The sequence below is a fragment of the Nelumbo lutea genome, chromosome 3 (assembly GCF_056320005.1).
Source record: "Nelumbo lutea isolate HS-2025 chromosome 3, American lotus-T2T, whole genome shotgun sequence".
Taxonomy (NCBI): Eukaryota; Viridiplantae; Streptophyta; class Magnoliopsida; order Proteales; family Nelumbonaceae; genus Nelumbo; species Nelumbo lutea.
In genome coordinates this window covers 11,861,129-12,005,307 of record NC_142686.1, presented here as the reverse complement: position 1 = coordinate 12,005,307, position 144,179 = coordinate 11,861,129, and the positions used below count along the sequence as shown (strand labels likewise).

Here is a 144,179-nt window from a genome sequence, read left to right as displayed (position 1 = left end):
ATGGGGTTGAAACCTAAGATGACTACAGGTGGTACAGGGAAGAAGGAGGTTATATGTGAATACTATAAGAAACCAAGACATACAAAGGATAAATATTGGAAGCTACATCCAGACCTTATTCCACCCCGTTTCAAAAGAAGGTCGAAAATGGGAAGGGGGTTATTTTTTATGAGATTTCGTGACGAAGTTCCCAATACAGATGTTCCCTCAAGACCCCCTGTTTAGCAAGACTATCGGCCATAGCATTTGCTGACCTTCTCACCCAACGTGTACTAATATTCATATTGCTTGTTAACCAGCTCACCTTTAGGACATCCTTGTAGCACCAAACTACTGAGTTTGGGTCTGTTAACCAGCCAACAACCATTTTAGAATCTCCTTCAATTAGGAGATGCTCCACTCCTATTTGATTTGCTATCTGAATACCTTGTAGAGCTACCAAAAGTTCAGCCTTGATTGAGTCTCCTTGTAGCACCTTTTTCTTTCTTTCTTTTCATGTACCAAGAAAGCTTATGGTCATGCATAAAGGGAGCAGAAAAGTCCTGAAAAAGACCTTTAGGCTATGTTTGGTTTGAAAGAAAAAGTAGGGAAAGGTAGGGAAACCTTTACAAACCTTGTATAGGTTTCCCTGCCTTTTCCTTCAAACCAACCATAGCCTTATAGTATACCATCCACTGCACCTAAAATGGCATGCTAGTTAAATACAAAATCCCTTTTGTTGATGACACTAAACTCTTTTCAATACCAGTGACTGATCCACAAGAAAACTATTTTGCTACTAGCATCTGTAAAGAGATGTATAAAAGCCCTTCTGCACTCTTAAAAATTCTATGGGTCCTTCCTTGCAAAAAGTCCAAGAGACCACAAATGAAACCACATCCCACAGATGAATCCCTTACAACCATCCAAAAAAGACAGCTAAGAAAGAATTGCCAAGTTAGTCAAGGAGGGCCAAAAGGAGAGCATAGGAATTCCTAAAGGTCATTGGACCCTGGTAGAAGAATAAAAGATGATTCGCAAACTCCCGTGTCAATTGAGACCTGATATACCTATTTGAAATCTTAATACTCCTATAATTTACATGAACTGTAGGACCTCATCAAGGAAGGCCAATATCATGGGGCTTCCACTTTTGGAAGAACAAGAGACACAAATTTGACAAATGTTAAATTGCTAAAAGTCAAGCATTGTGGGTTAAACATCGTATAGGTATTAAGTAGGCAATTGCCTAGGTATTTTGGAGAGCAATTGGCCTTTCATTCCTCTCAACATACTCATCTCACTACACTTATCTTATGGATGTGCTACTTCTTGATTGTACAAAAATCTACTTCCCCACACTACTGCTCTAAATGCTCTTATTGCTACATTATAATATTTTAAATTCAATCTTCTTGGTATTATTCATCCACCTTGCTCTAATTCTATGGGAAACATTCTCTATGCAATACTGAACCACGATGGCACAGAAGTGTTACTTTGAGTTGCCTTTCTATTCTTTCTATTGCCTTGTATTCTTTTCTAGTCCTACTCAAAGCCTCTTATTCCAAAGTATCCCTCCATTATACAATACAAATAAAAATAACATATAATAACATAAACAAAACTTTGTTATCTACATCAGCATGGTCAAATATATATAACTCACAGACATGCATTCTAGGATACTGGGTAGATAGAAATTGATGGAAACATTCAATTTGATTTTAATGCCAGCTTTTTTTTATCAGCAATTTTAATGTCAACTTTAATCCTATTTGAAATCAAACTGAGATGAAAGAATAATAATTTTCTCTTTTTTTTTTTATTGGAAACGGTAACTTCACTAATACAACATAAGTAAAGCTTTCCAGAGTTAAGTACAACTGTCAACCCCTAAACAGGTGTTGAGCCCCCAGTAATCTTTCTTACAAAACTGCCCAGAACACTCTCTCCCTGACAGTCCCTTGTTTAGCCAACGTGTCAGCTAAACCATTAGCTGATCTCCTTGTCCATTTGAAGCACACACTAATCTCCCTTGTTGTGTTGAGGATTTCCCTTATGGGCTGTCTATAAATCTAGGCTCCCAACTTACCAGATTGCAGCCACTCAATCAACAATTTAGAGTCTCCCTCTTATCTCAATTTGGTGTAACCCCAATTGTTTGGCATATCTTACACCTTGAAGCAAGGCCATCACCTCCGCTCTCAATGAGCCCCCACTCCTATTGGTCCTGAAAACATAGCCACAGTTCTGCCATTTTCATCATGGAATACTCCTATACCTGAACGGCCTGGGTTACCTCTAGAACTCCCGTCAAAGTTCAGTTTCACTCTTTGTTGTGTTGGTGGGGACCACAATTCCTGCACAGGTTTTATGGAAGTTGTAGATGCCACCACTTCCCAATTCCTATAAATGTCTTCAGTTGAGAAGTCTTTAAACAAATCTAAAGTTTTCAACCATTGAATAATCATAATGATTATTCTTTCTACAATTTTCTCAAAATTTGATCAAAACATTACAATATTTTGACAAGATTATCATAATTCTCAAAAAAAAAAATGAAACTTCATTGAAATTGGAGTTTTGCTTATTACAAGGTAAAAAATTGAGAGGATCAATGATAATATCAGAAAAATAAAATAAAATACATAAAGAGCACAAAGATATAATGATTAAATACCTCATTGAACTCTCTAAATATCCACTTTGAAAGGTTAGACCACCTTCTAGATGATGCGGTGCTAGGGTGGTTATAGAACTGTTCAGCATGCCTCAGGAAGAGATAAACCAACATAAAAATGACAAGAAATGGAGAAAGTAGAAGCATTCCAAGCCCAACTGCGATAAGCCTCTTCCTCAATGAAGAAGGGTTTGAAATAAAGTCCCTCTGGATACAAAAGTTTCTGCCCAAACATTATATACTCAGATTGCAGATGATGTATTAGAAAGTTGAAAATAATTTGACATGTTGAGTAACCACTACACAGGCTCCACTAACATGAAGTTACAACTATCAAGAAAGAAAGAAGCTCCTAAGCACCTAGGCACTACTCAGGCAACAATGCATTAGGGTTTTTCTCCTTAGCGAATAAGGATTGTGACAAGGACCCTTGTGAAGAAAGGCAGCGAGTAGACCAACTTGGCAATGTGATGTGAGTGATGTCAGTTTGTTGTCACAACATATGGACAACCAGGAGTTATAAGTATAGTTTCCACAAAATTTTGGAAACAATAACAAAGGATATTGGCTGTGATAGCCTCATTTAACTTTGCTTTATTAAATAAACCTCATGTTAACTTTGTCAATGGCTTATGAACTTGAACATCTATGTGCTGTATCTTTATCACCTTGGTGTTGTATGTGACAAGTCAATCAGTGTTTTTAACACCAACCCGGAAATGGAACCAGCTGGCAGATTAGTGGTTCAACTGTCCAGGTCAAACAAGTCTACCTGTGACATCATAATTAAATAATAAATATAGGAAAGTAGAAAAATACAAAACATTACAGAAAATTTGTATAAGAAATGGGCATATCTCTCATATTATATATTCATTATATTAAACAAAATAAGTGTGATAAATAAAAATCATTTTTTATTAATAATGGAAATGACTAAAAATACAAAAAAAAAAAGAAAATGAGAATTAATATGCGACACATGACCTGCTGACTTGGTCAAACAGTTCAGCAGTTCAACTGTCCGATTCACTCGGTCATTGACTGACTTTTGTTGTTTGTAGGCAAGTGGTCTGGTGGTAAAATGAACCCAGACTTCTGGGCAGGTGATGGTTCACCAGTTCGGCTAATTCGAAGTCCCTAGACTAAATCTAGTTTCTTTTGTAATTAAAGGCAACTAAAACATTTAGGAGTCGCCTAGACATCTTGGCTACTCTGTTTCTGATAGCCCTTAATAGAGCCTAGATCAATTAACTTATATGACCGTAACTCAGTCCACACTCCACACTCCAAGAAAATCTAAACCAACTGATTTGAAAGTTTCCATAACCATTTATTCTGCATAATATCTTACATAGGGATAGAAGTTATTCTCTTTACATTCATGGATGCAGCTGTACAAAAACGTTCAGAAAAGGTTAATATTCCATTTCAATAGCATTAGCCACGGTATTGCAAAATGAAAAAGAAAAAGAAAAAAAAGACTCCTACTTCCAGATTAATAAAACAATAAAGAGCGAAGTATAAAGAAAAAGCACTCATCTGGTTGTGGTTACTGATAAAAATGATATGTATAACCACATTTTTTATCAATAAAGGGAATTATTGGTCAACAAAAGAGTGAAATATAAAGAAAATATCATTGGAACAGCAGAACCATATACAGACAAAGAAAAGACAATGGAACAAAAGCAAAAGCAATGCAACCATCTGCCAAGAGAGAGACCGTCCTGAGAGATATAAAGCAAATATACTATATAAGTATTAAGTAATGGTTTCTTTCTTATCTTTTCTTTTATGGTTTAATCACTTTGTTTTCTGCTATTAAGAGTGACAATCATAGATCAGAATATGTTCCTCTCTTTGTCCTTCATAGTATAATATCTTTAAGACATGTTCATGAAGGGTATTTTTGTAGAAGAAACATAAAAAGTTAAACACACTGTCCAAGAAGACATTCGTAAACTAAGTATACCTATCAAACATGCTCTGCAGTATGCACCAATATAAGGTCCATTCAAGAGTCTTCGGTAGTATTAAATGATTCTTTCTTCCATTTTTGCCAGAGTTGACAGCAGGACCAACACCAGGGACCCACTTAGAAATTGGAAAAGCAAGCACACCTTTGTTAAGCATTCCAATCAAGTAGTTCTCTTTGCGCATTATTCGCATTACCACATCATGTGTAGAGAGATCCTTCACCACACAAAGTTGTTGTGACCTCTGTATCTGAACAACCTTTCCAAGAATTGATGCCCATGGTGTTGTTTGAACTTCACGGTCGGAAACATGGAGACTGCAGAGAACAGCAAGGGAATGAAACCTAAACATCTTTAATAACCTTGTTTCCTAATAAACCTTATTGCTAAAAAAAATGAATCCAGCTAGTAGCTTGGTCTCATTATAGCTTTGAAGATCAACTAGGAATGAGAGTGTAGTGTCGGACTGACCTATTATAATAGAAGTTCCTGATCTCCAATGTGTTCTTCAATTGTGCAAAAAACCACAAGAAACAGAAGATCCAATAGACAGAAAATATACCCAGGTACCCAACAATAATACCCTTGGAAAGTGTGAAGGGGGTTAAAGGATGTGGATGAAGAGCCACCTTAGCCAGATCGCAAGACTTGATAATTCCTGAGTCAACTGCATCTATTCCACACTTTGCCTGGCGCAGTCCATTCCAATCAACAAATAATAGGAAAAATCCAGAGAAACATATGGTGAAACCAAGGGTTAGGAGTTCAACAATCCACTTGATGATTATGCACCACAGTCCTTTTTCACAATAATAATTATATAGCCTTTCAAAGAATAGGTCCAAATCAGCAATAGGTTCTAACTTCAAGCCCTCATCATCAAGAAACCCAGAAGGGCTCTCACTACCAGAACTTGGTGGCCTTCTGTAGTCTGACAGTTCAATCTCAGGAGGCACATCACTTAGCAGCCCTCTAGTTAACGATGATTTGCCACACCATTTCCAATTGAATATGCTGAAAGCATTTCTACCCTTTTGTCCAGTGGACATCATTCGTAAACACTTGGATCAAGAAAATATAGCCAGTCCATTCCCCAAACTATTTGGTTGATTGATTAATGAAAGGAGCTGGAAAAAGTGGAAAATATAGTTATTTTTATGACACGAGAGGATATTTCTGGAAAAGAACACTAACCCAGTAGGCCTCACAAAAAAGGCCTGTTAATATGCCTAAGAGCATCTGAGATGGCAATTTGCAACATTAATGACTGATTTAAGTTACAAGAAAATAAAAGGAATCACATGAACATTTTACAAGTCTGCATAAAGAGAATGAGAGAGAAAAAAAAGGACACTTAATTAAAAAATAAATAGTTCACCTCTATATGGATCTGAGCACAGAGCAGAATAAAGAGATAACAATAATACTCTAAAGAATCTATGAGAAAAAATTGGAGAGAACAGTAAATTAGTGTTCTACTTCAGAAATATATGAAGCAAAATTTGCCATATACCCATATCTCATAAAATATTATAGAACTCCTAGAATACTCAACCTAATTAAATAAAGCCTCATCCTAACTATTTGGGAATGAGCTACATGAATCCTATTACACCATTCCACTCTATCAATGGACATACCCCTGGTTTGTGGATAAAGTTGATCATGATTATGCAATAATGAATGGTTGAAAGGTAATGTCATCTTTCTAAATTAGGGCCATTAGCATAGTTGATTATGTGAAACAGTGCAGCATGTTCTAACACCAAAAGGGACTGGGAGTGGAGGGAGCACCTAAAAGTAACATAAATGGAAATAGGTCCAGCACATATGCAACATAAAATGTTAGATGGCACTTGATAGCGGATTTCATTCTAAAAATTATTATGAAATAATGATAAATATGATGTACTTGACAAGTCATTTTGAATTCATATACATCAATTACATGCATGATCAAGTGGCAATCGGAAAAAAAAACTATTTATGAGTTCAGTATGAATTCATTATGAGGTACATTACAGCTTTCCTTGTTGTACTCTAGGATGTATATCAACTCTTTCCCATTAAAAATTCAACGTATTTCCATGAAAGGAGCTCAAAACTATGAGTTATGAGTCATGATATTAGCATGAGCAAGTGAATTATCTGTTCCCACTTCTCATTGATCAGAAAGGTTCTTGATTTAAATATATCACATGATCAAACTTCTAGCAGCAGTTTCCATCCTTGTACATTATATTGGCTAACTTGAAATGATATAGAATTTTGGGTGACAGGCAAGTTAGAACTTAGAAGGAAGATGTTGCTGAGAAAAAGCTAATGGTGATTGGTGAACACCCAGCTTGAATTGAATATCTACTACAGATGAATAAGATTCATAATGAAATATACACATGTTTGTGTGCACTATGAGAAGTTCCTGAAATATTTGTGACTGACTTGTGCCAAGATAGTTATGTCCATCAGAAAAAATAATAAATTATCTTTTCATTACAAAAATTTAATATAAGTGATTTTTATATTGCTGACGACGAAGCAATGCAGTTATCATCACTGCTATACAGAAAATTGTTTTACAAGGTGTCATATGATATTCAAAATTGACAGCATTACCTTTCCATGATTTATAAAGGCAATCCTTCTTAAATGCTGATTTCCAGAACTCGATCAAACCTTTAATAACAGGTGCCACCACAAACTTGCTAAGTTTGTCTTCTAACCTGCACAAGTAATACAAAAATTTCAATAGATATGCGGCAAGAATGAATAAAACTACAAAAAGGTTTCTAAAGAAAAAGAGATAACCATATGAAACATAAGAATGGGATATAGATAATACATGGTGAATACTTTAAGTGACCTGGTTAGTTTATTTTTCAAATTTGCATTGAAGGATTCTAGTACAGTTTAAAGTTAACTTGCCCAGAGTTTGGTAACCAATATGTATTGTGCAAAAAGACATCTATAGTATCCGGCAATATGATCATTTAACAAAAAACTGATCAGTTTACCATGCTTTCATAGGTCAAAACCATTTCAGTTGATACAGAGGATCAGACTATCCATCTCTCTTCAACAACTTGAAATGATGGATTTTTCTTTTTTCTTTTTCCTTTTGATTGGTAAAATTAAAATGATTGATGTTAAGCATAAACTTTACTTTCATATCCAAAAGACCACCTTGTAATCTTTCACAACCAGCATTACTATTGTACTAGTCCGCGCAATTTATAACAGCATCATTGTATTTTCTTTTTTTCTTTTTCTGAGTAAAACAGCATCATTGTATTTATACAGCTTTGGCTACTTTAGCAAACAAGTTGCAGAGGGGCAGTAGCTAGGCATTTTTCTAGAGCAATGCCCGAAGTGGTATTGATCTATTCATCCATGCATTTCAATATTTTTTCATGCCTTAAGATAAATTTGCAGCAATTAACTTCATAGAAACTAAATTCGTTATTGATAAGAGAAAATAAAAATAAAAAAGGGCTAGTATCAGGGTAAGGAAAACAATTTCCACTTTATGCAAAGTGCTCTATAAAGTTGAGTAAACCCAGCCGCTACACTAAGTTTATTAGTTCTGATCAAGTGACCATACAATGTTCATAATTACACTTCTGAATAATTTTTTCCCCACTAACCGTTTAAGTGCATCTGATTCAGAGGTTTGTATTACAGAAGCTCCACATGGAACCAGAACCTCGGTACATAATCATCAATTTAACCAATTTCAGACCCAAAAACGAACACAAATATAGGAACATGCTAGGCGATAGTTCATCAATCACGGACCACAAAATAGTAAAAGAGCGATTAATTTTCACTATTGAGTCATCCATTTACTAAAGTATGACTCCCTAGTTGCAAAATTCTACTATTTAATCAACAAGGATGAAAGAAAATGAAGTAAAGAGCCATGAATTTATTTAGACGACAAGATTTCATATTTTTATCGCTTCAAGCATTTAACCACGGGCAGATTACTAGTGCGAAACTCCCGGTAACTGGAAGGTACAAAGATAGAAAGAAAGCAGCTAATTTCAGCAGCTAAACAACAATTCCAGTGCCCCCCCAATTCGAAGCATATTCAATTAAGAAATCAGCGTAAAATCATCAAAAAATAAATAAAAGAAAAAAAAATAAAAGAGCAACATAAATGGAGAGAGAATACCCCCCATAAAAAAAAAAGAATTTGGACGATTCTCATAAAGCACAGACATCAGAAACCAAAAATAAAAAATAAAAATAGAAACAAAATTACCTGCAACCAACCAATCTCTGCAATTAAGCGACCAAGCCTTCAGGTACGATTGAAACAAAAGGAACGATTTTGGAAGGTTTACTCACAGAGATTGGCGTCCGAAGAAGAGGCAAAGAAAAGGAAAGTAATTAAATCGAAGTACAGAGCTGAAAACAGACGGGCTTCCGAGTTCCGATGAAAATAAGGTAAGAAATAAAAGCGGTTTATTCGGTAATGGAATCAAAGGAAGACCGAAGAGTGAAGTAAGGGAAAAAGAAGAAGGGAGTATTGCGTGGAGGAAGAAAGATTTTTCTGCAATATTTTAAACCAGGTGGAGCGTTTTGGCCGAGTTCTCTGAGTCAGCCGTACAACTACAGGGAGACGTGAGGATGGGAGTCAGTGAGTCACCCCGCCTGGTCCCTGCCTTGGCGGCCTGGCGGGCTCTCTCTCTGCTCTCTCCCTCATACTGTCATACAGTCATACCTCAATGAGTAAGAGAGCCCAATGCTCAATTGCTTTTTATGGGCCCACTACTTTTACAACTTGGGCCGGATGAAATGAACCAATCCGACCTAAACGGGATGGGTTAGCCGAATAGGTTTCTTCAAACAGAGAAGTGCCCACGATGATGAAGTTGGGGAAGGAGTGGGCCTTTGGCCTTGTACCCCACCCAACATGGAAATTTCCGATCTTAAAGTTTTATTGGGTTTACAATTTCAAGCTCAGTTGCCCGTGTGTCCTCTTAGGAATTAGGAATTTAGGATAGTTCAACAAATGCCAAAAGGTGGATTGCTTGATTGCACCTCCATCTCCATTTCTAGTATAATTACGTGACTAATTATACTTAGAAATGTGGTAGTAGGAAGCTCCATCTCCGGCTCCATGTTTGTTTTGGGCCCATGGTCAATTAAACTACTTGAGAGGATTGCCTGCTATTCAAGGATCAAAATTTAGCAACTACGTATCGTATTGGTGGGTCACCGAGAGATTGGGTTGATCCGAACTCGGTCATCGATATGTGAAGTACGAGGAGTTTTGGGGTATTATCAGTTTCAGGGGTAGACAGGCCTTCTACCGCCCCATTAGATAGGGGGCGGAGCCATGGCTCCCTCTTATGGTCCAGAAATCCCTACAGGTGGTAATAAATATTTCCATGTAAGTTTTCCTCCTCTTCCCATTTTTCATTCAATGGTTGGTCCCTTATGGCCTATTCATAAGTTTTACCCCCTAACTTGATAAAAAATTCTTAACTCTGCCCCTGCTTAAAACTAAAAAAAGTCTGATATGCCCCATTCTTCATATCGGATTATATCGATACTTTAAATCTAGAAGCCCTCCAAGATGGACTTCTTCTTGGACAAATAATGCTCTCACGTTGAGAGGGCTTGGATTTCTTTCTGCTACTAAAGTGAGTTTCATCGTGAATTCTCCATCTCCTCTACCCAACAAAACAAAGGAAAACACATGAAGGCTATTGGTCCCAACTATCTGGACCGATATAGATCTAACCTTAAAATACGAAAGGATTAACCATCTAAATTAATTAATAATCTATACCACTATACTAAAATATTTGTGATTTTAATTTCATCTGCCGACTATTCACAAAATTTTCTTATTTTTCAAGTTATGCCCACGAAGTATGTAATCTAGCCCAAAATCCATCTGTGTTGTTTCAATATTTTATCAGTTAAGAACAATTAAACAAATAGAAATACATTTAGCTTAATTTGTACAGTTGCCTGGGGCCATCAAAGATCAAAGAATCGGAGCGAGTCAATGCGAATTAACAACACGAGCAGCAGCCATTGAGCCCCAAGTTGAAGCATTTGGTGCAAGCGACCAGGGAATAGGATTTAATTATGGAAACTGACGCCAGGTGTTTATACTTTATAGTAATGCCGTGTTGTTAATCTTATTAAATAGAGAAGTTGTCGTGACGAAAATGAAATCGTATGGACCGGACCAATCTTACTTTTTTTTCTTTCCAGTCCAACAAGGAACAACCCTGATACTTATTAATTAATTAATTAGAGATCACCAAACCGATTCACCACGCTTATGACTTGACTTATGTACGGTATTCCAATTTCCAATTCCAAGTTACTGATCACGTGTACGAAATACTTGGCTCAAGCCAGCATGGCTATTGGTTAACGCACATCGGATTTCTTGATTGGATTTGGGTTTGGCCAACCAAGCATCCAACTTCACTTGCTTCAACAAAACGATTGCCTCCCCAAGGCCCCAATTCGTCACAGCATGCCTGACCCAATGTAGTTTTGGGCTCAGGTCCACGCCCGAAGTGAGCCCAAATCGCTGTCTGAAGCAATTGGTTAAGGCAATGTTTTCAATTTGCCGTTGACATGGTCCCTCGAACCGTTCGAACGTCATCAGGTTAGGATTTCAGATCCGGTTCAATTAAGACTTGCTTGATAGGTAAAAAAGCCATTCACATGGTCAAGAACCGTTCAACCCGGCTAGCTTGATTGTTGACCTGGTGATCAGGTTGCAAGTTATACATTCAATACATGCAAACTTTCAGAGGCCATAACTTTGCGTTCTGTTGTCCAATTGGAATGATTTTTTTCTTTTTATTTTGGGTAAATTTTTGAAACCTATGTGTCCCAAGGTGCCGTATGTGCCTTGCCCCGCTATTTTCGTGAAAAAAATAGCAGGGCAATTTTTTGGCCTCAAATTGCAATTTTTAATATTTTTTTATAAATAAAAAATTAAAAACATAAGTTATATATAAAATAATACATATAACATATCCAAAACATATTTTTACATTATTTGTTGCTAAAATATATATTTATACACATGTGTATGTGAGGATGTGCCACGGTTTGAACCACTCAACCCGATTGGTCAAACCGGTGACCCATGACCCGGAAGCAAAACAGTTCAGCCTCAGGCGGTTTTTAAAACGTTGGGTTAAGGTATATTGATATATTGAAAGAAAGATTGAAGGCTGCAATTATTTTCTCTTTGGCAATTAATCTAAAGCCATGTTTGAGAGTGCTTAAAAATAAGTGCTTATTAGGGAAATAAGCCAAAAATAAGTGATTATTTTTTAAGCCCAAATTTCCAACTCTTTTTTAAGTGCTTATACAATAAGGCACTTATTCAATTTCTTCTTCCAAAGTTATCCTAGTTGAATTTTAAAATTTCGTTTACAAAATTATCCCTAGTTGAAATTTATAAAAGTACTTTCATAAAAATGTTTTTATAAAAAATTTTAATAAAAGTACTTTCAAAGGGTATATTTTAAAATTTTGAAAGAAAATAAAGAACAAAATAATCGCAAATGCTTATTTTAAGTGCTTATTAGAGAAAAGACTAAAATAAGAACTTAAACAAGTTGGGTGTCAAATGAATTGCTTTTAAGCACTTAATTAATAACGACTTATTTTTAACTTAAAAGCACTCTCAAACAGGACCTAAATACTGTCTACCCGATAAAACAATGCTCAACTACAAGATGGGCACTGCATGTAGCTCCAGGAATAAGAGTCAAGATGATGCACTTTCTAGTTTCTATTTGAACTGCCAGCTTTTAAGAACATCTCTTTAATGGAAAAATCTATGATACACATGAATTTTGATAAATAAAACCTTATTTGCTACCACAATTATTAACTTAAATGAGTGATTGAAAGAATCAAATGAATGGAAGATGGCGGACAAATAATGTGAATCAGCAGCACCTCAGACCAGAGAACTCCACAATTCATGGACCGTTACTATAAGTTAAAACCAACATTTTAAAAAATAACCTAGAAATAGAATCGTTTTGGTCACCGGTTTTTGGGTTGACGGTCTAATTATTTGGTTCGAACGGACGATTTATTTTGATAAATAAATTAAAAAATAATTAAAAATAAAAAACGGCCAAAATTATTGAACAGATCAATGGGTTGACGGTTCGGCCACCCGAATCAATGGATTATTGACTTTTTCAATGGTTTTTTATCAAAACCAAATTTGAAATAAAATAGAACCAATTGCATAGACAATTCCTGAGTCAAACGGTCCAACCATCCGGATCAACAACGGTTCAAAAACCTTGGTTAAAACTTAAAACATTTGGCATCCACACCGTAAATGCTGGACTGAGAACCCTAATGCATATCAATAATTTCAAGCAGGAAAACCACATACAAACATCATTTGTCTTTAAATCCAACATCGCAAAAGGAAAAGGAGCAAAACAGACAATTAAGAACTCGGGAGAAGCAAACTGGATCTGCATGGAATTGATATATAAACCTATAATCTCTTCTGTAGTTGGGTTGATCGGATTAGCTGAACGCGATGGTTGTATAGTGGGTTGTGGAATCAATAAATGCTATGCAAGAGATTGATTGGTTATGGGCTATAAATATTTTATAATTGGCATGGAGCATCATCATTGACTACAGTCACCCAAATAGCCATTGCCTTCAGTTAATCCAATCTCAGATCTGCTACCCACACAGCTTTACACATAATCTGTAGCTACACACCTAGAACATGTTTTATACTTGAATGGGATGTGTGGCTATAAGTCATGTTGGACTCTATCCACATAGTTATCGACAAAATCTATAGCCACACATAGGGGTGGTAACGAGCCGAGTTTTTCACCAGTTGTTCGAATTTGGCTCGTGAAAAGTTCAGCTTGGCTCGGTTTCAATTGAGCCCGAGCCTAATTGACTGGCTCGATTATGAAACGAGCCGAGCTCAAGCCTATTAGAGCTTGGCTCGCGAACTGGCTCGAATATATATATATATATATAATAAAATTATAGAAAATAATGTGTATAACAAAAATATTATAATTATTAATTATTATAATTCTTAATTTTTTTAAATATCAAATAAAAATATTTTTATAAAATATTTTTTCTCAAAATCGAGCTCGAATCGAGCCGAGCTCGAACCTCATACTATTCGGCTCGAATCCACCCCTAGCCACATATCACAACATGATCTAATCTCTCTCAACCAAGACGTTACATATCCAACATTCCATGATCGTCATGCTCACTTGAGACACCTATCGCTCTTTTGTGAGAATTCAGATCTATTGAATTGGGATTTGGTCTTCACACCCACCTCACAGCTTTTGCAGTCACACATCAAGAACATCTCTGTACTTATATGTTTTTATTCGTGGGAAGATGCTCTCAATGCATAACTACAAAGACTTTGAGGTGGGTGTGAGGAACAAGTTTGGGAGGAACAAATCCGATATTCAGATCTACCACTCACAAGACACTACCCATATAACTCCCAACACATCTATTGCACACATCTCAAGTGTGACCCCATTGATGTCAACATACAATTACCAAACATGTTTCCGACATGGTGTTGGAAGCCTGTGGGTAGCAAATCTAATCTCATGTAAGTAATGTCTTGTGGCTATTGAGGAGAGTTCAAGGTCTCAAAGACATTAAACAAATAAAAAGTATTATTGTTTTCTTCATAACACAAATCCAACATTTATTCTTTTAGGCTGCGCTTGGAAACGATGCAAATGGAGTGTAAATCCCGATTCAGGGTAAATTTGTACTCTAGTTCACTTTTACCTCTGTTTGGCAACATTACATTTATGCATTGACAAATGACAGACCAATGCATATTTGCATTTATAATAAGATGTAAAAGCACATTAGGCTACGTTTGGAAAAGATGCAAATAAGTGTGAATGCAAATATGTAGAGTGTAAAATGGTTCATATAAATTGCAAAATTGGGTTAGTTTTGCATTGACAAATTTACCTTCTTACTAAACAGACTTTTAGCTGTAATGAATGCAAACATGAATTCCAAATAAAGCATATGCTATTTTTTTTTTAATCAAAAGCCCACTTAAATGCAATTTTACTTCTTTTCTATTGATATACTTTTTCATCTTATTATCAATGTAAATATGCATTGGTCTGTCATTTATCAATGCATAAATGTAATGTTGTAAAACACAGGCAAAAGTGAACCAGAGTGCAAATTTACCCTGAACAAGGATTTACACTCCATTTGCACCGTTTCCAAATGCAGCCTTAATAAAAAAGAAATAAATTTCCATTCAAGTGAGATTTTGATAAAAAAAAAGGCATATTTGTTATTGGAATTCATGTTTGCATCCATTACAGTTAAAAATTTGTTTTGTAGGAAGGTAAATTTGTCAGTTCAAAACTAACCCAATTTTACAATTTATATGAACCGTTTTACACTCTACATATTTGCATCATTTCCAAATGCAGTCCTAGTTACTTCCATGTCTCCCATCCCCACTATTTCTCTTAGATCTGTCATTTCTCTCTTCTATTAGTTATTCTCTTTTTTGTTTTCCTTTTTCTGTGAATTCCTATTCATTAAAGGAGAGAGAATTTCATATGACCCAACCCTTTTTACTTGACCTAATAGGTGACTAAATCTATATTCAATCCACATTTTAAATCGATGAAATTGGATGGATAACAAGTGGATAGATTGGGTTGGGTCAAAAATTGCCACCTCTATTCATGTATGGAAATTGGACCCATGACAATCACTGTCATATTAAATTAAAATTTTGTTTCATCTTCACCCAAATAGCCACCACTATAGTGCCGTTTCATGTAGATTGAATTGTTTTTTGGCAGTCGAAGATAATGTACTGTGAGATTCCTTTGTCATGGCTCATGACGCATCTAACATATATAACGCGAAAGCCTGCAGTTTTTATGTCTTGTATTTTATTTTTAACTAGACTAGAGTCTAGAGAGGGTGCATGCCAATGGATTGAGCATGAATGTATCTACGATTTATGCACATCTCTGGATTGAGTATGAATGTATCTGGCCCAAACCTAACTGGACTGTTGGACACCCTTGAATGATTGGAGAGGGTACTAAAATTTTCCTTATTATCTATATAGATAGATATAATTGGTTAAAGTTTGAATTCTTAGGGCCCTAAAATAGCATGAAAAATGGTTATAAAGCTTGGCAATTTGATCTCTAGGTTTTATTATGAAAAATTTATAGAAGATGCTCTAATGATTTCGAACAAATACTTAGTATTTCATCTCAGTTTGGAACAAATACAAATGTGTACAGTATAAATACATATAAAATACAAGGTTTTACACTTTACATATTTGCATTTGCATTTCTTCCAAACCGAACCACGAGAAAAAGGGTAAAACAAGTTGTCCTATTTTACTGCTATACCATTAACCTTGAGTCCCAATCTCTCTCAACAACATGTTGGGATATGTCTCATAGAAATATATACTTATTCACCCAAATGTGGTTGCACCTTTTTTTACACTGTTGCACTATATTGATTCAACTCAAATCAAACCATGTTTTGTCCTGGTTAGGGCTGCAACTTGGGCGGGCCTAATCTCATCCAAATCCTAATTTTTGCAGGAGCCGGGGCTGAGTTTTTTGGCTGTGGGTTAGACTTTGTGCATATTTTTAATTAATTCAATTAGTAAAGTGAACTATAACGCTTAACAATAGATGACTATACAAAAATATATTTATAATTTTTTTGAACTTAACTAACCTGTTCAAGCTCAAACCTTATTAGAGAGATGTATTGGGTTAAGCTTGATTTGGGCTTAGATTGACAAATCCAGACTTAAACTTGGATTGGACCAGGTCTAAATATATCCTAAATTGACCTTCAACCCAACCCAATCTGTCTAAATGACTATCCTAGGTAACTGAGGAACGTTGGGTGGGGTAATGGCCTTTCATGTTCTTTTCCATCCATCAATTAATATTATTATCTGTGCCATGGTTTTTGAACTGATGTTGGCTCAGATGGTTGGACTGTTTGGCCCGGGAACCATTCAAGCATCAGGTTCCATTGTACCCTAAACCTGATCCCTGGCAAAAAACTGTTGAATCAGGCAATGACCCGTTGACATAAGTGGTTGAACCGTCAGCCCGTTTAACAGTTTTTTGCCATTTTTAAACTTTAATCAAGGTTTAAAATATCACAACATATCAGCTGATATGTACCATTTCGATAAGAAACCGATACACAGAACATGTAAAAATCATGTGTTACATTTAATCGTTTCGGTTTCCCCTTGTTCCATTAATCTATATTTAATACTGAATTTCTCTCATTAATGCCGTTTATTGCTTCTCTATTTAAGTCTAACATCTTCATTAATTAGTTAATTACTCATATATTTAAGACAATTTTAAATTTAAGTCTCATCATTAATTTCATTTTATTAGTGTAAAAACTACAAATATTAACAATAGCAAAACTTAAACCCTAGTCACCAAATTTTAATACAAATAATTTCACCACTAAACCACTCAGATTTGTTTGTTGTAATTATATGCATTTTTAGTTTTAAGTCAATATTTTCTTTTCTTAGTGCTGCTTATTAATAAAATACTGAAATTAATTATTAAAATTTATATGTTAATAAATATTAAGAAAATTATATTGGTTATTTGAAAGTTGATGTATATATATTCATATTTTAGTTTTTTTTTTGTTTTTTCCACATTTTAGCTATTCAATCATTTTTCAATGGCTGCTAATTATATCTCGACATGTCACATTTTATATAAAAATTAAATTATGTTTCTTTTTACATTTAAATGACTTATTTATAATCATATAAAACTTGTAAGTATTGTTAATAACATTTTTTTTTATGATTTATTTGAATTTTTAACATAATTATGCATATCTTGATTTTTCATTTGGATCCATAAGTATCCAAAATATATCCTGATATGTCTCTTAAAATTGTCTTTCTCATACATCTTACATTTCCAATACGTTGAACCTTAACTTTAATTATTAATTTTTATTTATTTTCTCAAAATCAACTATTTATTCAGACCAAACAAATCGAATCATCAATCTAAAAACCAGTGGCCATAATGATTTCCGATTCCAGATCATTTTTTGAAAAAACATTCATCTGTACTGAAACTTGTGTTAAAAAGTTGGCTTGGTGAGTAATTAATGATGACAAAAGTTGGTGTTGAGTGTGTTATCTTTATTTTTTTATTTATTATTATCTTTATTCATAAGATAAACTTGAATTAAGGTGATTGAACTTCGAACTTCCAAGTCATTATCCCGACTTTCATTAAAGTTTTGGGCAGTGATGTTTGTTAATGGTACAAATCCCTTTTTTGAACAGGCGCATTAAGCTGCGTAGATCCCCAGTTATTCTAAGTCAGCCCGTTTTCCAATATAGCGAGTCCCACAAGGGGCCGCCTCACAACGCCTCACAGGGCATCCCTCCGTACGAGTCGCGATGATGTTTCCAATGCACGGCGGGGATGTGCTGTGGGGCGGAGATGTGAACTCCAAAAAAGCCGGGAATTAGATAAATTGGTTGGCCAGTGATCACTAGAATATTAATAGACAAGTAGCGCAGCGATTAAGAAAATTGCAAATGATGGATGAAAACGCACTAGTGTCCGTTTTAAAACCTTTATCAAATCAAACATCTTGTTGGAAACACCAAAAATAAAAAACAAAACAAAACAAAATCAAGTGAAATCCATCTCAGCAAACCACCAAATTAAACGTGGTGCATGTACCGGGTATATCTATTTTCTGTTCGATCCGTTTCTATACGTTCATCGGTACCGGACGTTACATTGCGAATCGTGAAAGGATTAATCAATGTTCATTGGTTCATTTACTACAACATTCTCTATAGTTTTATTCATGAATTTATTTAAATATTTGTATAAAAAATAAAATTGATTAAAAAGAACTAAATAGAGTGGTCGTAAATGATATTTTCATTTTTTTTTATTAAAATTATCATTAAGGTCAAAACTGTTATTTTCTACCGTCATTTAATGGAAAGTTCAATGCAAAACTACAGGAGGAGGAGGTATTTAAAGTAAAACTCGAACTATAGATAAGCTTTAATGCAGGGAAAATCCATGAAATTATAGGGGCGTTTTAAGTAAATGAACCCGTCTTCATTCACTCAAAAATCCTTTTCCTTTTTCCCCTGTTCTTGATAAAAAGTTTGGAGGGAAAATTTAGAAAAGCATAATATATCATCATATTAACGACAGAACTGACGGAGAGAATGAGATGGCCCTGTTCAGTACTACTTTTGGGCCCCGTTTGTCTCTATTAGTCTTCTTCACTTTCTTTGCAGTGTTCTTTTTGCCCCATCTTTTGTGGAACTCTGCTAGTGCCTGCAACGGATGGTAATTTCAAAACCAAAACCTTTTCTTCGGGCAATTTGCGCCACCGTGACAACGGCTAGTGGAGCCACGCATACAGAAGGCCACATGTTGACTGTGAATTTCATGCAATGTGTTCACGATGACGACACAACCAACTGAAAGGAAGGTGAGATAGTGATTGCCAAATGTATCTGTTGTGCGCTCTTTGTGCTTTAACGTGCGAAGAATCTTGTGATGTGTTTAAAATACATAATTAATGTGAAAGTTAAAAGCAACAAACAAAAGCACACAAGTTCCCATGAGGAAGTGTTCGATATATCGTATCTGAGAGACCGATCGAGATTTGCAGAAAATAATGTCTAGGCTTTCATATTGGAGACTCATCTCTTGGTAGTTCAACCCCCAAGGCTTTTGTTTATTGCTGAGCACATGGCCGGAGGTATGGGATACAAAAAACTCAGCAAATCCTGTATTCTTCTCATAGGTAAGAACTTTATACATATATTCTCTGCTGTGTTTGTTTCAACTACTCATAGATCATTCAAATGACAACATGGCCGGGATCATATACTCATCATATGGGTAATTGAACAATGAGGAACTGAGAGCTCAAGAGGAGAAATGATCGATATATATATATATGAACTATGAACTTATAACAAGAGAAGTTTCATTTGTTGATTCTGTGTAGTGGTGGCCGGGGTGGAGAGGTTTGCCTACAAGGGGGTGGCGTCAAACCTGGTAACCTATTTAACCGATGTAGTGAAGTTGAGCAACTCTTCGGCGGCCAAGGCCATTAACAGCTGGTGTGGAGTTACATCCATGCTGCCTCTCTTGGGCGCAATTCTTGCCGACTCATATTGGGATCGGTATTCCACCCTCTTGGCTGCTTCTTTCTTCTATGTTGTGGTGAGTTGTTTCTTATATATCTTTGTTTTTGCTGCAGTGTTAACTACTTATATTCTGTCTCTGAGAAACGGTTGTGAAAATGTTGTTTATATATAGCATTGATGTTTAACTAACAGATTCAAATATAATAATGGAGCATAACTCTTAATATATAACTGATGGTTTTTCTCCCTAATTTTCTCTATCTATCTCGAGGGGCTCGTGGCATTGACGTTCACAGCACTGGTGTCATCGTCATGGAGCAAAACAAGCTCTTCCGTATCCCTCTTTCTATCTCTCTATTTGATTTCACTTGGCCAAGGTGGATATAACCCATGCCTACAAGCCTTCGCAGCAGATCAACACGGAAACGATGATGAATTGCCTTGCAGCAACATTAATGGACAGAATTCTAGCAGGAAGAGTCTGTTTTTTCAGTGGTGGTACTTTGGCATTTGTACTGGGAGTCTCTTGGGTGTTTCTCTTATGTCCTACATTCAGGAAACATTGGGTTGGGGATTGGGATTCGCCATCCCCACAATCGCAATGGCATCATCTGTTGCCTGTTTCTCGTGTAGTGGAACCCGATTCTTCATTCATAAGCAGCCGAATGATGGGGAAAGAAACATAGAATGCATCATTCAATCTATCAAAGCAACTGCATCAAAGATAGTGATGAATGGTAGGATCACTTTAACGAGGAAAGAATCTAAAACCACGGAGCTCGAGTAAGTTTCCCTTCAATTAATTTCTTTCATTCATTCTTGGAACAAGGTTCGGTTCCACACATTTGATCATGGAGTTATTGGAGGAAGTTAATTAAAGCAACATTATATTACTTTTTCTTGCTTATTCTAGGCTACAAGAGAAACCACTGTGCAATCCGCCAGATTTTGGTTGCCCCAGGCTCAGAAACTTTGATACAAACCCTGCAAATGATGATCAGGTCCATTCCTTTGACGATGCAAAAGCTCTACTGAGGCTCTTGCCTATATGGGCGATGCTCCTGATGTTTGCAGTCATATTCCAACAGCCACCCACCTTCTTCACCAAACAGGGGATGACAATGAAGAGGAGAATCGGAAAGAACTTCATAATCCCCCCAGCAACACTGCAGAGTGCCATAACCATCTCAATAATGTTTCTGATGCCTCTATATGACAAGATGATCATCCCCATGATTCGAATTATCAGTCGGAATGACGGAGGGATCAGCGTGATGCAAAGGATGGGAATTGGGATGTTCCTCTCAATCATAGCCATGGTCATAGCAGCGCTTGTCGAAGCAAAGAGGCTTCAGATTAGCAGATCGGGGCTTCAATCAGCCGGAACTGCAGTAGTGCCATTAAGCATCTTCTGGTTGCTACCTCAGTACATTCTTTTGGGCACTTCGGATGTTTTCACAGTGGTTGGGATGCAAGAGTTCTTTTACACCCAAGTGCCAAGTAGGTTGAGAACCATGGGAGTAGGTCTGTATTTCAGTGTTTTTGGAGTGGGAAGCTTCCTTAGTGCCCTTCTAATATCGGTCATCGAGAAGATCACAAGTGCGAGAGGAGAGCATAGCTGGTTCTCAGATGACATGAGAGAAGCCCGACTAGACAAGTATTACTGGCTGCTCGCCTTCTCCAGCACCTTAAGCTTGCTTTTCTTTGTAAGTTTATGTAAATACTACGATGGTAGGAAGTAGGAACGCCCCTCGGCCCTCTGTAAATGCCAACTACAAGATGAACTCCTTTAATTTAATTTCTTTGTCGAGTTTCATATAATACCGGTTTCCTTGTAATTTGGTTTGGTTTGGGTTTAGGTGTATGCAATAATGCAAATCAAACGGGTTGCCCAATTTAAAGAATTTCAACGACATTGGGCTCGGGTTGGGGTTTTGGCCCAGTGAAAATTTATCAATACTTACTCCCAGCTTAACTAAACCCAAGTTGGGTTGGAAATTTTGGGTTTTCGCCATCACTTTGTGCAGGCCAGGATCCATAATTAGGTTGGGTTTTGTATTAGGGAGAATGACCGATACCTCCGGTGTCAAAACTTGTAGGTTCAAAGTATATTTGTGATAGGTGTCCGTTTGGAATTAATGTTAATTTACGGGCGGATATGAGTGTATAGGATGTAGTTTTTTAGCATTTTAAATGTTTATAACTGTACAGTGAGAATCAGATTTTTGTATTGGATCTATCTATACTTCTCTGTTTAGAATTATTATTAATAGAATGAACTAAAATGATTGGACATTTTGAATGTTTATAACTGTGCAGTGGGAATCAGATTTCTGCATTGGGTCTATCGGTATTATGACCAGGCTGCAACCGATGGAATCAACATTTAGTACTAAAATGATAAAATATTATATATTAATAATAAAATTAACATTTAATAAAATGATAAAATACTATATGTTATTTAGTAAAACTACAGCTTTTAAACCAAATTTATTAATAGATACAATATAAAAATTTAAGTATGTCTAGGTATATATACCTATATCAAATCAAATCAGATTATAATCAAGGGGATAGGGGTGGAATCATATTTAATACAATTATCATTATAAATGGATGAATTCAGATCAGCCTTAAAACGGGATCGAATTTGAAAAAGGCAATCACATAGCCATTTGCAGTTTAAAAAGGATTTTTATTTTGATTTTTTATATTTGTAATTGTAATAATTCAAATTAAATAAAAAACAATCACATCATGTATGAGAAAGGAGGAGGTCTAATGCACGATGAGATATGCATGTGGAGGCATCAATGTGATTTCGTTACCCCTGGCCTCCCTCTCTCTCCTATTTCTAATATTGACATAGATGAAAAGACGGACACACTGGAAATAAATAAATAGAAAATTTTTTTGAGGACAAATAAATAAAGAGAATGGTAAATTGGATTCTGTTTTACCAGAATTTTTTAAGTGGACAAAAAAAAAAAAAAGATTTTGCGGTTAAAGATCTTGAGATTCCTTTAGATGATATGTTATGATGTAGAAAGTTGGTTAACAGACATGAATAATTTAACTATATTTTGGTTTCAATCGTCAATGTCACAAAAACTTCATTAAATTGGAAAGAACTGGGGTTGAGATTTGCTCTTTATAGAACGTTCCTCACATGAGACCGAATCAGGCCCCACAAGATTGTCCTCCACAACGTCCTACACCACATCTCTCCGTGTATTGGTAATATCTCCTGATGATGATATCATCATTTTTGGTATTATCATTGAGAGATGTTTTCAATACATGGCGAGAATGTACTGGTATTTTCCCGTAGATATTTCCGATATGATATGCGGCTGAGACATGCTGTGAGGTTGATGTGAGGAGCACAATCAAAACTTGTTTCCCCCCAGTACTTCAATTGAGTCTAGATCTCCTCTACATCTGTCCCTGCTTATGTTCATGTATATCAAATTAGAGGGTGCTATGTCAATACCCTTTCATGCATGAATCTCGCATATGCAAGTGGGATTAATATATATTTCAAATGTCCTCCGCTCCTATCCCGTTTTTAATATATTAAAATTTATATTAAATTTTAAAACAAATAAAAATAGGGGTTAAGGGTTTCTTTCTGTTTGTCAAATAAAAAAAGGGTTTGCTCTCAATGGACAAAGTCCATTACATTCGTCATCCATGGTGAGCCGACTAAGCTACTAGCACTTAGAGAGTGGCTGACCATACAGATAGTGGTAATGGAAGAAAAAGTCGGCACTGAACTCCTGCACCTTCCCGCCGAATGGAATCTCTTTGTATGGCCGATTATAACTCACGTTTAACCAATACAAATTCAATCCCATGACCTCCTTGGTGATACTTTGGGGTGCTCACGGAACCGTGGGGTGATTTTTTGGACTGAACTGAACTTTTCGTTTTTTTAATTTAACCAAACCAAAACCGACTCAATGCAACCGATTAACCATGGTTCAGTTTTTTGGTTTTTTTATGCCCTTAATATTAAAAAAAAAAAGGAAAAACCTTGACTGGGAGTGAGAGAGATGAGTGGCTGAGACCGAGAGAGATTAGTGAATCTAAGTGCCGAGTGATTGTCGAATGAGAGAGAGAGACTGAGAGATGAGAGATTGAGATTTTAGATTTGAGAGGAGACGCTAGATGTCGGTCTGAGAGAGTGAAGGCTGAATCTGAGAGGAGATGTCGGACGTCAGTCGAATGCTTGTCCGTTGATAGGTCTGGCTTGTTGGGGAAGAAGAAGAGTATGAGAGAGAGAACAAAAAACAGAGAGTGAGGTGAGATAGACATAGTTGGTCACCTGGTCGAAGCGTCGAACGTCGGTGACTCAATCATCGAAGGCCGTCGGTGATTCGGTCGGAGGGCGGAGCACTGAAGGCCGTCGGCTGGTTGGGGAAGAAATAACTAAGAGTCTAAGAGAGTGAGATTGTGACAGACTGAGAGTGTGATTCGAAGAAGCTAGTGGAAGGAAAACCACCAAGACAAAAGAGAAGAAAGGGCTAATGGCTTGAAATTTTTCAATCTTCAAGACTGAGAGACCGACAATCTCCGATCTGGCACTCTGGCAGAGACCGAAACTTTCTCTTTCTCTTTGAAACTTTCAAAGAGAAAGTCTAAAAATCTCTCAAACTGCTGAAAGTGTTTTTTCGATTTTCAAAAAATATATATAATATTATATAAATATATATATCAGTCGACTTGATTAACCGCCGGTTTTTTTAAATGATTAATCGAAATGAAACTATCAGTTTTTTTAAAATATCGAACTGAAACCAAATCGACCGATTTGATTAATCAATTTTTTTGTTCGGTTTTTTTTTTTGTTCGCGCCTAGTGATACTCCCTTTGGTCCTGTTATGAGATAAGTCCAAATATTATAGGCTCTTGGGAAGCTTCACCCTGGAAAGCTCGATTAAAGTCAAACTCCTTCCATGACAAGTCTAGTCACAACAACGTTCTGTTTGTTTCGAACAACGCTGACACATCTCCTTAAACTTGTTCTTACTAAGATAGATTGCTTCATGAAGGAAGCGATTTTGTGATATTCAAAGTGAGCCGGGAATGCTTCTTGTCAATTTATTACCTCCTAGGCCCAAAAGTTCTAGCTTGGGCAGATTTGTTATGGAAGCCAGAATTGGACCAGAGAAATTGCTGTACAAGGAACCAGTGGTTCTGTAGTTGGTCAGGGAATTCTAAAAGTCGAAAATCTTATTCGTTGTTTTTCTGCTTATTAATATTCAGCTCCTTGGAGAGCAAACCCTCTTATTGTTGGGATCTTTAGACTGCATTCCACCTTGGAATTCAGATTTTCAAATTTATGAATACCTCCACCTATAACATTTATACCCGTCTGTGAATTGACATTAATTCCGAGCTGATACATACCCCCAACTGTATGATGAATTTCAGAGGTGGACTAAACCGTAAAAACCCTTTTTTATTTGACAAAAAGGAAGAAGAAACCTTAACCCTTGTTTTTTATTTGTTTTAAAATTTTATATAAATTTCAATATATTAAAAACGGGATAAGAGGAGTGGACGTCTATTAATTCCATTGGCACGTGAAAATCACGCAATAGAGGATGCTGGCATGACACCCTCTAGAAATATCTGTAGGGATGAATGTGCAGGACCAGATGACACCCTCTGATTTGATGTGCTGGAATCCTTATTTATGTTTTATGTTATATCTGACCATCTCACAGGCGTGACCAGATGACGATCGATGATGTGTTTCCCAGCTTCGACATGGGCTACCCAGACGAGTCCATCGAGCTGTTGTAACAGAGAAAGAGAAAGAGAAAGAGGGGTATCATCAAATTTTCTAAAAAGACCATGTATGATGTAACAATATGTATCGTCCTCCTTTTTACATTATCAAAAGAGATGTACATGAAGTGATGAAACAATATCGAATCTCAATGGAACAACAGTAGTAACACATCTCCCAATTGAGAGAATTGAAAGAAAAAAAAAAGTGAAATAAAATAAAGCCAAACCGTAAAGAAAAAAGAAAGAAAGAAAACTGGACACCATTGGTAGAGAAGATATGGTACGTAAGAAGGCTCTCCATCTCCATGGATTAGCACTTCTGGGTTCTCTTCCGGTACTTGTCTTTGATCCATTTGAGACCTACAGAAGTCCCTTCCTTGACTTTCTTGAATCCTGCTGAAGCCACGGATTTGGTCTTCTCGAAGCCTTCTCCCACCTTCTTGTTGTATTTGGCGGTTGCATCTCCGCTCTTCTGCTCAGGGATCGGGTCCGGATTGCTGTAGTCCCACTGGTCCGCCCACGAAGTCCCAAACGAGTTGCTTCGTTCCATTGAAGAGATCGGAGTAGCTGCAAATTATGATTTGGAATTGAAATTTGTTCAAGGGTTGGAGAGAAGGATTTATTGAAGGAGTGGTTTTGATTTCTCTTCTTGGTAGGATTGTTGGAGAGGTGGTCCTGAGGTTATCGTTTATATAGACGGGGTATGCATGGACTATATGGAGTAGTACTATGGGCGGCTTAAAAGTTAAAAAAGTTTTTGTGTTTGGAATTGGACCTCGGAACAAGTTTCGAATTTAGCAGGCTGCAGGAATCGATTATTTGTTGGAGATGACGAAACTGCCCTCCTCTTTAATTTTGCTTAAAGAGAGATATATGGGTTATATGGTAATTTGGGCTCCTCAAGTTCAAGTTGAACAAATATATATGCTCTCACCAAAAAAACAGAAGTGCTAAGCAAGCCAATACATTGCTGCTGTATTGGGGATGTGTAAGAGTTTTGACCTGCTAATTGTTTAAATAAACAATAAAAAAAAGAGTTTGTTTGGTCAGCATCAAATTCTATGAATTATGAATTTCATGCATGCTATTTTTTACATTTGAATTAAAACAGTTAATAGAGATATCTCTTATATTATAAATGTGGATTTGTTTTTCTTTCTTGTTTTTTTTTTTCTGTATAAATTAAATTTGACATTAAAGAAAGAGTACATGATTGACCCATTGGAGGAGCGTCTATACACAATAGCACCAACCCAGAAACAGGGATGTCAAGAACATATGGGAAGACCGGAAGAAGAAATCAGATGAAGGCACATTCTATTCTATGGACGAGCATTTACTTGGGTATTGGTATTCTTAGCCAATTTGAAAAATTTACCCGAAGATTCTAGATAAACGGGTTATCATGTTTAAGCTGTTGTGGGCCTTGTGGCTTTATTTTAAACTTGATACTATTCCAGACCCAAAGGCTTCAAATGACAGTTAATCCAGTATGTACAAATTGACAAAAATACTAAAAAGGGAAAAAAAAAAGTTTTTCTATCTTTCCTCTTATAAATTCTAAGATTTTACATGTTTACCGGGAATTCGCTAACTGGGTGATCCAAATCCTGAAATCCAATTATGATGCTCGGCCCAAAATTTGTGGGCCCGGTATGTCAAATACATCTTTTCCAGTTCGTTTTCATCCATGTCCATCTCCCTTTCCAATTCTACTAGAGATTTTTTATTCCATTAGTCAAGAGACTCTGGAAGCTTTTGACGGGGAAGGCCAGGGAAACACAATTCCCAACTCCTAACTCATCCTTGTTATCATCGCCGTGTGGATTCGAGTATGGAGAGGATTTCAAATCTTCACGGGTGTGCGGTGTGCCTGCCTTCTTGTAACTTCTAGAAGCAGCAACATATGATTTCTTGGATCCCAAGGCTGACCCAACCCGTTGTTTCTCTTAGATTCGAGGGTTGATCAACGTGTCTCCTTGAAATCTTTTGACACAGACACGACAGCGCCCATGCAGCTGCAGAATGTAAGTATGTACAACTAATTCCAACTACATTTTTCTGGTAAGTAACTTAACCTAAACTTCAACAACGGAACAACCTACCACTCTTATATGTCTCATGATCAAACATATTTAAGATTTTTTGCTTATATGAGTTTTTTCAATATTGATTAGTTATTAGTTCGAATTTAATACAAATCTATACTTTTTGAAAATTGGTTGGAATGTATTTATATCTATTAATAGGGTTTTGGTTTACATGACCAATTGCGGCAAATGCTTGCCAAAAAGCGTTTATAACTAATCGTGTAAGAGACTTTGAAATGGATTTTACTGTTTTAGGTTTTTAGCCCCTACTTATTTTTAAGCATTTATTTGAAATGAATTTATTCTAGGCCGGGACCATACTATTAAGCATTTATTGGGTTTGAAAAAAAAAGTTGAATAAATGCTTATTTCAGAAAATAAGTCCATTTTCAAGAAGTAAAAGTTTTCAGCTTATTTTTAAGCACTTTTCAGTAAGTATTTATTATGTTTCTGGCCGATATCAAAAAAAAAAAAGTCTGGCCCATCTAGATTCACTACATAATTTTCAAATTACTTATATTATCCTCTTTGAAATAAATACTTTATCACCCGACACTTATATATACACCAATGAAGTGCACTACATATATACACAATGAAAATCTTAGATTAACTGAACGTAATAGCTGTTCATCAGCAACCAGTGGAATCAATGCTAGTGCCCCACATCAGTGAAAAAAATATGAGTTCATGCATTTTATTGTTGGCATCAAAAGGTATCATTGGTTCCACAGCCCACTAAACAATTATTGCCATCAGCTAATCCTTATTTAGCTCTTAAGCGTAAAATTTCACAATGCCACTCGCGATGGAAGGTTCAACACGACAACACCCACCGCATTTGATATTTTTTGAAACTAGGGCTCCATTTGCAAGGAATATAAATACAAATACGTAGAGCACAAAACCTTATATTTTGTATTATGTTGTATAAATTTGTAGTGTACATATTTGTATTTGTACTCCTTCCAAACTCAACTTAGGGGAGACTTCAGAGAGCAAATGGGTGAGATTGAAGTAGCTGAGATTTACCTACGAACAATGGGATTCGGTTGCAACACTCAGGTTTCAGCCCAATCCCAATACCTGGACACAAAATCTTATTCTAAATCCCCTTTAATAGGCCCATCTCAGGTCTGGCCATATATTCCCCTAATCACATATTTGAAAGGCAATAGTTGTTTGTTTTCTTTTATTTTTACTATACCAAAGTAGTATTTTGCTTTCAAAGCTTTTAGAATCCAAGAAAAAAAAAAAAAAAAAAACTGCTCTAAAAAGCTTAACCCCAGTGAGGGCTAAATGACTTACTATGTTCCTCTACACGATAGAAAAACAATGTATTTAGACTAATATATGTATAGCTTATAGGTAACATGATATTTGTTGACAAACTGCATTAGGAAGCATGGTACCACTTCTAACTGATTAAAAAGCTCAAGGTTAATTCAACTTAGAAGCTACTGACAAGTGATCCCCATTTTGAGTGTTTTTGTCCCCACAGTAACCGATTCCATGTCCTTTTCTAGCACCATGAATGTTCATGCAAAAAATTATAGATCTGTAACCTCAACTAGTGGGTTACTTCAAAGTCAAAACCAAAATGTTAAAGCTAAGGAGTACAAATATAAAAATATACCGTTTAAATATTCAAAATGTAAGATTTTGCACTCTACAAATTTATATTTATACTCCTTCCATACTGAGCTTAAAGAACACTTAAAAAGATGGATTCATCCAAGTATCATCTGAACATAAACAGCTAACAGTTGCTGTCACAGAGAAATTAATTGAGTGACAAGGCAAGCGAAATATGAACTTGTCCCAATAACAGACAACCAACAAATCTGGGTTTTACAAAACACTATACAAGGAAGAAGAAAATATTGAAGCATTCTTACCAATATTAGCTTACAATAAAAATAATATTTAAAAAAGATTCTAGAATATCTTCCATACTCGTATATACTTCCTTTAGTATCCAAAGTATTGTACTAACTTGTTGTCCCACTTCTTTCATTCACTCTTTTTCTGTCTTTTCTGCATCAATTATTTCTTTGTTCCTTAGTTTTCATTGGGATTCATCAACATGTACTTCCATAGGCACATTTTCAGGTGCAGGTAATACATATGGTACAGGTTTAATTTCAGATGTCATGAGGGGAGTAAGTGAAAATACAACTATACAAGGGGTCAAATAGCTTTATGAGTTCTTTTCTCAAGTTAAAAAAGCAAACTTTAAGAAAAGTAGTGGGAAAAAGAACTTTCTCAGTTCTTTTCTGATGATATGCACTGAATTTGCAAAGCAGAAATAAGTGATTTGCAGATTTTTCGACCTCATAACAAAAGCACACAAGTGGGGTTAGCAACATAGGCTCCACATAATAATAGCCTTTCCAAGGTTAAGTACTAGAAGTGCTATCCGCACCAAAAAGGATATCTTTGGTTGTGAGGAAATCACTACAAACGAACTCACAAAGAAAACAAACATGTTGCATCCCATTTCCATGTCCAACCATCCTTCTGATTACGTTCAAGCAGGCAGCTAATACTTAGCTTGGATAAAAGGGAAATCAAAGATTCTATTTCCATGCTTCTTTTCCAAATCATTAACATCACTCCAAGTACAATTTGTGTCAGATAAGCTTATATATGATATATGATTCTATGGCTCAATTTGGAAAGAGTACAAGTACAAATATGTACAGCACAAATACCATGCAAAATACAAGGCTTTGCACTCTACATATTTGTTGTACTCTTTCCAAACTGACCCTTGAGTCCAATAGTTCTAGACGTTCCTTGTGGTCAACTTTATTAAGCTCTTGATACAAGAAAAGTGCAACTGTCATGCTTATTCAAGAAAAAGATGTGCTTCTGCCAATCTATACAACTAGCTATCAGTTTTGTCACTCTAACATTATCCCCTACCTAGTTGTTTCCATCTTTTTACAACTTAATTTTTCTAGATCTAGTTTCTAAATTACTTTCTTGAATTTACGATGCGTTTGGTTCGCGGACAGGATTGCAACCGGAATCAGAATCCCCAGGAATTAGAATCAGAATCACTTTTTCGTAGCACCTGTTTGGTTCAGTCAAGAATTGGAATCGGATTCTGATTGTTGCTGTTTGGTTCAACTAGAAGTTGGAAACGGAATCAAAAGCATTGACAACCTACTAATAAGTGCATATATAGAGAAAATATGAAAAGAAAAACACATAAACAAACAAAAATCACAAAAAAAAAAAAAATCATTCTCCACCATAAAAAAATGAAAAGAAAAATGCATAAACAAACAAAAATCTCTCATAATAGTGAAAATATTGCTAGTACAACATGAATGTTTAAAAACAAAATTATATAATAGCAAAGAAAAATTCTTTGCTACTAAAATTTACAAGTTCTCTAAAATTCCTGATACAGGTTGTGCGTCCATAGCCGACAATATGAAAGCCTTGCTAGTTCAATTACTTTTGAAGTCCATTGCACAACTGTATGCAATGCAAACAGTCCAAGGCATGAGTTGTTGCTACCTTTTCATCCAAGACCCCTGTTCTTATGCTAATGTTGCGCAATCTTGGTTCATCATGAGCATCGTCATCAGAAGAAACTCCACCAAATCCTTTAGCACGTTCATCACCATCAAAATCATCAATGTCTACTGCAAAACCATTATCAAGATTGCACAAAGAAAATGCAAGAGGCACATTATGTTGAAGGTACTGTTTACCAAAACAGAACTTTGTTACTTATAAGACATTCATGATTAGTGAACCGAGTTCATAGAAATTGGCATTAAAATTTAATTTGACACGGCAGTTATACCTGCACAAAGCCATCATCCACAATCTCAGCAACATTGCTAAAAAACCCATGCGTGTATTGTCTAAGTTCACTTGACTCCAATCCAAATCCTTGAAAATTACCTATAAATCATCCATTGGAGAAAATAAATGCCTGCTTACCAAGTGAAGATGCTTTAGATGTGAATTACAGAAATTGTTGCTTCAATCAAAGGAGGTAATATAGGTTCCACCCCTGTTCTTCCAACAGCCATTGCAACAATGCCAACTAGTTCAGTTGCCCTGGCTCGTGAAGGTCCCCATCTTTAGTAAGCACCATGAAAACTTTCATCACATCAAGAACCCTCTCAGCAAATGGAATGAAAGCATGTTCTGCAGCAACTGCTATAGAACCAACAGCAGACTGCAAGGAAAATCATTTGTTCATCAAATGGGAATCTTAACTATACATAATCAAGATTTTTTACCTATATTTACCTCTACCTCATCAGGTGCATCTTCAATGGCATTTAAAATGCAAGGAAGTACACTTTCACAGTGAGAAATAATCTCAAGCTGCAAATGCTCTGCAAATTGACTCAATGCAATCGATGTAGCCCCTCTTACCATTTGCTCTTGATCCTTCAATGCTCCTAAGACAGTATGAAGAATGGGTTCCAATAACTTATCTTTCATCAACTCAAAACATCTTTTTGATATGACACCTAATGTTGTCACTGAAGCTTCCCGATATTTTGGGTTAGTGATCTCGATGCTTAATGAAGAAAACTCAAAAACAAGAGGGAAAACATGCTTGGAAAGATTCAAAGCCATTTTGTCAAGAACCTCTTAAGTATCTCTATCATATGCAAGGTCATCATCCTCATCCCCCTGAGTTGAGTAGACCTCCAGAGAAAACTGCACAATATATCTCATAGATTCTCTAAGAAGGGGTGCAGGAGATTCAATGAGCTCATCAAAAATTTCAAAAGAAGGTACATTCATCAAAAAACTTATGCATATTTTTTATTTACATGTACAAGCATAATCGTGTAAGTGATTAAGGGAAAAAAGAGAAGAATGGTCTGGGTCCTGGAGCAAATCAATGCTCTAAATAACAAGATTGAGGGAAAAATAAGATAGCAGGTTGAAGTTATGAAAGATACTAAATGACCTGATCTAAGAAAGAAATAGATCTGCACTTAGTTGTAATGTTAGAGTAAAATCCACTATCAGATCCTATATAATACAATATGAGGCTCTAATTAAGTTCGGTTGAGTTGACCTCAGAACTAAAAGAATATTTCTGTGCACAACAAAATTTGCAAATAACATTAGTTGTGATAGAGAAATGCCAAACCAGAAAAAAGAAAAGTCTTTACCTTTTGTTTTTGTTTATCAGATGGTTTATTATCATTTTAACAGTTTCTGGAGTGCAATCTTTATAAACATTGTTCTAATTCAATGGAACTACTCAATCTCATTGTAACAAATAAGTTGCCAGCCATGGTTTTGTTAATGCTCACTACTGATTGTTGAGTTGAGGTATCAGGCTGAATGTTATCACTAGAATTTGGGTGCTGAAAGGGACATAAAAATAGCTGTGAAGGCAGGGGCTTTGAATTTAAACCACTCACCTGAACTGTCATGAATAAGTTTTGGAAGCTATCATTTTCACTTTAGATGCATAAAGGATCTTAGGTTCAAAATTTTTCTTTCATATTCTTTCTTTATCCTGATGAGCTCTTTAGTTATTTTTATTTGGGGGTTTGTTGATTAATGATTATTAAATGCTAATTCAAAGTTTGCGTTCTCCTCTGGGTTTGTTATCTATTAGTAAAACCGGTAGAAACATTATAGCCATAAAAAAGCATAAAACACAAATAAAAGTAGATATAATAACAACAAGCCTAAGTATATAATGATACGGGAAGGATGGGTGGAGAATAGTCGTTGGTGAAATTTAAGTATGAAAGGCTGAGCCACTTTTGTTTCATTTGTGGTTTATTGGGGCATACAGATCGATTTTGTGACAGACGAACCACCATGCATGGTGGGGAACGGTGGTTACGGGATAATGATACGGGAATACAGGGTGAGGATGGTAAGTGGCATGAGGTTAGGGTGGAAAATACGGGATCGTGCATGGCTAATATGAATAACGGTTATGGAAAGGCTTACACTGTTGAATTTGGAAGCTCCAATAAAAGAAGCAATATGCCAAAGACTTTGGCAACGTGTCTGCGTGCATCTATAATTAGTCAGAAAGATCATGAAGCTGGTAAGGAGCACGTGCAATCAGATAAAGAAAGTGATATGGGCCTGGACCGTGAAGAGCAATGGAGACTTCAAATTCAGAACTAAAAACGGACCATATGGTCGTGGACAGTGAAGACAAAAATGGTGAAGTTGGGAACAGTAGTGTTCAGTTACATAGTGAGGATGATATTCTAGTTGGTTATTTTTTAACGGCAGGACCTGGTTCTCAGGCCTGCCGAGAACCATGATATGTTTAAGCTAGAACTACCGAGGACTTGGCAATCCTCGTGCAGTTCGTGCTCTTAGAGAACTTATCCATTCTCGTTCCCGTAAGTCAGATGTTATATTGTTAATTGAAACTCTTGTTCATGTCAATAAAATTGAAGAAATTCGAATTCATATTGGCTTTGTTGGTGCTTTTGCGGTGGATAGGGAAGGGAGGGGTGGTGGTATTGCTTTTCTTTGGAAAGCTCCTAATATGTGCTCTCTGTTAGATTATTCGAATAATCATATTAATGTGCAGGTATGTGATGATGAGAAGGGTCCTCGGAGATTAATAGGCTTTTATGGTTATCCGGATAGAAGTCGTAAGAGGGACTCATGGAATCTTCTTCGTGCTATCTGTGCTTCTTCTAGGTTGCCATGGTGCTGCATTGGAGACTTTAATGACATGCTTTCTCCTAAGGATAAGCGGGGCAGATTGGATCATCCTAACTGGATTCTGGCTTGGTTATGTGAGACTATTTCAGATTGTCACCTTCACGAGATTTCTATTATTGGCTCTTGCTACACATGGGAGAGAGGTAGAGGGACTGAAGCATGGGTCCAGGAAAGAACTGATAGGTCTTTTGCTTCAGGAGAGTGGTTGGGATTCTTTTCAGATGCAAAGCTTCAAAATTTGGTTGCTCCTATTTCAGACCATAATCCAATCCTATTAAAAACAGTGAGTGTTTCTCGTGTTCATCATCATTTGCGCTTTCGCTTTGAAAATGGGTGGTTACGAGAGCCAGGTTTGAATAAAACGGTGGAGGATGCATGGAGTTTGTCGATGATGGGCGATGTTTCTTCTCGTTTGGATCAATGTGGAAAAGCTCTTGCTAAATGGGGTTCGGGTCTGAATCAGAAATTCACCAGGGATATTGCTCAATGTAAAGCAGTTTATTGAGAGGCTCAGGGACAACAATATTCCTTTAGATATTGAGACTGTTAAAGAAAAGAAAATTGAACTTTTAAAGCTTTTAGGGCAGGAGGAAAATTATTGGCGTCAGTGTAGCAAGAGTTTTTGGCTTCGTGATGGTGATGCCAATACTAAATATTTTCACGCGGCAGCATCCACGAGGAAAAGGACCAATAGAATTTCAAGATTGATGGATGATGAGGGTAATTGGCATGATGATCCAAGTAGTCTTTGTCAAGTGGTCCAGGATTATTTTCGTAAGTTGTTTTCCTTGTCTTCTAGTCATGCTATTGATGGTTTCAATTTTGTTGATTGTAAAGTTTCAGTCTCAGGCAATGAGAAGTTGCTATCTCCATTTTCTTTTGAGGAGTTTAAGGAAGTTATTTTCCAAATGCATCCAACTTTCTATCATAAATTATGGCCCTTAATTGGAAAAAATATTTTTCAACCTGTTGTGTCTTGGCTTTCCAGAGAAGAGTTTCTAGCTTCACTAAATGACACTACTATAGTGCTTATTCCGAAGTGTGAGTCCCCGAAAACTATGAAAGATTTGAAACATATTTCTCTTTGTAATGTGCTGTACAAGATCGTCTCAAAAGTGCTTGATAATCGCCTTAAGTTTCTTCTTCCTAACATTATTTCGAATGCTCAATCTGCTTTTGTGTCTGGGAGAGCTATCACTGATAATGTCTTGGTAGCTTTTGAGCTTATTCATTTTATTAGGAGGAAGTGAAAGGGTAAGGTGGGCGAGGTTGCTCTCAAAATAGACATTAGCAAGGCTTATGATCGGGTGGACTGGTAGTTTCTCAAGCTTATGATGCAGAAATTGGGTTTTTCTGATAAATGGATTAGGTTGATCATGCTTTGTGTCACTATAGTTTCAATGGCATGGAGGTTGGGCCTATTATTCTTGGTAGAGGTCTTTGCCAAGGTGACCTACATTCCCCTAATTTATTTATTTTATGTGCTGAAGGCTTATCTGCTTTGATATATACAATTGAAAAAGAATGTCTGATTTCTGGTTGTCGTATTTGTCGGGGTGTGCCTAGTGTTTCTCACATTTTGTTTGCATATAATAGTTTTTTCTTCTTCAAGGCAGAGGAAAGGGAATGCAATGCCATGAAGAATATCCTAAAAGTCTTTGAAGAAGCATCGGGGCAAGCAATCAGTTTTCAGAAGTCGGGTGTGTTTTTTAGCTCAAACGTGCCTCAAGATGTGAAGGCTAGAGTGACTAGCGTGTTGGGGGTTGTTAATCCTATTAACACAGGGAGGTACTTAAGCTTGCCTTCTCTGATAGGTAGGAAGAAGAATGATGTCTTCAGATTTATCAGGGATCGTCTATGGTAGAGATTGCAGGGTTGGAAGAGTAAGCTTTTGTCTCGTGTGGTAGGAAGAAGAAGGATGTCTTCAGATTTATCAGGGATCGTCTATGGCAGAGATTGCAGGGTTGGAAGAGTAAGCTTTTGTCTCGTGTGGGTAAGGAGATTTTAATTAAATCTGTGGCTCAAGTTGTCCCCTCCTACTACATGAGTACCTTTATGATTCATGTTTCTCTTAGCAAAGAGTTGGAGAGAATGATGAACTCATTTTGGTGGGGTAATTCCAACTCTAATGGCAGGGGCATTAAATGGCTTAGATGAGAGAAGCTTTGTGTAAGGAAGGAAGAGGGTGGTATGGGGTTTAGAGATATGCAAGCTTTCAACTTAGCAATGCTTGCGAAGCAAGGTTGGAATATATTTTCCAACTCAAATGCTCTTGTTTATCGTGCTTTCAAGGCTATATACTTCCCCGGGGGGATTTTCTAGCAGTCCAATGTGGACATAATCCAAGTTATACTTGAAAAAGCATTTGGCATTCTCACATAGTTTTGGAGAAGGGTTGTAGGTGGAAAATTTGGAATGGGAAGCATATCCGTGTGTGGGATGATCCATGGTTTCGGACCTATGGATTCTAGGCCACAAGAAAAGGGATGTCGAAATGATTCATGATCTTTTCGGCCCAAGGGATGCTAATGCAATTTTGAATATTCCCTTGTCTTATGCTAGTCAAGAGGACCGGCTAATTTGGCATTTCTCACCAAATGGGGTATATTCAGTAAAGTCAAGATATAGGGTTGCAAGGGATCTTAATACCACTATCTCTCAAGCTGTTATTTCGGGTGGATGGGATAAGATGTGGAAGCTTTCTATTCAACCTAAGGTGAAGAGCTTTGTTTGGTGGGTTTGTAGAGAGTGTTTGCCCTGTAAAGACCAGCTTGACAGGCGTGGATCCAGTTAGATATTTCCTGTCATCTCTGTAATACTAACGTTGAAAGTTTGAGCCATGTCTTGTTATCATGTCCGTATGCTCAAGCTTGTTGGTCTAAGGTTGGCATCAGCGTAAATGTGCCGAATCACGCCACTTTTGCTGATGTCTTCTTGAGTTTTTAACAGAAACTGATTATAACAAGTCTGGACGTGCTTGCATGGTTTTGTGGAGCATCTGGTCTCAACGTAACTCCAAGCTATGGATAATTAATTTTAAGCTGTCTGATCATGTTGTTACTAGGAGTTTGCAGCTTCTCCATGATTGGAAGCAAGCTCAAATACAAAAGCGGTTGGGCATGGTTATTAATCTTAACCACCAAGGTGACGGTAATTGGCGTGCTCCCCCTCCTGGTTCCTTCAAGTGTAATGTTGATGCTGCCTCTTTCACGAGCAGTAACCTCATTGGGTTTGGGATAGTTATACGTGATGAGCTTGGTGCTTTCGTGAAATGTTACACGTCCACAGTTCCTGGTCTATTCGTTTCGAAAGAAGGGGAAGTAATGGCCCTTATAGCAGCAATTAAATGGGTGACCAGCATGGATATCCAGAATGTGGTATTTGAAACTGATATCCAATAGTATGGAAAGCCCTTTGTGCTTCAGCTTCAGACCTGTCCAAATTTGGTTCCCTCGTTCATGAGTGTTCCTCATTGTTAAAGCAAGGTGTAAACTTTTCGGTGGCTTGTGTCAAAAGGCAATTCTAACACCGTGGCCCATAGCTTAGTTAGGGCTTCTTGTCGTTTCGTTAATCCTTGTATCTGGCATGAGCCTCCAGCGTTTGTGGAGGACTTGTTTGTTTGTGATGTTTTTGGTTGATTAATGCATTGCAGTTTATTCTCACAAAAAAAAAAAAAAACAATTGGACCCAACTTAACCAAGCCATTGAAAATCTCCAGCTTCTAGACTTCGGTGTACACTTCATACTACAACTGTGGCAAGGATTGACCGGGTCCTTGATTTTCCGATTTTCTTTTTCTTTATGAACTTTGACGCATTCCCACATCCACCCACTTTTCTGGTTCAGAACTTGAATGTTCTTTTGATAAATAGATAAGAATTTAGGAAGTTAAAATTGGATTTTCTTTTTCTTTCTTTAATTTTATGCAACCTGGGCGGCTTGGGTCGAGTTGAGGTTCAACCCAGGCCCAACCCTAAGATGTAAACTTCAGGTTTGACCTTGACCCAACCCTAGTCAGTTCGGATTGGGCTCAGGTTTGGGTTAGGTCAGGCCTGCTGGGTCGGAAAGGATATATTGGGCTTAGGCCAGGATCCATTGCATTCTGGCTTCCTAAGGACAATCCAACTTTAGGGTATGGCCCGAGTTGTATAGCCCAGGGCCAAACCCTTTAAAAGCTCAAGTTATATAAGGTCAGGCTCTAAAAAGTCTTTCGTATGATAATTCTGCATTCAAGGCCACACTAGCTTCCTATTACCATTCAAGCACTACCACTACCACATGCCGATGTATATTGTTGCATTTTAAATTGAGAAGATCCTCAAGATATCTCTATAATTAAGATGTGATTTACTATAAGTTTGAAATGATGATAGCTAGGTTAATGGGTTTTTGATGCTGTAGATTTAAACTATGTATTAACTCACTTATTCAACAACATAGAGTAGAATTTAAATGGTTTTAGGGTAACCACAACCACGTACTCTGTTATTTATGTATAGGGTCAGCTATCAAGCATTGGGCATATAAAGGAATCGGTCCCATATATAGCAAGGGTGAAAAAAACTGGGTCCACCAGATGCAAACCTACTTTGATTTGTAGAGTAGAAAAAAGGTGAATGTTAGGGAATTGCATATTCTGTTGGGCCAACCCAAGCCAAACTCATTAACACTCTGGCCTCACTAAATACTTGAGTGTTCTATGTGATGTAGCAGTCTTTTTTAAACCATGATTGAAACATTATGGTTTTTAGAAGCTGGGGACCCTTCTTTGTAGAAAAGGAAGCTGGGAATGTATATATGACATATATCAAACAAGTCTTTCTGATAGCTAAAGAAACTTATATGCATCTTTCCATTAATTGTGCAGAAAATTCTAATGCCCTAATCTACCTAAAAGAATTAAAGGGGCATTTTATTTTAGGATCGAACATAATATTTTGGTTCAAATATTCAGAACAAGACATTGCATTTTGGTCATGAAAAGTTGGCAGTTATTGTTTGCCGTTTTATAAATTAGGGGTGTCAAAGGACCAAATTTGGGATGGATCCTTTCAAATCAAAATCAATTTGAACAGAATGGATGGACCAATATATAAGACATTAAGATATATTGAATTGGACCAATCCGGATTTGATGGTCCAAAATATTTATTGAATTGGATTGAACCTGGTCCATTGTAATGGATTTATATTGGACCGGATCGGATTGAACTAATGTTTGATCTATTGACATAAGATAAAGAGTATGGGTGTCAATGAATCAAGTCCAGGTTGGACCCAGTCTAAATTAAAACCAATTTAAACAGTCTGATCGGTCCAAACAATGAATTGGACCAGTCCAGTATTTGGATTGGACATGATCCATCTATAATTGACTTATAGTGGACCGGATCAGATTGGAACACTATCCGGTCCATTGACAGCCCTAATATAAATCATGGTGGTTCGGTTGTTCTTCATAAACTGTGGCTTTGTGAGGCGGGGTCTATTGGTTAAGTGGTGGAGGCCAGTAGAAATTGTAATTTCAATTAAACTTGGAATAATTCAAGATACCAGCATAAACAAATTCTAGAAAGGAGAAGCACACGTATTTTGTGACAAAAAATAGAGAGCAGAAAAGGGGATATTTTCTTCAGAAAAAAAGTGATTACATCTTTCATCGTTTACTTTTTACGCTTCATTTCTGGTTCTCAGCCTTCAACTGTTCAATGTAACCCCATCCCTTTGTTAGGAATACAGCGACTTGATTGGTGGTGATAGGGTAGAGAGAGAGTGAGAGATATTTTCTTTAACATCCCATCATATTTTGGACACATCCCATCCCCAAATTAAAATACATAGATACTTTTCATCTATTAAAATATCTAATTAGCAATTAGTGGTGTGCCCCTATCAAAAATGGGTTGTGCCCAAATCTCACCCTTGTAAGGTTATCCTTCTCCAAACCCTTTTCCAACGATAGTTTGCAACAAGAGAACGCTCTATTGTGTTAAATACATGCTAAATTAAATCAAAACCAAGGATAATGTGGTCCAAGAAAAGTACGGGAAAATCAATGAAGTTATCAAATACGACAAAAAAAGACACAAAAGGGAATTGCAAGATCATAATTCCCTTCGCATTTCCTTATTTAATTTGTGGAATGCATTATTAGAAGTTAGAAACTTTCAAACAAAGAGAAATAAAAATAAATAAATAACACAAGGAATTGGTATACATTTGTTATTTTTTTCTTTTTAATTGGTTCATAGTTGTTGGGTTTACAATCTGATGTAACACCTAAAGAAAAGATTAACATCATAATAATCAACTGAAAATTTCAAACTGTTGATAAAAAAAGTATATAATAAGAAAAATAAGAAAGTTAGGTCATCAAACAACAAAGCTTATCTCTTCATTCTCTTCCTCTACTTTTATTTTTATTTTTATTTTTTGAGCCAATAAGTAGACGTCATGATGGGGCCACCATAATATGAACTCTTCTAAATCCAATTAAGAATATGATGGACGGAGAAGCAGCTGAACCCCCCATTTGACCGTGAAGAGTATAATATTTCAACTGAAAATCAAAGGAAAGAGTTCCAATTTTCCACATGCTGTATGTTTACGCAGGTGGAGACTCAATTTTTGAGTTAAAAAGAAATAAAAAAAACTAAAATCTCAATTATGATGGAATTTACAGTAAATATTCCAAATATTAAGTTAAGACATTAAAAGCATGGTTTTCAAAATCTTATTGGACCGGACGGTTGTATCGAAAAAATCAGGAATCAGTCACCTAATCGGTTCCGTTTTTCCCTTACATTGCTTTTTTTCCCCAAAACCATTGATTTTGGTAAATAAACCGCTGAACTGGCCGATAAATCAGTCGAACCGTTCGAAGGATTTTGACCATTTTCTATTTTTTTATTTTTTTGTCAGAATGGGCCAATTGTTGGGATCAAACGATCAGACCGTTTGAACCAATAACCGAACCCCTGACCGGTTCGTTTTTAAAAACCATGATTAAAAGCATTCATTTACAGAGCCGATGAGGAATTGCCCTGAACATCTTAGAAGTGAGTAGTTAGAACTTGGAGCTTTGAATAGAGAGAAGAGGTGGTTGTTGCTGGGTAAAAAGGAACGATTAGGGAAAACACAAGCATCATTAATAAATTGATAATACCAGTGAACACCCAAAGGGCGCGCTGCGGTGGATTTCAACGTAAGCGATTCTAACATTTCGATCAGACCTCCATTTCCTTTCATTAACCTGTAATTTGACATTTTATAATCATTCAATCCTTTTCTCACCCTTTTCTTATTATTGTGAGAGCTTAACTTTCTTCTGATCCTGAAAAGAAAAAACTTCAATTTAGAACTCTGAATCGTCTACAGCAAGGAACAAAAGATGTCCCACTGACCCGAAATTCCTGTAGTTGCTGAAAATTATTTTTCCAAATCAGAAATATAATTCCGAGCGTATACTCACTCCTTTTTGAAAAAATCTACTTGGAACAGTAAATTTCAACATCAAAACCCAAATTGCTTGACTTGGACTTCTCAACTAATCTAAGCTGCTTCTATGATTCTAATTTCATTCCTGAACCTGACGAGCGATTTCTACGAAGCCCATTATTATTTTGTTAAAATGAAAAATAAATTATCCTCGCTTCACATAAATTCGCATACAAACCCAATCTTCTTTTCTTCCCTGGTTCAGTCATTCACCCCGAGAAGCTGAGGGAAAGATGAAGAGGAAAATGAGATACACCAAAGATTTTCTCTTCGCAACATCAATTATTTTGTCTCTGCTATCAACGCCCGTCTCCGGCTTCCCGTGGTTGTTTCCAAACGCCTCGTCTACAGCGCCCCCATCGTTCCTTCCAAACGCTACCTCCTCGGTTTGGCAGTCGTTCCAGAAATTCTCCGGATGTCACAGCGGTGAACGAGTCGACGGCTTGGCTGGACTGAAAAAGTACTTCCAGCACTTCGGTTACATACCAGACTCACCCTCCAACTTCACCGACGACTTCGATGATGCTTTCGAATCAGCTCTCAAGAAATACCAACAGAATTTCAATCTAAACGCTACTGGGGTCCTCGATGAAAGTACTATACAGCAGATGGTTCGGCCCAGGTGTGGTGTTGCAGACATAATCAACGGAACAAGTACGATGAATTCCGGCAAGTCTGCCAAGTCCCCCCATAGCATCCACACAGTTGCCCACTATTCCTTTTTTCCTTACCGCCCCACTTGGCCCCCTTCCAAACGCGACCTAACGTACGCCTTCTTGCCTGCTAACCAGTTATCAGATACCGTTAAGGCTGTTTTCGCTCACTCATTCGCTCGGTGGTCGGCTGTGACACCGCTATCCTTCACGGAGTCCTCGCTTTACCTGACGGCAGATATCAAAATCGCGTTCTTTAGAGGAGATCACAACGACAGCGAACCATTTGACGGGGTCCTAGGGACGTTGGCCCACGCGTTCTCGCCACCAGACGGGCGGTTCCATTTGGACGGAGCAGAGAATTGGGTTGTGGATGATGCGAGGAAGTCGCCCATACCATCGGCGGTTGACCTTGAGTCGGTTGCCGTTCACGAGATAGGGCATCTGCTCGGATTAGGACACTCTTCCCAGGAAGAGGCAATCATGTTTCCGACGATCTCGTCGGGGATGAAGAAGGTTGAGCTTGCGAGCGATGATATTCAGGGGATCCAAATTTTGTACGGCTCCAACCCCAACACCGACGTTACTTCATCAACGGCGACAACGATACCATCCAGTCGAGAAAGGGAGTCAACGAGTGGAGGGGGCCATGGATTGAGCCACTGCTGGGGTGCCATGATCATGATGGCTGTTCTTTCCCTGTTCTTCACGTTGTAAATACTGATTTTTTTTATTGTTTACTTACAGCGGATAGACATTTTTTTTTCTTTTACATGTTGCGTGCAAATTGGTTCTGGTCATAACTCACGAAGAAATTAATCGACAATGATATTCCAATGTCGACCACACCCACTTTATTAACAACCAATAAAAAATCGACAACTGAACTTTCGTCCATGGTTGAATGTTGGGAATTTTGTAGACGATTGGACAGGATGATCAAACAATTTTCAAGCATTGGATTTAAATCATATCATGCACTGCAGCTATAGAAATTTCAATAAATTAAACGAGGAATAGTGACTAATGCGGATTGCACTCTGAATCTACAAAACCTGTAGTAGTGTTATAAAGCTTTATTAATCCTAGTCTCTCCCTATTAGGCTATTACGGTAAGCGACTGTTATCTGCGATTAAAATCCTAGTAATTTCTACGCGTAGAAGTAGAAGTGATAATCAATGAATGCCGTAAAGAGCTCGTAATCCATCTATGTCATCTTGGTGCAGATTCACCTTTTGAGTACCATCCTTTAGGTAGGCGAACATTACAGCTTCGGTCACAGGGGTGTGCCAAAGCCCAAGCAAGTGACCGATTTCGTGCACCGCCACAGATTCCAAATCAAACGAACCGGCTCTGATACCGGCTACCCAGTTCTCCTCCAAATCGTAATGCAGTCTTCCACCGGTGGGTGCAAAGGAATGAGCAAGAACCCCTCCTGGTCCGTCAAACGGATGCCCGTCGCCATGATCACCTTTGAAAAACGAAATTAGGATGTCAGCACTGGAAAGGTCGTAAGTCCTTTCGAACGTGAAATCGCTTATCGCTGCCCACTTGTCGAATGCGACATAACAAAGGGGATTCATTACTACGTCGTCAAATGGAACATTAGTATCAAGCGCGTATTTGAGATGCATCTTAGAAGGTGGCCACTTCAGGGAGTTGTTGAAGAAGGCATAATGAGAAGAGAAGCCGACGGCAGTCTTTCGTCCACCAAGACGACGGTTCTTTTCCTTGCCTGATCCCATCCATGTCTCGCCGTTTATGGTGTCGGGAAACCCGCATCGAGGCAGCATCATTTGTTTCACCGTCTCGGCGTCCAGGCTCCCCGTCTCGTTCAGATTGTAGTACAGCTGGTACGTCTTGATGGCCGACTCCAAGTGATGGTCGAAATCGTCGTCGTCGTTATGGTGGTCGAGGTAGCCGAATCTATGGAGATAGCGTTTGGCTTCGTTGAGACCTTTTACTCTGTCTCCCTTGCGGCTTCCTTCTAAGTGACGTAGAAACTGAAAGGCTTCTGGTCTGTCGGCTTCGCCATGACCATGAGACTGAGACAAGAGAGGGAGGGCGAGGAGGAGAATGAATGCCAAGAGAGAGGACTGTGTAGCTGCCATTACTAGGATCTGGTTCATTCACGTATGGTTTCTGTTCTGCGTAATTGTCTGTTTATATAATGAACCTAAGCTTACTATTTAGGAAAGAATTTAAAGATTTCCAGACCAAATCTATTCATAATAACCATGATCTACGCCTGCGCCCTCTCTCCTCTCTTCTCTTGCTTGAATTGAATGTTCCCTTTTCTATGCCTATGAATCTATGATATGATTTCCTCTATATTTCCATAAAGAGATTGTGTGTCTTATTTTACTGCAATTCATGCACTAACCAATCGCCCAGTGGCAAGTGTCCCACGAAATGTAAAACAGTTCAGAAGACGTTATAATAAACTTGATTGAACATGTGTGGCAGAGTTATTGGCTAATGCACAAAAAAATAAAAATAACAGGAAATCCGGGTTCAGATTGTGTGTCGTTAGAGAATCCTCAAGTTTAAGAGAGAGATGTAACTCTAGAATTTATAGAAAAATATGCCAAAACGCCCTAATTAACCGGCAATTAATAAATAGTGTTGATTACATAGAACCCCTTGTACTATACGATCAGTGACAAAGGCCCTGCATTGTTTTTAGACAGATACCCCCTTGAGCTTTTACCTTGCGACAAATACCCCTTTGGCCGTTAAGGTAGATGACGGTGACCTTTTTCTATTTTCTTTTTCTTACCCTTTTCTCTTAAATCGTTATAAATTATCACTTTATTGGAAGAAGTTACGCCATCAATATTTACTTTTAGTATATCACCAGTACGAGGTCTCTACTGCTACTTGTTTCATTGTTATGGTGAGGAAACAACTCTTTTCCTTTAAAATACCTTCTTGCAAAGTTGATCCATCATTTCCATGCCTACCTTAGAACAATTCTCAAGAGATCGATTCAACCTCAACATTACATTGCAAATAGGACAAGGCTAGGCAGATATTAAAGAAACAATCGAAGAGTCAAAATATGAAGATGTTAAAAAGGATGAAAAGAAATTGGTATTTCTTTCATTTTTTTTTTTTTTTGATATGACAAGGTGTTTCAGGTTTTAATTGAAAATAAGCTAAACCCCCCAAAATAATCTTTCAATGTAATTGCTTCTACTGAAGAAGTAACTTTTAATTGCTTTAGTAGTTATTTAAAGCTGTTTATGATTATTTTCTGAAATTCTGATACCTTAAAATTTTAAGCTGGAAATGGCTTTCATGTCTCCTCATTAAACTTCAATAATACCTAACGCACAACACAGAACATCACAGGAGTTTCATAGTACCTCTATTGGTTTAAAATCTCGTAGTCTCAGTAATCCCATAGTTCAGCAATATAGTTTAAGTTGAGGTGCAACTTTGTCTGGGATTTTGTCAGAATTTTAATGGGCTTAACCCGATGTCCGAACCTGAAATAGTAAAAACTGTTAACTCGAGCCAACTCAAATTGCACACCCTAATTTAAGCACTGTAGCATCTGCTCATAAAAAAACACGGTAACATATAGAATTAATCTTGATTCAATTAATGATTAGGAATTTTGCAGCAATAATAATAATAATGCTTCGGAGTTAGCTCTTAGTACTGATTAATAGGAATCTCAAGTTACTTTTAAAGAGTTAAGGTTTGAAGATAATGTGATCCATCGACGTGCCACGACTTGGGTGGGTCAAGAAGATAGCTCATGGGCCGGGTCCAACTGTCCAAGTGGATCTATATAAAGTTTTATGATTTCCATCGGTTTTTGTATGATTTTTTTTTTTCCTGTCTAGGTGCAATTGGAGATAGGTTGACCACAGAATGCAAATGGGCAGAAGCTTCAAGACTTGACAAATTGATGGGTAGTCCAGAAGAGATGATCTGTTAATTATTTTATTTTCAAAAGCGTATTGAAAAACACCTCATCAGTGGATTTTTAACAAGCGATTGAACTATTTTTGGCCATTTTCATGTGAATTTTCAGAGACGATGTTGAGATCCAACGTTTTTAATCAGAACACAAAAAGTGAAGGGCATTGACTTTGGATGGCCCATTTTAAGTCGGTGTAGGAGATCATTATTATAAACGAGTGGAATCCATTCTGTTCTAGTGGATGAAAAAGACGAACTGATCAGGTTTAGGTGACCCGTTTTTTTAATTATCCATAATTAGGCCTAATACCCGAAAACCCACGGCCCGATCCGATATCTGATCTGATAATTTCGGATTCGGATGGGTGGATATTACATCGGATGATTCGGATGGTGAAAGTAGAATCCAATTAAAAATCGATATATAATATATTTATTTATATAATGTCATAAATGACGTCTAGGAAATCTGTTTCTCAAACCCCCAGCCGGCCAGCCCTAACCAAATATTATACTTGACCGACATTTTCTTTTCTCACCTAGGGTTTTTCATTCTCATTGTTCTTCTTAGTTTTCAAAACTGGACCGGACCGGTTCCGTTTCACCTCAAAACCAGATTTTTTCAAAAAATATTGATTTTGATCAACAAACCACTGAACTGGACAGTTAACTGTTCAAACAGTTTTAACCATTTTTTTTGTCAGAATGAACGGCTCGACTCAGTAACCAAACCCCTGACTGGTTCAATCTATGGATCGGTTTTAAAAACCATACTTTTCTCTTTCTCTCCTCTCTCACTATCTTCTGCAACTCTCTGCAACTGCAATAATCTAATACAATACTCGCCGTTCTCTTTCTATCCTCCCTCACTCTCTTTTGCAACTCTCTGCAACTGCAATAACCTAATACAATACTCGCCGTTCTCTTTCATTTTTCTTCTCCCAGTCCCCCTTTGCAACTACTGTATTATATTAATGATTGTTTGAAAAAATATAAATACAAACATATATAGTATAAATACATTAAAAAATAAGGTTTTACACTCTACATATTTATATTTATACTCCTTTCAAACTAGAAAACCGGTATTTTGTATTATTTTATATATGTTTGTATTTGTACTCTTTCCGGTTTCCAAGCCTTACCGCCCCACTTGGACCCCTTCCACACGCGACATTACATACACCATCTTAACTGCCAACCAGTTACAGATACCATTAAGGCTGTTTTTGCCCGCTCATCGCTCGATGCTTGGCTGTGACAATGCTAACCTTCATGGAATCCCCGCTTTACCTGACGGCGGATATCAAAATCGCGTTCGATAGAGGAGATCACGGTGACGGCGAACCATTTGACGGGGTCCTAGCGACGTTAGTCGACGAGATACCATTGGCAAAGAATTGGGTCGTGGATGATGCGAGGAAGTCGTCGTAGTAGTATACCTTGAGTCGGTTGCCGTGCATCAAGAATGAAGAAGGTTGAGCTTGCAAGAGATGATACTCCGGGGATCCAATTTTTGTACGGCTCCAATTAACTTAACCCAAACACTGAAGTTACTTCATCAACGGCGACAACGATACCATCCAGTCGAGAGAGGGAGTCAACAAGTGGCGGGGTCCCATGATCATGGTGGCTGTTGTTTACCTGTTCTTTACGTACGTTGTAAATTTATTCCATTTTTGCATTTTTATCTGATCATATAATCATTACTTATTAACAACCAATCAAAACCAACAACTATAACTTTTAATTTGTTGATGGATGATATGTTACTGCAGCTACAGAAATTCAAATGCAACAACGAAGGAAGAATAATGACCAGTAATTGCGAATTGCACTATGAATTTACATGTAGCAGAGCTTTTATTAATCGCATTCTCCCTAGCTTATTATTGTAAGCGATTGTAATTCGACCGCCATTAAAAGGCAAGTATTGTTTCGTATGATGTACAGGAGCAGGACGGGCTCGGCCGGGACGGAACAACAAGTTGAAGTGAAGTGGTACTGGTAATCAATGAATACCGTAAAGAGATTGTATTCCTTGTATGTCGTCTGGGTGCAAATTCACCTTTTGAGATCCCACATCAATGTAGGGAAACATATTAATTGTTGGTACACATTTTCAGAAGTTATCAGTAAAGATAATCTATTTTCAATGTTTTTGTTTCATTTCAATGTAATTCGTTGCATCTTCCAAATCTAGTTAATTCTCAAGGTCTGTCAATTTTTCTCCCAAGGTAATTAATGTCAGCCCAAGTCTAATGTAAGTCGGTTCACCTTCAACCGACTTCATCTAGTATAAATAGACTCTATATTGGTTCAATACATAAGAGAGAAAAATCAGAATACTATAAAACATTTCTCTCGTTCAACCAAATCCTACTATGTTTTTTTTTTCTCTATCTTATTTTTTTACAGTATTTGCTGTTACTATCATTATCAACCATCAGTGGTATCAGAGCACGTTCGATCAAATCTCTTGGGCGTGAGTTCTTCTAAACAATGTGTGCAGAATTTAATCGTTCCACCCTTTCTCTTCCAATCTTCAATGGAGAAAACTATGACTTCTGGTCTATCAAAATAAACATTTATTTTTTGTCACAAAGTTTATGGAGAATCATTGAGGAAGGATTTTGCATTGTTGAAGACACCTCTAGTCTTTCAGCAAGTCAAAAGAAGATCTATGAAGAAAATCAACAAAAGGATTGTCAAGCAATATCTGCTTACAGCAAGCAATGGCTGAGGAGATATTTCCTCGAATCACAGGCACATCAACTGCAAAAGAAGCATGGATACACTGCAAGAGGAGTTCCAAAGATCTGTCAAAGTACGCACTGTTAAATTGCAGAAGTTTAGAAGGGATTTTGAAAATCTTAAGATGAAGGATAATGAGACTACAAAAGATTACTATTCTAGAATAAAATGAATAGTAAATCAAATGAGAGCCTATGGGGAGACTATTTCTAACAAGAAAATAGTCGAAAAATTTCTAATCTCTTGCATAGAGAGATATGATCAAATAGTTTCGGTGATAGAAGAAACAAAGGATCTAGAAACACTATCACCAACATAATTGATGGGCTCTCTCGAAACATGAAAATAGGCGTGATAGGCAGAATGAAAATTCGGTTGAATCTGCCTTTCAGTCTAAAGTTAATCTGCAGTCTCATAAACCAAAAGTTGATGGAAGAAAGTCACAAGGAAAACCAAAAGAAAATAATGACAAGTTTTCTTCAAGTGGTATTTGCAAGAAGAGAAATCACTTAGAGAAAGATTGCTGGTTTAAAGGAAAACCACAGTGCCAAAATTGTAAAAAATTTGGCCATGTTGAAAAAGTTTGTAGATTCAAGAAAACCCATCGAGCTAATTTTAAAAAAAAAAAAAAAGATGAAGAAAATAATCTCTTTTATGCTTGTCATTCTGCAATAGAAGAAAAAAAAATGATACTTGGTACCTTGACAGTGGGTATAGTAATCATATGACTAAAAATGAAAGCATCTTCCATATTCTTGATAAAATCAAGACAAAAGTCAAAATTGGTAATGGCGACTTCATGGAAGCAACAGGCAAAGGCACCATTGTTGTTGACACTAAACAAGGCAAGAAAAACATAAATGATGTACTTTTGGTCCCTAACATTGATCAAAATCTACTTAGTGTGGGCCAAATGATAGAAAAAGGCTACTCTCTACGTTTTGAGGGAAGCTCTTGCACAATCTATGATAAGCAAGACAAATCCCTTGAAATTGCAAAAACAAAAATGATAGAAAACAGGTGCTTTCCCATTCAATTGAAAGATGCAAGTTATATCGCAATGCAAGTATAAGTGGACGAGTCGTGGCTATGGCATAGAAGATTCAGACACTATAATTTCCATGGATTAAGGATTCTTCAGCAGAAGAACATGATGCGTGACCTACCAGTCATCAAGGAGTTCAACAATGTCTGTGAAGGGTGTATGCTCGGAAAACAACATCAACAACCCTTCCCATCCGGCAAAGCTTGGAGAGCCAAAGCACCATTGGAGTTAATTCATACAGATGTTTGTGGTCTAATGTGTACTCCATCAAATAATCAAAACAGGTATTTCATCCTCTTCATTGATGATTATACTAGAATGACATGGGTTTATTTTTTGCGAGAAAAATCGCAGGTTTTTGATATTTTTAAAAAATTCAAAGCCCGTGTTGAGAAGCAAAGTGGTCACAACATCAAGACCATAAGAAGTGACAGAGGCAAAGAATATACCTCTAATGAATTCAACAAGTTCTATGAAGATGAAGGCATGGAGCATCAACTTACAGTCGGGTACACTCCAGAACAGAATGGAGTATCCGAAAGAAAAAACAGAACTGTTATGGAGACTGCAAGAGCCATGCTCATGGAAAAAGGTCTTCCAAAAATTTTCTGGGCAGAGGCAGTAAGCACTACTGTCTATCTGCTCAACAGATGTCCTACTAAAGCTGTGCAAGATAGGACACCAATTGAAGCTTGGAGTGGGCAAAAACCATCAGCAAAGCATCTCAGAGTTCTCGGATGCATATGCTACACACATGTCCCACAAGAGAAAAGAGGCAAACTGGATGAGAAGACTGAGAAAGGAATTTTCTTAGGCTATAGCATTCAATCAAAAGGCTATCGAGTCTATAGCTTGAGGAAAGAAAAACTCATAATCAGTCGAGACATAAGCTTTGACGAAGATGTTGCATACAATTGGGAGACAAAAAAAGTTGAAAGAAAGACTATCAACTTGCATCTATTACCAAGTCAAAGAATTGAAGAAGATCGTAATCAAATCAGTTCGCCAACACAATCAGAACCGGAACAAGCTTCACAGTCTACTCCGGACTCACCACCAAGGCGCACTAAATCCTTAACAGAAATATATGAGACATGCAACTTGATGATCATAGAACCAAAAAGCTTTGAAGAAGCTTTAAGGAAGAAAAATGGAGAAAAGCTATGAATGAAGAGATAAAAATGATTGAAAAAAATGAGACTTGGGAACTTGTGGATCGTCCACAAGACAAAGACACTATTGGAGTTAAGTGGGTCTACAAGACAAAGTTTAACTCAGATGGCTCAATCCAGAAGCTTAAAGCAAGGCTAGTTGTCAAAGGATACTCACAACAATACGGTATCGACTACAATGAAACATTTGCTCCAGTTGCTCGCCTTGACACAATCAAGGCATTGATAGCACTTGCTGCACAGAAGAAATGGAAAACTTTTCAACTTGATGTGAAATCCGCATTCCTCAATGGCTATCTTAAGGAGGAAATCTATGTGGAACAACCTCAAGGGTTCGTGGTGCAAGAACAAGAAGACAAAGTTCTCAGATTAAAGAAGGCATTATATGGCTTAAAACAAGCTCCACGAGCTTGGTACAGCAGAATCGACAATTACTTCTTGGAGCAAGGATTCAGGATGAGCTATAGTGAGCCAACACTCTACATCAAGACTCAAGGTACAAATGACACTCTCATTGTTTCTTTATATGTTGATGATCTCATTTATACTGGAAATAATGAGAAGATGGTCAAGAAATTTAAAGAAGACATGATGAAGACTTTTGAGATGACTGACTTAGGCCTAATGCACTACTTTCTTGGAATTGAAATATCTCAAGAAGAAGAAGGGACATTCATCTCACAAAAGAAGTATACAAAAACTCTTTTGAAGAAATTCAAAATGGAGGGGTGTAAAACGGTCTCCACTCCATTAGACAACACTAAAGCATACAAAAAGGAAGATGGCTCACCTAAGGCAAATGAATCACAATTTCGAAGTATGATTGGAAGTCTTCTCTATTTAACTGCTACAAGACCAGACATCATATATGTAGTTAGTCTACTATCAAGATTCATGTAGAATCCAAGCCAAGTCCACCATGGAGCAGCTAAAGGAATACTAAGGTATTTGCAAGGTACAAAGAGCTATGGAATTTGGTACAGAGTCACACATGACTCTAAGCTCATTGGCTACACCGACAGTGACTGGGCAGGTTCGGTTGATGACATGAAAAGCACATCTGGTTATGCTTTCACACTTGGATCATGGATATTTTCTTGGACTTCAAAGAAACAAGCAAAATCATCAGCTGAAGCAGAATATATTGCAGCAGCAATAACAACGAGCCAAGCTATATGGCTCAAAAGAATATTTGATGACATGGGAGAACCACAAGATGGTGCTACTGAAATCTACTGCGATATAAAATCTGTTATTGCAATGGCAAAGAATCTCATATTTCACAACAGAATCAAACATATTGGCATCAAGTATCACTTTATCAGAGAAGCAAAAGGAAACAAAAAAATAGAGCTCAAACATTGCAAAACTAAAGAACAGTTAGCTGACATATCACAAAGGCTCTACCAAAAGGCAAGTTCGAATTGTTACGAGACATGATTGGAGTTGTTGAAATGTGCACCAAGGAGGAGTATTAAATGTTGGTACACATTTTCAGAAGTCGTTAAATGAACTTTCTCGAAGATCAGTAAAGATAATCTATTTTCAATGTTTTTGTTTCATTCCATGTAACTCGTTGCATCTTCCAAATCTAGTTAATTCCCAAGGTCTGTCGATTCTTCTCCCAAGGTAATTAATGTCAGCCCAAGTCCAATGTAAGTCGGTTCACCTTCAACCGACTTCATCTAGTATAAATAGACCTCTGTACTGGTTCGATACATAAGAGAGAAAAATCAGAATATTACAAAACCTTTCTCTCGTTCAACCAAGTTCTACTCTGTTATTTTTTTTCTCTCTATCTTATTTTTTTACAGTATTTGCTGTTACTATCATTATCAACCATCAAAACATAACAGCACCGTGCTCAGAGCTGTGCCCAAGCCCAAGCAAGTGACCGATTTCATGCATCGCCACGGATGCCGCGTCAATCCAATCGGCGCGGATACCAGTTGTCCATCGCTCCTCCGAATCGAAATGCACTCTTCCATCAATGGGTGCATAGGCATGAGCAAGAACCCCTCCTGGTCCATCAAACGGATTACCATCGCCGTGATCACCTTTGAAGAATGAAAATCAAATGTTGGCACTGGACAGGTCTTGAATCTCTTCGAACGTGAAATTGCTTACCGCTGTCCACCTGGCGAATGCCACATAACAAAGTGGATGCATTAATAAATCGTCAACTGGAACAGTAGAATCAAGCACGTATTTGAGATGCATCTTATAAGGTGGCCACTTCGGGGTAGGAGTATTGTTGAAGAAGGTATAATGAGAAGAGAAGCCGAGGGTGGTCTTGCGTCCACTAACACCAAGAAGACGCTTCTTCTTCTTCTCCTTGCCTGATCGCATCCATGTCTCGCCTTTTATGATGTCGGGGACCCCGCATCGAGGCAGCATCATTTGTTTCACCGTCTCCACGTCCAGGCTCCCCGTTTCTTTCAGATTGTAGTTCAGCTGGTATGTCTTGATGGCCGACTCCAAGTGATGGTCGAAATCGTCGTCGTCGTTATGGTGATCGAGGTAGCCGAATCTCTGGAGATAGCGCTTAACTTGGTTGAGACCTTTTACTCTATCTCCCTTGTGGCATCCTTCTGACTGACGCAGGAACTGAAAGGCTTCTGGTCTGTCAGCTTCGCCATGACCATGAGACTGAGAGAGGAGAGAGAAGACGAGGAGGACGAAGACTGCCAAGAGAGAATACTGTGTAGCTGCCATTACTTGGATCTGGTTCGTTCACGTATATTTGGTTTCGTTCTACTTGATTGTCTTCTTATATAGTCAACGTAAGCTTTCTATTTAGGGAAGAAATTAAAGATTTTCAGACCAAATATATTAATAACCATAATCTACGCATGTGTAGCTGTGCTCCCTCTCTCGTCTCTCCTCTCTCCTCATGCCAGAGGCCCAGAATGTTTCCTTTTCTATGATTATTTGGAGGGCCCTACGGAAACATGAGACATGAAATCCGGGTCAGTTGGCTCAGGTTGAAGCCTTGAAGGTAAATCCATGCTAAATCTTAAAGGTGTAAATCTCAAGTCCAAGTATACTAATTAATTAATTAATTGTAATTACTGTTAATAGTAATATGTGCAAATTTAAGATGCAAATCTCAAATTCAAGTCTACTAATTAATTTATTTATAATAATTTCTGATAGTAATATGTGCAAATATTTATCGAAGACCTGAAGTATAATGAATCTACGTACACTAACATAATTTATAGTAAATCGTTAAGCCTCCCCTGAAAGAACTTTTTGATATAATTGTAAGTACTAAGTAGACCTCTTTTTCAGAATCTCATGAAAATGTCCAAAATATCATGCCATTACTTTTGACCAAAATTCTTATTTTCCAAATTCTATAATTATATGAATTTTTAGCCTAAATTCTTTCAATCTCTTTCCTTAAATTAATATTTTTTTCTAAATTTGCCATTTATATCAATAGCTCAAAGATGAAATTGCAACATCTTTTTGTTTACAAAGTTTGTATTGTTTCCTCTGTATAAACTAGCCTCAATAATAATTACATGGACACTTTTGACATTTTTGTACTTTTTGTTAGAGGATCCTAATATAGAGGATTTACTTGCAACTGTGTCAAAAACCATGGTTTTTAAAAACAAACCGGTCAGGGGTCCAGTTACTGGTTCGAATGGTCCAGTCGTTCAACCCAAACGGCTTGGCCCATTCCGACAAAAAATAAAAAATAAAATTTTAAAAAATTGGAAAATGGTCAAAACCGTTCGAACAGTTAATTGGCCGGTTCAATGGTTTATTGACCAAAATCAATGGTTTTGGGGGAAAAAGCAGTTTTGGAGGAACGGAGGTGACCGATTCACGATTTTTTCGGTCTGGTCCGGTTTTGAAAATAGTGTCAAAAACTTTAGGGGACGTTTCAACAATTTATTAAATTACCCCAAAACCATTGATTTTAATGGTTTCATTAAAATTAACTTTCACTAAATTAAATTACCAAAAACATGAAAATTACTTTATGAAAATCACTAAATTAAAATTTCATGATACTTACAGAAAACAAATATATATTAGCAATAATTATGGAAATTATTAATAATTACCAAAACCAATTTAAAATACCAATAATTAACTATGGAAATTATTAAAAAAATCTGATTTAATATTTTCCCAAATTACCAATGATTTCAAAGTTAATAACTCTAAAAAATTAAAATTCCACAAAAAAATTCCAAATATAGTTAAAATTCCCAAACAATCCAACTTAATAATTACCAAAATCAATGTAAATTACCAATAATTAATTATGGAAAAACAATTCTCGAAAAATTACAAAAGGTTTCAAGCAAAAATTATCAATATTGAAAACCTAACCTTCCAAGAATAATTTTTTACTCCAAGAGATAGATACTTTATGTTCAATACACTTATTATTTTTTTCAAGAAACTCGCACACACAACGGAATTTTTTGGGTTGAGGAAGAAGAATGGTATTTTCAACCATGAGGGGTAAAATTGGAATTATAATAAAATATAATAAATACTCCATATCACATGTATATGGCCTTACAAGTTCTATATTGCTCGGTAGCACCCTAGTACATGGCTCTTTGAACCACCGTTTGACCTAGACAGTTGGATTGTTTGGTCCGGAAACCGTTTAGGCAATTGATTCTATTTTACCCCAAACCCAGTCCCTAGCCAAAAAGTCGTTGAATCAATCAATAACATGTTGACTTGGGTGGTTAAATTGTCGGCCCGTTCAGCGGTTTTTTACCACTTTTATTTTAATTATTTTTAACTTTTTTAATTTTTTTTTGTCGGAACTATTTGTCATAAAAGTGGTAACCGATCAAGGTGATATGTTTATCAAAATTCATAGTCGGTCAAAGTTCTTTCAGTATCATGTCTCCTTGGCAGCATAATTTTTTTCTATTTATATATAAAAGGATATAGTTATTATGCTTTAGAAAAATTTTATCAAAACTTAACATTGTTTTTTAATTTCTTTGATGCCATCTTAAATTTGTTAGCATACATGCACACAATTAAATAGATAGATGTACACAACAGTTTGAATTGGTTAAGGCCTCAACCCTAATCCAATCCGAGTTCTGAATAACTCAGGTTCATACTTTTTCACCCCAATGCCCTAAACCAAACTTCAACCCTACCTAATCCAACCAACTTTTTCAGGTAGGTTCGGGTTAACCCGCCCCACGTTGCAGCTAAGCCCTAGGAGGTCAAATCAGCCCCCCACCAGATTGTCCCCCAAAACGTCCTACAGCATATCTCCGCCATGTTATATGAACATCTTCAGTTGATGGCATCATTATTTCTGATATCATCATGGAAAGATATTCCCAATACACGGCTTAAATGTGCTGTGGTACTTTGTGGAGGGCAATCTGGTGGGGGCTGATTTGCTCTCCTTTTTTTGGTATTCCATACAAGAGTTTAATTAAATAGGCAATATAATAAGAGCTACGTGTAATCAATCAACACGTCAGTACTGATCTGGACATGCATGAGGAAACTATAGCCAATTAGCCATGCATGAGCTGAGATTGGGAACTTGGTTGGACTTGGGCACAGCTCCGTTAAGAATGCTATCATGTATCCCACCGCTCCTCCTATCGGAACTCAGAAACTGAACCTGCACCTGGATGACATCGTACGTCGGAATAAAATCCTTGTACCGTTGAATATTGGTACGTACGTAGGAGGGGTGCTAGCTCTTGCTGCGAATAAGCCTATCGATGTAATGTATCCAGATCGACAAAATAATGACTACGTTTGAAGTGGAATTGAATGAATTTGCCACGCGTGATGCTTGTGAAATAAAAACTTTGATTCAAAATATAAGTGTGGAGTTCGACTACTTTTGGCTCCATTCCCGCTTGTAATGCAGTTTAATTACATTTGCAATATTATGAATGTATGGGAGCACAAATTATTAAATTTTCTCGATCCATCTGCATTTTACTTTATTTTACATATTATTAATTTCATCTTATTTCATTCACACTGCAAATTAACAAACAGAACAGACTAATTCTTCTAATAAATCATCTAAATCACAAAGAGCTGGAGCTTGAGCTGCTATTAAATAAAATATAATCCTCAAGCGTACAAGGATCTTATTCCGTCGATGTCATCCTGGTCCAGCTTCAGCTTCTGGGTTCCCATAAGAAGGCTGGGGTACATGATGGCGTTCCCAACGGAGCTGTGCCCGAGTCCAAGCAAGTGCCCAATCTCGTGCATGGCCACGGATTCCACATCATACCCATCCAAGCTCGCACCAATATACCATTTCTCATCTTTGTCGTAATGAAACCTTCCATCTGTGGGTGCATAAGCATGAGCAAGAACGCCACCAGGCCCATCAAATGGATATTTGTCTCCGTGGTCACCTCTCTCAAAGCTGATCTTAATATCGGCTGTAAGATAATCCTGAGTCTCTTGAAACCTGAAACGACTCACAGCTGCCCACCTCTGGAAATCTCTATCACACACAGGTCTCATGGAACTCACCGGGGTTCCAGGAAGAAATGCGTAGGTGAGAAGGGTCTTCGAAGGTGGCCACCTTGGGATGCCGGAGAAGAAGGAATAACGGGAAACAGTGTGGAGGGTTTTGCGTTCATGAGGGTGCTTCTTCTCCTTGCCCGATCGCATTGACGTTGTGCCATTCGTGATGTCGGGGGCTCCACATCTAGGCAAGCTCATTTGTTTCAAGGTCTCGGGGTCTAGGCTCCCTGTGACGTTTAGGTTGTAATTGAGTTGATAAGTCTTGATGGCCAACTCCAACAAATCATCGAAATCGTCATCGTCCTTGTGGTTGTTCAGGTACCCAAATCTCTCCAGATACCGTTTAAGCTCGTTGAGACCTTTTACAGTTTCTCCCTTGCGACAACCCTCTAAATGCCGGAGGAACTCGAAGGGTCGTGGCCTGTCATCTTTGCCATGAGAGAGGAGTGGAAGGAGGAGGAGAATGAGTGCCAAGACAAGAGACAATCTGTGACCCATTTGCTGGTAATTAATTAGTTGTTGCATTCGATCAAGGATGTTGGTTCTTCACCCTTCTAGTACTCTATTATTTATATATAGATTGATAGATACACAATATCCCACAGCACAGAACAGAAAACGCTTATTCAATTTTTTTTTTTTTTTCTTTTTCGTATTAAAGAAGACATTAGAAGGAATCGTGGAAAAATCAAAGTCTCATCTCATCAGCAGTCATAGAACAACAAAGTCCTCTCTCAAGTTCGGTTGCCATGATGAGATACCTCTAATCAACCAATGGATGGAGGCATCCCCTAGCCAATACGTATTGATCAAAGTCAACACCATAGACATTGCTGAGGTCAACTCAATAGCCTAAGTTTTGTACGATTCAGATTAGTGATGACAGGAAATTAAAAAACCAAACAAGAAAGAGAGGAAGAACATACATTCTCGTCAAGGGATATTAATTGTTAGTCAGTACAAGCTTTTCCCATTGTTTATTCGAGGATTTGCAACAAAGACTTTGAAAATCCGGAAAAGAGAAGAAAAAAAAAATAGGGTTTTGGATATTGATGCATGCTTGCTTCAAGTCTTCAACAATGCTTGAGAATTTAGGCAAGCGAGATGCGACAGATTATAAAGACATCTAAAATACGGGCAAGGAATGACAAGCTAACATTCCTGAAATTCAGCTTTTAACTCCAATTTGATCTCGAATGGGTTGGACTGACTGTCACTGATAATAGCTCAAATCAATTGCGAGCATTATGCATATAGTACACATACATTAATTATGGATATGCTAATGGGTCGGTTCTATCCGACTGCCCGAACTGAACTGAACCAATAATATTATAATATTATGTTGCCTTTGGTTCCATGATTTTGTCCCATTAATAATTGCGTCGATTCTAGCCTCAATATAGATTTGGACTTGGAACCAAATATTATTAAATTTATAAGATTTTCTTAAGTTTTTATAATTTTTATCATATTTTATGTTTAAAATGATAAATTTGATGAATAATATATAAGATAATATTAATTAAAAATATTTAATTGATTGACATTTAGTATTTTACTATAACATCAATATTATCAAATTTTTAAATTTTAAGTTATTATTTAAATAAATAGCTATTGTTTCAGTATAATTGAGTGTGGACCCAAGATTCTAAGTATGCGGTTTTGTCTCGACTAGTAAACGGTTCAGGACTGAGACCACCCTGTCCCGATCCCGATCCAGATCCGACCATTAACAACCCTAATGTCATGTGTCTTTTCATGAGTCCCACCCTATGGTATGGCTCAAAGCATAAGCTCTTAACTGCTTAACAACAGTTGGTAAGCAGAGGATGTTTTGTGATGAAAGAAAGCTGCTAATGGCGTAAAAGGAATAAAATTGAGGTGATTAAAGGAATAATATATATTAAGAAGGATATATAAAGGATATACAAGTAGTTAACTTTTTCTTAATTAATGTTCAGAAAAGGGTTTAAATACAAAGAGAAGCTTGAGGTAACGTCGGCCAGTCAGCCGAACAACCACCACCTCTAGTTCTACCGTTGTCATTCGCCAGTAGGTTGCTTGAAAGCGGAAAACCAGGCGATGAACCTTCCCAAACGGATACTAGTAGATGTACTATATATTTGTACTACTTAATCTCATAGTATTTTATCTTCCAATAGGGAAAAAGCATTATTTAGTTTAATGATTTCTTTAAAACTTAGGGGTGGTAATTTGTACTCCTTCGGGAGGGCTTTCATGCAGCTGCTTTTAAAGTTGTGTGAGCGAAAAAACCCAAGTTGTGAAATCCTGGCAGCTAAAAATTGCCTTACATGAGCCCAAAAAATTGACTTTTGGTGAAGCTATTGTAAGTAGCTTCCATAAATGGTTCTGTTTTATCACTGCAAAAACCATTCCAAATGAATTTTTCATACCAAATCCACCAACCCACCCATTTATTTAGCAAGTTGGGGAACAGTTAAATCACCTACTGGATCAACTTAAGACTTGGAATTTGCTCCTCATACCAACCTCACAATCACATCCCACCATGTATTGAGAGCATTTCTTATAAATATTTACATACAAAAATGGAAAATGTTCCTGATGTACAACTGTGACATGCCGTGAGGACAGTGTGAGAAGTGCTCTGTGAACAGAGCAGATCCAAACTTTAAATGGATTGGTAGGTTGAGCCAACCACCTCAAAGATCAATCTGGCTGGGACTTGCAACCCTCCTCAAAAATTAATGGCCCCCATCAGGCGATTTTGCCAGCAGACCAATTAATTAAGCTAAGATATATCGCCGCACCAAACCCAAATTAAGTGTTCGACCACATGATTGCTTTCGTTTTTCAAAACGAAAACTGCAATAAATGACGTGGCAATTGTTTATGCTTTCAAAAATAAAACCAATCATATTGTCCAACACCCCCTAAGTATATCGTTTTATTTTATTTTTCACATGAGCTCACAATATTGAGCGAAATTGAGTATTCCAAAGTTCCAAACGGACTGGGAAAGCTGGAGCAACCAATCCCATGGGCCATGTGAATCCTAGGTCCAGGTCTCAAAACGTTGGTAATATAAAATCATTGCCGACTTCAGGGCCAGGTTTGAATTACAAAATCTTGCTAGAGCTAGCAAAATTAGCCCAAAATATATGTATAATATCAGACCATGATTTGGAAGCCCAATAGCTTATTAACTCACCACCCTAATCAAGGTTCAAAATATCAATACGTCCAATACGCCAATAAAGGCATATCGGGCAATATCCATAGCTTTTTGTTTTCTTTTTTTTTTTAGTTTTTTTAAATCTGATTCAGAAGGGCCGATTTAAAGTCCACCCACCCCCTGAATTGATCAAAACCCCGATACACCCTGTAGGGACGTATCCGAAAGCTCCCAATACAATACATATCAAGCCGATACATATCTATACTATAAACCTTACCTCTAGCATCCAGAAAATGTATTCCGCTGGTAAATACATAACGCGAGGGGAAAATCAAAGTGTCACTAAATTGTGAGTGACTAAGTGCTCATGAGATACAGGTTTGGACTGTGTGTAACGCATCACAAGATTTCCCCGATGAGATGAAAACAGCAGTTCAAAATATAAAACCAAAAGACTTGTATGAATTACGAAATTCTTAATTAATATTGTCCCATCAAGAAATATTACATCACAAAGGCTATATGTAGATTGCTTTTACGTGACTAAATATGTTTAGCTCTCCAATCTACTGCAAAATCATCATCATTGTCATCTTCGTCACTAAATGATTCTTCGTTGCTGGGCTCCTTGTTTGTCGTTACAGGAACTTCCTTTCTGGCAAGCATAGCAGCCTTTAGTTCCATCTGCTTCTTCCTTAACATCTCCACTCTTTCCCAATAAGACCTACAACAAAGAAGAGAAAACTTGAGGAAACCGATACAAGGATAAACAAATACTGAATGGCCCAAAGAGGAGGCAAGAACAAGACATTTATAACTTTTGGGTCCAGAACTCACTTTTGCTCCAAAGACTCAGCTCCTTCTATCACTTCAGCTGCATCAAACTGCATTTCCAATACCAAATTAGTTCAGTAAAAGGTTATCACATTAGAATGTCTTAACTAAAAAATGGAAGATATCATTATTCTCCAGACCGGTAAAACTTTTGATCAGGATGAATTGAAACTCACCTCTTCTTCCTCCAAACGGTTATCTACTTCCTGCAAATCCCCTTGGATGACCTTTTCAAATTCCTTGTACTCATCCCTGAAGAAGTTTTAGCATAGTTTTATGATTGTTCTTAAACGAATAGGGCATAGTTTCAGTTTTAATGTCAAGGAGTACAAACAGGTAATGGTGCATGACAGATACAGGTGGTTTTCAGTTTTTCACCCAGTATTGAGACAACAGAAATCTGCAGTGTGAGACAGCAATAATGGAAAACCCACCCAAATGCAAATTCCTGACCATGGATCCATCTATATTTTATTTGGAAAACAACCCATTTTAGATGAGCATTTAGATAAGAAATCTCCTAACACAAAGTATTAATAGCCAGTGGCTGAGGAATTCGGATTAGCTCAATGCTTTAGCCGTTCAGCGGGCTGTGGAACCAATGATGAGGTCCCATGCTTGTAATAAATTCATGGGCCCCACTGTAAAAAATGTGGGCCCCATGTATTTAAATACTGGCGTGGAACCTCATCATTGGTTCCACAGCCTGCTGAACAGCTAAAGCGTTCAGCTAAACCTTGCGAGCAATTCAGATTAGCTGAACGCTTTAGCTGTTCAGCAGGCTGCCAAGGTTCCACGCCAGTAATAAATTCATGGGCTATCATTGGTTCCACAGCCCGCTGAACAGCTAAAGCATTCAGCTAAACCTTGCTCCTGGCTGAGATTACCCAAAACAGCAACATACAACACAGGCAATATGCACAGAAAATAAAGACAAAGGAACTTACTTGATGTCAACTTTTACAGGCTCAATGCCACGTGCACGTAGATCAGCATCCTTATTATCAAAAAAACCTTCTGGAAGAGCTCCCTTGGCTTGCTTCAGTTCTGTACCACCCAGATTTGTCGATGCATAGGTGAGCTGGCTGGAGGATTTAATTTCACTTCGACCCTTTGCATCTACTATATGAACATTAGATAGTCCATCTATCTTGCTTTTAAAGTCAGAAGGCTCAACATGATGAGTTAGAGAAGAACTAGCTGGTTTCCCATATTCATTAAGAGAACCAGAACCTACCAACTTGACAGAAGTTTGCGGAGCACCAGAATTAACCTTGCTTCCAAAATCTGATCCTAGAAATATGCCAGTAAGTTACATTACTCATCAGTTCAATATCTTGGTGACTTTGTCAGATAGATTTAAGTCCACTTCTGAAGATAACAAACATTAAAAAATTACTTATCAACTTGGTAAACAAACAAATATGAAAAAAGAAAAAAAAAACTAAAACAGAATCACAGATAAAGATAATCTAAATAACAAATATGCATTTGCAGGCAATCAATTGATATGTATTAACCTGAAGCTTACATAAATGCCTGTTCTGTTCCTAGCAGAATAATAGGTGCTTTGCTCTTCAAAATAGCATGGAACTTTTCATAATCGTGATCCCACAATAATTTGTGCAACTTTGTGTATCTCTTTTATTCATATATAAAAGCATTGGTTTTATAAGATTATAAGAAATGATAGAAAAATGGAAGAGAGCACCATCTATTAATAAAAGAAAGATAAACCCACATCTGTCCAAAATAAACAGATGGGGAAGTACAAAGGCAGCATCAAGCTGATCACACGGAAATGGATAATACAACAAGATTACAAACAAGGATTATGATACATCTGATACGGGGCAAATCATATCGGTATCGGTTAGTAGTGGTACGGGATACGCTACGAATAGAAATGTATCCCATAAGTCGTCCGTATCCAACCGATATAAATGTGTATCGGGCCAATATGCACCGAAACGGGCCAATACATGCGATACGCAGCATATCTTTTATCAACAAAAATGCAATAAGGTGACTCGAACTCAAGTCACCTAAAGCATGTCAATCTTTCGGCACGATTTTAAACCACCGAACCACATTTCATTATGTAATAATAAATGAAACAACATAAATTTTACTAATACATGTTTATATTTAACAAAAAAACACATGTAAAATAGTATTTTATAAACTAATAGAACAAATAATCCATCAAATCCATATTTATATAAAAAGCTAATTTTCAATATCAATAAATTTATACAAACAAAATATTAATAACAGAATAATTATTTTAATAATTAAAATTTATAAATTTGCACTTGATATGCATCTTAAAATTTTATACATTTTACAAATTATTAATTAATATTTTAATTTACATTAATAAGTAATAACAACATATTTATTATTTACAAAAAATAAAAATATTGTTTTCAAAATATTAAAAAATATAATATTAAATTGAATCTATCAAATCCATTAATCTACATTTATTTCAAAAAATGATTTTTTATTTCATATAATTTATAGAAATAAAAATATTAATAATGGAATAATTACTTTAGTAATTAAAATTATGAATTTGCATATCACATGTTTCTTAGAAATTTTAACAAATTTGATATACTTTAAGTAAACATTATATTTTTATAAATTATTAATTGATATTTTAATTTGCATTTGAGAATTTAATATTTATTTATTGTTTGTTAATATTAAAATTAAAAACAATTTATATAATAATTAAAATTCATAGGTGCATATATTTAGTGTCTTGGACTCCTGATTGATGCATTATAAATAAAATTTTATGATATCTATGCATCCTAGTATATTAATTGTAATATATTTCTTCATATATACCATTAAAATTGTGTTTATATACTATTTTAGTCTTAAACTTAGTATCTTAATGTATTTATGGAAGTTTTATGTATTTCCCTAGCGTATCCAATATGATACCCAATACCGATACTTTAATCACTGATTACAAATGGACCCCTGGTTCAGGCATTCCCCAATAACACCCCTGACAGTTCACCTCAGCTTGAGCTAAACTGTCAACTAGGGAGTTAGCTGATCTTGGGACCCACTTAAATGAGCACTTCAGGTTTCTTCCCAGATTTTTGGTCTCTCTAGCCAGAACTCTAAATTCAATCCTCATGCCCAAAATTCAACTTAACCACCTGATGCAACAAGGTACAAACAAATAAACAAACAAAATGAGATCAATAATACATACTCACCAGTTTTTGGCTTCTTTGCCTCGGGATTATCAAAAAATCCTTCTGGTAAAGCTGATGATGACTGAGGTTTATGCAACTCTTTTTGGGGCTCAGATTTAGGTTTATGCAACTCCATAGATGACTCAGCTTTAAGTTTGCTAGATTCTTCATGAGGCTGAAATTTTCCATCAGAAATTTGAGATCTCCCAGCTGCAGCAGCCTTGATATTATTAATTGCCTGAATATAAGCATACTTTCATCAACATACTTAGTTACACATACCACTCATGAAAAAACATTATCACTGATTGTGGATTCTACTACTTGTTGTCTTTTACAAAATAAACAAACCATTTCATGGTAAAGTGACTTTATGTATAAAATATAGGAATTTTGTTATCAAGGACTAAGAGGACATAAAAAGAATTTACTGATATCTTTCTGTGAGACAGAAGATAGACATTTACTTACATAATTTCAAAAATAAATAAACAAATAAAATAACATTCCTATGTGCCAAGAAAACTCTCAAAAGATTCTATTGAAAGCTAAGCTTGAAAAAAGAGCAAGAGTTTTAGATCCACTAGAATGCATTGAGAATCAGTGAATAAGGAAAAAGAAGAAAAAAATCCTCTTAAGCCAGCATAGGTCATCCAGAGAATCATAACCTGGTTCAGTGGTTTCTACATCAGCAAAATTCATCCTCAGATTGATATTTTCCTTGGGATTTGAGTTTATGGAGGTAGGGGGTAATGCAGATAATCACTAGATATAAGGATGAGAGATGGCCCCAATGGCTCCTGGAGAATGAGACAACTGATTAGGGAGGCAGACCTTTGGCATTGAAAGTGAACATCTTGTCCAATAATAGAAGTATCCAAGGTCCATTGCTGTATTCCTTTTTACTGTTGAAAATCAGAGTGGACATCCAGAGTGGAATGACCAGGCTCTGTTGTACTAGAAGCTGAATCAGAAGATATTCCGGGAGTCATACGTGCATTCCTTCTTATTTTTCTCTGCAGATCTGGGTATCCTACTCCTTTCTTCTGAGTGGCAGTTGTATATTGTACTTGCATTACCACACTGACAAGCACGGAATTTGGGTTTGACACTGAGAGTGGCCACTTAGTGCCGAAAAAAAAACACAAAAAAAAGCAAAAACAAAATAAAAAGCCAAAGGTTAGGTCCATATCCAGTCCATCCCATTACTCTAAAGCCTATACAAATTATTCAAGAGTCACAATCTGGTTCAATAATTTCTAAACAAGGCAATACTCATTCATCCAGGCCTTCATGAAACTTTCATAGGCTAAACAAAATGCCTGATGACCTGAAAGCTAATTTTTTGGATTTCTCTCTAGATTTTGTCCACATGATCGTTTAGTCATTGCCCCTGTGTCATGCATTTAAAACTGGAGTTTTATTTATTTATTTGTTGGGGATAGCAAAGTTAGGATTTAAACTTCTCTAGATGTTCCACAATAAGATATTTGTTGCATAAACGAAGCATGTGAAAATCCTCTTAGGTATATATTGTTGGCATAGGCATGGTTACTTCCAAAGCATAATGTAGTCATTCCAATGCCCAAAATAAAATCTTTAATGAATTTAGAAGACTTACAAGTGGTACACAACACAAACAATTCCTACATGCTTCTTATTAGTTCGTTCATCAATTGACAACATTAATAACACTTAAATCCCTTAAGCCATTCTAACACGGGAAACTATCACTCTAAATATTAACAAATGAAACTAAGATAGTAAGATGCAACAAGTTCTGCTCATAAACAATGTATTTGTTAAGATTCTCCTAATCTCCTTTCCAATATCATGTTCCAAGAAGCCTTAAAAGTCTTCTCTCAGAGTTGTACATATTGTTACTGTTCCATCATATAGAGGAATAGTGATATAAGATAGCAATGTGACATAAAACACAAAAGTGAAGGTTGTAATTGGAAATGATGATGTGACACTTGTAAAGGACAATAGGAGAACTTCAATCTAAGCTGTTTGGCTAAAAGAAGTTTCACATATACATATCGTTCTCTCAAAAGCAAGTATTTCGGGACAAAATGCTAAGCAAATATAAACCATCTGGAAGCCCCACAGTTGGAATATTCCATGATTACAATTATTCAGCGAAGTATAACCTCATGATGTTTACGGGAAGCTTGGTGTGCAGGCCAGAGGGATTCAGACTTCAAAGTGACATCACAAACCCTGCAGACAGGTTGGTCATGTTCATTGTACCTGCAATTGGTGGGGGGTGGGGGAGTAGAGTAAATCAGAACTTGAAGGATTATACTTCTCAATTAATGCATGGATAGTCAGCCTTCTTTACCATTACGGATTTACCACCAAAATGTCTAGATTGAGCTAGAATATTTTATTTAAAAACAAAGCCCCTCGTATGCATGAATTCATCTAACTTATTTGACTCATATAGATTCCTGGGAATCATAAGATACATTATAGTTACATTTACATTTACACCATGATTATCACTTTATCAGATTATGACAATGTTGTCACTGGTAATGCAAAACTCCTTTCCACTTTCAGACTTCTGAACAAAAATTCCTTTACCCCATAAATCTAGTACAAATTTATGAATCATTCATCATATTTCTATTTTTCAATTGTGCAGATCTATGCATATCTATGCACACCAAATAGATGGTTATTACATTTCCATAATAGAATGATTATTCAAATTTTCCTCTTTAAATTATAATCCTATGAAAACTTCTTCAGTCATAATAATCCGTGGACATTCTTTGGTTCTCCAACATCAGTGAAGGGCAGACATTGAAAGCGTGACAGAAACACCTAGAATATTTAAAATTCCAGCAAACTTACAAGTTACATCTCATGCTGGATTTTCTTTTTTTTTTCCTTTTCTTGATAATTTTTTTTCAATGCTAGATATTGTTGAAACTAAATACATATTGTGTTTGCATTTTCATTTCAAAGGTTTTACATTAGGCATTTCAACACTTCAAAGCTAAACCCATATGGCATAAACAATATCAGAATGTAAGGGCCAATCTAGATGATGTCACCTTAAGAAAACAGCGGATGGAAAAACAGTGAATCACTTGTTTATAAATCGTATTTTTGCATCATTAATCTGGAAATACTTTTTTTTTACTCTCTATTTGTTAGTGAATATTCTCTTCTTAAAAAACTAAACAGCATTCCATGGAGATGGCTCTAGTGCCCTTTTGTTCTCAAGGGCCAGATAATGTGGAAATGCCCTACAAGGCACTGTGCAAATCAATATCTACTAGGGAGCAGGAGTGTTTGTTCTCCAACGACACATGAAGAGTTGTTGAAAATGAGGTTAATATTTGCATGCTAAGCAGTAGTATATACAGTATCATATGAACAGGCATATGCTTTCCTCCATTTTATTTGGGCAATCATTTACAAACTTGTTTTCTGGTTGATTGTCAAGAAATCTTAATTTAGAATGTACAAAAATTATTCTAACCAAGGTTCAAAATATTGACACACGATACCAAAAAACTGGGTATGGTATGTATCAATTGGTCGATACACATGATATTATGTTTATTTTTTTCAGCCTGATAATTGAGAGAGAGGCTGATGAAGACTACTATCATCTGAAAGTTTCAAAACCCCCAAACTATCAGTGTTAAGTGTGTCAGTGGCCTTCGAAACCAATACAATACACCCCATATTGGGCATATCATATCAATAATTTGAACCCTGATTCTAACTAAACACTATCCTCACGGAGCAATGGATTTCAGCAAGTAATTTTAATCATGGTTCAAAGTACACCTTTGTGTATCGGCAGAAGCATATTGGTACTTTAAACCATGCACCTTTTTTTGTAGTTATTTTCCGAATTAAGGTTTTATGTTTATTTTTATATATATTATTCTTTTTTTGAGAGAGAGAGAGAGAGAAAGTAAAGTAATGATTTGTATTAATACTACACTGTAAACATAGTATGCTCAACATGTACAGCCAGGAACTATACATCAGATTCAACAAAAGACCCTAAAAAATCTTCTCAGACCCAAAAAGTGCTCGAAAGCAGGTTAAATGATACTAATCAACCTGACTAGCCGAATAGGATGCTGTTATCAAAAAATTGACCATGGGGAATTCTTCTGAAGAGATCTGCGACTGACAAGCCACAACTCACCCTTTCAAAAATCCTTCTACTCATCTCCTTCCACAGCCCCCAACATATAACATGGGGGACTGTGCTCCACAACAGCTTCCCTTTTTGGTTTAACCCCGACAGCTTCCAGGACTGCAAGAGCTCAAACAAACACCTTGGCTGACACCAACTTACATTCAGCAACCTACAGATATGGTTGAACAAAAGACTGGCTGCATGGCAGTGCAGGAAAAGATGACCACAAATTACACACTCCAAAGAGTTCAGAGACATTCCCCTTCTTGCTAGCTGAACCTTTGATAGGCACTTGCCATTCACAGCTGCCCACATGAAGAAGTTTATCTTGGAAGGAATATGTAAAACTCAAACCTCCTTCCAAGGAAAATCCAGAGTGGGTAAGTCTACAAGATTCTCATAGAGGGGTTTGACAGAAACTTTACCCTCTTTGGACCTTCTCCAAATTCTTTCATCCTGCCAAGTCCAAGAAGGTTTTTGAGCAAGGGGAGGTTGGAGTGGTTACCAGATCAGAAATCTACCAGTCATTGAGTTGCCGCCTGAAAGTTGAGCTCCAAACTCCCTCATTTCCGACCCAATCTATCTGATCTGCAACCAGAGCATCTCTGTTATGTGCTAGCAAAAATAGGGAAGGAAATTCATCCATCAAAGCACCATTACTGCACCAGAGGTCAAGCCAGAACCAAGTCCATCTTCCATCCCCAACCTTTAACTTAATCCCCCGGATGAAACTTGAGAAAGTTTTCCCTATTCCTTACCAAACTGAGAAACCAACCAAAGAGATATCATTACCTGGGTCCCAACCATTACTGCTCAAGCCAAATTTCTCCTCAACTAACCGCCTCCATAAACTAAGAGGCTGAGCATTAAATAGCCAGAACCACCTCCCTAGCAAAGCTGTATTCATCTTCTTCAAATTTCTCACACCCAAGCCACCTGCTGAAATAGGATTACAAACAGTCCCCCAGTTCACTTGATGGATTTTCTGTCCACCTCCCTTGCCACACCACAAGAAATTTCTCTGCAACTCTAGCCTATCAGCCACTTTGGCTGGAATAGGAAAACACCTGTAAACAGGTGTATCACATACCCAAAGATACAAAACAATACGCCCAATACGGGTGTATAGTATCAATACTTTTGAATCTCGATTTTAATTGGTTCCTTATATATATTCATAACTTCCCGGTTGATCATGTTTAATTTAGAAGTTAGAACTGAATGAAATTTTCATACACTACTAGCTTCTGTAAGTTAACTTGCTGAATTGGAGGCCTATATTTTGAAGTACAGCCTACACAATCCAAGCCAGTGATCTAGATAAGCTAAACTATAATATTACTTTCATGAGAAAATAGACCATGTGGGATTAATGAGGCACATTTCTTGTCCAAGAAATTGTCAAGTTTTATAAATTATTTTGCTGCAGGCAAAAGTTCATGTAATTCTCAGGTACTGAGTGACACCGAGAGGTAGGGGTGTCAATTGGACCGGATTTGGTCCAATCCTATCCAGTCCAAATATGAGCCCATTACAGATGGACTGGGTCCAATCCAATCCAATGAATACTCTGGACCTTTTTTTTTCGAGAAAAGGCAAGATAAATTTTATTGATATAAAATACTAGTACAAAGGGACCCCCCCAGGAAAACACCTTAGTAGGGGACACAGCCCAAACAGAACAAGATTACAGATGTCATAGGTTCCTAGAATTCAGCCTAGCCCCCAACTGAGAAGCTTGAATCCCCTTCGAAGCAGAGACCCAAGAGCTTTCCGAAAGAAATACGCTGGACCATTTTGGACCAGTCCAGTTCAATGTCTGGACTGTTCAAACTGTTCAAATTGATTTTAATTTAGACTGTTCAAGGGACTGGATATTGATTCAATCTGACCCAACCAATATAAATCCATTACGGACGGGACAAGGGCCAATCCAATCCAATAAATACTTTTGACCATTAAGCCTGGACAGATCCAATTCAATATGTCTTATTAGTCCGTCCAATCCATACAAATTGATTTTGATTTGGATGGGGCCCAACCCAAAACCAGCCCATTGACATAGAGGAATGTTCAGGTACAGGTGATTGCTTGGCATAAAGTGTACAGTTTGCAGCAAGGTTTGCACAGGGGTGATATGTCAGGTTGAAATCAGTGAAGCAATCAGAGATCAAAACAGTTTTTTTTTTTTTTGCCAATAGATTTAAATAAAACATCAAACTGAAGGAAAGGTTGGCAAGAGACCGACTGGGTCTCCTTTGGTACTGGTTTCTCAGAAAGACAATGGTTCAGATTTAGCTTTGCTTTGCTTTATCCATTTGTTGACAATGATGGAAATAAGGTTTCAAGTGAGGCTGAAGTGTGGAATTAAACATCTTACCCATACATTGAGCTCTCAATCAGAAGATTGGTTATGAACTTGAGCCAGACAAGTTAATGAATGCCACCAAGGCATTGAAAACTAAAGTTGATGATACCTCAGAGGTGGAGCAAGAAAGTAGTTTGGGTAAGGCTAAGGGAGTTAAAAGTCATCGACTCATTGATTGGTCTATGTTCCCAAGATCTTTTGGTGAATGAGGAATGCTTTTTGAAGCAGGAACTAGAAACAAATATACAGTGGTTTAAGAAAAGAAAATTTTGCAGGTTTAATGCTGGAGAGGCTCATTGTCAGGTCTGATAGGACGATTTTTGTTTGGGAGGCAAGACAGTGGTAGAGGAGTGGCAGAGATTTCGAGTCTACAAGTAGTCCAATCAGAGATCTGATAAGGTTGAGTTAGTTGAGAAAGAGGAGTTGGAAGCTGACCATTTCAGGCACTAAGAAATCATGTTCTAAGCTTCTAATGTTCCCAATCTAAAAAATATGTCAAATCCAATAGTAGTGCTTCCTCAAAGAGTGCAGGTTTCTTAAAGAGGATCCTCCGTGGAGGTTCCTTCACAAGAATGAATATATTTGAATTATTGTATTAAGCTTCTTATATGGCCTCATGTACAATAACTGATTTGAACCTGCCTTCACAACTTGCATTTCTCTTTGGTCATTCCTGATATGTTTTAGGTGCTACACAAGATGAGTTTGGTATTCATTTGCTACTATCACCAGCTAATTATAATTCCATCTATATTGTAATCAGCTAACCACTATGCCAAAATGTACCTCACATGTGCTGGACCTAGGTAGTATCAATAAAACCAAGATAAAGAAAAACTAAAAACAAAGATCAGAGAGAATACGTTCAATTACGAGCATATCCATCTATTATTGGGATTTAAAAAAGTAATAGTAATAATAATAATAATAGAAGTTCACCTAACAAGGGGAGAACCCAGGCATTATTAAAGAGAGGTTCACCTTACAAGGGGAGAATCTATGCGTTTGTCCCGCTTCTGAGAAGATTCTTTCAATTTAGCACGAAATAAGGCCTTCTTTGCTTGAGCATCCATTGATAATACAAGAAACAAATTCCAAGGCAAATGCAAACAGATGAATCCAACCTAACTAGTCTGACAAAAAATAGAATTCTTTGGTCAAAAGAATAAACAACACTGAATCAAGATGCAAAAACCACAACCACCAGTAGGAAGAGAGAGAAAAAAGTGTGAGATGGTTTCCCACATTTTAACTCTCCTTTGGAGAAAATCTAAGAAACAAGCATATAACAGTCATAAGAAGTATTTTTCCTTTGTGAACTGTTTGGGTAAACAAACAGAGCATGCAACCCAATAACAACTTAGTTTTGTGAGTTTTAGAAAGTAACGTTCCAAAAACAGTGTCTTTGGACAGACCTCTGAGTGTTCAACTACTTTTGTTCTTTCTCAATTGTTGCTATTATGCTGATTCAATAGATACACTACAGTAAAGCAGGACTTTTATCAATATTAGTAGAAGATCAAGACTGTAATCAGTCTTGAATCCTAAAAGGTTTTAGGTTTGTAAAACAGAAAAGATGAGAGAAAAGGGAGAGAATAGAAGAGAAGCAAGAGAACACAAGTTGCTGAAATGAGGGACAGATTCTAACAGATCTACCGCCGCCACTCTCTTAATATTTATAGGTTTATGTTTAGTACATGATGAAAGGACACATCTGCCCTTGGTACTTACATAATAAAGAAAGTAAATAAAACTGAAATAAATAACAGCTGAATTAGCAAACTGACTCAAACTGACACTACTATAACTGAAACAAATACTGCTGTCCTACGAACACAGCGGGGACCACTGCAGTGGGGCCCACATCAGTGTTCTCTACAATATTTATAGCTGAATATACACTAATTTTATAAAATATTTCCATACTACAAGAACTCTCTACAGTGCTCTAATCCTTCAGCCAGCGATTTATGGAAGAGAAAGGGGAATTTCGTTCATCTTTATTGAGATATATCATCAGAAAATGGAGTGAACCAGAATAACCAAACACCTAGTATACATGAGTAATTGAAAACCAGATTACAAAGTAAATCTTGACTTTGTTGCAAAGGCAGAAGCAACAAATAGGAACCAGATTTAACCTTTACTGCAGAGACTAACAAGTTTATCACAAAGCAATAATCTTTTCTCTAACAATTCGTAGAGGAAATAGAAAATAAAGGAAGCAGAAAAACAAGGATGGTTCAAATTAGAAAAATACCTGGTTAATTAAATGACACATAATACCCTCCCTCCTTCGCGATAGCGGGATGGTTTTCTTCTTCGCGGAGGAAGGCCAAAGGCAAAAGCTCTGGCTCTGTGGTTACAAGACCCCTGAAACGGTGTATAGTCTGAACTTCAATTTACAAGCATGACCAATGGGCCAATCAAACAAGTGCGGCCCAGTCGAGATCCACTGGGCCAAAACCCAAAGGCAGAGTACATGTACAAATATGTAGAGTGCAAAACTTCATATTAAAACATTCTTGTATTTTGTATGTATTTGTATTTATACTCGCCATGAATTCTGCACTGTAATACAAATTTCAAACGACAAGTTAGTCTCCTCCTTTGAGGGTGAACTCCAACGCTGGCTTGGGCGGACCATTCTCCAAATCAACGGGTCAACTCAGCCCTCGTACTGAACAGGAACGCTCTCCGGCCTTATAAACTTAGGTTGTGTTTGTTTGAGGTGTAAAGGCAAAACTTCATCGGTGTAAAAGAAGACTGGTCCAACATGTAACCACAAAAAATGAACCGGATAGATGCAACTTTTACACTATTGTGCGTTTGGAAGTGTTATGATCCGGCCTGCCTTGGAGTTCTATTTGTTTGAGATCGATTATGTAGAAAGAGGTAGAAAGGTGGAAGAAAGAGAGAAAGAGAGAAAGAGAAAAGGAGAAAGTCTGGTTCGAACTGGAAGTCTCAAGAACATAACTCCCATTCAGCCAGACAGTGCTTTTTATTATTAAAAATAATTGAAAAGACATATGTGCCCTTATTTAAGGAAGGAGCACTGGTTCTAACACAACATTACAGATCAGCAACCTTAATCTGGGTATAAGGACAGAAATACCCCTATGCTAACACTCCCCATCAAGCTGGTGAGTTTTTATTATTAAAAATAATTGAAAAGACATAAGTGCCCTTATTTAAGGAGCACTGGTTCTAACACAACATTAAAAATCATCAACCTTAATCTGGGTATAAGGACAAAAATACCCCTACGCTAACACCCTCTCAAGCTGGTGAGTATATATCATATACTCCCAGCTTGTTACATATGTAGTCCACTCTTCCCCGACTCAAGCCTTTTGTAAATAAGTCAGCCCACTGGTTTCCTATATTAACATATGTAGTGTCTAGCTCTCCATTCAGCACCTTTTTCCCTCACAAAGTGATAGTCAACTTCAATGTGCTTGGTTCTTTCATGAAACACCAGATTAGAGGAAATATGAATTGCAGCCTGATTGTCACAATAGAGCTTCATTGGAGTATTGATGTTACACCCTACTTCCTGTAGAAGGTTCCTTAGCCACACTAATTCACAAGAAGTGTGCGCCATAGCCCTATATTCTGCTTCTACACTACTTCTTGCCACAACCATCAGATTCTTACTTTTCCATGTCACCAGGTTTCCTCTTAGAAAAGTGCAATAGCCTGTGGTAGACCGCCTATCAGACATAGAACCGGCCCAGTCAGCATCAGAATACCCTTCTATTTCAAGTTTTCCGCCACTCTTGTATATCAGACCGCGACCCGGAGCCCCTTTTAAATACCTCACAATTCTCAGAAATGCATTTCAATGATGAATCAAAGGTTTCTGCATGAACTGGCTTACCACACTAACCGCAAATGAGATGTATGGTCTAGTAATGGTTAGGTAGTTCAGTTTACCCACAAGTCGTCGATATCTGTCAGGGTCTTCAAACACTTCACCCATATCACTGCTTAGCCTGGTATTTGTGTCTATAAGTGTTTCGGTTGGTTTAGCACCCAACAAGCATGTTTCTTCCAGCAAATCAAGCACATATTTCCTCTGGCACAAATTAATACCATACTTGGATCTTGCTACCTCTATCCCCAAGAAATATTTCAGTTTACCAAGATCCTTTGTCTGAAAATGATCCTGCAGATAAGTCTTCAGCTTGTCAATACCCATGTTACCATTCTCGGTAATAACAATATCATCTACATACACCACCAACAGTATTTTTCCTCCCGGAGGGTCATGATTAAATACAGAATGATCAACTTTGCACTGTTTCATACCAAACTTCTTTACTACCTCACTAAACCTACCAAACCATGCTCGAAGAGACTGTTTAAGCCCATATATAACCTTCCTTAGTTTGCACACCTTACCATCCTCCCCCTGAGCAACAAACCCTAGAGGTTGCTTCATGTAGACCTCCTCGAGTAAGTCACCATGCAAAAAGGCAATCTTGATATCAAGCTGATATAGCGGCCAATCATACATGGCTACAAGAGAGATCACAACACGAACTGACCCTATCTTAGCAACCGGTGAGAAGGTCTTTATGTAGTCAACACCATAGGTTTAGGAGTACCCTTTTGCAACCAATCGCGCTTTCAGGCGTTCAACACTACCATCAAGCAGATACTTAACCATATAAACCCATTTACAACCAACAACTTGTTTCCCAGGAGGAAGAGCGGTGAGGTCCCAAGTATGATTATGATGAAGGGTAGAGACACCCTGGAGAAGCAAGGGCTTCCTGGACATCCTTAGGGACAACAACTGATGATAACATGGTGGCAAACCGGCGATGGGAGGCGGAAAGGTGAGTAAGTGAAACATAATTAGAAATAGGATGAAGGGTGCAAGTACGTTTACCTTTCCGCAAGGCAATGGAGAGATCAAGCTCAGATGCTGAGTGCGGGTCTGGTGCCGGATCTGTCGACTGAGATGTAGCCGGAGGAGTAGTAGCTGGTACGTGTGGGCAATGTGTATACACATGACGGATAGGTGGGCGTTCAACAGGTGGTGGCACCGGAGGCAAAGGTTTGGTCACGGTTGGAACAAGGGGAAGAGGGTCGGCAACGGGAAGTGGAAGAGGAGGAGGTGATGAGGAGGAAGAAGTATCACTGGACCCCAAAAAGAACGGAGTAGATTCAAAGAATGTGACATCAGCACACACAAAAGACCGTCGAGAACTAGGATGGTAATACCTATACCCTTTCTGGGTCCGAGAATAGCCAAGGAAGATGCACTTGAGAGAACGGGCATCGAACTTGTCATTCCCGGGGCCTAGATTATGGACAAAGCATACACACCCAAATACCCTAGGCATAAGAGGAAACTGAGACAAAGCAGAAAACAAGACCGTAAACGGAGAATGACCATCAAAGATGAACATGGGCATCCAATTAATCAGAAAGCAAGAGGTAAGCACTACATCACTCCAAAAGGGTGTAGGAACATTCATGTGATGCATTAGGGATCGTGTTGTTTCCAGGAGATGGTGATTCTTCCTCTCAGCCACCCCGCTTTGTTGTGGGGTGTAGGTACATGAGGTTTGATGTATAATGCCGTGTTGGTCCAGGTATTCTTGAAATGATGAGGATAAATATTCACGGCCATTATCAAAACGGAAAAACATTAATGTGGGTACCAAATTGATTACGAATCTCAGCATAAAATTTCTGAAAAATGGTAAACAATTCACCTCTTTCTTTCATTAGATAGAGACATGTCATCCTTGAAAAATCATCTACAAAAATGACAAAACATCTATATCCATTATATGACATCACTTTATAAGGACCCCAAACATCGGAATGAATTAAAGAAAAAGGACTCGACACACGATTATCAACCCTAGAACTAAAGGGAACACAATGGTGTTTCCCAAACTGACACGACTCACAATCCAAAACAGAAAGTTGACTCAAAGACTTCAAAACTTTTGACGACGGATGACCAAATCGGCAGTGCCACTGGAGAGGAGAAAGGGATGACTGGAGAGCTATTGAAGTTCTGCCACCACCATCAAGATAATACAGCCCATCAGCTTCATGCCTCCACCAATCTTCATCCCCGTCTTGAAATCCTGAAAAACACACATACAAGTATAAAAAGTAATGGAGCAATTAAGTGATTTGGTCAGCTTACTAACAAACATAAGATTAAAAGGCAATTTAGGAACATACAAAACTGAGGAGAGGGATACAGGGTCTAGGTCAACATTACCAAACCACAAATTGAGGATGTGGAACCATTAGCAAGGGTGACAGATTGTGATGTTGAGCAATGAAATAAGGAAGAAAACACACCTGGAGTTCCAGTCATGTGATCGAAGACTCCAGAGTCAATGATCCAGGGATTGGGTGTGGATGCCAGACAAGCCATACCTGAGTGAGCGAAAGTCGCCATGTTCTGTTGTGATTGGATAAACCTCTCATATCCATCACGGGAAACACTCACCATCTCCTTCACGGAACCATCTGTGGATGTAGGAGGTATCTGATCAGATGAATGATTCTCCAGACTAAAGTTGGAACTGGAGTCACTAGTCGCGGCATGATTGGCCCAGGTTGAGGGTGGACCATGTAGATCATAACAATAGTTAATGGTATGTCCATCCATACCACAATGAGTGCACTTCCTTGGGCCTGAGCCACGTCCTCTACCACGGGCTCCCCCTGAATCTCTGCCCCCAGTACGACCACCACCACGATTATAAGTAGGCCCACCATTGCCACTTCGGCCATACACAGGACCACTACTACCACCACGGCCAGACTAAGCTCCTCGAGCTCTCCCGTCTTTGATCCTCCTAATATCTGAACCCGTACTGGTTCATATTCAGACTTCAGTCCCACCAAAAATCTAGTCACATCAAGTTGTTCTCTCTGTTGTTATTGAATCTTGACATCAGAAGTGAGAGGGTGATAGACATTCAACTTATTACGTATGTTTCTCATGCTAGCAGAGTACTCCTCAAGACTTTGATTGCCCTGTTGCAGATTAAAGTACTCTTGATTCAACTGATACACTTTGGTTGTATTGTCCTGTCCCGAATACAATTTCTTCGCATGGTCCCACACATCTTTGGCAGTGTCAAGAAACATGAAGTTTACACTAATCCTAGGTTCCATACTATTCCACAACCATGTGATGATCTGAGCATCCTCTTGCTCCCAGTCTTCATACTCGTGAGAGTCACTGGAGGGTTTCTCCTCTCTTATGTGTTTTACCTTCTTCTTTGCCTTTAGAAAGACTTCAACGGATTTAGCCCAAGGCACATAATTCTCTCCATTTAGTTTAATGGAGGTCATCTGAAGATTCAAGTAGTCTGTAGGCACCACCACATTAAGTTTACAATCACTGTTATCTCCCATTCTGTTATCACCGATTCTGCACACTTGCTGAATTATATTACCACTGAATTCTGCACAGTGCACAAGACTAGATCACACTCATCACACTAACTTCAGCCCTTGTTGCTGAAAAGTGTGCTCTTTACACCACAAACCCTACTCCTACGGCTACCTGAAATCTCACCACTATATGATCACAACTCTTCCTTCGAAATACACAAAAACAGCATAAGCCCTAGCATGCTACTGTCTAAAACCCCAGCATATGATCTGAAACACACTTCCTATTTGATCCATAACAGATATCATGCACAGAAATCTCTTACCTTATTACTGAAGGAACGACCACACAAGCAGGAAATCAATCCACATAAAACAGCCATTGCACCACACAGATCGGCCCTCTATTCTTCATCGATTAGGGGAGGGCGATCTTAGAAACCACAGCAACCGACCACACAAGACCCGACTGGAGGCATAGAAACCTCCAAGGGAAGAGGGCGATCACTCCTTTTCAGCCATTTCCCTTATCTCCAGTTGAATGCAGAAAAATCAAGAGAAACCCTAGATAGGGTGCGCAGAGAATAGAAATCTAGGCAAATAGAAATCTAAGCAGATTCAAGTGGCTCTGATACCATGTTATGATTCGGCCTACCTTGGAGTTCTATTTGTCTGAGATTGATTATGTAGAAAGAGGTAGAAAGGTGGAAGAAAGAGAGAAAGAGAGAAAGAGAAAAGGAGAAAGTCTGGTTCGAACTGGAAGTCTCAAGAACATAACTCCCATTCGACCAGACAGTGCTTTTTATTATTAAAAATAATTGAAAAGACATATGTGCCCTTATTTAAGGAAGGAGCATTGGTTCTAACACAGCATTACAGATCAGCAACCTTAATCTGGGTATAAGGACAGAAATACCCCTATGCTAACAGGAAGAATAGTGTGAAATATCAACGTTTTTTCTATATGCGTTTGGATGAACAATGGTGTAAAACTACACCCATGTATCGATGACAAATACGATTGCCAACACTATAGTAACTAAAAGATGAAGCAACAATAATTAATTATATATTTATATCTGTTGTTGTTGTTTTCCTGGAGCTTCCTCCCTTACCTGTGACAAATTTGTCATAGACCGTGTGGTTTGTGGTGTCGGAGTGTTAGTATATAAACACGTCTAAGGTCTAACCCAATTCGTCAAACTCAATCAACCCACAAAGCTTGTATCCTCCACACACTCATGTACCAATACTAGCTTTAGTTGTAATCCATGCATCTTCCACTGAGCGTCTTCAACAGTGGAAGATTATTCTTCCACTATAACAAGCACGTGTTATCAAACCCAAGCTCCAAGATTGTAAAGCCAAACAACAAAGGAGATATTTCTCCTTCAAACACTGCTCGCATTCCTCTAAGTGTCTTCAACAAGGTCACCTACAAACACCCACATAGTTGCAATCTATGTGTACCGACCACCAACCCCTCCAAATGCAACCATAGAGCAAGGCCTCGGCAAGGCCCTAGCAGAGTACAGAGAGTGGATTGGCAGATTGGCAGTAGACGACAAGGGTGACCCTCTCATTCTGCTCAACAGCCGTGGCATCAATTTTGCAGAAGCATTGGCCGACTACACGCTCGACCAGCCCATGCCCTTCAAGCCATTGCTAGCTTTGTTGAGCCTCCACCCCAATCTCAAGGAGACAGAAGCCTTGCTGCAGGTTCAACTCACAAGGTTCACTTGTGGGTCGCTGGTGGTAGGGTTTACAACCCATCACCTGGTCATCGATGGCCATTCCACCAGCAACTTCTTGGTTGCATGGGGACAAGCTTGTCGGGGCATCAAGATGAGCCCTCGTCCCCTGCACAACCACGCCATGTTTGCTCCTCAAGACCCTCCTTTGATCGAGTTCGAACACAGAGGTGTGGAGGACATGAGTAGGAAGTTCACCTAGCCCAACCAGCAGAACGGCAGTGAGAGGGCTTGCGAAGTGCTCGACGATGAGAGAGAGATGATCAAAGGAGACGAAGATGAAGAGCCATTTACTTAAAATCTTGTTTACTTCGATGGAATTTTACATAAAAAAATCGATGTATAAAATACATCAATAATCAAAGTAAAACCGGTTTTCGGTGTATTTTTACACCCCATCCAAACGCAGCCTTAATGTCATGATGAAACCAAAAGCGGAGCTCATTTATAGATTCATGATAACTCACAAGAGTTAAAAGATGAAAATCACGTAATGACAGCTAATGTAGGGGTACCTGGCCGACCTGCAGATCTCAACACATGGCATCGACTGGATGCATTCTAGCCATTTTGTGGATCCCGACACGTGGCGTCAACCTAACGCATGCTGATCACCCATCACCAACTACTGTCAACCGTCGCCACCTGCTCCCAACTATTCCTCCTCTCGAGCAACTCCAACTATAAAAAGGGCCCACGTTGAGGTAAAGACAGACTGGAACTCAAGCTCTAAGTATCTTCTCTTGCTTGGTCCAACCCCTCAGAGCCCTTTGCCAACTTGACCGTCGGAGCCTTCGCCCCTAAGATAACTCCTGGGGCCTTTGACATCTTCTTTCTTTCTTTCTCTCAACAAGTTGGACTCGTTGGCCTCAGACACTAGAAATTACATTGTTGCCCTCGGCTCCATATTTGATAGCAACAACAGCTTCAATTTCTATTTAATTTAACCACAAAAATGCAAGATAAATTATGACAGAAAGGGACCAAAGTCGCTTTGCTTTACGTCTTCAACTCAAACAATACACTAAAATGACAGCAACAAACACACGTTACACATCCAATCAACATAGTTCACACACGAAATCGACCAGATAATCAAAAATAAACCTGAAATGGACACTACAAGAAAGTAGGTTTTTAACGATAGGAAAAACTGTAGTTAAAAGTCCAAATTTTGTTGTTGAAAGTTTTTAACAACAAGATATTATGTCGTCGTCACTCGTCGCTAAAGGCTTTGCCTTTAAAAGTCTAGACTACGAGTTGAAATTTTCGGTCATTAAAATATATTAATGACGGAAATGCAATCCGTCGTTAAAATATTACAATAGCAACAAAAAGAACTTGTCGCTATTAATTCAAAACTATTAACGACAAGTTATGTTATCACCATTAAGCATACATTAATGACCACAAACCACCGTCGCCAATGATTTCAAAACTATTAACAACTTATTCCGTCACTAATGGACACATCATAATGACTAAAAATATTGCCATTAATGCATTTAAAACTAATAATAACCATTGTATATTGTTGCCATTTATCTCATTTTTTTATAATATAATCACAATAATGATCGCTTTATACCATTGTGATTAAATGGAGTTTATTAAAAATACAAAAATCAACATATTGCATAGCTGAAATTCCTTGCATTTCATTATAATACTGAATACTTGCATATTTTACCCAAATAAGTACAAAATTAATAAAAAGAAAATCAATCATAATTTTATTAACAAAATAATTCTTTATTAACTCCGATGTCCAAAATAAAAGATTCAAAATGGATAGCTGGATAAAATATAGTCTTGTTGATTTGAACCCTTCATCTTCAATTACTTGGACATAAGAGGAAAAAATAGATATATTAGAAAAATAAATAAATAAATATAACAAAACTCAAAAAAGAAAAGAAAAACCTAAAAATGCTCAATCGCCCAACTCAAATAAAATTATAACAAGATTGAAGTGATTATGACAAGATTTAAGAGATTTGTTTTAAAACCGATTTAAGCAATTGGTACCAAAAGAAGACAATAAAAGATATAGCCACGCATGTAAGAGATTTCTGCATGAATAAAAAAATAGAATATATGGATGACTTGAAAAGGCTTAACATACTTGAGAAGATATGAAAAAGTAGTTTCAACATGAAGCCCACTACCTGAACCTTGAAAATACTTGAGAGGATAAACCGGATAACCTACAAGTCATAAACAAAAAATAATTAACAAAAGAAATATTTAAGAGAATTTAAAGGAATATGCAAATAAAAACTAAGTGTACTAATGAAAAAATAACTAAAGAACTAAATGAAAGCAACAAATATGTGATGCTCTCTTCTTTTATTTTCTTTAATGCTTTTTTAATAGGATGGAAAATGGAGACTACTAATACATAGAAATGTACAATATCAGATATTCACATAAGAACAAATCCTGACCAAGTAGTGGTTTGGGTGAAAAGTAAATAATTTAAGCTTTGTTTGGATAAGTTGTTGCTTTTGAGCTTTTAGCTTTGGAAAACAGAACTTAAGTGTTTTGAGTATTTAGTAAGAATTGTTTTTAAAATATTATAATCCAAAGCCAAAACACTTTTAAGCCCCAAATAACAAAGTACTAAGTTGGGGCTTTGTGCTTTTGGGCTTTAAAAGCAAAAATCCTAAAGCATAACCAACGTCCAACGACAACCTTAATCATCAAAAACTATAGTAATGATGTTAGTTTTTACCCACCATTTATAAATTTCTTTAGTCTCGGTTTGGAAAGAATACAAATACAAATATGTTAAATGCAAATACATATAAAATAAGATAAAATACAAAGCTTTTTCACTCTACATATTTGTATTTATACTCTTTCCAAACTGAGCTTTAAGAACTTTTCATCAGAAACAAAACTAAATAGATACCATATTCTTCCAACCTATCAACTATCCTAGGAAAAAAAGAAAGATATTGCACTTTTTTTTAGGGAAAATATACAATTGAAAAATATTCCAATTATCAAAAAAATATATTTGAACAGTTATTGGTGGTGAATAAAAGAACAGAATGAATTACTTTTCTTTCTTTAAATAATCCAATCATCTTTCCAAAGAGTAATTTGAGAAGATCATCCTTCCAATTTTCATATGGTTGTAGGATGGTCATTAATTATTCTGGACAGATATGTTGCATCTGCTGGATCATGCCTAGTCCAATTTGCCAGGTTGTGATCTTCATGCCTGTACCTTGGCATCCATAACACCTCCTAGATGCCCCACTTTTTGACCCTTTATTGAAACAGATGAAAGTATAAATTAGAATCAAGCCCAATTTGTGATTACTACGTTGCAGCCTTGCAGGACAGTAGATAAACTGAATTTTTAGATCAGCACAAAAGAGGACCAATTTCACCCAATGACAAACCAAGCACATGGTTTGAGGCAACAAATGAAGATTTGTGTTTTGGCCATAAAAAAAAATCCTGGTTGCAAGATAATGCTACCAAAACCCTTGGGTAAATATCTAGGTGCCTGGAGAACTAAGACACATTCTAGGCTATCTTTATTCTCTTTCTTCTATTGCCTTTGCTCTTTTCTGTTGTCAAAGATTGTGATTCCTCACTCAGAACATCTGAAAATCATTTCCAGTGCAAACCAACCATACAGATCATCCTAATATATCGTGCTTTCATTCCACATGGTGTTTTATGCAATATTTTCTGCATTCCAGCACTTAAGACCTTCCCATTTTATGTACAAATTTCAGTCCTCCCTAAACCACATTCTAGACCCTTAAAACCATAAATTTTCCTTACAAATATCAATTATTACAGCCTTACATCAATCTGAACCCAAATGGCCAAATCACCCAAAAACCCAATATATGAATTTCCTAATCTGTCACATGCCACAACTAGGCCAAATTTGTAAATAGTAACCATGGCTTAAGCATCTACCAATAACTCTTATCTACTGGTGCAGACTCCAATAGCTCTATCTGTTTTTCTGTTACTCTTTTTTGCTTGTGTTATCATGTATGTTACAGAATTCTAATGCTATATTTTTCAGCCCAACATCTATCTTTAACCCTTTTCTTAAGAATAATAATAGAATTTTATTAAAACAGAAACTGATTCATGATTACTATCTCATACATGATCCCTTGGAGAGGTGCGATCGAGCTGCAGCCTCTGAGCCCAAAACCATCTATCTTATATTTAACCCTTCATCCCCAAGGATCAAAATATTGATACGCCCTGATACCAAAAATTGGGCATCACTGTGTATCAGCCTGAGAAGGATAACTACTATCATCCCAAACTTTCAAAATCCCAAACCCTGTGTACATCAGTGTATCCATGACCTTGGATACAGATCAATATTTTGATCTTTGTCCATCCCAAGTTCAAGACTCCTGGCATACCATCTTTTCATTATCTAGCCTTTATCCTACATCCAAACCCTTGATCCCCATGAAACCCATCAGCCATTCCTTACACAGTCTAAACCTTTTCTTAGGACTGGTATGAGAACATCAGGTTGGTATCCTCATATAGTCTATAAACATTTGCAAAAACCGCATTGCTGGCACATAGACTGTAACATCAAAGTCAAGCCTGAAACTAAACAAGCCAAGACCTTCACAGTCAGTTTCCAGTTTGATATAGATCCTATCCTGCACAATTTTTTAGTTATTGTCTGGCAGTCACATCATTTTTTATATCAGAATTTATGGTCTGTCACCATGTTTTTACGAAGTAACTGATTCTGTATGCCCAGATTCATTGATAACCAACAATCATAAATCCAAATTCATTAGCATCCAACAACGTTCTAATGCAACTTGATGAACAGCTCAATAACTCAAATGAGCATGCGAATAAACAGGAATCAAAAAGAATGGTGTTTTCTCCAGCACCCGTACAAAGGTTCAAAAATCTAATGGCAAGAAAGAACTAGAATATGCAAGGAAAGACATCAAGAATTTTTTATATAAGGATTGAATTGGACCAAATCCAATGGCTAGTACATTAAAAACTTCAAATGTCATTTTGCCTTAGAAATGAAGTGTGCTTATTCTGGTGTTAAGGATCGGATTGGACCAAATCCAAATCCAGTCCAATTGACAGCCCAACCCCCCCCACCCCCACACACACACATACACCATCACTTCCCATACTCCATATCCCATATTCTAGTGTGTGTTTATATTTTGTAAAGTCAACTAGGATTGAATGGAAGTCCATGATTTTTCCTGAGAGAAATTTAACCAGAATTCATTGAAATAGACAAAAGTACGTGAGCAGATGTAATAGATGAGAGAGCAGCAGAAAGGCAAAATTAAAAGGGGGGGAGCTTGTTGCTGTATAAGTTTTCTAGATTTACTCCCAATTTAGCTAAACCATCTGCAATATGATTCATTTCCCTTGGGATCCACTGCAGATTAACATTCAAATGTTCCAGAATGTCTCTAGCCTCTGACAGGTAGTGACTCAACCTCCATGGGCCCCCCTCCTTCTCTTTCAGCCATTTGATGGTATTGACTGAATCTCCTACTATGGATAATTCCTGAATGCCCGGGTTTTTTATTATTCTGATACCAGTGAGGGCTGCCATCACTTCAGCATTTGTTGAGTTTGTAATACCTAGAGGACCACTAAACACCCAACAAATCAGACCCTGTTCATCCCTCAGGATTCCACCTATCCCAGCTTTGCCCGAATTGCCTGCAGCACTCCCATCAAAGTTTAAAGTCATCCCAGCTTCAAGATGAGGGAGTTGAAGACTTTTGATTGGATGAGGTTGATTTGGGAGAAGTAAAATCAAATGGATATTTCTGTTAAGGTCATTAAGGAATAGGTCTTGAAACATCTCCGTGTTAACTGGCCATGAGTTACAGCATCTCTGTGCATGATAACTATAGTAAATCAAGACCAACATGTAATGGGACAATCAACAAATTGGATTTGCATCCTTGCCAATATGCAAAAGGAGAAGAAAAAAGGATCCACACCAAGAGTCCAGCTGGGTACAAATACCTTACAGATGGATAATTTAGCAAGCCTTTTATCTAGTGGGCGTGGGCCCATAGTACAAGTTCACCATGTCAAGATTTCCATATAGCAAAGGACTCCTACAATTGGGTAAGGGAAAGAGTAGAATCACAGATCACCCTTAACTTTCTTTTTGTTATTTCTTTTCTATTATGTTTTTAATTTGCTGTGTGAAATCTTCTGATATATTGTTCAATTTTTGGTGAGGTGTTTTAACTTTTTTCTTGGTAAACAAAAATCTATTTTGCAATCAATTGATGCATGTTTCTATTACAGGGTAAAAGAAAATTACAGTTACTAAAGAATAAAGATCTTAATCTTGCATGAACTGTAGGCTAACAGTTGTTTACTATAGAGCAAGAACAGTTTTAACCATGATGTGACCTGTCGATACTCTAACATTGTTTATTGATTTATAGACATGGTTAGACACCATGACTAAAATTATGGTACTAAAACTAGAGCATGCATTAAATAAGATGGTGTATTGTCTATTATAATGATTTAGCAACCACTTCTGTTATATTTGACTACATTAAGGATTTGTATCTTTCAAGAGGTCTTAAGGATTTATAATTTAACAAGGGCTGAGTAATAATAAGATATAATTTAGAAATGGATACATCACTAAACTAAATAAAATTGTAAAACAGGATTCGTGTAGCCAACAGAGCTTAAATAATGATGATGACCTGAAATAAGATCATTTAATTGTAACTTTGCTTAGAACATGAAAATTAATATTAGTAATAGTAATAAGTACAATCTTTTAAATTGGATCCACTATCAGATTGTTACTGGAGATGGATCTTTTTCTTGGATTATAAAATGGCTTGATAACCATACTCCACTTGAATTCGATTTTATGTGTGCACAACCATTGACAGCCTTAATTTCAGTAGATCCCTAGCCCAAACCATTAAAGTTTGAGCCCTTGATAGAAGGAGATTGTATTCATCATTCCAATTATCATTTTCTTTTTCCTCAACTACATGAAATTTCACTCTTATTCCAAGGGTGGACAATGTTCAGAGTTTGAGGTAGATGTTACCTTCAATCATTCACTAACAAATGTGTCATTATGAAGCATTGACCTGTGTGAAATAGAATCAGTCCAATTACTAAGATATAAACTTAATAAGGCTATGGATATCACCACTAGGTTTCCAGGCCCACCATACCACAAGTATGAATTTGCATTCCCATGGCCAATTCAGTGTTAGAATTTGCACAGTGGAACCCACAATTCAACCCATGGCAAGTTGAACCACATAGTGAATCACTAACATATCACAAACACATGACAAAAAAAATATACAAAATGTAATTCTAGGAATGAGTTGGATGAGACTGCTCATACTTAAAAACTTGGAATAGACCTACTCCTAAATTTCCTTCAGATAACTTCTTGTTCACACACATGCACAAGCAACAACATGTTTACTTTTGGCAAAGACTACAGGGTATTTGGCTAAGATTTTCAATCCTATGTTTACTTTTGGCTTAGGATCAAATTTGGTGTATGCAGTTCAATTCTACTTATCTGAATCCTGTGGAATTGAAACCACATCCCTACTAGGAGATCAAATCCAAAGATTTTTGTGGATTTGATACCCTAAATCCCTCAAGTTTCTAAGTTCTGAAAAGCACCATTCCTTGGAGCTAAACCATGAAATCCATCTACTTGAGGAATTTGATGCAACCAACAACATTTCCATATCAAATTCCATTGATGCAACCTAAAAGCAGTTTGTGATAGTTAGGAATATCCTAATATATAGTAATAGTAAGTTAAGGCAACTATAATTGTGTGGTATCATCTTATTCTCTTGAAGAGGCTAGGGGTGCCAACTTTAGACCCAACCTGCCATTCCACCCAACGCCATCAAATTTTGGCTCTTGTGGCTTAATTCAGACTATCCACTTATGCATCAACTTGGTAGACAATTCAACATTTTAACAATAATGGGTGCATAGGGTGCTCACTAAAAATAACAATAAATTAAATAAAAAGAAAAAAAAAGAAGAAATAATGAAATTAAACAAACAAAAGACAGTTTCAACTTTCAATGTGTTCATTGGAAGTAAAGTAAAAAATAATTAGGTGGCCATGGAGACTATGTCCTATATGGGTCCATTTGGGTTCCTAGCAAACACTAAGTCCCAAAAAAAGGAGGCAAAGAGGCAATAGACCAGCTACATGCCACCCCACTAGGGGTGCAACTTAAGCGAGCCCAACCTGAACATGGACTGACCCAACCCACAATTTTACACAGTCTGAGCTTGAATTTTTGGTTCTCAGGCTGGACCTGGTTCCAAAGTTCAGGCTTTTTTATTTGTTGGGCTAGTCATCCCTTAGGTATCCCAAACCTGGCCTGAGCTCAACCCTATTTTATTCTAACCCAAGCATGTCCCACCTATGTACGTACTTATATGTATATACAAACACATATATGCATTTATATTTTGATAAATCATACACATATGCATACATGTGTGCATATATACATACATTCACATCAAATTTTAGTGTGGGCTGATTGACCAATCCGAGCCCGGTCCAGACTCAAGCCCAACCCAAGGGCATCAAATTTCAGTTTGAGTCAGGCCTGGGTTGAACAGTTTGGGCTTGACCTCAGGCTCGGGCCTTAGGCCCAATTCTTAGGGTTAGGCCTAGGTTGAGCTTAAACCCAACCCAACTAGCCTGACTTGCACCCCTACACTCCACCTCAGCATGAATTTAAGGGATTTCACCTTGTAAGGCTCCATTATTTCCATAAGGCAGCATTGGCCACTGAGGCACTGAAGCAATGAGTGTGTCAATTGCATATTCAGCAAGCTAGGTCAATGGTTAGTTTCTAGGAGACATTTGATAGCAGTAGAACTGGCTGAACTGGAAAACTTATTAATTTGTCTTTTACCGAATAACTTTTGAACGAGGTGCTTATGAGTTTCTGAATGGCTGAACTTGATGTTGGACAGAACCACACCCTTTAATATTTTCCTGTTTAAACATTTACTTATCCATTAATTAAGTTGAATAGATAATTCTATTTAATAAACTTGTTCATTATTTTCTAAATAAAATAAGAGAGAAAGGAATTAAAGTCGAGCCTGTCTTCAAACAGTCAAATTGGTGGCATTTTGGTTCAAATTGAATAGGGAATTTGAGTCAATCCATTTTAGGTAAAACAATGATAGATGTTTATTCATATATGTATAAATATGAAATTTAATCGAACTCAAATCTTGATGGGAGCAATTGCCAATTGGAATCAGATATACAATTTGTTATCAATTAGATAAAGTTGTAAATCTGACTTTAATCCATTTACATAAATAGTGTCCAAATCCAAAATATTAAAACACCCTAAATCTATCAATTGAAAGAGGATTGATTAAGAATAAAGAACTTTACCTCTTGTGCAAAACTATGAAGTCACTGTAATGATTTCTCCTTCAAGTTGATGGTGCCTTCCTCAAATGTATTTGTTGTCATCTTTGGTGGTAGTTCAAAGAGAAAAGAAAAATAAAATCATATCTTATGGTTCAAGAGAAAAGAACCCACACAGATTATTCGGTGGCAGCTCTAAAATCCACTTGACAGGAAAAAAAAAAAAACGAGAATATAATGAATAACTTACCAGCATTTCTGTTCATAAATCGTCTATCTAAGACTCTCAGGAGGAAAAGCAACGATTAACATTAGGGCTAAGGGAGAGAGAGATAGGAGGAAGGGGGGAACGAAGAGAGGAACAGAGGAACTTGTACCTTTGATCAGCTTGATACCTATCCCGAATTTATCCTCTGACCGTCCGCAGAACCACTCTATAGAGAGAGAGAGAGAGAGAGGGGGGGGGGGGGGGGAGGGAGGGAGATGGAGAGTTTTAGCGGGATAGAAAATTGGAAACCGGCGCGAGATAGATATTTTGTTTAGCTTTTATTAACGATGGAAATGCCCTGGAGAAAACTTGAGTTCGCATATCCGCCCCACCGCCTGCCGATGGTACTTCTACAGCGGATGAGATAGCTTAGAGGCTGCGAGTTGGCGGATGAAATGGCTCCGCTAAGGTCAGTAGCAGGCACTCGGCTGGTTCTAACCGGTCCATGGGAAGTGAACTTAGGTACTAAAGGCGAAAGGCCATGATGTGAGGTGATTGTGCGCGAATAAAGATGACTTGGCACCGATGTGATGGATCGCCTCTATGCCAATTATGATAGGCACTTGTGTGTCATGTTGATAAGCAATCGCTATGACAGAACACACCCATGCGCTAGGGGCAACGGGATAGCCCATTCAGCTTAGGCAATGGGCTGGCATGGTGAAAGGTCATGCTTGAGCCAAGCCCGCATGCTAAGCCTCCATTGAGTGTCGGTCCATGCACTATCCCTATAAGCATGTGTGCGCCCATGAGGAACCCTGGTAGTCATACTAGCCATTAATCAAGGCTGCCCCGCGAGGGAAGTTGGTATAGGAGTGCTAAGGTTAGGCACCCAAGGAGGTCGACCACCCATCATCAAAGAGTACGTTAAGCTTTTAGTGGTCTGCCTGAAAATAACATCAATTCTCCCAAAAAATTTATAAGCAAAAATGATGGTGATGTCCCTTAATGTAAGCCTACAAAGCATATGCAAGGCTAAGCCTGTGTCAGACCGTAACAATTAGCTCTACAATGAGCCCAAACCTTTTTCTCCCGTATTCTCGCCCCCTCAACCTCAAATCAAATGTTTTAAAAAATGACTTGGAAACGGAACCATTTTGGCCACCGTTCAATGGTTCAATCGTCCGGTTCGAATAGACGGATCATTATGACAAATAAATTAAAAATAAAAAATGGTAAAAAATCGTTGAATGGGTTGACAATTTGGACGGTCGAACCATTAAGGTTGAGGGGGTGGGAATATGGGAGCAAGGTTTTCAAACCATTGTTGATTCAGATGGTCGAACCATTCGACTCGAGAACCGTCTAGGCAACGGGTTCCATTTTACTCCAAACCCATTATTTAGCCAAAAACCATTAAAAAATTCAGCAACCCATTGGTCGAACAGTTAACCCATTCAATGATTTTAACTATTTTTATTTTAAATTATTTTTTAATTTTTTATTCTTTTATTAAAACGGGCCATCTATTAGAACCGGACGGTCTAACCATCAACTCAAAAACCAGTGGGCAAAACAGTTTCATTTTTTAATCGTTTTTTAAAACGTTGTATAGGAGAATGAAATTTAGGCTCGTTTTGGATCTAACGTGCTTATCCCATTTGCCCCCACACACAAAAACGCTCTACCACGTATGATTGAACATATGGCAGTTGTACGTTATGTGGAGCGTTTGTGGGACAACAGGCAATGACGCGGAGATGCGAACTTATTTAATTTAGTGTTTTAAATTTAACGACGGAACCGATTGGCAAATAATGACGACACTTGAAATTGGTGGTTAAATAATCGTGTCTTGTAGAGTAATAACGACGAGAGACAATTCTTGACATTATTAATGTCTTACAACGACAATTTTTGTAGGTAATCGTTAATTAATGGTCGCTAAAACCCTCATTTGTTGTAGTGGGAGAAGACCAACTCTAATATACCAATTTGCATAAGCTACTTCAGATACTCGATCAAATAATAAGGTTAACAGGCTCCGTGACCATTTGGATACAGAACCTGTAAGTATAACGATTTTAAAGTCATTCTTGTAAGAGTCTCTGCAACATTTTGCACTGTAAAGATCACGAATTTGCTCTTGGTCTGTTGGGTAAAGAATGGACTAAACATTGAATACAACATAATAAAATACCACGGAACATTGATGAATACCTGATATTTCAACACCCACATTCTCTTGAAATAAAGAGAGGAGGGGGATGCCCATAACATGATAGCAAGAGTGTTGGAGAGAGTGGAAAGAGAGAATAAAGAGGTAGAGAGTCAGCTGGACTACTGCTGGAGGGTAGTTCATGAACACAAATCCTTTTTCCCAAATTGCCTAACCGATCCTATGATTAACTTGACCCAATCCATCCACCCTGACCCTAATGGGCCATTCAACCCATATTGATCCGTTATAAAATGGGTGGATTAGGTGGATCAATATTGTCGGCCCTGGACTTTACAGCTTTGTGGTGCCAAAATCATTTACGCAAGTTTCAAACAAGATTCTTGGTTGATCCAGCATTAATTCGATCTCAACCTAAATTTCATCAAGCTTTCTCAATTCAAAGTTCTTGATGAGCAACCTCTATTCATAAATTCGTGCACTTTTAATTCTTATTAGACAACAAACTATAAAAACCTAAAAGCCCGTACAATATATTACACAAAACAGGCTTTAAACAGGTAATAGAAAATCATTCAGATTGGGCTGTCAAATTGGGACTTGCTCTTCACATATAGCATCTAACATCTCCCCATACCACATTGCAGCCGTGCAGGTGCATGAAGATCATCTCCCCATGAATACAAGTACCCGAGATATTCCAAGCTTTGTTTGGCATCTATGCCATTGCCTCATAGCCATTTTCTGAGAAAATGGAATTCACATCTGTGCCCCATAACACATTCTGACCGGTGTATTGGGAGCATCTCCCTATAAAGAGTAAGGGAGATGTTTAAAATGCACACTAAGATGTGCATGTGGGGCACAGATGTGAACTCGAGAAAATGGTGTTGTATGGATAAGGGCCTATTGCACAGTTTTTCTATGAAAAATTTGCTTTTCTTTTTATATCGATGCTGCCACATAGGATGTTTTATGGGGAAACGGCACTGCTTTTGTTTGGTACTAATGCTCTATAACCGTTTTCATCATTGGTCCACATTATCTAATGCTTCATATGATGTCATTTTGGTGCCACATTATAGTAATGTTGGAAACAACTGTTACAAAAATGAGAAAATGCCAAATTTGTCGTTTTCACAAACCACATCTTCCCAAATTCCAAGGCATGGTTGTTTTCTTTGCATTTTCTGGAGAAATTGACCCAAACAAATCTGCATTTCTTGACACACCATTATTTTTTTTTTGATGTGGCACCAACGTGAAATCATTTTCCCAATCAATAGCATTGATGCCAAACACCACCCAAATGTGCTACATGTGTTATAGCGCACTGTGAGGAGCAAATCCAAACTTTGGGTATCCCTTTTTCTTTTCATTTTTTTCGGAATATTAGCTTACCATGTACAAGAGCATCATGCACCACTCATCTGGAACATTATGTCAGTAAAATTAGATGTGCTTGAATCAGCACACTATTCCGCATCTGATTATGTGGTGCATAAAGCATAATGTATTTGTTTCAGTTGCACGGGAGCAAAAGGGATGCATGGCTTGGATTCCTCTTTCATTTCCCTTTATCATTTTTTTAAGCTATGTTTGGTTTGAAGGAAAAGGTAGAGAAAGGAAGGGAAGGGCGGGAACCTATATAAGGTTTGTAAATTGTAAAGGTTTTTCTACCTTTCTCTTATTTTCCTTGCATTTTCCTTCAAACCAAACATAGCCTTATAGATTTTAAGGCCCATTTGTTTCACAGGAATGGGGGTCTAAAATCAGAATTAGAATGGATCATTCCAATTATAAGTGTTTGATTAGGTGGAATTAGAATCTCATTCCCATTCCTGCTAGAATGGCATTCCCCCATTTGAAGGAATGGCCATTCCCTCCCTCCCCTCAGGAATGAAATCCTGTTATAGCTTATTCCAAATCCTGTCTGAACCAAACAAACCATAAGACCAAACCATTTAAATTCTGATTCCAAGCGATTTTGATTCTAATTTTGATTCCGGTCATATCCAAACGGATCCTTATAGAGTCTTCCCACACTCTCTGCCATATTTCTGCTACATTAGATTATGTGTCTTATATCTATCATTTTTGGGTCCCAAACCAGTTTGCTACGTGGAAGATTCCTTTGCCGGACGACCTGCCTAGCACTAGCAGACCCACTACTAGTAACTTTAATCCTTTATATTTACGTGCATAAAGGGTTTAGGCTTTCAGCACCGACTCAAATTCATATAAACGCATTAGAAAGTTATAATAAGACCACAATTGCTGGCATCAGTTAGTATTATTAAGTTAGGCTCTCTTTGGTTTGTGGGAATAGGGATCAGAAATTGGAATGGAAATGAGAACGGCCATTCATTTTCCTTCTCTTCGGAATGAACTCCCATTTCTGCTTATTTCAATTTTCATTTCCATTCCTATCTAAACCAAATAGACTCCGGGACCAGTCTAATTCTAATTCTGAAAGATTTTGATTTTATTCCAATTCCAACTGCAAACCAAACAGACCCTTAGATTACACACCATCCACATTAATCACTCTTTGTTCAGATTGCAATATTGATCACTGCATGTTAAGGTAAGCATATGCAGACGTTCGCAGCTTCAGTGTATTAAAGGGTAAAGCCCATTTATGTCTCAAGCCTAAGCTTTTGATCCATTAGCTCATTGATAATTAGATAAAGGCAAATCTAGGAGACTAGAACAGTAAAAAATGAGACCTGAGTCACCTTACCTGACTTAAACTTGTTCAGTAAAAGATACCAAGAACCAAGGAGAAATATTAAGAATAGTGATGAAGCGCGATCTGGCCGGTCTTAGCTGTCAACGACCTTGCTTCTGAACTAGGTAGCAGGGAACCTGAAACAGAGGAGATGAGGAAGCTCCGGGAGGGAACCCGGTGTAGCGGCTCCGAAGCTCAAGTTAGAATCCTTCAAAAGCAAGATAACACCAGATAGCGCAAAGTTTGCATACCTCGTTTGTTGGGGGCAGGGGGCTCTTATAATCACTCCGCGCACTCGCTCCGAGGCCCTTGTCAGGTTGGGTATGATTATCCTTGCGCTTGTCAATTTGGCCGTCGTCCTTTCTGTTGGGACAGAACCGTCACTGCCTAACCGTCTGTCTAACTGGAGATGGCGGTGTTAATGGCGGTGGCAGGTGGCCGTTTAGAGTGCGGCCGCCAAGCGTCAGATCCCAAGTCAGTCAGGTGCGGCGCCCTCGGGCACGGACTTCCTCAGTGTCAGGCATGGTACGACTTGTTTGGTTTTGGTGCCCAGAAGGTGATGCGGAGTGGTGAGCGAGGCGAAGTCTTGAGTTCGGAGGTATCTATAGGGCAGGTCAGTTCGGCGAGGTGTATCCCGAATTGTTACAAGGCAGGCCAGTTCGGCGAGGTATACCCCGAGCTGTTACAAGGTTGGCCGGTTCAGATTACTCTGGTTTTGGGCCAAGGGTGAGTTCGGGCCCCCCGTAGGGAGTTCGGTCCGCTGGTGTCCCCTTGTTCACGCCTTAGGCTTGGTCTTTTTGCCGAGTTGTTGTTTCTGCCATGTGTCACATAACTGTGAGGTCGGGCCAAATTCATCAATTGCCCCCCACTCCTCGCGCCAAGGGTCTTGCCCTGGTGCGGGGAGTTTCATGAGGTAGTAGGTGGATTTGTCCCGTCCTTCGAATCTTGACTGCGCGAGTTGCTTTTGCCAAGGTTCTTCGGTTTCCGAGAAGGCTGGAAACATGCTTACTCATAAATGTTGATGGTTGTGACAGCGTGCGTTTTTAAATTTCAAAAATCCGCGCCGCTGGGACGTGACAGCGGCTCATTCAAACTTAAAAAATGCGTGCCACTGTTGTACGTGCGCGGGCGGCTGCCAGGGAGACGTACGGCGCAGTCAGTTTCGGAAAGACGCGTGTTGGCGTGACGTCGGTTTCAAGAAGGCGTGCGTTGACGTTTCGCTCTTTTCGGAAAGACGTGCGCCAATCACGTCTTGACCTTATGGGACGTGCGGTCAGCGCAAACGTGGGCCGTCGGATTGTCTTTGATCTGCACGGTCGGTTCTTGGTTACTGTAGCTATAAATAGTGGGGGACCCCAGTCGATTTGTCACTTCTGCGGTTTGCCTACTGAGCTCGCGTCCAAGTTTTTTCCAGCTCGCATCAAGGCTGGTTACATAGCCTTCAAGGTTCTTTGGCTTGTTCCCGTCTCCGGAGCCTTCAAAACTTTCTTCGGGTGAGTACCTTCCTGAATCCATCTTTTCCTCAATGTCTAGCTTTGATAGCTCAGACGACTCTTCAAGTAGGGCTGGCGTAGGTTCTACCAACCGAGCCGTGTCCCCCGATTGCCTCAGTGATCCTGAGGTGGAACTCGAGGACTATGAACCAGTAGGCTGAGCCGCTTCGGGCAGTTTGGCGTCTACCTCTCGCCGAGGTCGGATGCTAGATAGGTTTGGTCCCTCGACCATGACGCCTGAGGGGCTTCAATCTATACTTATGTCTTACAACCTTCCTGGGGGGTATACATATTTTATTCCTTCGGGTAGCTTTCCTTGGGAACACGGTCCTAATGAGATCGTGATTTTTCGAGAACAGCTTGCTGCGGGGTTGCGACTTCCTTTCCACCCCCTTCTCGTCGAAGTCATAAACCACTTCGGTGTCACCATTGGCCAACTTCATCCGAACTCTATTCGGAACATGGTGGGGACAGTTTCCCTTTTTTGCGAACAGAATTTCCCCTTAGACTTAGAGATATTCTCCTCCATCTTGATGCTCAAGAGACAGGCAGGTTCTCTTCCTGGGGGAAGATGGGCGTATTACCTTTCTCCTTGCCAGGGCTTTAAGCTTTTGCACGATTTTCTTAATAAGGTCCCGGCGTGGAAGTAGGACTACTTCGGTGTGCGAAGTGCACAAGGATGGCCCTTTCAGACCGGGTGGGGTGAGGTCGCTCCTGATTCAGGTGTTACTCTCGATAAAGAGACGGTGAAGGGCCTCCGGCAATGGGCACGACAAGGTTTAAAGTGCCATCACTACTTAATGGAGGCTAAGCTTATTGCGGCCGACCTGAGTTCGGGTAGGTTTCTAGCTATGCGGTTTCTTGTTTGCTTTGTTCTTTCATTTTTTCTGATGTCGAACTTGTTTCTGCAGGTGTGATGGACGCGGAGAGAACTCGTGGGGGGCGTCTGTTCCAAGGTATGAAGAGGAGGAAGCGGGTCGCCAAGCGAACTCGTACCGAGCTGCCCCTGGATGAGGAGCCCCAAGTTCCAGACCACACGCTGGAGGATCTGCCCAGGGAGCTCGAGGTGACTCCACCGATGCATGAAACTGCCGGGGCGCCATACGCTGAGACCACTCATACGGGCACTCCTGCATACTCAAGTGCTCCTGCTCACTCTGGGTCCGCTCATACGCGGGCTGGGCCCTCGGGTTCGGGAGCTCAAGGGGAGTTCAGGAGCGTGTTGACGCCGAACTACACTCTTCAGAAGAGTAGGGAGGCTACTTTCCCTGAGGAGATCGCGGCGTGGACCGATCTTCCTTTGAATCAGGTCGCCTGCCACGCTGTAACACATGCTATGGTGGTAAGTTAGATTCCGTCTGCCTTTTTCATTTTCTGTCGCTTTTGCTGTTTATTGCTCACTTGTTTCTTTTGGTAGGTGAATTCTTCAATTCAAGCCTTAGCGGCCCAAGTGGAGAGGAGCTCGCGACAGGCGCGAGCTACTGAGGCTATCGCTCATGCTGCTGAAGAAGCTTTCCGTGCTGCAGAGGCGAATACCCGAGCTGCTGAGCTGGCCGCTTATGCTGCCGAAGAGGCTGCTCGCATCGCGATGGCAAGGCAGGCAAGGTCTCAGCGTGATGCCGAGGCCATGGGGGTAGTTGTCAAGCATATGAAGGACTTGAAGTTGGATTTGCAGCATCAAGTCGAATATCTTCAGGAGGACATCAGGGAGAGAACACAGATTTTTTCCCAAGGCATTGAAGACGCCAAGAAGAAGGTCGTTGAAGACTACATTGCCTCTCCGCGTTTTGACGATCTGATGGTGGATTCTTACAGAAGGGGGTTCAAACTGAGCAGGCGTATGATCCGGAACACGTACCCCGACCTCGATGTTAGTGCCATATCCACTTCGCGTATAACTCAGGAGATGGCCAATGCTGCCGATGGCAAGCCGGACTCTGAAGGAGAGGCAGGGCCTTTGGGTGTTGTTGAAGTGCCTTCTGATGGCGAAGAAGTAGCTCCGGTCATGTAAAGATAATCCTTTTTTTTTTGAAGTGCCTTCTGATGGCTAATGTACTCCTGTTTCTTGCAACAGAATAGATAATCTTTTTTCCTGTGTTCCTTTTCCAAGAACTGATTCTTTGTCGAACTGAATATGCCACTTGTCCGGGTTATTATACTTCCGTGACCTGTTTTGCCGCAAAGGCTTTTGCAGCGAACTGGTTTTTTGCCGAGCTGATAATATGCCCGACTTTTCTTTGCTTGTTTACGTCGAGGTTCCTCTCGACTCTGCATCGTGGCCCATAGGACCTGATTTTGTCCACTTCGCTTGGCAGTTTATAGGTAGTATCGCCTTAAGTTCACGATGTTCCACGCTCGAGATACTTGTTTGCCTTCCAAGGTTTCGAGTTCGTATGCCCCCCCGAGCGCACTCTTTACTTTATAGGGCCCTTCCCAGTTTGGTCCAAGTTTGCCCACGCCGGGTTCGGGCACCTTAATCTTACGAAGGACCAGGTCGCCGACTCGGAAGCTTCGTTGCTTTACTTTGGCATTGTAGTAGCGAGCTACATACTGCTGGTATGCCGCTGTCCGGATGTGCGCGAAGTCCCTTACCTCGTCCAATAGGTCAAGGTTGGTACGTAACTCGTCTCCGTTCGTCCGATCGTCGTATGTTTCTAGTCGCAATGTTGGTACTTCGATTTCCGCCGGGATCACTTCTTCAGTGCCGTAGGTGAGGTTGAAGGGGGTTTCTCCCGTGGCGGTTTTTTCTGTAGTTTGGTGAGCCCATAAGACACTTGGTAGCTCTTCGGTCCACAATCCCTTAGCTCGATCCAGACGTGCTTTCAGTCCGCGCAGGATGGCTCTGTTCATTACTTCCGTCTGACCATTTGCCTGCGGGTGCGCGACTGATGTGAAGTTTTGCCGAATCCCCATGTTCTGGCACCACTCTTGGAACTTGATATCCTCGAACTTCTTGCCGTTGCCGGAGATTAGTACCTGAGGTAACCCGCAACGACATACTATGTTCTTCCAAAAGAAGTTCTGTATGTTTCGAGCCGTAATAGTTGCTAGAGGTTCGGCTTCTATCCACTTCGTAAAGTAATCTACTGCAACGACTAGGAATTTTCTTCCACCTGTTGCTGGTGGAAATGGCCCCAGGAGGTCGATGCCCCATTGTGCAAAGGGCCACGGGCTGGCGAGGTATTTGAGGTCAGAGGCAAGTTGATGGTGGATATTGGCGTGCTTCTGACACTTGTCGCATTTTCTGACAAGCTCGACAGCTTCTGCCTTCATTGTTGGCCAGTAGTATCCTTGTCGAAGTGCTTTTTGGGCGAGTGCTCTGCCCCCCAAGTGTCCGCCGCATAGGCCTTCATGAGTGTCACGGAGTACGGACTCGGTTTCGGCAGGTCGCAGGCAACGCAAGTAGGGGAGCGTGTAGGACCTCGGTATAACCGTTCGTCTATTATGACGTATTTGGCTGCCTGCCGCTGCACCCTCTTGGCCGCATTGCGTTCTGCAGGGAGGGTTCCGTCTATCAAGAAGCTCGTGAGTGGGTCAATCCAGCTCGGCTCTGCTTCCAAGACGGGAGTGACCTCCTCTGTCCCCCCGAGAATACTAGGCCGAGGTAAGTCCTCTATGTACACAGTTCTCATGTTGTTGTGACTTGTGCTGGCTAACCGGGACAGAGCGTCGGCCTCAGTGTTCTCTAACCTCGAGATTTGCCTGATGAAGTGGGACTGGAAGTTGAGCAGGGCCTCTTTTACTTTCGCCAAATATGCGATCATGGAGAGCTCGCGTGCTTCATACTCGCCCGTAACTTGGTTGACCACGAGCTGGGAATCGCTGCAGATGACCAAGTGTTTTGCCTTTACCATTCGCGCAAGGTCCAACCCAGCTATTAGTGCTTCGTATTCTGCCTCGTTGTTGGATGCTGCGAACTCAAAGCGTAGTGCGTATTCTAATTTTGTGTCGCCCGGGCCGCATAAGACTATTCCAGCTCCGCTGCCTTGCCGGTTCGAGGAACCATCCACGTGAAGGATCCAGGGCTCCTCATCCCAGTTCGTGTTTCGCCTGACCAGGAGAGATGCCACACTGGCTGCTACTTCTCGGGGTTCAGACTCTATTGGCTCGGGAGCTCCGAGTTCGCCCGAACTGGGGACTTCGGGCTTGACCTGTGGGGCTTCGTGGCTGAAAGTGCACTCGGCGATAAAATCTGCCAAAGCTTGGGCCTTAATAGCAGTTCTTGGCTTGTACTGGAGGTCGTACTCACTGAGTTCGATGGCCCATTTCGTCAGTCGACCGGAAACCTCGGGTTTGATTAAAACTTGTCTCAGAGGTTTGTCAGTCATGACGATGACGGTGTGAGCCTGGAAGTATGGGCGGAGTTTCCGAGCTGCTGTCACCAGTGCGTATGCTAGCTTTTCTATCTGCGGGTACCTTGTCTCTGCTCCCTGTAAAATTTTACTAACATAATAGATGGGTCGCTAGACCCAGTCTGTTTCTTTTATTAGTACCGAACTGACCACCTCGTCGCTTGCCGAGAGGTACAGTTCTAAGACCTCGCCCTCCTCGGGCCGGGCTAAGGTCGGTACACTAGTGAGGTAACCTTTTAGCTCGTCAAACGCGAGCTGGCAGTCCTTGGTCCACTCAAACCCTTTGCCTTTGATTGCTTTGAAGAAAGGTAGGCAACGGTCTACTGATTTGGACATGAAGCGGCTTAGAGCGGCTATGCGGCCGTTTAGCCTCTGAACTTCTTTTACTTTCCGAGGTGGTCTCATATCTAAAATGGCTTTTATCTTGTCCGGGTTGGCCTCAATACCGCGCCGATTGACAATGTACCCTAGGAATTTGCCCGAGGTAACGTCGAAGACACATTTGTTGGGGTTCAATTTCATGCTAAACTGACGCAGGATTTGGAAGACAGAATCTAAGTCTTGTATTAATTCTTGTGAAAACTGAGTTTTGACGACCATGTCGTCTACATAGCACTCTATCTTCGTGTCAATCAGGGGCCGAAACAGCCTATTTACAAGTCTTTGGAAAGTCGCCCCGGCATTTTTTAATCCGAAGGGCATGACCTTGTAGCAATATAGGCCGAACTCGGTTATGAAGCTGGTTTTTTCCTCATCGGATGGGTCCATCCGGATTTGGTTGTAGCCTGAGTAGGCGTCCAGGAAGCTTAGCAACTCATGTCCCGAGGTCGTGTCCACTAGGCGATCAATTGTGGGGAGGGGGAAGCAATCTTTCGGGCAAGCTCGGTTCAAGTCGGTGTAGTCGACGCACATGCGCCACTTGCCGTTTGCCTTTTTTACCAACACCGGGTTGGCCACCCAGCTCGGGTAATGGACTTCCCTTATGAAGTTTGCTACGAGGAGCTTCTTGGCCTCCTCGTCGACCGTCCTCCAGCGTTCTGGGGCTAAGTTGCATTTCTTCTGTCTAACGAGTCTGACTATAGGGTTAGTATTAAGTTTGTGAGTTATCAGGCCGGGGCTAATGCCGGGCATGTCAGCCGCGGACCAGGCAAAAATATCTAAATTTTGAAGTAAAAAACTCACCAGTTCGGTTCGTAGGGGTTCCTCGACGAAAGCTCCGATCTGAAGTGTGCGAGCTGGGTCCGTAGCCGAAGTCGGGATTGCGACGGTTTCCTCCGTGGGCGAAGATCGTTCCTCACCTTGCTCCGCAGGCCGCTCCAGTTCGAGGTCGTCGGCCGCCTTGGTTTTTCCCTTCAGGGCGACAACATAACACTTGCGGAACTCGAGCTGGTCGCCCCGCGCTACCCCCACACTGGTCCGTAGGGAACTTCATGGCCAAATAGTAGGTGGAGACCATCGCCCGTAGGATATGCGTGATCAGCCGCCCTATTATGGGCATTGTATGGGGAGGGGGTCGCGACCACCAGGAAATCATGGTTGAGTCTGACCGCACAAGGCCATGTGCCGACTTCCACAGGTACTGTTATTTTTCCGAGGGGCCTGACTTCCTCTCCGCTAAAACCCACCAGGGGAGTGTTCGCGGGCTTTAGCTCGCTCCTATTGTAACTGTAGCTGGTCAAACGCTGATTTAAAGAGGATGTCCACTGAGCTGCCCGAACCTACGAGTACGCGTCTGACCTCGAAGTCATTGATCCTTAGTTTAATGACAAGCGCGTCATCATGGGGGTAGCGGACCCCTCGCGCGTCGTCCTCCGTGAAGAAGATTGGTTCTTCGGTCTTTGGTCTCTTTGGGGGGTTCCGTTCCTCGAGGGCCGCTTCGCGAACTGAAGTCCGGGCTGCTGCCGAGGTACACCCTGCTACCACCGAACCTCCCACAATTGCATGGATGGTTCCCCGAACTGGCCTCTCTTCCGGAGGCTGTCGCTGCAACAGTTCGGCAGGTCTGCTGCTAGACTCGGGGGCATCCTTTTCGTGCTCCCCTTGTCGACCTGCCTTATTGTTATTATTGTTGTGTTGTACAAAGTTTCTCAAGTATCTGTGACAGATGTGCCCCTCTATGTCGTCCCGGAGGTTATTACACTGCTCGGTACTATGACCATGGTCTCTATGGAAACTACAATACAAATTCTTATTTCTCTCGTTCGGATTTCCCTTTAGGCCAGGTGGCCATTTCACGTACGGGACGTCCTTGATCGTCATTAAGATCTCGGTCCGCCTTGTGTTTAAAGGCGTGTAATCCGTCCGAACTGCTAGGGGAGCTCGGAACAACTGGTTCGGCTTCGGCTCCCGGGCCAAGTTTTTTCTGTCGACCGGGTTGGAGAGCTCGCATTCCCTCTTTCTTTTCTTGTTCCCGCCTTCGGTTCGTTGGTTGATTTTTTCCTCTGTCCTCATGAACTTGTCCGCGAGCTTGAGGAATTCGGCCACGGTTGCGGGCTGGTTAGCCACCATGTGCCATTTGAATTCTTTGTGCGTGACCCCTCTTTTGGCCGCCGCGAGCTGCACTGCGGGGTCCAACCGCGGTATCTGCAAGCATGCTTTGTTGAATCGTTTGATGTAGCCCCGGATGGATTCTCCTTCCCTTTGGACTACTCTGAAGATGCTTTCCTCTGTTATGGGGCACCGTTGGCTGGTGACAAAGTGTGCGGTGAAGACCTGCACGAACTGGGCCCAACACTTTATCGACCCAGGGGCCAGGTTCCTGTACCAAGTGCGGGCTACCCCCCTGAGGGTGGTGGTGAAGGCCACGCACATGCACGATTCGCTGGCCTTGGCGAGGTGCATTTGGGACTGGAAAGCGTCAACGTGGTCGTTGGGATCGAAGGACCCGTCGTACTTGTCCAGAGGTGGGAGCTTGAAATTTCTGTGTAAGGGGACCGCCAGGAGTTCTGATGCGAGGGGGAAGGAACCGAGAGAATCGGGGCAGCTCCTACCTCGTCCGAGCTCGTCTCTTTGCCTCTGAGCTCTGACAAGACACGGGTGGCAGTTCGGCGACTTCGCCGACGCCTTCGTTGTTAGGTGGGCCTTGTACTGGCGCTGCTGGCCTCCGTGTTACCGAGCTCGATGGGCCCGAAATGCTGGTAGTCTACCGCCAGGGCGCCGAACCGGCTTTCCGTGAGCGGGAACTCGGGCTTGGAGCGTCGGGGTGCCGATCTCTCGGGCGAGGTTCCCGACCCGCCTGTGAGTTGCGAGGCGGGGATGATATTTTTCTCTCTTCGGCCTGGGGACGAGGCCTGACTATTAGGGGGTTCTGGGGTCGGGAGGCCTTTCCCTGGTGGGGGCGCCCATCCTGCGGGGAGGCCTTGACCGGCCTCGGAGTGGGGTGGCGAGGTGGAAGTAGTGGTTGGTTCAGTGGCAATTAGGGGAACTGCTGTTGATAGTGATACTGGGAGATGTTGTGCAGTACTTGGTGCTGCTGGAAATTTTGCATTTGGGCTTGCATTGCCCGCATGCACTGTATCAGGTCGTCCAACCGGTTTTGGCTGACTGCCAGGGGGACGACAGTCGGTTTAGTAAAGGTTGTCTCAATAGGGGAGGAAAGGGGATGCTTGTGGTAGGAAAGTTTACGGGCGCCACTGCTTGTGGAGCGTTCAAGCTGGGGATCCCATCCACCGAAAGGAGGATGGTGAACTGTCCAACGCACACCATGGGGACTTGAAGTTGTTCCCCGATGGTGTTTGTCTCCGTGCCACGTCCGGCGTTGCTGGAGGAGGCCATGAGTGTTGGGTTTTTTGAAGAAAAGGGGTTATGGAAGTTTGGAGGGAGGCTTTTTGAAGCGTTCCCACAGACGGCGTCAATTGATGAAGCGCGATCCGGCCGATCTTAGCTGTCAACGACCTTGCTTCTGAACTGGGTAGCAGGGAACCTGAAACGGAGGAGATGAGGAAGCTCCGGGGGGGAACCCGGTGTAGCGGCTACGAAGCTCAAGTTAGAATCCTTCAAAAGCAAGATAACACCAGATAGCGCAAAGTTTGCATACCTCGTTTGTTGGGGGCAGGGGGCTCTTATAATCACTTCGCGCACTCGCTCCGAGGCCCTTGTCAGGTCGGGTATGATTACCCTTGCGCTTGTCAATTCGGCCGTCGTCCTTTCTGCTGGGACGGAACCGTCACTGCCTAACCGTCTGTCTAACTGGAGATGGCGGTGTCAGTGGCGGTGGCAGGTGGCCGTTTAGAGTGCGGCCGCCAAGCGTCAGATCCCAAGTCAGTTAGGTGCGGCGCCCTCGGGCACAAACTTCCTCAGTGTCAGGCATGGTACAACTTGTTTGGTTTTGGTGCCCAAAAGGTGATGCGGAGTGGTGAGCGAGGCGAAGTCTTGAGTTCAGAGGTATCTATAGGGCAGATAAGTTCGGCGAGGTGTATCCCGAACTGTTACAAGGCAGGCCAGTTCGGCGAGGTATACCCCGAGCTGTTACAAGGTTGGCCAGTTCGACGAGGTATCTGTAGGGCAGGTCAGTTCGGCGAGGTGTATCCCGAACTGTTACAAGGCGGGCCAGTTCGGCGAGGTATACCCCGAGCTGTTACAAGGTTGGCCGATTTGGATTACTCTGGTTTTGGGCCAAGGGTGAGTTCGGGCCCCCCGTAGGGAGTTCGGTCCGCTGGTGTCCCTTTGTTCACGCCTTAGGCTTAGCCTTTTTGCCGAGCTGTTGTTTCTGCCACGTATCGCATAACTGTGAGGTCGGGCCAAATCTTCCTTTATCAAATAGAGATATAGTAATCTTCTCATATTTGAGGTTTCTGATAGAAATGCATACGATGCCCGAACAATAAAATTATACAACGGGCATACCGATTTACCGTAAAAGTATTGGGCCAGGGAGTCCAGCATAGCTTGTATATGTAATGTTTGCATTAAGCACTCGGAGAGGAATGTCAATCCCATTACAGACGCATCATTCGTTCATTCTAACTAACGAGAAAAAGAAAGATGCATCCTTGTATGTTAAAATCAATTGCATCAAATCACATGATGTGATTTTGACATTGAGCAATGAGTATCCATCCGTACTTGTGGCCGATAACTGAGTAAACCCCTACGATCAAAACCACAAGAAAAGCAAGATGGCAGTTGAACTGAAGCGTTGCTATCGCTCTACCCCTGTGATACTCAGGATGCCCTTTGCACTTCATTGTATAATTCCCTCTGCTCTTTTCATGTAGAGAACAGCCGTGAGCAATCAAACTGGTATAGAAGGAGAAACCCATTTGAACAAACCATGTCCCCTGAAGAATCAAACCAACTCCACGAGCCAATCTTGGGAAATTGGATTTGGAGGAAACAAATTCAAGAACGGTGGAGAAAATACAAATGGCTATCGGGAGAAGCAAAAGATCGAAGTAACGATTCTCAATCCCAGATGGGTCTTTCCTCTGAAGGTAAAAGAGGAGAAATTCTTGCCCGAAGCCGATGAGAGCAATTAAATTGAGGATTGAAGAGGGTAAAGGAATGGAACCAGTAAAATCGACCAAAAGACCGACGGCGGAGTAGAGAAGAAAGAGAGAAACCAGTGCTACAATCTCTAATTGGAGAGCGAAGCCGACCCCATCGTTGGCGTGAAGGGCATCGATTAAAGATACTAGAGAGTTGAGGATGAAGAAGAAGGAGAAAACAGATACAGCGATAAAACTAACAGAGGAGGAGGATGGATTCTTTCTAACCCGGGTTGTTGTTGTTGTTCCTGCAGTTGTTGATGGAGTGTGCGGTGGGGAGAGAGGAGAGGAGGGATTTAGGTGCGCGTAGGAAGAGATAAGGGCCTCCCAAGCGCCGATTAGCATGAGCCCGCCTCCTGCTAAGCAGTAAGTGAAGAGACCCATCTTTGGATGAATTTGATCTCCTTTGCTTCTACTGTATTAAGGGAGATGGAGCTGAGATCTCATCTGAGAAGGGGCTGTTCTTCGATCTTCTCTGGTCTTTGTTCAACCAGTTAGAATTTTTTAAGTCCTCGTTTTTCTGTGTTATGAACTCACGTTGGACTTCGCCAAAATAGAAAATACGAGGCATGCTCAATGGGAGGTGGGTTTCTTCGAATGAGAAAGCTTACACGTAGTATTCTCTCTTTGTTTAAGTTTTAGCCGTAGATCCAGTAACCAAGTCATTTGATGGTGTAAAACGAAGCATATGTAACGTTTTTCGATATCTTCAGTTGAGACTTGAGAGGGATTCATCATTCATGGAGTCATTTTATTGGGATACTCAATGTGTACAAACGCGAAGATCACCGTTAATTGTGGGATCCACTGCTCTAACGAGTAACGACATAGAAGTTAGAACACACACGTTTTTATCATCTTTTCTGCATCGCGATTCGCAACGATTTCAAAATTTTATGTCTGCCGTGAGGAGCAGATCCCAATTCGCCGTGAGGATGCTACCATTCAACCCGACCAAACCGACCAATCCGAGTTGGCCGGTTTTTCTTCAGCACCGGTCGATTTCAGGTTAAAAAAAACACAAACTGATGGTTCAGTTCGGTTTCAGTTTTTGTGTGTGAAAATCAAAATCGAAACCGATCCAAATCGAACCGATTTAGATATATTATATATATATATATATATTTGATATATTTAAGTTTTACTACATATATCAGCTTTATTTAAGAAAGGTACATATTATATATATAACTTCTAATATACAAAATATCAGTTTTAATCCATCAAATCATTTTTAATTTTCAGGCATCCAACCTTTTCTTTCTTAGACTTGAATCCTTTACCGTTCACACCGAGAGAATCATTCACAAAACCTACCCAACCCGATTCAAATCGACTAGCTCGGTTTTACTTAGTACTGGGTCGATTTTGATTTAATTTCTAGGTAAACTGACTAGGCCGGGTCGGTTGGAAAAACGCTAATAAACAGACCCACCCCGACTCGTGAACAGCCCTAAGCTTCAAATTCGAAGTTGCTTCAAATCTGGAATTGGAGTTCACATCTACGCCTCACAAGCAGCACCCCACAACGTCCCGCATCACATTCTCGCCATGTATTGGGAACATCTCCCGATGATGTACCATAATCGATGATATCATTATTGAGAGATGTTCCCAATACATAGCGGAATTGTGTTGTGGGACGTAGTGGGGTGCCCCCTCGTGGGGCACAGATGTGAACACCCATAATTGCTCCTTATGGAATGCTCCTCACTCCAATCTCACGACACTTTAGCCCCACATCTGGAATATTTTCTATGTTTTCATTTGTTGGGTGTGGTAGATATTTTCAATACGAGTTGGGATCACAAGCTGACGAAACAAGTTCCAACACCCTACCAACTCGATCTCGTAACCCACCATAAAAGTGGAACCTATCATGTATGAGATGGAGTGTCATATATTGTTGGTAGGGTGTTGGAACATATTTTGTTGGCAGGTGATATGGACTCTTCTAATACATGTTTAAGTGTGCAATTAGGTTGGTGTGAGGAGTGTTCTCTCACAGCAAACCTGAATTCAGCTAACAAGCAAAAATACTAAATTAGGTAGGGTGAAGTGTTTAGTAGTTGTCAATTTGTTCATTTTGTGGATTTTGAGAGGGGGAAATTGGTCAATGGGATTTTGGTTTCTATTGGTCAATATGCCATTGTCTTTTTTCATATTGATGCGGGATTTGTAAAAAAATTAGTTTCCCGAGGTATCACTTACCTGTCAAGTAAGTGCTACCCATCTCTTAGGTGGGTAAGTAACTTTCCCTCTTAGGATAAAATTGTCAACACTCGGATGTGACAAAATTGCCTCTTCTAATAATAGGTTTTATGGCTAAAATGGTCATTATCTTATTTACTTGGGAAATAAAAAGCACGTGTAAGTGTATTTGCCTAGTTAAGTATTTCTCAAGAAACACTTAGGTAAGTTCATTTACTTGGATAAGTAACTTCTTGAAAAGTGAATGGGCCTAAGTACAAACTACAAAACACTGGCCACCAATGTGTGGGATAACACTATAGTCCCATATAAGGTGGGTCCAAGTTTTAAAAATATCCGTATCATGTATCACATCAAAAAGCTTGGATATGAATAACAATATACTTTGGATATGCACGGATATGATGGAAAGATATGGGCACCATTAGATACATTAAGAAAACTCTTACAAATCCTACAAGTATATTGATTACACTCATATAAGGTTAAAATAACTATGAATATGGTCTAAACCCACAATAAATGCACATTTCAATTGCTTATACGAGGAGATGCATTGCAATCAACAATGTTGGGAAATGTAGATAGCATGCAATAACTTTACTAAACAAATTTTGAGCTTTCAATCTATTAAAATATAATTACAAAATACATCATATTGTTGTTATATAAATGGTTTGATAAATTATTGATAGATCCATTCTATAGTTCTCTCTACAATTATTTTGTTTCTTTTACAAACCCCCACCTACATTTTTCGAGCTTAGTACTTTTGTGTATTAAGGGGCATATTATGTGCCCTTGATGGTTTTAGTGTTCCTCCTTTTTGTTTAAAACAAGAATATCTATGTAATAAAGGAATACCAATCAATTGCAATACTTGAATACCCTAACTCTCAAAAATAGACACTTGGGGGTTCATCTATTAGCATTCTGTCGGTTAAACATTACATAATGTTAAAACTATCCTCCCCTCACTTAAATTTATACACTTTGATTAATATCATATAAGTTATTAAGTTAGTCAAAAGACCAAGGCCTTGTCTCCACGATGACATTTTCACATAGACAACATTTAAAAGGGACTATTGGCACTTCAACACTATTTTTTCTAACAACGACATTCTCTAAGAATCACTTCGCCAATGATTTTCTACTTTCACGGGTGAAGTCCATCTCTCCTCACGATGACGTTCTCACGTAGACAACGAATAACAAGTTCAAATTTTCAACACCATTTAAAAGGGACTATGTTGGCACTTCAACATGTTTTTTTTTTCTCTGGCAACGACATTCTCTGGTGATGATTTTAATTTGTTGGCGATTTCTTACCCTCATCGACAAAGTGCTTTCGTTGAACTCTCTCCTATTTATTTATAGGGATTAGAATGAGCAATACCCAGATCGAAAACTAATCAACTTTCAATGGAGTTGTTTTGGTCATTTTTAATTTTTTAATTTTAATAATTAAAAAAATACATGGACATTTTGATAATTTTACTATACATCATAACGTGAATTAATAAAAGTGGACCCAAGTGTCTATTTTTAAAAGTTCAAGATATATCTGTCAATCTTTCACCATCCCAAAAGTACAAAATACCTATATATAATTTACCCATAAATATTTTGTAATTCAGAAGACCAACCAACAATTAATTTTATTTTTATCCTTTTTTTTTTTCCAGTGAAACACAATTAGTCTTATTTGGTAGGTACACAATTATTTTAATATTTTTACTAGTGAAACTATTTGATAATGCTATTTATATGAATTCGTAGTCTTCGTTACAGAAATAGTAACTTTATATACAATAATGAACATTTTATACATAAAATAGTCTAATGAAAGCTATATTAACAATAATAAAATCACAATATATAAGAAAGAAGAATAATTGTGATATAATGAAAAAAAGTAAACATCATTTGAAGTTTCCTATTTCTACTAACAATTAGTTTTATTATTTTTGATAAATACACAGTTATTTTAATATTTTTATTTGGGATATGGACATTTGGACTAAGAACCCTTTGGGGCAATCCAGATGAGCTGCAGACAACATCATACACACCCCGCTGAGCTACCTATCATTCTTGAACACACCTGTATTCAGTACAGATGGGTCACAGTGAGCACTGGCCTTTGGATTGGCATTCCCGTTTTAGGTACAGATGATCCAACTGTCGTGGGCAGCCTTAATCACCGTAAATAATCTACTCAACGTCGAAGTATCATTTGTCTGAGTGGTTTTGTGAAACATGTTAGCAATTTCCCTATATTAGATTTCGTAATGGCAAATGAATCCACGAACACGAGGATCGTGCTTCCGCACCTCAGCGTCAAGTTGTATTTTTCCTACTTGAACGGAACAAGACAACAAATGTCCCCTACAGGCTACAGCTTGTACAAAGCAATGAAGCAAACAACGAAAAAACAAACAAATGTTGGTATCAGTATACGTATACGGTTACTAACCCCACGGAAATCTGGTTGAGTACTGGGATGGTTGTTTCGGGTATACTATGGTACGGATGGGTTATCGTGGTGTGGGTCACCACAGTTGCGCACCGTCCGTCCGACCAATATCGGATGGCGATAGTAGCGTTGCAATGACACAACGGGTTACGGAAAAACGGCTGCGTTTGGTTTGGGCTTTCCTCTTTCGCGATTCCGTGCTGCCTTTGCTGGTAGGTTTGCAAGTCATCATCGGTCATCAAACACAACCCGATTTGTGAGTAAAGTATATATAAGTGGCTTCTGTTGAGCTCATCTTCATCATGTTCATGTCCGTTTAAACTGCGTTCTACACTTACGGATAAGCGAGGAATACTATAAAAAGTAATGGAGTTGAGAGGTGCTCTCTGTTTCTTCCTTATCGTGTTTCTTGATGCTTCCATGTCCGTACATGGGCGCTTGCTGCCCGAAAAGAAACCTGATCCAGCTGATGCTGCTGCCACCGCTCGATGGCTGGTTTCCCAGAACTCCTGGGCTATCTTAAGGTCTCTCTCTCTCTCTCTCTCTCTCTCTCTCTCTCTCTCCACAATTTTGTGAAGGAAAATTATCTAGTTTCTTTGTATCTGATTTTTTGTTTTCCGACATGGGCTTTGTTTATTTATTTCAGTTTTGCGCTTTTACTTGTTTAAAAATCATGTCATGAAAGAGAAAACCCAAAATTGCAGCTAATAAATCGGTAGAAATGGCTTGCAAAACACTAAACAATGGATTGATTTCTTTCCTTACTCCTCTCAAAGAGAGATGAAAGCGTCTTTCTTCTCTTTCACGAAAGATGGATATGCTTTTGAGAGAATCTCAACAAGACTCTCCTATCATACATATGAGGCTTGGAAAAAAGCTAGAAGATAGTGGAAATAGGCCCACTCTCCAGTAACTTGAAATAAGGAAAAATAAGTCAACTGGTTGGGTGCTCTGGGAATACCAGATAGTTAAATAGAGTACTCGTAACATGAATATTTCGTGCTATGGTTCTATTTGTTTATCTCGATATCAACTTGAAGAACCATTGCAGTTTTTCTATTATATTTTGAAGGATTTCTCTGTTATAGTAGATGAGTTTAGTATCTTTTTATCATGAGCCTGAAGATTGTTATACTTGTTGCAAAGAATGTATCACTTGTCCAGTTTCTATTAATAATTCATGCAAATCTCTTTTCCACCTGCTCATGCTCATCTTACTGCAGTTTGGAGAAATTACGAACTTCTTGTTCCGAGGGTTTTGATTGGTTACTCTGTTATTGGTGTCAAATTTTCCATCTGGAGGTATTGGTGGTCAGCCACCATGCATTGAAGATCTTTGCAGTTTGTACAGAAAGATGCTGTTGCTTTTCTATGTCAAATAGGGGTCATGTAGTTGTAGGATTCAGAGATTTTGGAATTCAAATACAAGAATTAAGGTAAGCAGAAGCTAACAATGTAAAAGGTGAGGGTTTATTTTGTGAGATGGTAAAAATCTCAAGCTGACAAGCATGAGAACATGGATTCAACCCTGAGGGTTGCTACTCCTCCCCGACCTTCGATATCTGTGACCATCACTGGGTAATGGCTCCTTTTTTCATGTTAATGCTGGAGTAGTCTGAGCTTGGTTGGAAGAGGAGAAAGATTCATTATTATGTGATATTGGATTTGACTGTCAAGTTGACTGGTTTTTGTCTATTGATATCCCAAGATTTATGATTTAGGGCTTTCACAGTTATTAGTGGAGGCTTGGGCCAAGCATGATATCTGAGCTTTGATTTTGGGAATGAGTTTCTTGGGAAGGGTAGGTTGGGTTAGGTGGATCTGGGCCAGAATATATTAATGCATAGAAAACTAATTTAGAAATGATGAATCTGATATCTGGTATCCTCACTAGAATCTTTAAGCCAGAATGAGAATCAAAAAATAAATTTAGAAATGATGGTGTGTCTAATCTCCATTATCCTTACCAAGAACCTTTAGGCCAGTAAGAAACTCTATTGAGAAGTAATAACAAAATCCTGGTGCACCCTGCAAGGCTGCAAGAAGAGTCCTGATCAGCTGAGCATGGCACATTGCTGGCTACGTGCATCCAGCTATACATTGGGAATATTGGTGTTTTAAAGTACAACCAATGTTCTTGATGTGCGGCAGGATGCACGTGGCCAGCAATGTGTCATGATAAGCAGATCCGAACTCCTGCAAGAATGCCTGAAATACTATTAGTCTTTATCTATACATGTACAACATTACAGGCTTCAAAAGGACGCATTGACTTTCCAATGGAGTGTAAAATTTATCTAAGCTTCCAGGGGCTTCCTTTCATGTTAAAAAATAGTGAAGGGAAAGGGGAGACTCTGGCATGCTTGGAAGGCTTCCAGATGATTTTCACACTGAGACCTGTGAAATATATGAACGTATGACTGGATGCACCAGATTTCTCATACAAAAGGGAACCTCATAGGTGGTGGGAGTTAATTGGGTGAAGAATATTTGCACTGAAATGCTCCCTACTCTCAAGAATCTTGATCTCAACAAACAGTTCCTGGAGGAGTTAACCTTCCAAGAAGACATTGATGACCCGACCCATTGACAGCCCTAGCTGCAATTCATGATCCAATCCACTGGAGAATCTCAATGTGGAATCTCCAAACAACTATAACAAAGATTTTAACATATCAATCTTGTCTGTGAAGCTAGCAGGGGCAGATTTTCTGTGGTATTTTCACCATAACTCATGAAACAGAAAAGCCAATACTACTTCCACAAGTAAAATTCTGGTAAGACTATCTGGACACACACACACACACAGATACTTATACAGGAGAAAGCTACATTAAGCAAGGGAGTGTGTCCTTGGAAGTCATTGCCAGGATCTGAGCTAGGGCCGTTGGAATGACATCATGACCAAATTTATTTGCCTCATTCTCTCAATCAAAAGCATCAATCCAATCAACAGCTTGATTACCTTTCACAAAAAGCATGTGAAATCTGGATCTTGATTGCTTTGTTTCTGTTCATGCTAACAATTTCTTGAATTATTGTTTGTAGATTCCAACAATAACCAGGTCCCCTCAAGAACAGTTAGGGGCAATTCAGAACTGCTGAATTACTTATTGCTTTGTCTTCTAGTGGGTAGAATAATAAAATGATGAATATTTAGATGTAGAGTGGTCTTTCTAACATGCCATTTAGCAATCTAGCTTCTAACTCTATTACTCATTTTCTAAAAGACAAAGCAATATTTAAGACCAATTTTGAGCATAATTTGGAGGGTTTTATATTTCAATAATTTCCTTCTAATTTATTGAGAACTTTTTCACCTTTATTATTTCTGTTCAAAATCTTCGGTGAGTGTCGCATCTTCATCCTTATGAATAGGGTAACAATGATATATGATTAAGCAATTTGAGAGATGTCCCAACTTGCCCCTTTCTTTAGACATAGAATAAATGCCTTTGTGAGTATGATAAAATTCTTCAAATCTGACAGAAAGGTTGTGCTTTTCAAAACCAAATGGTCAATCGCTTTAATGTGGAGAAAACCATAATTTAACAAGATTAAGGCTCTCATATGGATTCTTGATAATGGTTCTCAATTTCTCATATGGATTTTTAATAAATGGTCCTTTCCTTAAAAAAAATAATTAGTAATAATGTTATTTTTTAAAAAAATTGGATGTATGGACTGTAGTTATATAACCCAGCTGTAGATTTTCCCAGCACATCTAGGATAATTGAAGACCCTATTACTGCACAACCGAACAGCTTATTCACAGGTCGTAAAAATGGGCAGAAGTTGGTTTGTTTTCCTTCAACAGATTAGAATCAGTACATTGCATGGATAAGATAATTCTTGATAATAAATAACATGCTTACACACTAATATCATAAGAAAAAAAATGAAATGACTAACTAGGAGTTGGAGTTTTATCAACTTTGTGCAATTCCTCAGTCTAATATGTTGCTTCAGAGAAAAAAGGAATTAGTTTTGCAACAGAAAAAAAATTGGAGAACTACTATTTTATGTAGTTAAAATGACAGTATGCTTGAACTTAAACATCTTGCAGTGTAGTGATTGGTTAGTTATGTATTGCTTATGTAGTCTCGCTTCAATAAATTTAGCCCATTAAGAAGACATTCTCTTATGGGACCACTGCTTTGTGCAATGGGAAAATCTCAGGCTGAAAAGCATGGGAAATACGTTTGAGTCTGACAGTGCTCATGCAAAAATTGCTGGAGGTTAGGTCTGTATCTAGCCCACCCTTCCCAAAACCCTATATAGCTGGTATAAGCATTGAATAATGGCCTTTAGAAATGTATTCTCCTATGTAGTGCTGCCTATTTCTTCTTCTGTTCTTTCTCTGAAGCACTACAACCCTGTAAACATTCTTGTAAGCAAAATGCACTGAATGATTAATGTGGTGGAATTTGAACTTGATGCACGTTGTTCTGTTTTTGCAGTACCATCTCAAGTGAATTGGGAGGGGCTCCCTTTGGGTAAATACTCCCCTGTTCCTGAGACATTTTCAACATTCACTCAAGTCATTTTAAAATATGCTGTCTATAACAGAATAATCTGAAAACCCTGCAGGAATGTGGTTTCATTTAGTGATGGATTGCCTGATGAAGGATGTGGCATTCCATATTTCTATTTGACAACTCTTGATCCTACTGCCAGAAATGCATTGAAGGATGATAGGTCTTCATTCACAGTCAGCGAGTACCCGATTGGATCTTGTGGAAAGATAGATCCTGAGAACCCCACTTGTGCAAAACTTACCCTTACAGGAAAGGTGATGTGGGTTTACATATGACTACTCCTTAATGCCAGAAAGAATATATTGCTTGTCTAGTTTTTTCTTTAATGCTTCCAACCATTCATTTCAACCATCCCAATTAAACTGACATCTATAATTATTTATGTAAATAACAACTTGAAACTTGTTTTTTGATAATATGACTTTAAATTAGTAAATTATTTATATGTTAATAAATCAAGTGTTTTTAACCAAAACTGTCTTATATATTATCTATCAAATTTACCCTTTTAGACATAAAATATAATGAAAATTACAAGAAAACTAGGAAACCTTTATATATTATTAACAAAATAATCGATTTGAAACAAACAAGAACCAGAACCAACCCAATTACTAATCGGGACCAAATTACAGAACCAGAACCAATATAATTGGTTTGGTTCGGTTCGGTTGGGTAGAACCGACTCATTGACAGCCTTATGGGCAACCCAACTGAACTGGAACATGACTTTTCTGCTCTGATACAAGTATAGTACTCCACTACTCCTGAAGCACCATAACTTCGTCCTTGTACATGTAATAATGCTAAAATCAGTAAACCTTAATCTACTAATCTTTTTTTGTTTTTTGATCATTAACTAGATGCTTTATTAAATAATTAAATTTGTGAAACTTTAAGTACAAGAAGGAGAGGTAAACAATCTTAGCCCCCCCACAATAGGGAACAATAAAGAAAGCTAAAAATTAGCCCAAAACATTGATTCCTTAAGCGCCCCTTGCTTGGCTAACCCAACTGTACTTCACCTCAATATCCCTACTCTCAGCCATTTAAATTTTTTCTTTTCATTTCTGTAGCTCCACAAACCATTGCTGTCTTCCTTCAGCCACCTAATCACCACCTCCGAGTCCCCTTCAATGACCAAGCATCGAATGTTTAATTCTCTTGCTCTTTGGATTCCTTCCAGAACTGCTAGAATCTCAGCCCTAAGAGAGTCACCGTCTCCAATTGGGCCTGAGAAAATAGCATTAATAATCCCAACCTCATTCCTGAAAACTCCCCCAATCCCCGAAGGCCCAGGATTCCTTAAGCTACTACCATCAAAATTCAGTTTTATGAATCCTGAAGGAGGGGGGGGGGTGGAACCAAGAAGGTCTAGAGGTCCTCTTACATTGGGCCAAGGTGGCTATTTCTTTCCACTTTCTCAATATGTCAGCCATGGAATAACAGTTTAGTGAAATGAAGTGAAGAAGCCAGGCCAACCTGAACCAACCCAACTGGAAAAAGCTAGGGTTGGGTTGTGTTAGGTTTGGCCCCAACCTGAGTTAACCTGGCCTGACTTGCATCCCTAATCCATTGTAGATTTGGGAATTTATGCTAAGTGGAAGCCCATAGATCTTAAAATTTAAGAATGACATATTTCATACCAACAAAAATAACATGTTTTATTGCTAACAAAGTAATCCCTGGTTATATTTAAACTTTAAATCTGCTTAAAGTTTCTATTTTGGGTAATTTATTTTTGAGATTAACTCTAATGGTATTGCAGTTGAAACTGGTCGACACAAACCCCAAAGAAGCAGAATTTGCTAAACAGGCATTGTTTTCAAAGCATGCAGAGATGAAGGGTAACAAAACATATCCTGAATATATCAGCAGCTTGTCTTTCTGCTAATAAACGTGATAAAGGGGCTTAGTAATAACTAATACATGCTGTTTCTTTCTCTCTCTCTCTCTTTTTTTTTTTTTTGCTTAGCTCACAGTGTTGACTCTTCCTTTTTGATTTTGCTGGATAACAGATTGGCCCAAGGATCACAATTTCCAATTCTTCAAATTAGAAATTGAAGATATATTTTTGATTGATTGGTTTGGTGGTCCTAAACCTCTCACTTTGGATCAGTACCTGCATCCTGGAATGTGAGTAGTAATACTATAATGTTGATTATAATATTAATAAAAGCATTGTAAGATGCCTTAAAGTAAATGCAGTTTTGATGTGTTGATTCTCCATGAAATAAAATAAAATGATGTTTACTTCTACGAGTGTTTCCTTCTTATCCATCCATTAATGAGTTTCCTTTTCCCAAAATTGGGCCTCTGCCATCTACAGGAATCAACTTGCTTCCGCTCTGTGAATATTCCTCCTATGCTCAATTCCCCATGTCGTGTTGGCTCCGACTGTTATATCATTCATGTTATTATGTTTAGTATTCGCTCTGGTGTGTTTGGGATAAACATGTTCATCGTGTATATTTGTGATCCTCCGTTATATTGTTAGCATAAAATCACAGGGAACAATGAAACTATCAGTATAAGTTCTGATCTATAAGGGCCTTTTTTGTATTTTTTTTTCTTTCTGAAAATGCACATTAAGATGTAAAAGAATTGTGTAAATAAATTGATGGTACAGAATGCTTCAAAGATTTTCTATGTTCTATGGTTTGCAAGTTGTTTACTCTTCTGACTTTGGCCGATATTCCAATGTTTGAGGGCACCATTCATGTAATCAGTTTTAAAGTGAATGAAACGGGCTGTGTAAGCCTCTAAAGTGAATGAAATATTGAATAAAAGTAAGTAACAACGAAATAGAAATAATCAAATAAAAGAAGAAAATGCTCTATGATTTTGTGCACAGATACCTTACTTGGATGAGGCTATTAATATTTTTGAGGTCCCAATTATTTTGACGAGGTCGCATCTGCATACTGTACAGTATATCTGATCTTGGCTTTGGAGGCAAAAAGTTTGTATGTCAAGTCCACCAGTGTTCTGAGACCTGGAGTGGGCTGGGCAGTCCTTTTAGTAATTAGGGCCCATTTGGTTTTTGGGAATAGGGGTCTGGAATTGGAAACAGAATGGGCTATTTCAATTCCAATTGTTTGGTTGGGCAGAATCGAAATCCTATTCCCATTCCTGATGAAATGACATTCCCCTAGTTGAGCGAATGATCATTTCTTTTCTCTTTTTTGGGAATGAAATTGTATTCCAATTCTTATTTTGATTCTTGTCTGAACCAAACAGGCTACGGGAATAGACCATGCTGATTCTAATTTCAACTCCTTTAGCATTTTTAGCAGGAGCACCTTCCATTAGTTGAAATCAAGAAGGAAAGTTATATGCAAGGTGGGATTTGCTTTTTCTTTCTTTTCAACTTTATTTCCTTTGAGTAGTCACCTCTAATGAATTATATTTCACGAGGCATGCTAGCTGGTAAATCCCTTTTGCTTCTTTTTCTTTTACAAATTGGTGGACAGGGGCGCATCATTAAAAGACAAAACATAATTAATCTTAAGTAGAACTTGATATATGATGTGATAATGACGATGCTGTTGATTGTTGGAAGAAATTTTAAGGTTCCTACTTTGTACTATAGGAAGCCTGGACTCTGCAATATTATCCTCTCTGTTTATTTGTTTTTTTAAATAGAAAAGCAGTTCATGTTCAATTGTTTTTATCTAGAGATTTACCTTATGTTTAGCTTGAAGGAAAAGGCAGGGAAAGAATGAGAAATGTAGGGAAACCTTTACAAACCTTACATTAGGTTTCCCTGCCTCTCGTTTCCTTTTCCTTCAAACCAAACACAGCCTCACATTATTAAGAAATTTGGATTCACTGAATGCTATAGCTGTTCAGTAGGTGGAACCAATGGTAATGCCCCCTGCCAGTGAAAAAAGTACATGCGGCCCATAGTGAGGTCTCATGTATTTTATTACTGGCATGGAAAGATATCATTGGTTCCACAGCCCGCTGAATAACTATTGCGTTCAACTAATCCTTATTCGTTATTAAGACTTAGTTTGGAAAGAGTCAAATATAAATATGGTATAAATACATACAAATGGTATAATAATACAAATATATACAACATAAATACATACAAAATAATATAAAACTCAAGGTCTTGCACTCTACATATTTTTATATTTGTATGCCTTCCAAACTGAACCTAAGCCCTAAGGCTGGAAGCAGTACAAATGCAAATATGTACAGCGTAAATACATAGAAAATAATACAAAATATAAGGTTTTACACTCTACATATTTGCATTTATACTCCTTCCAAACTCAGCCTAATTGATTAAATTTATTATGAAGATGCTTGTGTGTTCCTAACGCCTGGTTTGTTTGCAGTGCACTAGTTCAAAAGCATGGGAGTGCAAATGATTTGTATGTAAAATTTTACTTAATTTTGTTTCAGTTTTTACCTTATTTTGTTTAATTGCAGTATAGTGTAAGTAGAATAAAACCTGAAGCAGAGCAAAGTGAAAACAAAGCCAAATTAACCAGAATTTGCATTCTCATGCATTTGTACTAGTGCAAATGAAATTATACTGCAAACAAACGGCATGCCCCACCTAATTAATGGCCCGCAATTTATTTCAGTTGGCTTCATTATGTTCTGAGTTTTGACTTGATTTATGGACCAACTTGTTTCCCTGCTCATATTTATTCAAGATTTTTTTTCTTCTTCTTTCTTTTTGGTTGGAAAGAATGATATTTGTGGACTAGAGATTACTGATATCCAGTCTTTTTCGTGGTCCACAATGAGAATGACGAACTTGTAGATCAAAATTCTAGGAGAAGATTAGATATATAAAAGCTGCAGCAGCATGTCTTTGACGCCCAGCACTCCAGAATTGCAGAGTTTGGTCTTAGACAGATTCTTGATCAATATTGTCTTATCCATTCAATTGTATACTGACTTTTTTTCTCTAGGCCTCTCACAAGTCACAATCTCTTTTTATGCATAACTCAACTCGACAACTCTTCTATAGAGAGAAGAATGGATGGCATAATTAAGGATAAACTTCGACTGGTTGCTATTGATGGTGGAATCACATCTCGACTGCATTCTTCTTCATGTGGCTATGAAAAGTCAGATTAGAAATAGACATCCATTCAAGAAACATCATCTACATCTAATTTTGTGGTCATTGTCAGTGCATGGATTCTAAACAGATAACATGTACAAAGGGCCCTTCAAGTGCAAAGTCAGTAAGTATTTTTCCTGCTGCTAGCAAATGGATCGAGTGCTTTCAAAGGCCCCATCTTTCCCTCGTGCATGGTGGCTGGTGCATCTGCATCCAAAGCAATAATTTAGTACTTGAATTTTCAAATGTGTTACTATAACATCTAAACTTTCAATAAGTATTAAGTTGGTTCCTGCCGCTAATTAACTGTCAGTTATTTATTTAAAAGTTCAAAACCATCCTTCAAAAGAAGACTGTTCATTTCAAGGTAACTTGACCGAGGTGTCCGAGATTCTGGATTAGATTCAAGTAATGAGATTAACTTTGAAGTACAATAGCAATACTGAAATAAAAAAAAAGTGAATTTCGCCTTTGACCCAAACACGTTTCGCCATTTCCACTTGACAGTCTTTCGAGTTACGCCTTCTTCTCTCTGTAAACATGGACTTTCCTCCTCTTTTCCGTCACCATCAACCCCACAACTTAAAAAGAAAAATCGGCTTCCACAGTTCTCACGAAAGATAACCCAATCCAGGAAAACTTCAAAAGAAAATAAAAAGGGTACAACGGTTGAGTTCTTTTGTGGAGAGGACGGCGAAGAAGAGAAGCAAAGAAGAAGACTTCAGAATGGTGGGAAATGCAACGAAATCACAGAAATTCAACAGCAAGTGGGATGTGAAAGCTCTTCTTGGTGTTGATAGTGGAAAGAAGACGATGGGGAACTTGGTTCAGAAAGGAATGGAAGGGGTGGTGGCGATTAAGGTTGGGGAGGATGTGAAAAGGGTCGTTGGAGATTCTATGTTTACTACGGTGCCGCAAAACTCGACGATAGAGGGTGTGATGGGTTGGAATGAGGAATGGCCCTGGTTCTCGAGTCTGGTGGAGGAGCAAACGTTGTGGGGTTGGTTTTGGTTTCCGAGTTGGGATACAGAGTGCATGGCGGATGGGTCTTATGTTACAGATAACGAGGTTCTTTGGGACGATGATATATGGCAACTGAAAGATATCAAGGAAATCCCAAGCCCGTCATTATCAACACAAGAAAAACGAGGAAGATGAGAGGAAGGAATTAATAGAGGCTTCTGCTTTCCTTGTTCTTTTTTTTTTTTTTTTTTTTCTTACTTTGTGTATCAGATTTTAACTCTACAGAATGACATACGTATTCTCGTTATTGTCTCTATGAATTCGTAAAATTCAACTCGGACTTCAAGTATGCAAGCTCTTCTTTAATGCCCTCGAGTATTGCTAGCAGGAATGCTCAACCTTTGAATCAAGAACATTTCTGTAGTTGGAAGCTTGAGTAAAGTAATTAAGAATGAAAATCTGAACTCTGCAGAGTGCCCAAGGTTCAGGCAATAACTGGATGATCACTCGTGCATTAATTAGTAGATATTTACAGAGAGAAAAAGTCATGTAACGTCCATTCTCACCTGTAACTTCCTATCGTTCATTCTTGTTTTTTGTTTTTTATTTATTCTCTGCTGATTGGCGCTTGATTGTTGGCCGTTAGATGTGATAATGAAGACCGGTTGAGCCGATGAGCTAATGGAGTTGCTTGTTATCGTTTTTTTTTTTTAATTTCAGTATTAAGGGGTTAATTTGATATTTTTTTTGAAAGTTTAGATACTGGAGTGATAAGTTTAAAAACTTGGATACTAATTTCATACTACCCAAAATTCAGGGTACTAAAAAAAATTTCCCTTGATATATTTCCATGAAAGACGGGCTTAGAGCTGACAGGATGTGTTCCATCTCTCGAAAAAAAATAAAATAATGGAACCCACGACACCAAGACATGTTGGCGAACATGACAATGAAAAGAACAAGAGATGGTTTCAAGGATTTGTGTGGTTAACTTATCATGAAGAAATATATGTTAAGGGGTTGTTTGGTAACAGTATTTATCTTATGTAATGGCACAATTATGAGCTTAGAATTTTGATTCTAGAAGAAGAGCAGTAACAACTGATTTCAGTTTTCACTGTCATAGAGTAGACTTTCGGTGGGCAAGCTTAAAATTCAATATAGGAGGCGCCCTTGATGTTTTCCAACACTCTGCAGGCCGCCCATAGTACAAACGTGTTTTTTAACAAAATCACCAGCTGAAGCTCCCAAATATGTTATTACTTGTTACATTAGCTGCAGCAGTTCAAATTTATTCTGTGTTTCTTTTGAGGCAGAAACAGAGTTCTGGTAGGGATTTTGCCCCCACAGTTCCACTCCTTTCAAGATTTTGCAGTTTATCTCCAGACTGGTTTTGTAGTCACAGGTTTAGTTTGGGAGTGTTAAAAATAATTGCTTATTTGAATAAGTACTTATTTTGGGCCAGAACCACATCAATAAGTACTAGTTCAAGAAGTTCAAATCTTGAATTTATTTTTAAGTATTTATTCAATAAACGCTTATAAACTTATTTCCTTTCTGGCTTGTCTTAAACTGTCACATCATTTTGAGAATACCTATACTATCCCTATTTGAATTGCATTTTCACCCAATGCTCATGAGCACTTATTAGAATAATCACTTACCTTTAATCAATTAATGGACATTTTTGAAATAATCACTTTCAAACTCTGCCATTTTGAATCTTTAGGCTGTGTTTGGAAAAGATGCAAATAAGTGTGAATGCAAATATATAGTATAAACTGGTTCATATAAATTGCAAAATTGGGTTAGTTTTGTATTAACAAATTTACCTTCATACCAAGCAGACTTTTAGTTATAATGAATGCAGATATGAATTCCAATAAAGCATATGTTTTTTTTTAATCAAAAGCCTGATTGAATGCAAATTTCCTTCTTTTTTTATTGATTTACTTTTACATCTTATTATCAATATAAATATGCATTAATCTATCATTTATCAATGCATAAATATAATATTGCTAAACACAGATAAAAAAAAAACTAGAATGCAAATTTACCCTCCATTTGTATCATTTCCAAATGCATCCGTAGGGATGATCCATTTCAAAGCAACTGAACTATCATTACTTGTAGTTTCTTCTTAAAACATCTCTCTCCTCTCACTTATCTCTTAAGCAAATTGTGAGTTTGTCATTTCAGTGACAATAAGTTAAAGCTGACATCATTTCAGAAACGTACTGGGGTGGATTGAGTCCATTTGTCCCAAATATAAAAACCTCCCTTGAGTTCTGACAACCCCCTGTGTTTTTACTTTAACAAAAAAAACTTCCCCTGTAGTTGTGAACAATACAAAAATTTATCATAAAGCTTAGGAGAGGTTTTTATGATTGTCGATACCTATAAAGTATAAAGGCTATTGTACCCGTAAAAAGTAAACTAAGCTCATGCAATTAAATGACAAAGAAGCTATTTAACTACTTATTTGGGATCGCTTTTTCTAAACCTCAAACTTTACTTAGGGTAGAGGGGGAGGTGGGGGGTACCATAAACTTTTATTAACGATTAAAACAGAATAATGACATAGTATTTTACGTAGGGGGACGTAAAACACTATGAACATTAACTACAAGTAGAATCAGATGATGTTTCAATTAAACAAAAAGAAACCTAACTACAACGCAAAAAAGGGATGCCGAGTCCATTATTCCGAAGCAGTCTCTGTATATCACGTTTCACGTGGTAGATCCTCTATTGGATTAAAGATTGAGTTGCTATATAGGAGATTCAGTGATTCACTTCCCACTTTGGAAAGACTATTCCCAACTTGATTCGCTTCTTCTCAATGATATCCATCCAATACTAAAGCTACCAAGGGATTCTACGGTATCTATTCACTATGTCATACAGTAACTAAACTGTTGCCTCTACAAACAGGTTATTATTTATTATTCCATACCAACCGTTAAAAGTAGCTATGAACCTGTTAACACTGTCACTAATGATTCCCCTATAGAAACAGACCAATACAAAAAACATTTAAAGAACAAGAGACTTTGTTGCACCCAACATACATCATGCTGCAGTTGTTAAGGAAATTCCTATATAAATATCTGTATCTATTGCAGCAGTCGAACTTTTGCGGATCGATAGGTGTGGTTTTCCTCAGTTAAATCTTTCATTGCTTAAGGTTCTCTCAATTCTCTATCTCCGATGGGGAAAAAATAGAGGGCGACTGAATGATTTAACCTATTAGGAACCATAACCTAGGAGTCTTTATATTTTGACCTAATAGGATCCCATTAAGCCTATATGGGTCAAACGTGGTATCTACCCATTAAATCCCATACCTACTTATTAAAGTTTATAGGCTTTACATAACTGAATCACTTAATTAAGCCCACTTATAAAATAGCCCATCAATGCAATTGTTTCATTGAATATGTAAACCCACCTAATAGAGATTAAAACCCAACATCCCCCTCCCCATTGGGTCCAGGATTTCTTCTTGAACATTGAGGCCCCGTTTGGTTCACGGGAATAGGGAATTGAAATCAAAACGGGTTATTCCGATTCCAACCATTTGATTAATAGGTTAGGTGGAATCAAAATCCCATTCTCCCATTTGAGGGAATGACCATTTCCTCAGAAATAAAATCTCATCCTTGCTGATTCCAATTTTTATTCCTATTCCTGTTTAAATCAAATAGACTGTCGGAATAGATCCTTCTGATTCCGATTTTGAAAGATTTCAATTCAAATTCTGGCTGCAAACAAAACAGACCCTGAGTTTAATAAAGCCCTCACTCTCTGGAACTATAGTAAGATGAATCACTTTCATCTTCAAGCTTTCACACAGCGGATTCTCCCATTTCCTTGAATTGAGAAACTTGAAAAGCCATTGAACCATATTTAGTAAAAAATCAAAAAGCCAAAGATAGGCTTACAATGAACCGAAAATCAATTCTCTGGTGATGGTGTTGGACAACATAATTGGTTTTGTTTTCAAAAGTGCCACATAGACAAAATTATATTAACTTTGCTGACATGGCACTTGTTTTGTTTTCATAAAACAAAACCATTGCTGGCCGGGTTTTGTTTTCATAAATGTACAACACACATAAGTTACCATATCTTCGCTCTTGATTGATTCCGTAGCCCATTGTACATGATTTTTGTTTTCTTGCCTCGTCCTGTTCCAGCTTATAATTGTCTCCTCACAAAATAATGAGATATATTTTAAATTTTAATTTTAAAAAGTAGTAAGCTTAAGAGTTCATGATTCATGACCCAATGTTGATGGGATGGGGGCTGGATATGCATATGGAACCTAACCTTCAACAGTTAATTTGTTATCTAAAATGATTATTTTCTTTTTAAAAAATTCAAACCTGCATTTTCATGTTTATTAGCTTTAATTTTACCATGCCCCCAAATGCCTACCACTCTTATTTGTCGGAAATATATAATATAAAACAAGTTATTATTGTTGCCAAAATGCATTGAAATCATATATTTGGTAGAGAAACGAAAGGGCTCCACATGTTCACAGTATTGCTCTTTCCAATCCAACAACCCGGGCCCCATGGCACAAAGAATATGTTCTTCGGGCGGGCCACTAAGAAACGGACTTGGCCACAAATACATGACTAATTGGGAAATGGGAAGGTCCCCCAATGCCCAATCTAAATGATGCTTTTATAAATCTTTGGTTCGCTCAGCAGAATGTCACCTTTCGCCCACTACTGCCTAAATAATTGCACAATCACGGATTGAATAATTGTGTTGCTTTTATACAATCGAAATTCACTGCCCCAACCCCCCTCTTTAAACTAATTAAAAAAGAAAAAGAATAGAGCCTTTTTTGCGTTTGATTTGCACAGAATACTATATATTGGTTTAGGCCTTGATGATAGGATTATTCATGTTAAAAATGCATTTATTACATCTTTTACTAATTCCCTTTTTTTGGTATACATATCACACATTTATAGACAATTAATAATTAAAAAATAACCGACAGATTCAATGCAGATTTTTGATTTCCAATGCAGAACTATAAACATTCAAAAGGTCAAAAATCCATGTCTATGCATTCATATTCACCCATGAATTGACACCTACCCCAAATATACTTTGAACCTACAAATTCTGACCTTGGATTGAATTGTCATTCTCCCTTAAAATAATCAATTGGGTGTATTGCACTCAAATATACCGGATGGGATGAATTCCCTATAGAACATGCCCCATAGGACCCTACAGCATTTTCCTCCTATGAATTAGGAACATCTTCCCATGAGTGACAAATACAGAAGGTTAATGTTCCCAATGCATGAAGAGGATGGGATGTGGGGGAGTCCATCTGAATTCATTACTTAGATATACTTACTAATACATGTATCTTTTAAAACCTTGTGATGCTGAATCTCATCCTTATAATCCTTATAAAACAGAAAAAGGTAAAAAATAAAAAAGACAAATATGAGAATATCAATAATATCAAATACACATCAAAACCCACTTTTGGGCATTGAACATATCAACATTTAAATCATTGATTATAGGGGAGTGAAGGGTGGGGCAGAGCAGGGTAGACAAATTAGGTCATCTGCCAATAATCCCTTCCTATTCATTGACCCATTTAGATAACACAAAATCCTCATTAAGGAAACTACACTACACATTATTAAAATTCTTTTCCATTCAATAAAAGCCGCCGTGAGAGTTCATCTCGCGATTGTGGCACAATCGCACACACTTTCTCTCTCTCTCTCGGTACTCTAGCATATTAGCATGTCATGTGTTTTGGTGCGCAAAACAGTTAACATCGATCAGTCCCACTACCTTTCGTACCAGCACTGTCACTGTCATGTCAATGATTCCTAAGTCTTCCGCTTTTATAGGTGTATGGCGGTATCTCAGGGTAGGACCAAATACTTCATACCAAGGTTTTTAAAATAAAATTGGGGTCAGCGATTTGCTGATAAATAGTTTTTGACGAAATAACGGTTTGAAGGTAAATTCGAGTGATTAGTTCTAGTTTTTTTTTTTTTGGTCCGACCATTCAATCTGCTTCCATTTTGAAAATCATACTTAAACTATGAACCCCTTATCAAAACAATAAAATGTCTAAAATACGAGACTGGAGTTAGATTCTATGTAACTAGTAGATAATTGAGATATTAAGGAGTTAAAAGGTCATTTAGAAAGTCTTTTTTTAAAGGTATTTTAGAAATTCTGACAGTCAAAAGATGATATGAGCTTTTACGTCAAGATCTTTACAGTTTAAAGAGTATCTGGTTAATGTACGTCTATCCGTGCGAGGATGAATTGAATAAAAGACGAAAAGCTCTATTTGGAATTTTTTAAAAATAGGCCGAAATAAACTTTTTGCGTTTTTTCAAGGCTGCGGATTTCGATGATTAGATCTTTTACTAACAAAATGGGAAAAGACCAAAATACAGACAGCTGAATTTCTAAAAAACCAACAGCCCATGCAAAATAACACGCCAAACAGAACCTAAGAAACCGCTTGAAAGGGCTTCTACATCATTCAATGCTCTGGCTGATTTTCTTCCAATAAATTAATCGAGAGTTTCAACAAAATGTTGATTTTATGGCTCATGTAAGTTTTTAGTTTTCTGGATTTTTATCAAATATCATTTTAAGGTATTTCGAGTTTTTCAAACTCATGCATGTAACATCATAAGCTAAGCTGCTGTATGAAAGCTCTCCCACACAAGCATTAAAATACATCAGACGTTGAGAAAATTCTTCTTAGCTGTTATAAGCTATTTGCCTGCACGAAGATAAAGATTGGCTGTTGATCGGTTGTTTAAATGTATGACAATATATAAATTCCAGAAAGGCGCGCGTTTTTCTTAGATAACAGAAAAATTCACTCTTTGAATTAAGCGTCTGATTGATAATGTAACCAGGTGTATTAAGGCTGAGTTTATTTTTATTCCTTGAACCCTTGGTTCAACCATTCTTCAAAAACACTCCGCTAATGGACTGAAGGTCAGTTTAGAAAAAAATTTCTGACCTTCATGCTATGCTGGTTATGTCAGTCCATCACTGAGGTGCTCTCAAGTATGCGTACATCTTCAATATAATTCAAGAAGCAAAACAAATTTTCCATTAAACTCAATTGTTTGCATTGCAAATTTCATTTACACTTGTATAAATGCATGGGTGCAAATAGGCTGAAAGTAAATTCTGACTTGCTTTGCTTCAGATTGACTCTGTCTTATTTGTTTCTAGAAGTAACCACTTTAAATGAAAGAGAGTAGATGTAGGAGGAGGGTTATTTTCTGGGAATGAGGTAAGAGGCATGATAATGTGGTCCTCACTTTGTATCCATTTCAGACTTGCATTGCAAAAATACAACCTTTTAAGAATATAAGTTATTCATGTCAGGCTGACGTTCAAGTGATTATATGTTCATCACTGGAGTGTTAATTCAAGTAGTGAAAAAGAACCGATAAATATATGCTCAGAAGTCGGATCATGATCATTAAACTCTGTTTGGGTCATTTCTCGTGAGATGGAAAACGGGGCTTTTGCTAATGCGTATGGTTTTATTATGGATAACAAAGTCAATTACCACTGAAGCAAAAAGGTAACAAATACACTGCCAAACACCTCCTTATAAATCTCTACCCACCAAAAAGCAAATAGTAATGTTTCTGTTGGCTCACTGTTGGGACTTTGGACCTTTAAGAAAGGGAATAAGAGAGCCATGATGACTTGCAAATTGCAATGGCTTTTGCAAGCAGTGTACAAAGTATCCCGAAGAAAACGTGATTCTGTCGTGCATTGAGAACATCTCCTGATGATAACATCACTATTTCTAAGATTATCTTGGGAAGATATTTTTAATATATGGCGAAAATATGCTGTAGGACGTTGTGGGGGGCTGACTTGATCTCTATTAATAGGCCTAATAGCCCTTTATAGAAGCACCAGTCATACCTGACCCTGGCCTCGAATATACTTTTTAGGGCTAGGCCTATTGGGAATATAAGCTGATTGGTTACCACTTTTTAGGGTAATCTAGTAGTCTTCCCCATCCTTATTAGCCTCTTCCTTGTCTTTTTCCCAGCTACGTGTCTTTCATTTTTTTTCCTACCTTCTATTCCAGTGGTAGGGAAGGATGATGGTCAAAGACGGATACCTGATACCAAGTTACCAACCACTAAGGCGACAATTATATTCTTGGTTGGAAATTGGAATGCACCAGCAGGCAGCAGTTGATCACCACAGTACATTTGCTCCCGACAGTTTAACTTACTGCTCTTCACCTTTGCAATCCTAGCTTACGATCCAGTAATTGAGGAGTCTGAGTGTGCATGGTCTCAACAGCAACTACCATTGCTGCCGTAGATAGTTAAAATCTCGCTTTGCAGGTAGTAGGTACAGATTCAAACTCTGGATCAAAAATATTTTTGATATTTAATTAATTATAATAATGAATATTGAACACTACATTAGTTGTTCATAGTTTTTGAACGCCTGTTGATCCAAACATTTGGACCGTTCGGCTTAGAATTAACCGTTCAGTCAATTGGCTCCATTTTACTCTTAATCTGTTTCTTTGATAAAAACTGTTGATTTGATCAATGATCTGTTGACGTAAGTGGTCTTCCAACAATGATTTTAGCCAATCTTTATTTTTAATTTTAATTAATTTTTATTATTTTTTTTTAAATTGAAACATACAGTCCTTTATAATTGAATTGGATCTTGAAACTGATGACCAAAGTGGTTCGGGTTCTGAGTTGGTTTTTTATAACATTGACATCACTCGTTCAAATAAGCTCTAATGGGGAGGTAATGAGGTCCCTAACAAGCAGCAATTTTTTTTCTGTTCCCAACCCTAAGCCTGCCAATACAAGGAGAAAACCTATCACAGTCTAACAGCCAATATGACATGTATTCAAATTTCTAATAGAAATTAAGGCTCAGTTTGAAAAGAATATAAATGTAAATATGTACATGCAATGCAAATACATACAAAATATAAGATTTTACACTTTACATATTTGCATTTGTATTGATTCCAAACTAAGCCTAAGATGAAAAATTGAAGGCAAATCATCCTTCATTCATTCCCATATCCTATTCATATTCAAGTGTGAATACAAAAAATCTTCCTCATGAGACGATATCTTCTTAAACGTTGCCCACTCACGGTCCCTTCAATTCAAGTTTCAAACCATCTTTTCGTTGTTATGATTCCAATTTCCAAAGCCTAAAACATAATTAAAGGGTGTGTGTATAAGTCCAATATGTCCAATCCAGAAACGCAGCCAAATATGACAAATATTATGGGCCTGTGTTTGAAAATTATGTCTAGCCACGCGTCTAATGACTGTAAGAGGAGGTGCAAATTAAAGGAATCGGTACCGGTGTCTTATCCCCTCATTCCGAACAGAGGAGCGAATCGCCAGATCAGTGACTGGCTGCTGTCGTAATTGTCTAGATTCAGAGAGATCTTCCAAGGATTGCGTATCATCTTGGCGAAGAGAATGCACAGACACAAAGAGACGAAATGTATGTCTGGTTGTCGATCCAGATGAAGACCCTCTCTATCTCTCCTTGACCCTTGTTGCTTCTAAGGTGCCGAGGGTCCTTTTCTCCGTACCAGCAGTCTTATCCAGATACATTGAGATGAAAACTTGTCTTTCGTTTTTGGATTGCAGAGAGAAATGAAATGGAAGTTGCTTCTTCCAACTCTCCCCGTCGGCAATCCCTCCAAAAGAAGACGAACAGGGCCATGCACGGGACAAAATCATCCGCGTAACCACAGGCTGTGAGTGGACGGGTCACCGGTCTATACATCCCAAAGCCAAGTCCGTGGCTAACTGCTGTTTCGAATTCTGAAAATGACATGCACAAATGCTTTGTGATCGAGCTATTATCATCGGCCAGTCTATATGTCAATTAGTTGACGAGAGATTTGCTTTTTTGTGGTGAAATAAAGTTCGTTGCACGGTTGAAGGTGACCTTGAAGACAACAACAAGGTTCTCACTTCTCAGTATAATTCAGAATATACTGAGCAGTTACAAGGCTCTCTGTTCGTTCCACCCCTAATGTAATGCATGAGAATATTGCAAAGTCTGATTTGCTTTTGCTTACTTCGAATTCTGAAAATAGGAAGATGCTGCAAAATATAGAGGGTGCACACCATAGTATTAAGTGCCCCCAAATCCCGATAAGCCCAAGTTTTCTGTGAAGCTGTTTTTGATGTCACCATCGGTTTGTATTTTTCCGTATTTGTTTTCAGCGTGAAGTTTTTCATCAGTTGAATTTTTCATTAAAAATCAATATAAATAATACAACAATTTTATCGATATATTTTAACATCAATTATCACTTTTAAAATGCATGAAACTCTATAATTTGAGTTTTAGATGTATGAAGTTTACATAAAAGACAAACGCAACGTAAGTTGATTTGGTTGAGTGCACAATTATTACTTCCTTGAATTCAGTGACAGAAGATGTAAAATGCAAGAGACCAATGTTTAAAATTTTGATACGTATTGTATCAATGAATCACCAATATACAAAAATGCAAAAAATTTCGGGGTATAACCTGTTTCAGGGGGTAATCAGGCCTTTCACTGACCCCCTGAACATATTTAAAAAAAAAAAAAAAACTAAAACGAAATATAAAAGAGTGTTGATAAAAAGTCCGATACACCCAATTTAGCGTATCAGACTGTATCAAAACTTTGAACCTTGCATGAGACCCTAGGTCAATGGCTCACATATTGGTTAGGTGCCATTTTACATTAATAATTCAGGTTGGTGATAATGCTTTGATCCAATCATTCCCTTGTTTGACCAAATTCCCAAAACTTGAGATAGCGGGTATCAACTACTCTGTAGCAACTAGCAAGTAAGTTGGTGATGATAATTTCATTCTATCTACTTTTGCCGTTTTCACTTACCAGTGAAAAGGAGACAAGTAGTGATCTTTTCTTTTTGTACGTGTAGAGATAAAGCTCAAATCCGTAGCTGGCGCTTGAGAGATTCCGATTTCCAAAATGAATGGTGCCCAGTTTGAGGATGAGGAGAGCCCCCCACACGGACACGACCACGCCATCTTATAGGTTCAGGTCTAACTGTCTGGCTAGCTATTTTCATTGGATACTCATAAATATATAATACCATGGAGTTTGTCATCCAGATCATTCATCGTGCTTCTGCTTCTGCAACCATCCAAGAAGAATGGAATAGTTTGAGTGCTTACAGGTTATTTGTTTATCTTACTGTGGTGATGGGACCCCTCAGATGGTACTGGTAGGTGTAATAAGGTAGAAGTAGAACACAATTGTTGTTCATAAAAAAAAGGAAGAACACAATTGAAGATGCTTTATCGTTCTTCCATTGATCTCGTTTTTTTTTTTGGTAAAATATTCTTCCATTGATTTGAGGGTATGGATGTGAGGCAAAAGTTTCTGACCCTGCAAAAGTGAGAAAACATAAATAAATTGAAACAAAGGACACAGAGCTCAAACAGTGAAAGCCATTAGCCATCCATATGAAAACTCCGCCTTTATGCTGAAGCATCTCAGTTCATGTCATCGTGTGCATTTGAACTGCTGCAACTGGTCTCAAGATTAGGTTTTATATATATAAAGAAAGGGAGACAGAAAGTTTTCGAATCCTGACTGACTCTCAAGGTAGGCTATAATGGAGTGCAACTTGGGCCAGGTCAACCTGGAACCCAATTAGAAGCCAAATCCCAAAAAAGCAGGGTTGGGTGAATGTCATGTTGGAGTTAGACCTATCGCTGTAAACGGATGGGTTTCGGATCAGATTTAGTAAAATTCGAATCCCTTCTACGTTTGCTTTCAAATTTAGCCTGAAATCTGATCGGATTTGAAGGCCTCGGATTAGAATTCGAATCATAGTGAACTTGGATTAAATTTGGATTTAGTCTGAATCTACTTTAATTTTTTTTTTAAATACAAAAAAATAAAAGTTAATTATTTTTCAACTTTTATATAATAAATCAATATAAATATAATAGAATGGATTTACTATATATAAATTCATATATAGTAAATATTTTTATAATTTTAAATATATTTATATATTAAAATCCATAAATATTGTAATATAATCGAATTCATATTTGAACCGGATCAAATAGAGTCAAATTCAAATCTGATCCGATTATTAATCAGATACAAATTGCAAAATCCAAATCCGATCTAATAGGGGTGGCCATGAGCCAAGTTTTTCATGAGCTATTTGAGCTCGGCTCATGAAAAGTTCAATTTAAATCAAACTTTGAGCCCAATATATAGGCTCATTTGCTAATTGAGTCGAGCTTGAGCTCAATAAAGCTCAAATCGTAGGGTTTGCAAATTTGAGCTTTTACATACATACATATTATACATATAAAAAATAATATTATATGAATATATATAACATTTTTATGTTTTTATATATAATAATAACTACTTTTTGTAATTCTTAATTTTATATGTCAAATAAAAAATAATTTTTTATATGTATAAAATTTTATTTTTATATATAAAACATTTGGCTGACAATTGAACTTGAGCTGAGTCGAGATTGAACTTGCGAGCTTTTGACTCGAGCTAAATTGAAGCTAAAGTCTTTAGCTTGAATCGAGCTCAATCCTCATAGTTTACTGGCGAGCCTAACTCGAATAGCTAGATACTTGGCTTGGTGTGGCTCAAATCCACCCCTATGATCTAATTACATAAACACGTTATTTGAAAATTTGAATGATTTAGATTTACAAAATATGAAAGTTTGGGTTAGGATTAGGGTTAGAGTTTTTTTAACTTCGTTTGGGTTAGGGTTGAGGTATTGGTGAACAATCCAGTTTCTTGTACATGCAAATATACATGAGAGAGAGAGAGAGAGAGAGAGAGAGAGAGAGAGAGAGAGAGAGAGAGAGAGAGAGAGAGAGAGAGAGAGAGAGAGAGAGAGAGAGAGGTGAGTAGAAAATAAAGACCAAGTTGGGATTAGACCTGTTCATGGGCCGGCCCGGCCCGGCCCAACCCTTGGACGAGCTTGAACAGGATTTTTGGCCCGCGGGCTTAACCTCGAGCCAAAAAGCCCAGCCCGCATAAAATTCGAGCCGGGCTCGGGCTTTGCCAAAATAGCCCAGCCCGGCCCGACCTATAGTTAAACCTAAGTAAAAATCCTATGTGATGTCTATTTGAATAAATTTTTTGATTTGAGAAGGACATTGATTCACTTGTAGGCCCATTGTTCATTTAAATAGGGGGAAAAGCATCTAAATTAAAATAGAAAATGTCCATTTGAATAGGGAAAATTTTGAATTTCTTTTATTAGGTCGGGCTTCGGGCTCGGGCTCGGGCTTGGGCTTCGGGCTTTTCATTAGGGCCGGGATCGAGCCCAAGTTATAGGCCCGTTGGTTGGGCCGGGCTCGAGCTCGGGCCTAACAATTTTCTGTTAATAAAGAGTCAAAGCCCGGCTTGAGCCCGGCCCAGCCCGACCCATGAACAGGTCTAGTTGGGATGATGGTTTTGATCGACTTGAGATAAAGGTAGGCAAATATTAGCATTATATGCATATGCACATCATCATCATCATCATCATCATCATCATCCCATGCTTTATCCCAATTATATGGTAGACTACGTTTACCAATCGGTTATATTTAAAGCCATATCAATTGTAAAATTATTAGTGCTTTAATCATTTCTTACTACTTCTACTCTTGTTCTTTTTGGTTTATTTTAAACTCTTCTAATCCCTCCAATGTGTAACAAATTGTTTCTTCTAATTGGCATAGTTGGTGACATGCATGTGTACATATAATACTAAAGCAAATTGATCTTAATCAATTAATCCTGATGGAACACGAACTGGATGCTCCCTTCTGGAGGATGACCTGGAGCTTCGCTGTGCAATGAGCAGGTTGTTCTACAAAATAGTGAACTCAGAAAACCCAGGGTGGCTAACCCGATGAGGTCACTTCGATGCTTAAGTTAGTATTCTTGCGGTAGATTGCGAGCTGGAAATGAGCTAGAGTGCTAGTGTGCAAGTGATATATGCATACCTGGGCCCAAGAGGGGTTGTTGCCTTTATATATAAAGCTGCCGTGAACCTCACAGAACAGTTCTAGGATCTTCGGCCTAGATGGATGAGATTTGTTCCCATTTTATCTGGGGAGTATCATGCTAGTTTACAATCCTTATCGTTAACGCCCGATCCAGACGAGGATAGGATAAGGCCTACTGTCGTGCGACGTGATCTCGTGAGGTTCAAAGTCACCTAGAGCCGACTACGTGTCACTTTGGCTCCTATGTCATGAATTGGTCGGGACATCGAGGTGACCTGCTACATACCGAGGTGACCGATTACCGAGCTCCCAACCTGCTGACTAATCTCTCCTTGTTGAGTTGTTGCTTTGCTGGCGGATCGTATCCACGTGTCCCCCCCTTGTTAGGTCGGGTCAAATCACCCTTCCTCAATTGCCCCCCACTCCTCATGCCAGGGGTCACGACCTGGTGTGGAGAGTTCATGACAAGCCTAGGTGGATTTGGCACGATGACCAAGTGACAAGGGAGGGGGTGGTCCTCCTATTTAGTTCTATGGACCGCTCGACTCGACTAGGAAATGACCCAGATCGCGTCTCGGCTACGCGCGGACGTCACATTGTTTATAAATGCCGCGAACATCAAAGAACGCGCTCAACCAATTTCATCATCGGGTAACGTGCAGTTGGTTTCCATGGAAGCTGTCGGATCGTACAGATCACAACCGTTGATTGTCGGATGCGGTGAATTATAAATAGGGGCCGAAGGGCCCATTATCCTTGCCATAAATCGTGTGACTGAGCTTTCTTGAGATCGCGTCGAAGTCCTTCAACTCGCCATTCTCTCCCCTTGTGTCCAAGGTCATTACCGCTTTCTTTGGTGAGTTCGTCTTCTTGTGCTAGTTGTCCCCTTTTTTTTTATGTCCAATATGTATAGCCTTAGAACAGATAGGCTCCTTAGCGATTCTAGTGAGCTTGTGGGTGCCGAGGTGCGATCCTTAACTCTCGCTGGTGAGGGTAGCTCTTCGTCAGAGAGCTCCTCTTTGAACCTTTCAGGAGAAGTGCCCTTACCCGGAGTCGGGCCAGCTCGGTTTGAGGAACTCGGACCTCAGGCAGAGTGGTCGACCTCCAGAGAGGGGGTTTCATCTTCTATTCAAGGTCAGGACCCGAACAACTTTGGTCCTTCCACGATGACCTCAGACGGGTTTTTGTCCTTAATAGTTCGTTACCATCTCCCCAATACCCATGTCTTTAGTATTCCCTTGGGTTAGTACCGTTGAGATGATGACCATTATGAAGTCACGGTCATTGAGGAGCAGCTCATAGCCGGGCTGCGCTTCCTGCTCCACCCCTTCATCATAGAAATTATTAAGTTTTTAAATGTCACCTTCGATCAGTTTCACCCGAACTCCATACATACTATTGTTGGTACGACCTCACTCTTCCACGAGTATAACTGACCTCTCTCCCTAGATACCTTTAGCTCGATTTGTTCCATTAAGAAAAATTCTTCATGTCTGCTCGGCAACACCCGACAAAGTTACTATATTTCACCTTGCCCTGGGTACAAGGTTTTGTTCGGTAACCTAAACAAGGTATCAACTTGGAAGAGAAGATACTTTTTTGTTCGAAACCCTGAAGGATGGCCATTCCCGATTCACTGGCAAGTGGCCATTAAAGACTCCAGGGTGAGGCTGGATGCAGAGACCAGGGTAGTCATCCTTTCTTGGAGGGACCTTGGCGTAGAGATGGAAGATTTCCTGTTCGAGGAGAAGCTTGTGTGAACTAGGTTGAGTCCTCCTAGTAGACCTCTTCCTCGGCACACACATTACTTCTCTCCTTTTCTCTTATTTGCACTTTAGTTAGCAACTGATTGGAATTTTTTTTATATAACCTTTGTCGAAGCGGCTAGGTCATATTGGGAGTGACTCATTGTCCTCTCTCCAACTCAGTTTCGTAGCGCTTAGGCTTCTGGGAGTGACTTGTTGTCCTCTCTCCAGCTCGATCTCATAGCTCTTAGGCTTCTGGGAGTGACTCGTTGTCCTCTCTCAGGTTTGGTCTCGTATCCCTTAGGCTTCTGGGAGTGACTCGTTATCCTCTCTCCAGCTCAGTAATCCCATGGACGAGCTCATAGGTAGTATCTCCTTAAGTTGTTGATGTTCCACGCATGAGGTACCTGCTTTCCCTCCATGGTTTCGAGCTCATACGTGTCTTCCCCAAATACCCATCTTACATGGTAAGGACCTTCCCAATTCGTTCCTAGCTTATCCACATCGGGCTCTGGTACTATAACCTTTCGGAGGATCAGATCGCCAACACGAAACTACCGCTTCCTTACCCGGGCATTGTAGTACTGATCTACTCTCTGTTGGTAAGGCGCTGTCCGAATGTAGGCCAAGTCTCGTACCTCTTCTATCAGGTCTAAGTTGGTATGGAGCTCGTTGTTTTTTGCTTCCCCGTCGTATACTTCAAATCGCAATGTTGGCACTTCGATCTCTATTGGGATCACCACTTCTGTGCCATACGTGAGGTTGAAGGGTGTCTCACCTATCGCAGTTTTAATGGTAGTTCGGTAAGCCCAAAGAATACTGGGCAACTCATCTACCCACAGTCCCTTAGCTTGGGCCAGGCGAGCTTTCAGTTCGTGGAGAATCGCTTTGTTCGTCACCTCAACTTGTCCGTTCGCTTGCGGGTGTTCCATCGAGGTGAAATTTTGCTAGATTCCCATCTTAGTACACCAGTTTTGGAACTTGATATCTTCGAATTGCTTCCAGTTATCGGATATCAGCACCCGAGGTAGTCCAAAGCGGCACACTATGTTCTTCCAAAAGAATTTCTGAATGTTCTGCGCTGTGATGGTTACAAAAGGCTCGGCCTCCATCCATTTTGTGAAGTAATCTATAGCTACCACTAGGAACCTCCTCTGCCCACTTGTTGGGGGAAATGGTCCAAGGATGTCAATCCCCCATTGAGCAAATGGCCACGAGATGGTGAGGTATTTAAAGTTGACGGCAGGTAGGTAGGAAATTTTGGCATGCCTTTGGCAATTGTCACACTTCTTGACTAGCTCGAGGGCATCTGCCTTCATGGTAGGCCAGCAAAATCCTTGCCTCAGCGCCTTTTGGGCAAGCGCCCTTGCCCCCAAAGTGTCCTTCGTAGAGTCCTTAGTGAATTTTGCGCAGTACTTGATCAGCCTCTGAAGGTCACAAGCAACGTAGGTAGGGGAGCGTGAAGGATCTTTTATATAGTCGCCCATCGACCAGAACATACCGAGCTGACTGTCGCTCTACCCTCGGAGCTGCGTTGCATTATGGTGGCAAGGTCCCATGTAGCAGATATTCGACGAGCGAATCAATCCAGCTCGGCTCTGCTACAGACACAGGAGCCAACTCTTCTGCCCCCCCACTGTCCGCTTCGCGTTCTCATTTGTACTGGCTAATCGAGACAATGCATCGGCCTCAGCGTTCTCGGACCTCATTATCTGCTTAATGAAGCAAGAGTTGAAGTTTGGTATAATCTCTCTGACATTGGTTAAGTATGTTGCCATGGTTTGGTCGCGAGCTTCGTAATCACCGTTAACCTGATTAACCACCAATTGTGAGTCCCTGCATTCGATGAGGTGTTTTGCACCCATCTCCTTTGCTAAGTTGAGTCTGACAATCAGTGCCTCGTATTCTGCCTTGTTGTTCGACGCATCAAAACCGAACCGGATAGCATATTCCATTTTCACATTGCTTGGGCCGTACAACATCAACCCAACACCGCGGGCTCACTGATTCGATGAGCCATCTACGTGAATAATCCATGGCTCCTAGTCCCACATAGGTCCAATCCTAATGGGAACGGGTGTCGTATTGGATGATGCTTTCGATGCAGTAGGGTGCCTAGTCAGTTCCAAGGTTAGCGCGTTGAACGTGCATTTTGCGATGAAATCCACCAAGACTTGGGCTTTGACGGCTGGGCGGGGCTCGAACCGGATGTTGTATTTGCTTAGATCAATAGAACACTTTGTCAGTCTCCCAGACACCTCGGGCTTGAGCAAAATCTACCTCAGAGGTCTGTTGGTGAGGACGATGATGGTGTGGGCCTGGAAGTATGGGTGCTGTTTTCGAGCCGCTATGACTAGTGCGTAGGCCAACTTTTCGATCTCGGGGTATATGGATTTGGCGCCATGCAAAACTTTACTAACATAGTAGACAGGGCACTGGACCCGATCTACTTCTTTGAACTAAACTAATTACCTCATCACTCGCGGAGAGATATAGTTTCAAATCGTCACCCTCCTTAGGCTGGGTTAAAACCAGAGCGGTACTTAAATATCTTTTCAGGTTGTCAAATGCGTGCTGATACTCCTCAGTCCATTCGAAGTACTCATTCTTTTTTATTGCCTCTAAAAGGGGCAGGCATCGACCTGCTAACTTAGACATGAACCGGCTCAAGGCTGCTACTCGACCGGTCGGTCTTTGGATTCTTTTATTTTTCGAGGTGGTTTCATATATAAGATGGCCTTAATTTTTTTTGGGTTAGCTTCGATGCCATGTTGGTTCACTATGTAACTTAGAAATTTACCCGACGTGACTCCGAAGACACAATTTCCTGGGTTCAACTTCATGTTATATTTCCTTAGAATTTGAAAAATGTCATTCAGATCACTTAATAGAGAGCTCGAAATTTGGGTTTTCACGACCATGTCATCAACATAACACTCAATTTTATTGCCAATTAATGGTTTAAAAACTTTATTTACAAGCCGTTGGAATGTTGCTCCAGCGTTTTTTAATCCAAAGGGCATAACCTTATAACAGTATAGCTCGAGCTCAGTTCCGAATGCGGTCTTGTCTTGGTTAGCAGTCTATCGGGCAGGCTTGTAAGTGTCCAGAAAAATAAGTAACCCGTGCCTCGAGGTCGCATCTACTAAATGGTCAATCTTAGGTAGTGGGAAGCAGTTTATCGGACAGGCTTTGTTCAGGTCGGTGTAGTCGACGCACATGTGCCACTTTCTGTTGGCCTTCTTCACCAGCACCGGGTTGGCAACCCAGCTCAGGTAATGGACTTCCCTAATGAAGTCTGCCACGAGGAGCTTCCTGACCTCCTCATCGACTACCCTCCATCGTTCTGGGGCGAGGTTGCATTTTCTTTGTTTCACTGGCCTAACTAGAGGGTCGACATTAAGCTTATGTGTTATTACTTTAAGTAAAAAACTTACTAATTGAGTTTGGAGCAGCTTGCTGATCAGTGCATTGATTTGAAGGGTTTTGGCGGGATCGGTCTCTGAAGCCGATATGTGAACCGTTTCTTCTATCAGGGCAGCTTGTTCCTTTGCGTGCTCCTTTGGTTGCTCTTGTTCGATGTCCTCCACCAACTTTGCCTTTCCTTTAAGGGCGGCCATGTAGCATTTGCATGACTCGAGCTGGTCACCTCACACCACTCCCATACCATAGTTAGTTGGAAACTTCATTGCTAAGTAATAGGTAGACACTATTGCACGTAAGACATGTATGATAAGCCGACCTACAATTGCGTTGTAGGGGTATGGTGTCGCAACCACCAAAAAAGTGTGCTCGAACTGCACGATGTTTGTCCATGTGCCTACTTCCACTGGTACGGTAATTCTGCCAAGGGGTCTAACATCTTCTCCATTGAATCCCACCAATAACGTGCTTGCTGGCGTCAGATCACTCTTTTGTAACTATAGCTTGTCGAAGGTAGTCTTGAAAGGGATGTTCATCGAGCTGCCTGAATCTACCAGAATCTGCTTTACCTCGAAGTCGTTTATTCTGAGTTTTATGACTAGGGCGTTTTAGTGTGGATACTGAATCCCATACGTGTCGTCCTCGGTGAAGTAAATAGGCTCTTTAAGACGGGGTCACTTTGGCGGGTTTTCGCCCTCATTTTCCAACTCGCGGACTGACGTCCTTCTGGCTACCGAAGTGCACCTTGTAATGATGGACCCTCCGGTGATCATATTGATCACCCCGTAGAGTGGCCTCTCTTCTGGTAATTGCCGAGGCGATTGCTCGTTCTATTTGCTAGACTCGGGGGCATTTCTTCTCTGATCTCCTGGTCGATGCTCCTACCGATCTCCCTATTCTCTTTCTTCTTAGAGGATATAGTTCTTTAGATACCCGAAGCAGATGAGCTCCTAAATCTCGTCATGAAGATTCCAATAGTTCTCTATACTATGACCATGATCTTGATGGAATTGGCAGTAGACATTCCTGTTCCTTGTTGCTGGATCTCCCCTTAGCCTGGGTGGCCATTTGACTATGGAGGAGTCTTTGATTGCCATAAGGATCTCTCCTAACTTAGTATTCAGGGGGGGGGGTGTAGTTGGTTCGTTCTACTGGAAGGGTCCTAGAATGCCAACCCGACCTGTAGCCGTGCATGGGAGACTTATTGCTTGAACGTGGGGATTTACTTCTCTTTCTACTCGGGGACTTACTTTTCTTACTCTTTTGCTTATCATGGCTCATTCCTTTGTCTTCTCTCTTCCTCTTTTCATCCGACAGATTGTTAGCTTTCTGATTGATTTCTTCCTCGATGCCAATGAACTGGTCAACGAGTTTGAGGAACTCAATAATATTTTTTGTCTTGTTTGCCACCACGTGCCATTTAAACTCTCTATGGGTAATCCCCTTTCTTGCCGCCGTGAGACGTACCGCCGGATCGAGGTCTGGTCTTTGTAGGCATGTATCGTTAAAGCACTTGATGTAGCTCCTTATAGATTCTCCTTCCCTCTGAACTACGTTTAGAAGGCTCTCTTGTGACTTCGGGCACTTCTTGCTGGTGATAAAGTGCGTCGTGAACATATTGGTGAATTGAGCCCAGCTCGCGATGGAGAAGGCCACACACATGCATGCTTCGTCAGCCCCGACGAGTTGCATCTGAGACTGGAAGGCATCTACATGATCATTGGGGTTGAACGATCCATCATACTTGTCCAAAGGAGGGATCTTGAAGTCCTTTGGCATCGGGGCCGCTAGGAGCTCAGTTGACATAGGAGATGGCCTACTCAATGGGCAGGCATAGTCTTTGTTGCCACTGAGCTTACCTCTTTCTTTTCTCCGGTCTACTCGACTGGCTGCTGGTTGGGCTTTGCTGGCGAACCGTTCCTGGTTGAAGAGCAACGAGTCTTGAGATGCTACTGCTGTTGCTTCTTCACTGGCTCGACTTTAGTGCTACTGACCTCAGTTCGATCCTGTTCCTCAACCTTAGTTCTCTCAAACTCTTTGACACTGCTGCGAGGTGGGTCAGGGTTCCTTCTTACTGACTCCTTTTGGTTGTGTTGATCACGATGTGGCGCGGAAGGGACTTGCCTCGAGTCTGCGCCATGGGCTTCAGATCGATGTTCTTCTCTTTGCGATATGTCGTTCTCAGGTCGCGAGTATTGTGGTTGGTTATCTCTGTCGAGCTGGCTGCCTTCATGCCTCTCACCCGGGTCCCCCCTTTGAGAAACCAGGGAGGCGAGCTGTCTGTCTACCCTGCCTTGTGGTGTAGTTTGGTTTCTGGAGAATGCCGGTACCTGTGATGTCCCTTCACCATGATTGGGAGATCGGTGAATGATCTGACAGTAAGCTACATAACGAGGCAGGATCGGTTGGTGGCTCGAGTGCAGAGGAGGAAATTGTTGCTAATAAAGGAAATGTTGTTGGAACTGTTGGATTTGTTGCATTTGCGTCTGCATGGTTCGGACACACTGCCCTAGATCGTCGAATTGCGAGTGCCCAACCCAAGAGGAAATCACAGTTGGTTTTGAAAAAGAGGTAACCAACTGGGGGAGTGGGGCGCTCACTTGTGAAGTGGTTTGTGGTACAAATAGTGATGGGAACCCTGAAACTATGAGAGGGATGGTAAACTGACCGATACACACCATAGGACCCTGAGGGAGAGTTGATGGCTGATCTTGCCCCTCGGCGATGTTCATGTCGATACCTTTCCTGGTGTTGCTGGAGGAATCCATTGAGATATTAAGATGACCTTTCGTTCAGGTTCCCACAGATGACACCAATTGATGGAG

General features: G+C 39.0%; 8 protein-coding genes and 2 pseudogenes across 59 annotated transcripts in view; 3 read left to right on the top strand and 7 right to left on the bottom strand.

The window, feature by feature from the left end:
- Window positions 1-9,377, bottom strand: part of LOC148862969 (autophagy-related protein 9-like) — a 22,451-nt gene extending 13,074 nt beyond the window's left edge. The window contains exons 1-5 of the mRNA XM_088981172.1: window positions 8,906-9,377; window positions 7,258-7,364; window positions 5,113-5,768; window positions 4,638-4,958; window positions 2,663-2,885 (exon numbers count right to left, since the gene is read on the bottom strand). Of these exons, the coding sequence (XP_088837298.1) occupies window positions 2,663-2,885; window positions 4,638-4,958; window positions 5,113-5,693 (1,125 nt within the window). The 5' untranslated portion in view covers window positions 5,694-5,768; window positions 7,258-7,364; window positions 8,906-9,377. The remainder of the gene's footprint in view (window positions 1-2,662; window positions 2,886-4,637; window positions 4,959-5,112; window positions 5,769-7,257; window positions 7,365-8,905) is intronic.
- A 9,947-nt stretch (window positions 9,378-19,324) lies between these two features.
- Window positions 19,325-21,709, top strand: LOC148862968 (protein NRT1/ PTR FAMILY 5.8-like). Of its 2 annotated transcripts, none has more exons than XM_088975417.1 (4): window positions 19,325-19,539; window positions 19,747-19,964; window positions 20,160-20,671; window positions 20,802-21,709. In XM_088975417.1, exons 1-4 carry the CDS (start codon window positions 19,485-19,487, stop codon window positions 21,628-21,630), a joined length of 1,614 nt encoding a protein of 537 aa, XP_088831543.1. In that variant the 5' UTR covers window positions 19,325-19,484; the 3' UTR covers window positions 21,631-21,709. The 2 variants fall into 2 exon arrangements, with proteins under 2 accessions (XP_088831543.1, XP_088831544.1); XM_088975418.1 differs by having other exon boundaries at window positions 19,329-19,494.
- A 9,474-nt stretch (window positions 21,710-31,183) lies between these two features.
- LOC148862967 (uncharacterized) lies at window positions 31,184-32,565 on the bottom strand (annotated as a pseudogene).
- A 9,241-nt stretch (window positions 32,566-41,806) lies between these two features.
- On the top strand, window positions 41,807-44,865 carry LOC148862965 (metalloendoproteinase 5-MMP-like). Its single transcript, XM_088974701.1, has 2 exons — window positions 41,807-43,342; window positions 43,857-44,865. Exons 1-2 carry the CDS (start codon window positions 42,210-42,212, stop codon window positions 43,867-43,869), a joined length of 1,146 nt encoding a protein of 381 aa, XP_088830827.1. The 5' UTR covers window positions 41,807-42,209; the 3' UTR covers window positions 43,870-44,865.
- Window positions 43,994-44,741, bottom strand: LOC148862966 (metalloendoproteinase 2-MMP-like). The gene is made up of 2 exons (XM_088974869.1): window positions 44,217-44,741; window positions 43,994-44,101 (listed from the first exon to the last, which is right to left on the bottom strand). Exons 1-2 carry the CDS (start codon window positions 44,739-44,741, stop codon window positions 43,994-43,996), a joined length of 633 nt encoding a protein of 210 aa, XP_088830995.1.
- Window positions 44,866-53,334: 8,469 nt separating the features above from the next.
- On the bottom strand, window positions 53,335-54,249 carry LOC148862964 (metalloendoproteinase 1-like; annotated as a pseudogene).
- A 3,387-nt stretch (window positions 54,250-57,636) lies between these two features.
- On the bottom strand, window positions 57,637-58,566 carry LOC148862963 (metalloendoproteinase 2-MMP-like). Its single transcript, XM_088975458.1, has one exon. It carries the CDS (start codon window positions 58,564-58,566, stop codon window positions 57,637-57,639), a length of 930 nt encoding a protein of 309 aa, XP_088831584.1.
- A 3,083-nt stretch (window positions 58,567-61,649) lies between these two features.
- Window positions 61,650-91,123, bottom strand: LOC148862962 (zinc ion binding protein). Of its 50 annotated transcripts, XM_088978080.1 has the most exons (13): window positions 90,752-91,072; window positions 90,625-90,651; window positions 90,399-90,479; window positions 83,064-83,145; window positions 74,065-74,194; window positions 72,786-72,937; window positions 67,416-67,515; window positions 66,097-66,386; window positions 65,284-65,500; window positions 62,989-63,334; window positions 62,218-62,293; window positions 62,045-62,091; window positions 61,650-61,931 (listed from the first exon to the last, which is right to left on the bottom strand). In XM_088978080.1, exons 8-13 carry the CDS (start codon window positions 66,148-66,150, stop codon window positions 61,751-61,753), a joined length of 921 nt encoding a protein of 306 aa, XP_088834206.1. In that variant the 5' UTR covers window positions 66,151-66,386; window positions 67,416-67,515; window positions 72,786-72,937; window positions 74,065-74,194; window positions 83,064-83,145; window positions 90,399-90,479; window positions 90,625-90,651; window positions 90,752-91,072; the 3' UTR covers window positions 61,650-61,750. The 50 variants fall into 50 exon arrangements, with proteins under 50 accessions (XP_088834206.1, XP_088834163.1, XP_088834169.1 ...); XM_088978037.1 differs by lacking the exon at window positions 66,097-66,386 and having other exon boundaries at window positions 74,065-74,177; XM_088978043.1 differs by lacking the exon at window positions 66,097-66,386 and having other exon boundaries at window positions 74,065-74,177; window positions 83,107-83,145.
- A 15,105-nt stretch (window positions 91,124-106,228) lies between these two features.
- Window positions 106,229-107,349, bottom strand: LOC148862961 (uncharacterized). Its single transcript, XM_088981565.1, has one exon. The coding sequence runs from the start codon at window positions 107,205-107,207 to the stop codon at window positions 106,356-106,358; it is 852 nt and encodes a 283-aa protein (XP_088837691.1). The 5' UTR covers window positions 107,208-107,349; the 3' UTR covers window positions 106,229-106,355.
- A 4,300-nt stretch (window positions 107,350-111,649) lies between these two features.
- Window positions 111,650-118,705, top strand: LOC148862960 (Pyridoxamine 5'-phosphate oxidase family protein). Of its 2 annotated transcripts, XM_088978547.1 has the most exons (6): window positions 111,650-112,037; window positions 115,974-116,009; window positions 116,104-116,305; window positions 117,820-117,898; window positions 118,070-118,187; window positions 118,381-118,705. In XM_088978547.1, the coding sequence occupies exons 1-6, from the start codon at window positions 111,880-111,882 to the stop codon at window positions 118,403-118,405; spliced, it is 618 nt and encodes a 205-aa protein (XP_088834673.1). In that variant the 5' UTR covers window positions 111,650-111,879; the 3' UTR covers window positions 118,406-118,705. The 2 variants fall into 2 exon arrangements, with proteins under 2 accessions (XP_088834673.1, XP_088834674.1); XM_088978548.1 differs by lacking the exon at window positions 118,381-118,705 and having other exon boundaries at window positions 118,070-118,191.
- Window positions 118,706-144,179: the final 25,474 nt, after the last annotated feature.

Bases quoted from the DNA above. Each gene is read 5' to 3' on its own strand.
- LOC148862961 (XM_088981565.1), bottom strand. From the start codon at position 107,207: ATGGGTCTCTTCACTTACTGCTTAGCAGGAGGCGGGCTCATGCTAATC.
- LOC148862960 (XM_088978547.1), top strand. From the start codon at position 111,880: ATGGAGTTGAGAGGTGCTCTCTGTTTCTTCCTTATCGTGTTTCTTGAT. The intron at 116,010-116,103 runs GTAAATACTCCC...AAAACCCTGCAG, and splicing joins TTGGGAGGGGCTCCCTTTGG to GAATGTGGTTTCATTTAGTG. The intron at 116,306-117,819 runs GTGATGTGGGTT...ATGGTATTGCAG, and splicing joins AACTTACCCTTACAGGAAAG to TTGAAACTGGTCGACACAAA.
- LOC148862966 (XM_088974869.1), bottom strand. From the start codon at position 44,741: ATGGCAGCTACACAGTCCTCTCTCTTGGCATTCATTCTCCTCCTCGCC. The intron at 44,102-44,216 runs GTAATGAATCCC...CGTTTTTCAAAG, and splicing joins ATGTTCCATTTGACGACGTA to GTGATCATGGCGACGGGCAT.
- LOC148862965 (XM_088974701.1), top strand. From the start codon at position 42,210: ATGAAGAGGAAAATGAGATACACCAAAGATTTTCTCTTCGCAACATCA.
- LOC148862963 (XM_088975458.1), bottom strand. From the start codon at position 58,566: ATGCAACAACTAATTAATTACCAGCAAATGGGTCACAGATTGTCTCTT.
- LOC148862968 (XM_088975417.1), top strand. From the start codon at position 19,485: ATGGCCGGAGGTATGGGATACAAAAAACTCAGCAAATCCTGTATTCTT. The intron at 19,965-20,159 runs GTGAGTTGTTTC...ATCTATCTCGAG, and splicing joins CTTCTTTCTTCTATGTTGTG to GGGCTCGTGGCATTGACGTT. The intron at 20,672-20,801 runs GTAAGTTTCCCT...TGCTTATTCTAG, and splicing joins TCTAAAACCACGGAGCTCGA to GCTACAAGAGAAACCACTGT.
- LOC148862962 (XM_088978031.1), bottom strand. From the start codon at position 72,877: ATGGATGCTCAAGCAAAGAAGGCCTTATTTCGTGCTAAATTGAAAGAA. The intron at 63,335-65,283 runs GTGAGTATGTAT...GCATATTTCTAG, and splicing joins GGCAAAGAAGCCAAAAACTG to GATCAGATTTTGGAAGCAAG. The intron at 61,932-62,044 runs GTGAGTTCTGGA...TCTTTGTTGTAG, and splicing joins GCTGAGTCTTTGGAGCAAAA to GTCTTATTGGGAAAGAGTGG.